At 39.4% G+C, this 140,389-nt stretch overlaps 2 protein-coding genes across 13 annotated transcripts; one reads left to right on the forward strand and one right to left on the reverse strand.

The window, feature by feature from the left end:
• Positions 1–8,985: 8,985 nt before the first annotated feature.
• On the reverse strand, positions 8,986–121,273 carry ADAM11 (ADAM metallopeptidase domain 11). Of its 11 annotated transcripts, XM_081932551.1 has the most exons (30): positions 121,082–121,273; positions 119,878–120,054; positions 108,406–108,442; positions 106,789–106,831; positions 105,525–105,636; positions 80,177–80,253; positions 71,441–71,507; positions 67,288–67,373; positions 66,607–66,673; positions 60,750–60,819; positions 58,874–58,941; positions 55,990–56,064; positions 53,772–53,843; positions 51,386–51,552; positions 49,820–49,904; positions 49,000–49,090; positions 47,036–47,087; positions 42,909–43,008; positions 39,982–40,053; positions 38,298–38,390; positions 37,527–37,607; positions 31,006–31,056; positions 30,623–30,686; positions 25,649–25,748; positions 25,366–25,485; positions 24,860–25,028; positions 24,172–24,286; positions 23,192–23,282; positions 18,963–20,089; positions 18,088–18,821 (listed from the first exon to the last, which is right to left on the reverse strand). In XM_081932551.1, exons 2-29 carry the CDS (start codon positions 119,953–119,955, stop codon positions 20,044–20,046), a joined length of 2,349 nt encoding a protein of 782 aa, XP_081788677.1. In that variant the 5' UTR covers positions 119,956–120,054; positions 121,082–121,273; the 3' UTR covers positions 18,088–18,821; positions 18,963–20,043. The 11 variants fall into 11 exon arrangements, with proteins under 11 accessions (XP_081788679.1, XP_081788678.1, XP_081788683.1 ...); XM_081932558.1 differs by lacking the exons at positions 18,088–18,821; positions 18,963–20,089; positions 105,525–105,636; ... (2 more) ...; positions 119,878–120,054; positions 121,082–121,273 and adding exons at positions 16,256–16,751; positions 20,243–20,646; positions 97,503–97,714; positions 98,938–99,327; XM_081932555.1 differs by lacking the exons at positions 18,088–18,821; positions 105,525–105,636; positions 106,789–106,831; ... (1 more) ...; positions 119,878–120,054; positions 121,082–121,273 and adding exons at positions 16,721–16,751; positions 97,503–97,714; positions 98,938–99,328 and having other exon boundaries at positions 20,072–20,089.
• Positions 121,274–129,204: 7,931 nt separating this feature from the next.
• On the forward strand, positions 129,205–137,470 carry CCDC43 (coiled-coil domain containing 43). 2 transcript variants are annotated; one of them, XM_081969608.1, is made up of 5 exons: positions 129,205–129,386; positions 133,563–133,650; positions 134,039–134,174; positions 134,883–134,941; positions 135,459–137,470. In XM_081969608.1, the coding sequence occupies exons 1-5, from the start codon at positions 129,222–129,224 to the stop codon at positions 135,644–135,646; spliced, it is 636 nt and encodes a 211-aa protein (XP_081825734.1). In that variant the 5' UTR covers positions 129,205–129,221; the 3' UTR covers positions 135,647–137,470. The 2 variants fall into 2 exon arrangements, with proteins under 2 accessions (XP_081825734.1, XP_081825735.1); XM_081969609.1 differs by lacking the exon at positions 129,205–129,386 and adding an exon at positions 129,466–129,541.
• The last annotated feature ends 2,919 nt before the right edge of the window (positions 137,471–140,389 follow it).

Genomic DNA, 140,389 nt, shown 5'->3' on the forward strand with positions numbered 1-140,389 from the left:
TTTAAAAAAAAATGAGGGGTTTCCACGGCAGGTAGGAAGACTCAAGTGGGAAATTAGCCTTGAGTCATTGTGTGGCTGCAAGAGATCCAGTAATGACACCACCTGGACTGTATAGAACCGTACCTATACTATAGATAATATAGTGAACATAATACTATAGATAATCTAGTAAGGTGCACATAGTATACTTGGATTTCAGTGAGGTGTTTGACAAAGTATACCGGGATTTCAGTAAGCATTTAACAAAGTAGCCCACAACCTACATCTCAGCAAGTTAGAAAAATGTGGGATAGACAGTGTCATCATTAATTCAATTCATAACTGATTGACGATCTCACTCAACTTGTAATCCTTAATGGAACTATATTTGCATGCAGGGAAGTAAGTAGTGGGGTATCCCAAGGATTTCTGGCCTAGGCCAAGTACTCTTCAATAGCTTCATAAATTATTTAGATGAGGGAATAGGTTTTACATTTAGGCAAAAAAAAAAATCAAATGGAGAGGTATATTTGGTAGAACCTGGCTCAATACCAACAACTGCTAGATGGGTAGACAGTCCAACAACTTGGATCCGGGTAGACAGTCACTTAAATATGAACCAGCAGTATGTTGCAGCTGCCAAAAAAGCCAATGGACTCCTAGGCTGCATTGAGTGTCTCTAGTTTAATGAAAACATAGGGAAACTTCCTAACAGTGAGAACAATTAACCAGCGGAACAGCTTGCTTTTAGAAGCTGTAAGTGCTTCATCATCAGTGATTTTTAAGAAGGGACTGGATGGCCAACTATCCAAAATGGTACAGGGTCTCCTGCTTAAGCAGGGGGTTGGAGTAGAAGACCTCCAAGGTCCCTTCCTACTTTGTTATTGTGCTAAACTCTATAGCATTCAGTGTTATTGCTAATCATTTCAGAAAATAGTTTTCAGTTTCAGTGGGAAGGTTTTCTGTGTCTTTCAGTCATGCTTTCCCCTTCCCAGCTTCACAGAATGAGGAAGGCGGAATTCTTTAGAAGATCTTGATATTTGAACATGAGGTAAGTGACACATAACCACACCCTCAATTATTCCATGCCCAAATCATTTTGAAATCTCATGCCCAATTGGCATTGGGCATGAGATTTAGGAATGATTTGGGCATGGAATAATTGGGAGTGTGATTAAGTGCCATCAAATCATTATTGTCTCATAGCCACCACATAGACCAGGGGTGGCGAACACGCGGCTCGCGAGCCGCATGCGGCTCCCGGCCAAAATGAATGAGGCTCTTTGCCTCTTATCATTATTTAGTATACTGTGGCTCGGATCACGCGCTAAACCCGGAAGTACGGTCGACGCGACGACGCTTGCCTGCGCTCCACCAGCTCGGCTTCCGTTCCCAGCCGAGCTGGTGGAGCGCAGGCAAGCGTCGTCGCGTCGACCGTACTTCCGGGTTTAGCGCCGAAAGGGAGCGCGCGATCCGAGCCTCCAGAAAGTCATTGTATCTTGTAAACCTTGCATTGAAGATAATAGGCAAGCTTTCATGTGAAATTGGCAGTATTCAAATATTGCAATTACACATTTGTATGATTGAACATCTAATACTGGCTGGGGAATTCTGGGAGTTGAAGTCCACCTACCTGAACGTTGCTGAGAGTAAGAGATATTGCTCTATATTATTCCCTAATTTATTTAATCTCTATCTCCAACTTTTTTTCCCAGGAGCTGTGAATTAGTAAAACTTTGGACATCACTTTTGATTGTGTTTGCCTAACATATCTGAATGATTGATTTTGTGCCATCAAAAAGATGTGATGGCTCAGTGGTTAAAAGATTCTAAGCTTGTCAGCTGGAAAGCTGGCAGCCTGGGTTTGAGACTCAGGTGCCATGTGATGAGTGAGCTCCCGTCCTCACCCTTGCTCCTGCCCACCTAGCAGTTCAAAAGCATGCCAATGCAAGTAGATAAATAGGTACCACTTTTTATGGGAAAGTAACAAGTGTTCTGTGCACCTTGGCATATAAATGATGCTGGCCACATGACCACGGAAGTGTCTTTGGATAACATGGCTCTCTTGACTAAGATATGGAGATAAGCATTGCCCCCTAGAGTCGGGCTCAACTGAAGAGGAGACGTCTTATTTTTACTTTTACCTATGTGCCAACAAGATGGGGTATACTTAGTATTCATATAGGACCTATATGTCTGTTTTGGCAGGTCACTGCGTGGTGTGGCTCTCTGACTCTCACAGTTTAAAATTTTGGCTCTTTTTGTCGAACTTGTTCGCCACCCCTGACATAGACAGTTTTTCTCCATGATGATCTAACCCTAAGCTGATCTTTCAACTCTTCCAACTGTGCACTCATTGCCACTGTAACTGAATCCATTCACCTTAGTGGAGGTCATACTCTTCTTCTCTTTCTTTCCACTCTTTCCCAACGTTGCAGTCTTCTTCAGATAATTATGCAATGTGTCTGAAATTGAATAATTCGAGCAAGAACTCTGGTTTAATTCGTTCAATGTTCCAGAAATTTATTTTCTGGCTGTCCATGGTATTCTCAGGTGTCTTCTCTAACACCAAAGTTCACAAGTGTCACTACACTTCCTATTCTTCTTCAAAGTCCAATTGCCAAAATATTTGGTTTCAGTCAGTGACAAATAGGGTACGCCTACATTCCATGCAATAAATGAAATTGTGACATCGTGCCATACCCAAATATTAAAGATACAGGAGAAAACTCTTGTGACTCCTGCATGTTTCTTCCAATAAGGCAAAAGGCAAAGATATTTTTCAGTTTCTGCCTGTTGTTTCTTAGGGGCAATGTCTGTTCAGTTTTCTATCCAGGCAGATTCTCAATCATCCAGATCTTGGCTGTCCCAAAGGTGCTTTTCCAAAAGACAATTGGACTTTATTGAGTTTGTTTTTCCTTTGAAAATATTTCACCTCTTATCCAAGAAACTTCTCCAGTTTTCTTGTTCAGCTTTCTGCTACTGCATTCAATCACAGTGCCAACAAGGAGACATGGGATCATACTGCCATCCTCAGGCATCCCCCAACTTTACCAAATATTGCATTTTTCTTCTTTCCAAATGTGTTACTGTGTAGTCTAATCTAGTAACAATCACACTTGAAAAACTAAGAAATCAAATGATTGTAACCTAATCAAGCTGGATATTTGAAATGTTAAGGACAAAGACCAGAAACCAGAGTAGTTTAATTGATTTATCATATCGGCATGTATTTTAATTTTATTCTTTCCATTATTAAAACAATAGGACATTAGTTTGTGTATTTTTGAAAAACAGGGTAATATATGTTTCATAATTTAATAAGTAGTTAATTTTAAAATCAATTAAATTGCATTTTTGTTTTTGCAAAATAGTTTACAATAGCACAAAGGGTTATTTTTGACCTATGTTGATTCGGTAAAGCATGGTTAAACAATCCAGTTTAACAGTTATCTGAAAAATAATTAAAATGAATCACAGAACAAATTATTCATGGAATAAATGTCCAGATTTCTTACTTGGGGCAGAAATGATGAACAGCAAATTATTATAGTTTGGACATACTGCGCAAATATCTAGCATCCTTGAGAAATCTATAATCCTGGGAAAGATAGAAATATCTAGTGGCATTATAGATGGACTTGATTGCAGCAGTGATGGATAGATAGCTGGAAGACTTGAAGGGCTAGGTTGAAGGCACTTCATCTTGAAGACTTCTGTCTATGTCAGGGGTGTCCAAACTTGGCAACTTTAAGACTTGTGGAGCTGGCTGGGGAATTCTGGGAGTTGAAGTCCACAAGTCTTAAAGTTGCCAAGTTTGGACACCCCTGGTCTATGTAGTTGTTAACAGTTTACATTAACTTGATGGCATATAATCTTAAAAATAGTGCTGAAGTGCAGAAAGTTAATCGTTCACTAGTTAAAAGTAAAAAAAAATAGTTCTCTTGTATGAGAACAGATTATAAAACTGTTACTAATTTAAGTTAAAGGAACAAATGTTAAGGTTACATTCCTGAGAAATATAATTGTTAACTAGGGACAAAAGATAAGCAATTCCAGGGATAGTAATGGATCATCATATTTTTATATTCCAGTCTCATTTATAACTCCATAATATCTGGTAATAGGAGTTAGACATTCATTTTTCCAGGAAAAATAAACTATATGAAACATGTTATGAGTATTTTTTTTTGTGGTTTCCCTTTCAACAGGCAACAGAAATGTGTTATCTTCATAAAAGGCCAAGACGAGGCTGGGGGATAAAGGCTGAAATTACCACAGGCCCCATAATATCCATCACAGTTGCGATCAGACTTAACACCAAATGAAAGGGTGGAAAAATCTAGTTCTGCATTTTTGCCTGTAATATCTAATTAGATAGATCTGGAAACTTGCAAGTACCTAAGGAGATAATAAAGATAAAGTTTTCCCCAGTTCAGTTGTGTCTAAGGGGTGGTGCTCATCTTGGTTTCTTAGCTATGGGAGCTAGTATTGTCTGAAGATGCTTCTGTGGTCTAGTGGCCAGCATAACTATATGCCGAGGTGCACAGAACACTGTTACCTTCCCATTGAAGTCGTAGCTATATCTACTCATATTTGCCTCTTCCATTCTTGAACTAGCAATTGGTATTTAAGATATTATTGCCTTTAATTCAAGAGACATTGTGTGGTTATTAAGTGTAGTAGCCATTTATATTTCTGTCTTCCATAGATTTGTTCATTTACTTGTTATAAATGTGTGGCCATCATCACATCTGATAAGAATGAATTAACATTGTTAATTAACATATGTTAATTGACATTGCATTATGCAAACACTGTCAAACCATTACTAAGTCTGCATTAGTGTTACTATTAATACTTCTCATCGTTCCTATCACCCATCTTCTCCCACTTATGACTGTATGACTGTAACTTTGTTGCTTGTATCCTTACGATTTATATTGATTGTTTCCTATTATGATTTGATTGCTTATTTGTACCCTATGACTATCATTAAGTGTTGTACCTTATGATTCATGATGAATGCATCTTTTCTTTTTATGCACACTGAGAGCATATGCACCAAAGACAAATTTCCTGTGTATCCAATCACACTTCGCCAATAAAGAATTCTATTCTATTCTAAGAATTTTTTCTATAAATTCTGAAGGTCCCCAAACAATGCATAATCCAAAATTCTAACAATTCTAACTTTGTGAAAAGAGGAAATGTTTTTCTCTGTCCATACTTTCTCTACCAGGCATAATTTTTATCAGATATATCTTTATCATGTCTCCCCTTTTCTCCAAGCAAAAAAGCTGCAATCACACACTCATCTTTTACTATTCCAGAATTAATTCTAAAACTATGAATTTTTACAATATTATCTGTATTCAGAAGCCAAGTCATTTGCAGTATATGTAACATTGGGGGGAGAGGTATTTGTTCTGACATTGAAGTTCAGCATCAATTGTTTTATCTCATCTAAGGTTAGCTCAATGCAATCTTCCTGTCACAAGATATATCTCATCTCAGTGTAATCTACTTAGAAAAACATTTGCAAATCCTTAAAGAGCCAAAGTAGCTTGATCGTTTCACAAATTTTTCAGCATTCACAGCATTGGGGTTGATGTTTTTTCTTGCATACCACCCTCAAAGCTGACACCAGCCAGAGCACAGAAAAGCTCAAAGAAGGATTGCAAAATTGGAGGTGGTGGAGAGACCTGGCCCATAGAATCACCATGAGTTTGACGCAACTGAATGGTTAACATCATTTCTTCCATACAATCTGACAAAACAAATGCATTCGTGCTGGTAATTTCAATTTATGAAAATAACTAGGATTGATGCAGTGGTGGGTTCCGGATCCCATTCCAACCAGTACGGTTGGAACGGGCCCGGTGTCACCCGCATGTATGCGTGTGAGGTATGCGCACACAGGCATGGCACATGCATGCATTGTAACTGCCAGCAACACTTCCCCAAGCCTCCGCAATGCTCCAGCAACTTATCGGAGCATCGCTCAGGTGCTGTATGTGCCATGCGCATGCGCGGAAGCGCTGAAGGCTTTAAAGAACAGGTAAGGAACTCAGGCAGGTGGGTGGGCCCTCCGGAGCACCATACCGGAATGGTACCCGGTGCTCTGGGCAGGCTCCAGTACACCCGTACTGTGGCGTAATGTTTGCAATCTACCACTGGATTGTTGTAGTTTTAGTGTTAGCAGATCTCCAGCAAAAGGAGGGCATGTTCTCCTTTTGTTCCGCTGTCTGGCAGGCATATTGCCCTGTTTCCTTTTTGAGTACTCCATCTCTTCCTTAACAACTCCCCGCCCCCAGCACTTCCCAAATAAGTGCTAACTACAAGTTAACAAGGTTAGATCTGTGACCTTAATTAGTTGATTAGTACCCTTGGCTTGTCCTGTTATCTGAAATTGACAAAATCTTATCAATTACAATTGCAAACCTAACCACATTCTTGTGTCTGAAAAACCAATCTTTCCAATGTTGATAAAAGTAATTTAATATATAAGTAGGTTTAAATACATTTTTTTGCAGTTTCTCACTGTAATTTTTATTGTGGATGCCAAGAACGTTAAACAGTTAATATGTCCTCTCCTCCCCCTCCCCTGTTTGTCTTTCTTTCCCCTTTCAGCTATCTGGTAGCTATCTATCCTATGTAGGCTGTTCAGACTTTTTGTACAGTGTTGAAACTGTTCCCTAGTAAAGGGAATAGAAATGAAGCTGATAAAAGTTCTATTTCCTCCTTCTTTGTAAAATATTATGTTGCTACTTAAACTATGGTTTTAAGGTCTCTTTTGTGGATAGAAAGAGAAGTATGATCTTTATCTTTCCTTTTTGCACAGGTGGAGGTGTACACTTTAGCTCCAGGACCATCTCTCTGTCTTTTGCAGGTTTTAGACCTCATGACAGTTGCGTATAAACATTATTATACTGTTTTTCTCTCTTTGTCTCCAGCAATATGCAACCTCGGAAGACTTCAGCTACTGAGAAAACCTTGCAAAAAATGTTGATAGGTTGCTTTTTCATTTCATAATTAGCAATAGACTTTTAAATAGCATATAGGGACGGTAAGTTGTTCACAGTTACATTTTACAACAATCATTTGGACTTTTTGCAAATAGCCAATGAAACATGGCTTGGAGGAAGAGCAGCATTTTAAAAAATCCATTGTGCATGGAGAAAGTGGATCCACTAAGTTTGGACCAGAGTAGTATCTAAATCATGTTTTTTGCATTCCACTATCACTATTGGGGAGCAATCACTGATTGACTTTAGGAGTTCCCTGCCTGTTCTCTGTATTCTAACATCTGCATTAATGAATCCTTATGGTTTGGGGAACAGAAACAGTACCATGTGTAAGTACTGAGACAGAAGGCCTTTTTCCAGATGTATCTAACCAGCGCACAAATATGCCCTGACAATGTTTTTTTCTTCTTCTTCTTCTTCTTCTTCTTCTTCTTCTTCTTCTTCTTCTTCTTCTTCTTCTTCTTCTTCTTCTTCTTCTCCTTCTCCTTCTCCCACTCCTCCTTTTTGTTCTTCTTGTATTTGCATGCTGCTGCCTTGATTCCCAGCCTATGACTGAAACAACCTTGCATCTAAACATAGAACAAATATGCATGTCATCCTTTTTCTGCAAAATGCTCATGATGTTACCTCTGCCATGATTTTTACTTTCCTGGTAGAACAAGCTGGTCATAGCTACATGACACCTTGCAGTTCCTTCAACATGCTGAACAGCCAGGAAAAGAAGGAAAGTCCAAAGAACTACACTTTACCTGGCATTCTTTGCTGAGTTTTGAGAATGAGGTTATTTCATTTCAGAACATAAGCAGATTCTAAAGTAGCCACTGAGCAGCTGTCCAGCAGATTTGTAAAGCTGGTAAGTGGACCGAAGTGTAATAAAACAGGAATGGGCACCTGTCCAAACTTACCCTTTTGCCTTCTGCTGAACAACTGTTCAGTGAACATACGGAGTTGGTGAGCTTTGACAGGTATGTCATGTTACTTTGACACACATATTAAAGCCAGAGATGTGGTTGAGTTGTCTGTCAAAACACCATCTTCCAAAACCATTCCTGTATTGTCCTGATTGATGAGTATTTTATTATTTGCTTTACCACTTGATCAGAAAAGGCGAGTGTACCAAAGCTAGAGAGTTTAAACTACATTCATTACTTTCCTTAACCAGTTTGGGACTGTGTATATGTGTGTATGTGCATCTTTGAGTCATTGTTGATTTCTGGAGACAGCCTGGACAAGTCCTTGCAGCTTTCTTGGCAAGAAAGTCTTTGAAGAGTTTTTTCTTCCTTGGGCTGAGAGAGTATGACTGGCCCAAAAGTCTGACTCAGCTGATGTCATGTCTAAGATGGAACTAAAAATTTCCTGGTGCCTTAACCACTACAACAAACTGACTCTAAAAATAGAGTTAAATCGAGATTCTACAAGATAATTTTTTTCTTTGGGCTGGGTTTTGTGTATCTGTGTATTTGTACATACACATGCACAAACATGCACACACGTGTCTTTGAATCAATATTCAATATTGACCAATATTGACTCCAGGCGATTACCTGGACAAGTCCCTATAGTTTTCTTGGCAAGATTTCAGAAATAGTTTGCCTTTGTCTGTTTCTCTCTGAGAGAGATTGACTGGAATGATAGTGAATATTTGAAGCTTGGTTGGTAAAATTTGACTGACACTAAGTCACCAAGCTGACCTTGTCCCTAAGATGAGCCTAGAACTTATGGTCTCCCAGCTTCTACGCCAATGCTTCACCACTGTGCCACTCTGGCTCTCTAACATGTCTTACAATTGTAAAATCACGACATCATCCTTATGCAGTAAAGCAATGGAAGCCAAATAGGGATTGGCAAATAAGCACAATAACTTCTATGGCTGCACCATTTACTGAAAGACAGTGAAAGTCTTTCAGTTCACCAACAGAGTAGAATATTTTATGCCGTGCCAGACAACAGTTGCGAGACAATGACAATAAGTCGCAAATAAAGGAGAATAATATTTATTGTTTATTAAGACATGGCAGTTGGATGTGTTTTACTATTTTTTTCTTATAGTATACACTAGGATTTGCAGAATTTTGTAGGAATTTAAAATATTGGCCCTTATTGTAGTGATGACCATGATTCCGGGGTCAGGAGAAAATCTAAATTAGTCTTTTCATTTTAGCAAATATTGGTAGGTAGATATGTGTGTGGCATAGCAGGAAACACAAAACAAGAAGGCCTAGCATTCAGCTGTTGCCATTTGCCCAAACCAACGACCAAGAAGTGTTCCTCGATTAGCAACTCCCTTGCTCAGCCTTCAGCATGTGCAGTGAAAGTACAAGTTATTTCTACAAGAATGTCCAGAAGTGGCATTTGAATTAGTCTTTGGGCACATTACGATACATAGACAAGTCTCTGGGAAGAAAGCCTATATATAAATATATATATACACACACACAATCCATTAGCAATAGCATTCTGAGTTCTAGGTGCCCACAGCCGGAGTGGTAGGAGATGGCCAAGTCCAAGTGAGCATGTTATAATGTAAGCTTCTTCTGTAGTTGTGCTCTTTGTTGCAATGTTGCCTCTTTCTTCTTCACTCGTTTGCCTTGAACTCTTAGGAGCCTTGATCCTTGCTACTGTGTGAATGTTAAAAAGAAAAAGAAAAGATTCTGGTTGCCCATTGCACCAAGATCGCAGAGTTTACACACATTCACTCACACTGATTGCAAACACAGGCATACAGTTGCATTGACAGCAGTATGTGCACATACTGCAAAGGCAGCTACTGTTGCCCTTAAGTTACATCATTCAAATGGGGCTAAAGTTACCAAACTTTCTGGATAATATAAAAACCTGATCTTTCTGAAATATACAACCTTTGGTGCCATAAGAAAATCACCTTACCTGTTTCAAATTTCAGTTTGCCAATTGCCTGTCCTCACTGGAGCCAAAAGAAACTACACATCCCCAAATCATTTCTCTAGCTGTAATCTTAAGGATAAGGGAGGAAGAAAAGACTTGCAGCAAAAATAGGAAGGTAAGAAACGTCACAGTGTAGTCCATTTGGTTCTTACCTGCCCAGGAGACTTAGTATACTGAGGTGCTCAAATAAAAAGAAGGGGGAATAGAAAGAGCAGTTCAGACAAATGGTTGAGAAAGCATGAAATGAATTGTTTTTTTTTGTCTGAAAATAATATTTAAAAGAATCTGCTCACTATGACCAGTTAATAGCTATGAATGAATGAATGAATGAATGAATGAATGAATCCAGCATTGTACAACTGAACTTCTGATTATTGGGTGAGAGTTTCTGATCCACTTTCCATTTGCAAAGATGTCCTGGCATCTACTCTCCGATAGGAAAATGATTAATTGTGTCTGTTTTGCTGACAGAAATGTACTACTAAATACAATTTCTTACTTCTTATCAATTGAACTTTGTATTTAAGACAGGATTTGAACTACTGAATTCCAGCCTCCCTTAGTAATATATTCATCACTTTAAGTTATTTGCAAGAATAATAAAGTGGGAAATTAATTAATTAATGTCCACCCTCTTTGAAAAATGAAATGATAACCATGTGGATTATCTTAGCACTCTACAATAATACAATAGCAGACCTTGAAGGTCTTCTAGTTCAACCCCCTGCCTAGGCAGGAAACCCTATACCATTTCAGACAAATGGCTATCCAACATCTTCTTAAAGACTTCCAGTGTTGAGGCATTCACAACTTCTGGAGGCAAGTTGTTCCACTGATTGATTGTTCTAACTGTCAGGAAATTTCTCCTCAGTTCTAAGTTGCTTCTCTCCTTGATTAGTTTCCACCCATTGCTTCTTGTTCTACCCCCAGGTGCCTTGAAGAATAGTTTGACTCCCTCTTCTTTATGGCATCCCTTGAGATATCGGAACACTGCTTCCATGTCTTCCCTAGTCCTTCTTTCTATTAAACTAGACATACTCAGTTCCTGCAACTGTTCTTCATATGTTTTAGCCTCCAGTCCCCTAATCACCTTTGTTGCTCTTCTCTGCACTCTTTCTAGAGTCTCCACATCTTTTCTACATCGTGGTGACCAAAATTGAATGCAGTATTCCAAGTGTGGCCTTACCAAGGCATTATAAAGTGGTATTAACACTTCACGTGAACTTTCTATCCCTCTGTTTATTCAGCCTAGAACTGTGTTGCCTTTTTTGGCAGCTGCTACACACTGCTGGCTCATATTTAAGTGGTTGTCCACTAGGACTCCAAGATCCCACTCACAGTTACTACTAATGCATTGTCAGTCCACTGTGCAAGGAAAGGACAAGAAAGGAAAGGGAAAAGGGAAAGATAAGGGATGGATATAATTCATCATGACAAAGACAAGATGCTCTGAAATGAAACCATATGATTGAACAATAAAGGCCTAATCTGCCTAGGACTGGAGAACTTGATAGGTAATATATTAGATAGCCTTCCACACAAAAGGCAACTCCTCTTGGAATCAAGTAAGTTGAGAACATTAAAAAAGTCATTGAAACTTCTACATTTTCAAATTCTACATTTAGAATTTTTATTCTAATTTTAAAGTATCACTGAATAAATAGATCATTTATTTTTCCCATATTTCTCCAATCTAATGTATCTAGTCTCCCAAATGCAAAGTTGTCCCCTCTCAAAAAACATACAAACACTTGTGGGGATTTGTACATTTCTTTATAGAGAAAATGATTTTAAAAGAGCAACTTAGAACAAAAAGCAGTTCTTTGAATTTACACCATTTCTTTCCTCTCTCTTGAAATTCCCCTAAGATATGTCTACTATTAAATTTTCTAGCCTCTTATTGAGAGGGATTCATATGAATGAAGACCCTAAAGAGCTACAGCAGAACAGTGGAAACCCCAAAGAGTAAAACAATGTGTCTTGTACCTGTGAGTTCCGCATATCCAAAGATTATTTCTAGAAAAGTTTTCACTCATATGAATAGCTATCAGTAATGTGAAATGGTATAGTTAAGATAACATAATGAACATTATAGTCGGGTTGAGTAATTTTGATTTGACTCACTTCCTATTTTTTTCTGTTTGCTCTGTCTTATTTCTGTAATAGTTTTTTCCCCCCCGTTTCACTCAATGTGCTCTTTCTGCTAATACATGTACATTTAACATGAACACAATTGTTCAAATTATAAGCTATTACAGATTTTTGGAAAAGTGCAGATTTTGATGCATCACTGGATATCATTTTGTATTCCAAGTTGGGAGATGCAAATCTGAAGTGAATAAATTCCATCTTCCAATCCTACTTCTTGACCGGCCTAGAATTTCTTTTTATTGTGATCAAGTAAAAAGCAACATATTGTATATTAATATGCCATTATTTCTCCATTTTTTTTCTTTACTTATTAAAAACAGGGGAACTGATTTTTTTTGCGGGGGGGGGGGGCTGTAGCATGTGAAAGAGAAGTTTTCTGTTTCTTGTACTTGAGATCCCCACTTTCATATGATTTAAAGTATGGAGGGAGTGGGTAGAAAAGCCGTTTGGTACTTTGTCTGCAAATATTGGAGAGGGATATTTTCAGAGAAGCCTCTGCAAACTGATTATTAACAATGCTAAGATGTTAATTTATACTTAATAAAGCTGTAATACTCTGAATATTTAAACTTGCCACTTCCTCTTTAGTTTTATAAATGAGGAATCATGGGAAAGTGTTACATGGCACAGCTGTGCTTATATTTTCCTGCTTGCCCAAAATACCTGTGGTGTAAAGAATTATAATCTCACACATCTGGGAGACATTAAAGACACTTAATGTCAACAACCTGCTAATCAAAGTAATATGAACTCACAAGTTAATATAAAGCTGGTCTTAAGCAAATTTTAACATTTTAGAATACTAAGATATGATGATATTGGGATTTTCACTTATTTGCAATGCTTTAAAAAGAGTATTGTCAAGCCTATTCCTTCCTGTCCAATTGAAAAGTAAGAGATTTTAGTCAATTATCACTAAGAAGGACCTCAATTTCCTATCAAAACAAAGGAAACTACAAGCTTGTCATCTGGCATATCCTACAGCATGAATTGGCCCTCTTATACTGCCATGGTAAAAGTATAAGTATAATCTTTATTGTCATTGTACTTAAATACAACGAAATTGGTTTTAACCTCACTAGTGCAAAATTATAACAGAAACGAAAAAAGAAAGAAAAAGAAAAAGAAACTAGCGTGTGCATGGAGTGATTGTGGTTGTATTTAAAAGTCTCACAGCCCAAGGATAGAAACTATCTTTAAACCCGTTTGTTTGGCTGGCTATACTTTGATGTATTCTGCCTGATGGTAGAAGTGCAAAGAGTCAGTAGGGGGAACAGAATAGTTGCCTGTCCTCACATACTCAATCTAAGTTCAAGATGGGCAGCTATATACATATTTTAAATAAACAAATACGTACATACCATGTTAGGGATCCTACCAAATGAGAAGCTTCCAGAGAATTTTCTTGCAGAACTGGATTGGAGCATTATCAAATGCTCAGATAGGGTTCCAATCCACATTTTCAGGCAAGCTCAATGCTTGCAAATGGTAATTTGCCCAAAATTCTGCAATTTTCCTTAAGAAACATCTTGGACCAAGCATAGTGGTCATAATCAATCAAATCTCAAAGAGTTTATAGATTATACCGTGAGCAGTTCTGAACCTACATCTATTCATGTTATATGTTGAGAAAATTTTAAGACTTTCCCAATTTTTTGAGAACTGAGACTCACTTTATTGTAACGTTTCACCTATTCACCTATTTCACCTATTAAGAAACTTAAAAGATGACATTTTCAAAGAATCCTCCCTCTTATACCACTGTTTGAATTATCAATGTGGACATGTTTCTTCATTGGAAGAAGGCAAACCTAAGGATACAAGTCACAAGACTCATTGAAGGTGGAAATTCTGCTTCAGTGGCACTTGGCAGGCAAAGAACACAGTCACTTCAAATGTAACATTTTGAAAAGGCACAAAAAACAGCAATGTGTAATTCTAGAACAGGGGTGTCAAACCTGCGTCGTCACATTGTTGTCACATGATTTATCACAACTCTTTTCCCTTTGCTAAAACGGGGGTGGGCGTTTGACACCCTTGTTCTAAAAGCTATTCCACGTAGAAGTATGCCGGGGGTGGGGGGTGGGGGGAAGGTGTCCTGGCAGAATCCAAACTATGGTTATTTTAAGAAATGCTGAGGGTCAAAATAGATGTGACAGTTGAGCAGGGCTCTCTTGATTTGTAATTCTTATCATTGTTTAGAGCTGAAATGAAACAATCTGAGCTTAATCCCAGTGTATACCTAAATGGATATTAACACCTCTGTAGAATCTGCCTGTTGGAATCTTTCCTGCAACCCATCCTGGGAAAAGAATTTCTTTGATAAGCCTGTTAGGAACTTTCCATGGTGACGGTGGGGTAGCCTTCATTTAGGAAGAAAAGCTTTTGACCCAAGAAATGAAATATCATCTAATCCTGTCCTCTGCTAGTATAGGAGATCTACTATGATCCGAAGGGGACTTCAAATTTTTGGTTTAAAATATCTACTTGAAAAAGACTTAGCACCTTCTGAGATGGACTGGTTTTATGCTGAATAGCTGGTCCATGAAATGTACCATCTATTCAGTATGGTGGGCTTTTTCCTACTAAGGGAAAAGGGGGGGAACAAAATTCTTATAATCCATCTGTTTTTCCTTGGTTCTCAAACTTTATAAAACAACACACCTGCCAGCAAAAACCTGCTGTGCTATTGAGGTACAGCCTCCTAACCGTTTTCCTTACTGTATTGAAATATTACTAAGAGAATTTACTAAAAGAAATCATATCTCATCACATACAACACTTAAAAAGAATGATCAAGTCAGTGGTGGGTTCCAGATACAGTGGTGGGTTCCGGTACAGTGCAACAGGGCCCGGCGTCCACCACGTGAATGTGTGCAACACACGCGCATGTGTACTTACTGCCTGCGATGCTCCAGCTGCTCGGCGTAGCGTTGCGCAGGTGCCGTATGCTCCGTGTGCATGTGGAAACCCCGAAGAGCTCAAATACCGGTAAGAAGCGAGGGCGGGTGGTGGACCCTCCAGAGCACTGTACCGGAACAGTACCCAGTACTCCCGGCAGGCACCGATACGCCCGTACCAGGCGTACCGATCAGAACCCACCACTGGACCAAGTACATGTTATGTGGGAGATAGAATTCCCCACCCCATTTTTAAAATTTAGCAATTGCTATTAACATTTCTTCTTATGCCACTCTGAATTATTTCATCTGTTTGGTTTAGCATAGAGTTAGTTTCCATATTTACCTAGTTGTTCTGAAAGACTGAAAATGAATTTAAAAGCTGCTTCCTAGAATACAGACATTTCCTGGTAGAGAACAGGGATACTGGGACGGGGGGAGGAGGAGGAAGAGTCTTTAAAATAACAGTTTTATGAATGATTGGCTTCTGGTTGACTAGTCACTCCACTTCTAAGGATGGTATATTGTGTACTTAATACATAAAAAGCATGTAGCTTATATAATGACTTTTGCAAATCTCTACAAAGAAAAAAAATATCCACGGATTCCTTTTCAAAAAGAAAGCTTAATTCCAGTTTTGCAACTCAGAAGCTGGGATAATTCCTCTCCATTCATACTGATGGAAAACAAATGTTTAAACCGAAAGAAATAAAATTGGGGGTGAGATAGATCAACCATAAATAAATCAAAAGTGTCCATTCTCACTTTTGGCAGGACTCTGATACACTTGCGAAACTTGTGATATTAGATCCGCCCTCAATCCCTGACCAAGAAGCCACTTGCTGCATTTTGTTATGAGCTGTCACTATTCCCAACACTGGTTTGCCACTGTGGCACAATTAGCCATCACATTCAAAACAGAAAATATTACCTTTGGAAGTGGGGGGGGGGAGAGGGCAAAGGTAACAAGTCTGGTGTATCTAGAGTACTATCTTAGCATACTATCATCATGTCTATTATTGGTCCCTTAAATCAAGAATGGCATGCTCTTGCATTTACGCTGGTGCAGTCAGCATGATAGAAAGGCTTATAGCTCAAACTTTTAGGAACAAAAATATGACAGCGAGGGTCTTGGATTTAATTAATGAATACATGTCATTTCTTCACTCCCAGTAATTTTATAAGCATTAGCCATGAATGCACAATTCCCTGATTTGAAATCATAGCAAAATTTTAGCAGAATCCAAACATATCCCAAATATCCACTTTTTGCTCAAACCACTTCATGGGAAGGAACAGGCTTGCATGTCTTCTAAGTGGCATCTTCCAGAAGCTGAAGAGTGTTGTTATACCCCTGAGTTGCATGTAGTATTTTGGTGGTTCCAACATGGTACATTCCTCGATGGGATTAGTAAAGTGAGGCACATATGAAGACCTGCACAGGTAGAAGAAATGCTGTTTTGGGGCTCTCTTTTTTCCCCAGACAATGTTGGAAGGAGAGGAAAAGGTGCATCTGAGAAGATATAAAAGAGCAGGAGGTCCTCCATGAAGATCTTTTTCCATACAGTGAAGCAGAGCAATGTGGTACCCCTTCAAAGGAGGGCTTCATTCTTGCCCTTGTCTATCCGGGAAGCAATGGAAGACTTGGTAGATTAGGGTGTTGGTTATTTGCTGGCCAGGAAAAGGAAAAGGAAGAAGGCGCTGTTACCTTCTTTTCCACCCTATGGTGAGAATACTGACCCAGAAGCACATAGATCAAGCTATGATTTGGGGCTAAGCCCCTCCAGACCTGTAACACAGAAGCAAGGGGGTTGTTTAAGGTCAGAGTACTAAGAGGAATGCAGGATGGTGCAGGGGGGAGGATAAGGGAAGGATGAGGCTGTTGTAATGATTCCCTAGTCTGGTTAAAAGAGCCAGATGAATACCCCTTTCCTCATTCTCTTGTGAGCCCACTAAATCCAAAGCAAAACCTAGAATTGGTGCTGTAGATCAGTGGGTTTTTTTTAGCCTTGAAGACTTTAACATATGTGGACTTCAACTCCTAGAGTTCCCCATTGAGTATTGTTAGCTGGTGAATTCTGGAAATTGAAGTTCATTTATCTTAAAGTTTCCAGGGGAGAAAAGCGCAGCTATAGATGATGAAAAATAATGTTTTGGAACACTACTGGCAGTTGCATCATTAGAAGCTTAGTTGTTGTCGTCCTCAAAACTGTGCCACTGCTTTATAACAACCCAACCCAACAAAAGTAGTCTTTTATTATGAATACCAATATGGTGTTAGTTAACCCACTGTTTTCCCAGTGTAGTAGCAAAATAGGCACTGCCCATTTTATATTTTGAAAAACATATATGATTCCTCTGCTTACCACAGATATTAGGCCAGACATATAGCAGCCATTTCAAAACTTCAAGTTTCTAGAAATTGTACAGTTGCAAAATTAAACAAATGTAATGGAAACCCCAGGAACCTTAAGTCTTTATTTTTTAAAAATGAGGACCAGGTAGTAAGTTGGATATCCATTGCTAAACGAGGGCAAGGGTCCACATAGGCTGCATTTTGCCCTCGCCTGGATCTTAGGGTCTCTGTTTCCACTCCACCATCAAATTTAACATTTCACTGGAATGAATTGGCTTATTTAAAAAACACTTTCTGAAACTAACATTTAAACATACTTGATACAAAATTATCCAACTCTTGGTTCCAGACTTTTATTTATTGATTCCATATCTCCCAATATAATTAGCATAAATCTCTTTAAATTTGAATCTTATTATTTTTTGTCAGAAGAATGAATTTTGAGTTACTGGTTCAGTTATAGAATGAACAATTGAAATATACTTTGGGAGAAGTTGAAGGATCTTATACAGTGAAAACTTGTTAATTTATGAAAAATAAAAAGTATAATTAATTTTCTATCCTTTCCAACACAGAGTTAAGAGGATTTATTTAAACATCTAAATGGCTTAGATTCTGTACTTCATACGGCTGTGTCTTTTTAATACATATTGTATGCATATATTGGAAAAAAATCAATATGTGCAGTTCTTCTTTAAAAAGAAATATATTTATTTCCTAAAATGAACTTTGGAAGATCTACCTTTAATACATGAATATTTTTATTATGGTGAATACATGAATACTTTTATTATGTTGTGAAGATTTAGTTCATACTGAAAGGCACTTATTTACTGGATGATACAGTCCATGACTAACAATGGAAACAGAAGTCATATTACCCCAATATAGAAAAGGAAGTGGTTTTCAGATGTTTTCTCCTCCAGAAACCTAACTTGGTAGGTAATAAAAACATTTTAATTATATAAGTATCTAGTGTTTAAAGCAATTAAATGTAGATGACAATCTCCCCAATACTCTGGCTCTTTTAAACTTTCAAGGAAGAATAATACCATGAAATAGGAACAAATGCCAAGCAAGCAAGCAAGCAACCAAATCATATTCAAGAAAGTAATGCATAATACACAGAGAGCAGCAGAAAAGCATGGGTGTATGTCATATAGCATATACTGGGGCAGACTATCTTCCCCAAGTTTTGAATAAGGCCCTGAACTTCAGAAAGGAGAATCTTCCTAAGATCTTAATTTATTAATTAGAATGATAAAGATATAATCACCCTACATGTAGGCACATCAGAATGGTTCTAGTCAATTTTCTGACGATTCGAGCGATGTTTCTCTCTACTTAGGTAGCTTTTATATGCTCTGTTTCCACATAAAAAATATAAATATTTGGGTCCCCACCTCACAAAGATCCCATTGGGTGAATGTACATAAACCAAAACAAGTAGCCCGAACCTATTAGTGCCATTAAATGGGCCTTTTCTATTCTACAGAACTCAGACTAAATCTATGCCTGGGGTGTCCAAACTTGGGAACTTAAGACTTGTGGACTTCAACTCCCAGAATTCCCCAGCCAGCCATGCTGGCTGGGGAATTCTAGGAGTTGAAGTCCACAAGTCTTAAAGTTCCCAAGTTTGGACACCCCTGATCTATGCAAAAGGATTGTTATTGTTATTATTTTCACAATCATAGAATTAATTATGCTATCTAATTCTTTCCCTACTGGCCACTTTTCCATTCAAAATTGCAAATGAGCAGCATGTGCTTCATTGGCGATAGGAAACTCCTAAATCTTAAATACCACTGCCTAAACATGTATTTTGGAACTTTAAAGAGCACAGGAAATGTAATTCAACATTTGTCAGTCTACCTATGCACTCCAGGAAGGTTCAACAGTTACACCGGGCCTTTTCAATTTAGAAGCGGATTCATTCAAATATATCTCCTTTCAGATTCCTGGGAGCATTAGTTATACCTCAGGGCTGCAACAATTCCCCAACATGGCAAACTCCTGATGTATTTGAACAATAGATTCCACAGCTGGCTGGGAAATCTAAGAGTTAAAACTAAAACACTCCCGAAGTCTTCAGGTTTTAGAAGGCTGTTTTATAATATAGCTTGATGCTTTATTATTCAGCACCATACTTACCCTCTTCTATAATAGAATGGGTGTGGGCCCAATTAAAGCATACGTCTCCTTGGCAATATAAGTGTCTATTATATCGTATACATGTATAGGTGGTGAGGTCCTTGCAGAGATGTGTGGAAATTTTTATATCTCAAAATCAACACAGTTCACTGCAAACTGTTTCTATTTGCGAAATATCCCACTGTGAGAATGATATAGTAAAATCCTGTGCTAACTTTATCATAAAATGAAATAAAGGATTGTTACTTGGGCCTTAAACTGGAGAAAGATTAATTCCCATCCCTGTCATCCAGTGAGCAGAACAAGGAGTTCATTAGATGGCTGGATAGAAGACCTGTGGCCTTTTTACTTATTCACTGGACACCCCCTCACGATAGCAACTGAAGAAGTGGAGAATGAGGCTGATACTGATGGGTGCATGGACAGGTGAAATTCTCTCTGCTGAGACAGGCCTCCATGTGAGCTCTGGCCATTCTGCACCAATGATCATTGCAAGCAGCAGGAGTGGGGAGAAGGCGATGAGGAGGATGGGATGGAGGCGGTAGGTGATGGAGAGATGTACTCAAGAAAGCTGCTACATGCTCTGCTGAGCTGGGCCGTACCTTCCTCTGCGAATGTTCCTTTGCAAGCCGAAGAGACAAAAGGAAAGAGAGAGGGGGAGCAGGGGTTAGCAGATAACTTCAGCTGTATATCTTGGCCTGACTACTTCCAGTCTTCGTGCCACATGCTATGGTTGGTAATGCAAACTAGCTTAACATGCAATGTCTTCTTACCATCCAGGACAACTTTTGTGCAGAGAGATCCAATTACCATCATTCTTGGAGAACTCCATTAGCTCATGTAGCTCCTGTCAGAACTTAAAGGGAGGCTGGAAATATCGCAAAGAAGAGCATCTTCATTCCACTCTTCCCTGCAGCACATTCTCCAAGGCAAGTGAGCCTCACGTTCCTAGTCTGTGTTAGCCTGCATTTCTTCTGGAAACACTACATGTCAATGTTGTTTGCTTGCATTAAAGAAAGTTTACTTGTAATTGCACACCAAGAATACCACACGTAGAACTAGAGGGAATGTAGAAGAAGCTGCCAGGGAAAAGGGATTTTCTGCAGGGCAGAGGTCCTCCATTTTCCTTATCCTTCCATTAAGTTCCCTCTGCTACTTTTTTCACTCCTTGTATCACCTTTCCAACAGATGATAAAAAATAAACCAATGATGAAAGAACTCAAATTTTGCAACCAAAACAACATTCCCAATGCCTGGGGCTCATGTGATTGGGGAAGCAAGAAAAGTTGTTTGTGATTCCAGAATTGTTACAGACCTAAGAAACCAAAGTAATTATTCTGTCTTTTCTACAAACTGAAGGTGCTTTCCTCATCTTCATTCCTCAAACATCTTCTTCCTTCCAGCCTCCCAAACACTGGTGCTGCGGAATTTATATTCTCTCACCCCTCAGTGCAATAGTGCAAACAGACCAACCCATACAACATGTCATACCAGCAATAAACCCTGCAGGGAAGCAAGAGATCTTGGGTGGGGGTCCAAGTGGGATACAGTTAACTTTATAGGATGTACTTCAAGCTTTTGTTATGAGCAGAGTACCCAAAGCAGCTTCTCCCATTTCTTATGCATTAATATATATTGATATATTGGATAACACTCATATCATCTCCTACCAATAAACTGAGAATAGTGTAGTTTAAGACTAGATTTTACAAAGCTGCTTTGGGGGATAGAATAGATATTTAAGGACAGTTGTTCCCCACTCCACCTCCATGCCAATGTCCCCATCACCATTAGTATCTGATTCATGCAATCCCAGGTCAGGCGCTCCTTCATTCATGCAAGTGTCAATCCATGCAAAACATAACAGGAAGCCTGGTGTGGATCAGAGAGGAACAATAGCTACCCCCAATCGGTCTGCAGGTCCCTCCATTTCTGTCTCTGTGCCCTGCTTCTCTTTCCCAATCTGAATAGTTTCCCCTGCCAAATAGTTCTTCCCCTCATTAAGCCAACAGTATTAACCCAACTTGATGAACTAAAAACCAAATGGCACTTTTACCCAAGGCAAACAAAAAACAAAAAAACACTTATATACACAACAAGAATAAAAAAGGTTCTGGCTGAACTTTCATAAACCAGCAGCATCAATATCTAGGAAACTGGGGGTGGGGGGGGGTGGGGGGAGGGAGAGAAGTAATGAGAACACTATATGGTTCCCTTCCACTTAATACTTCTCTTATTATGTTCAAGATGAGGAAGAAAGAGAAATCCTGCTTTAACTGTTGTGAGACCAGCAAGCTAGCATCTTAAGAGGAGAAATTACAACAATACTAGCCAATCCTTGGAAGTAGATCACTATGAAATTTTTCCAGTTCAATTTACTGTTGCTCTCTCTAATGCCACTAGGGAGTATCCTAAAACTTACCATACATTATTTTTATTAGTGGAAAAACACTACAATGCAATTTTAATACATCGCATATCTGAACTTTTTGTTCCAATATAACATCGTGTGATAATAATTGAAATTTACCATGTTTAAGCAAAAACCATCTTTTGTATTTTCCCCACTTCTATCCTCAGATATGTTAAATATGGATTCTCACCACAAGAGGGTGGCTTTGGTCTGTCTATCAAGCACTATACATGCCTGGAAATACAGCTAAATATTAGTATGTGTCTCCATAATACTGTACACCTTCTGTCTCTCTTCACCTTTTTCAGACCTATAGCTCAACTTGTCACATTTTCCTATAGCAGCCAATCCTTATTTTGCTGAAATGGATTCAGACTATTGACCAACATCTTATTTGCATATATCTTCCTTTGCCACCCCTCTCTATCCACTGACGGTTCCTTCCAGTGATTATTAATATCAACTTCAACTTAAAATGCATCAAAGACTCAATCCATCATCTAAGCCTGCTCCCTGTTTCCAGTCCAGGCATGTAGTCAGACGTAGCTAGCTCAAGAATATCCATGCTTTTGCTGTACTATCATAAGAAGGTTTTGCATCATGGAAACAAGCTTGGAAAAACCGTTGTTGTTGCATGACACCTTTAGTACAGATAGTCCTTGACTTACAGTTATAATTGATCCTGAAGTTTCAGCCAGAAATCATTGCATTAGCAACTCAAGGCATTATATGACCAGCTCTGATTTTTTTTCTACTCTTTTTGTATTGGTCATTAAGAGAACGCTGCAGTCATTAAGCAAATGTGGTTGTCACTAAGCAAATCCATTTTCCTCAACTGGTACTTTTTTTGCTGGAAACCAGAAATAAATGCCAGAAACCAGCAAAACAAAAGTCAGAAATTATGGTCATGTGATTGCGGGATAGTGCAAAAAAGGTGAACCAGCTATTGTGCATTTAAAACTGAAATCACATGACCGTGGGGAGGGGTGCAGCTTTGTAACTTTAAAATGGGTCGTACATAGCTCTGGGAAAGCCCACTGTAATTTCAAATGGTCATTTGAGTGAACAATTGTAAGTCAAGGACTACCTGTGGAATACTTTTATGACTCCACCCTGAAGAGGATCCTCCCCTTCAGTCCAAAACTAAGTTGAGGATGGATGGGCCATACCTGGGCTCAATTCCCCTTTCCCCAAATAAGTGCCACTGCAAAAGGCACCTGGAATACATGCAACAGAAAGGAAGTCCTCAAGGCAATCCATGGGCACAGCAATTTGAGAAGCACAATATGTGCACGTTGACGCTGCTTACTTAAATCCCCATCCGGTGCCACCAAGAACAATAGCAGCCACCAAGATGGCTCCAGCAATGGAGCCAATAATGATGTTGGTACCACTGGGACCTGTGGAGAAAGAGGGGACAAAAAAATGAACAGTATTATAATTATGTGTGTTCTTCATATGCAGCACAATGCACAGAACTTAGCTGTACAACAGGAATGTTTTATTACAATAAGAACATATAATATAAAACATCTGGAAATCAGAAAAAGGGATTGCTTTTATATAGGAAAATAGGAACAGGAGAATATTAGAACAGTTTCCAAGAAGTAAAGAAGAAGTGAGAAAAGAAGGCTATTCGAACAGTAGATTGACATATCACTCGTCTTGCAATATATATTGCAAGCTTCTCCAGTCCTGGAAGATTCTAGCATTCCTTATTCCCTTTTTCAAAAAAATCAGGAAATACCTGGACAGATAAAAGGCATGCAGGAATTTATCCAAAATAGAAAATGCCTGAAGGGCAGTGGTGTGATTCAACCAGTTTGCACCTATTCGGGAGAACCGGTTGTAACTTTCTAAGCAGTTCAGAGAACCGGTTGTTGGAAGAAATCTCATTTTGTTTTTTTCCACTTTACAGGGCCAATCCTGTAAGGAAGGAAGGCAGGTAGGAAACATTCTGGTATTGTTTCTAGCCTAATCTTTATTGCCCTGCTTACAGAAACTGCCTCTCCGGTTAACCCTTATTACATTGTAACAGCTAAGGAGTAGCGCCCATCAATGTGAGTAATGTTCAGTTGGCCATGCCCACCCAGTCATATGACCACTGAGCCCCACCTACCCAGCTGGTTCATTAGGACAGAGAACCGGTTGTTACATTATTTGAATCCCACTATTGCTGAAGGGCTTTCAGGCAGAATAAGATTTCTGCAAGAAACCTTTTCGATTACTTAACTGATTAATTGAGCGTTCTGTCTCCCTGCAAAGTGTTCCGGGCCTCCCACAACTTACCCTTGTATTTTTCTGTTTCCCCAGTAGGCTTAGGGTCTGGAATAGGATCATAGACACTGCAGTCTTTTCCTGTCCAGTCTGAATAGCAGATGCACTGGCCCTCATTGCTGCAGACCTGTAATTAAGCAAGATGCTTTTTGTGGGGCTCCTCAAACCCATTCCAATGATCTTTTCCCAGAAACTTTTACGGGTTCACTTGAGCTACATTTCTTTCTTTAGTGGGCACCATTACACAATGAGTTGACAAAAATGAAGCTTTCAAGATTCCCACAATACACCAAAAATAATTCTATATTATTTAATAATGCTGAAGAACGACTGTTTCTCAATCAAATAATCTTTTTTTTTGTTGGCATACCAACAAGATATTAAATCATAACCAGCTTTTTCTATGACCCATCATTACTTGCCAACTTCTGAAAAGACGAGGGGCTAACAAATTTAATAAATAAATACACTTCAGGAATATTTAAGAAAGACATGCTCCTATTTTAAATGTTCCTGTTTTATCTTTAATATTTAATCCACAAGAAAATAAAGCCAAGAAAAAAATGCAGATGGCATAATATTGGCATTTATATAGATCATACTTGGCAAGATAGTTGCTAAATGATACATTTCTCTCTCTTTTTTGCATTATTATTTAATGGAAACAGAAAACACAACTTTTTTAAAAAATAATTTTTACCCCATGGTCAAAGCAGATCTGGCCACCCCAGCTGCCTGGGCAGATACTGAAGTTAAAGGCAGAGACGGGAAGGCATTTGTGATCAAGACACAACATGTTGGGCCCACAGGGTGTCCCGTCTTCTACGTAGCTCAGCTCTGTGCCATCCACCAGTTGCACATGGCCACCCCTGGGTGGGGGGAAAGGAATATTCATTGAGTGAATGAATATTTCAATGCCCTTTAAAATCTCTTTGTTCATGCCAACAATGGTGAAAAGTTTGAGGAAGAAAAGACAATAGGGACTTTTTTTTCACAGCCCCCTTACATTACATCCCTAAGGAATCTGTGATTCTGTGCCTTCAGGAATGTGGCTGGCAGGCAGACATTCCCCAAAATTATTTGGAAACTTATTCTATGGTGAGAGGGGATCAATCTGCAGCCCAGAACATTCCTATTTTCATCTCTCCAATTCTCCAGCAAGTTGGCATGAATGAAGGAAGGTGGGTCTTAGAGCGCAAGACTTACCTGCAATCAATATATCTCTTCTGGTGATAGAATGTCATTGTTGTGATCTCGCCTAGCAGTTCACCAATACGTGGAGATCCGGTCGCATTGGCACAGAGAAGATATCCACACAACACATCCCTAATTGAAATGGGAGGAGAGGGACACAACATACTTTTAAAAAGGCTGGCTTCTGCCTCAACTTATTGGTTGTGGCATTCTAGTGACTTCCCTCTGTGTGATTTGATTCAGCACACTGTGGGAAAGGGTATTGTGGGAAAAGGAGAAATCTCATATTACTCACTGCTTGATACAGGGCACCCAGCGATTTCCCTCATGCCCACAGTTCCCACGCTCAGTGCCTTCAACATTGAGCTTCTCGTAGCAAAACCTTTCAGCTGAAGCTTGATTTTTTTTCAGGAAGAAAAGTGAGAAAGAGAATAAGAGCAAGCCAAAGAGCATAATAACCATGGATTTCACACATTGAATACTGAAGAATTATTCTATGTTTGACAATGAAGAGAATAAATTCTATCACTAGGTCAGCAGTGATGCCGGTGCATGGAGAAACTTAGGAAGGAACTCAGATAATTAAATAGTTTATTTACTATACATCCATCCGGACGTCTTCTACTGACCTAGCTTTTGATGTATAACATTTGGCCAACTCCAAAAGTGCTTAAAATTTTAAAAAACACTATTTTCAAGTAAAAGATTTCTATCCTTAAAAAGGGAAATGCGTAAACAATGACCAGAAAATAATAGAACATTCAAGCTATGCCATGTGCAAACCTGATCTGTGGGGCTTTGTGTTAACGTTTGAGGGTTTAAACTTTCAGAATTGAAAGTCCAGATTCCTTAGTTGGAATTATTTGTAAGGTTTATTTTGCTATCTAAGATGGAAACATTTTGCTTTTTATTGAGCTTCAAACCTCACCAAGTCTTTTCGGTTTGAAGGAATGAGTAAAAATTGCTTCAGTAAATAATGGACAAATAAATACTTCTATGGTGCCAAATCAGGTTCCTATCCTTCATTTAAACTATGAAAACGTCATCTTAGCAACAGCCAGAAGAAGAGATTGGATTGTCTGGAGTCATGAGCCAATCTGGATGGCTAAGAAGGCAGATTATCCAGTGATCCTTAAGGTATGGCTGATATACAATACAATACAATACAATAGTAGAGTTGGAAGGGACCTTGGAGGTCTTCTAGTCCAACCCCCTGCCTAGGCAGGAAACCCTATGGATGGTTTTGTTTTGTCTCTTTTTCTCCCCCATCTTTTTCTTCCTGTTCTTCTCTTCTGCTGTTTTGGGTTCATGGTACGTACCCTCTTCTGTTTAAATCCATCTTCAACATTTCCAGAGTTTCTAACTGCTATGTTTTATTCAATCTGTCATAATCTGAGACCTCCAGATAGTGTAAATTAAAACTAGTTCCTGTCCTCTCCTGATAAATGGTAGGAATTGGTATCCAACTCATGTGGAAGTTATTGATTTCTGGAAGAAGCCTTATCAAGGCAAAGTTAATGTCACTGAAATAATTGCCTATTCTTCCCCTGCCTTTTTCCAGTCCTTTCCCTGTATATGCATGGGTGTTTTAAATTAAATTAGATTAAATTAGATTACTGCTGGAATAGAAATTCTAGTTTTCTATGAAGCACAACATATGTACATGATGTTAAATATGGTAAATATACAAATAGATTCATTTGTCCTTTTTGGCTGTTGGATTTAATTTCTGTTTGTAGTTAAAATGTTTGGCAGAAGTTGAAATAAGCAAAGTGAATAATGGTGAATATCTCTGGCAGAAGCAAAGAACAGGGCTAGGATCTTGCAAAATTACAGTTCAGTTGGGAATTTCTGTATTAATTTAGAATAAAGTAACAGTGCATAACAGTGCCAATTTCAATTAGTAGCCAAGTTGAGGGACCCAAATTGTTAGCTTCAAATTTAGTCCATTAGCATTATATCTACAGTTATGGCATGGTGATGGACTTTTTCTTTAATTTTCCCCCCTACTGAATTAATTCCATAAGATTCATTAAGCGGCAGGGAAGATTTAGGTCTTTTTCCCTTTATGTAACTGCAATACAAAAAAAGCTCTGACAACTCTTGTTGTTACTTTGTAATGATGACATGGTCTTCATTTGATCCTCAGCCCCTATTCCAGATACATTCAATGTTCCTTAACAGTTCTGGTATTCAAGCTATGCTTTCCATCGTATCCTGATTCTTCTTCTTCTTTTTTTTTTTTGCCACATATACAAATGACATACTTCACTGGCTATTCTCTTATGGGCACAACCAGGTGATCTTTAATATGTGGAATCAGTCAAACTTCTATTGGTCACTTCAAGAACATGCATATCAGAGGTGGTATTCTACCGGTTCGGACCGGTTCGCTTGAACTGGTAGCGGAAATCGCGGATAGACCCACCCACCCTCGCCAGCTCTGCAGCATCCCATTAGGTCCTCTTTTCACCAAAAGTGCATGCGCGGAAGACTGTTCGCATGTGAGGAGGTGGCATGCACTCACATTTGCGAACTGGTAGGGAAGGTAAGTGAATACCACCCCTGATGCACATACAACACCTGCACAAACACACAAAATCCACATCCATGGACACTGTCCTGCATGGCTATTCTGGTCCAGGCAATTGGAAAATCAGTATCTTTCAGACCACTCCCTTTTCCTGTAAACACTAAGTACGAAAGAACAAAACAGATTTTAATACACTCAAATAAACTATAAGTAGAATTCCACCGTAAGAGAAATTAATGGGAAAAGAAGCACAAAATGAAATGTTCCTAAAAAAGGATGTACTCAATGCAAACAATTCTAGGAGCCTGGAATTCAAGAAAGTGTTTTAGGAAAGCTAAAACTCAGAACATGCCGAGGTGAATGAAGAAATCTGAGAACAAACAAAAAAAGTTTCTTTAGCCATGATAAGAAAAAAGAATCAACAGACCAGTTGCTCATTTGTCTCCATCTTGTCCAGCAAGAAGGTATATTTTGACCCAGAAAATTGTGAAGAGCGGAATGAAGAGGTATGACCGAGGCATGAGACTGATGAAAGCAGAGTCTGGCATTATTTGTTACTTTGCATTAAATCTCCAGGAGCAGATGAATTGCATCCTAGGATATTAAAGGAACTTACTGAAGGTTGGCCAATCCATTATCTTTGAGAGATCTTGGAGAACAGGTGAAGTGCCATATGGCTGGAAAAGAACATGTTTTGCTTCCTTCAAGAAGGAGGGAAAGGATTATATAAAAGTCATTCTGACACTAATATAGGAGAGTTTAAAGCAGACAATAATATAAAATAATGAATCTGTCAGCACTTTCAAAACAGTGTGATAATTACTTATTTTTCTTGCCAGATATATCTCACTTTTATTGGGTAAATTCATAAGTGGTTTTGGGCATACTGCAGAGTTACTTTACATTTATTTCACCAAAGTACTTGACAAAGTACTACATTTAATTAACAAACTAGTACTCCACAGTATGGATGACACGGCATTTAAGTACATAGATTGCTCGAAGAGTGCCCATCAATGATACCTCACAAAAATAGAAAGACATATGTTGTAAGACCAGTCTTGGGCCCTATATTATATTTTTATTTATCAAGGGATGAAGAGATGCTCATCAAATTTGCATAAAACTGGGAAATAATGCCCTAACACAGAAATAAAATTCAAAATAATTTTGATAGTTTAAAGAAACATAAAACATAAGAATATGAAATTTAATGCATATTAAGTTAGGAAACATAACTTATTTAAGTTAGGAAGCATAGCTATAGAAAGTTGAATACCTGCTTGATATTAGTATATACTGGAGTGATAATTTGGGAGAGTCCCTTTTTGGGAGAGGGGGTGGTTTATAAATCCAAATAAATAAATAAATAATAAATAATTGATTGTAATCCAAATATGAATATGCAGCATAATGTTAGTGCAGCCCACCAAAAAGGAAAAGCAAATGCAGTTTTAGGTTACATTTACTAAATTATAGTTTCCAAGTAATAACAATCAAAGCTCCACTTCATTCTGCAACATTGGCCAAACCCCAATGTTTCAATATTGTGTTCAATTCTGGATACCACACTTTAAGAAGGCTTCAGATAAACATAAACAGATTCATAAAAGCACAGAGGATTAAAGGGGGACTAAAATTAACTCCTATGAAGTGAAATTGAAGGAACTATACATGCTTCACCTTGAGAAGTGGAGGTGGGACAGCATAAGATATCTCCTTTCAAATATTTGAAAGTATGTCAGCAGAAGGTGAAAACTTGTTCTCTGCTTTTTTCAGAATGCAGGACATGAAATAATGAATTAAAGTCATGGAAAACCAGATGATGATTAAATGTTAGAGGAAAAAACTTAACAGTAAGAAGCAGTTTGATAGTGAAGCCAATTATCCAGAGAGTTTCCATTCATTCCATCTGCTCAACTGAAAATGAGCCATTTGGTAGAGATGTTTTAATTTGAATTCCTGCCCCATGTAGGGAGTTGGTCTAAGTGGCCCTTCCCACACAATGATTTTCTAATTCCTTGAAATAATGCAAAGTTCACGCCTCTGGTTTCTTCATTTGGCACTGGAAAAATCAGAAGATGAATGCAAGAAAGAGCAAAAGCCAAGCATAACTATTCAGAATGAAATTGCCTGGTAATATTGAAAACTAGGTCTGGATGAATTTTGAAGACAACAGTTTTTTTTTCATCCCACGCCCACCTCTTTCTCTAGATTAAATAGTTTGTGTTGTTTGCAAACAGTGATGGAAAAACAAACAAAATGCTGGTGTTTGCTGGTAAGTGATTTGCTAGCAATGGGTGATTACAATCAGCCCTAGAAATGGTTATAGGGGCATCTCCTGTTCCCCTCACTGATTCAAGCAATTAACTATCTTGAGAGAAAGCTGCTAGCAAAAAAACTGCAGAACAGAGTTCGGGCAGTCTGCTTAGCAAACTGCTATATATAAAAGAAGATAATCAAACTGCACCGATAAATTAAGTAACAATGGAATTAATATGTTTTCCCTAACCTGAGGACAATTCTATCTCCAGTACCGATGTTAGTGGATGTCACTCAAATATTCAAGTGCCATTATATTGTACAGCTAAGTTACAAGCACACCTACAAAGGTTTGTATTACCACTAGATGGCAGCAAAGAGATTAAAAAAAACATTTTCTATGGCATACTGGCTATTTAGATTTTGCAATCATTAGTTATGATGATTCTTTTTTATGAGTGAATCGCTACTTACCTCGCCCCCACAATGCATTGCACTGGCGATCCCTGGTTTTACAACGGCCTCCATAACACCGCCCCTACAGAGCAAAAAATTGGACTTGTTAGAGGCTCATGCAAGCACCACTCAGCTTGCATGTTTTACAGAAAAGTGCAATACCCAGTTTATGGGATTTGAGAATCCAGATCTGGCTTTCCAACTCCACATTAACCTTCATTTGTTTGTTTGTTTGTTTAAACAACCATTGAGAAACTTGCTCCTTGTTCAATCTGATTTAATTAGAATTTTCCAAGGATACTCCTTTTACTAGGATTGAGAGATGTATCCAACTGCAATTAAACTTTCCCCCCATATTTCTTGCAGGAGTTCTAGTTATGAAACTGAGATACCGACTATACCTGTTCATTCTCACAAAAGTAGCCATCCTGCTTGTGTACATTAGGTGGACACTATGGAGAGAGAAAAAAGAGAATTACATCGGAAAGGACAAAATATAGATAAATACAACTCAGGAAAATTGGTAAAAGGTTCTTTTCCGCAACCTAGTATGCTTCAGATGTACTACCATGTTTCCCCGAAAATAAGACAGGGTCTTATTTTCTTTTGACCCTCCCTGAAATAAGCACTTGGCCTTATTTTTGGGGAAGTCTTATTATTTTTGAAGTGCAGGTGACAGTGAGTGTGGTCACCTCATGGCTGCTGTGTTGCAATATTTTCAGGAAGGGCTTATTTTCAGGGAGGTCTTATTTTGGGGAGAAGGCTTATTTTAGTGCATGCACTCAAAAGCCCAATTGGGCTTATTATCCGGGGTGGTCTTATTTTGGGGGAAACAGGGTAGATAACATTCTATAATCCTCAGTCAACATGGCACATATTTAGGGAATCAGGTTAGGAAGGCCAGAAAAGGTAGGGACCCATTTTAAATGGATGTGCTTTCAAGCCAATTTTATTCACAACATCTCTTTTTTAGAAATTAAAATTCTAGATGGACTTTTCAATAAGGACAACCTGCCATCTGCTGTTCTGCATAGAAGCCACCAAAAAGACAATTGGCTTACCTGAACGGTTGTTCTCTGGGCGCTGCGGGAGAGTCCAAGCATGGGTTAACACAGTCTATCTGCCCTAGGACTGAGTGATATTTTTATTGACCACGCCTCCCTTTGCCTCGTGTAGATCAGTTGAAAAACAAAGAAGTAACCATACAGGACGGCCGTTCCTCAGTCACTGAATAGTCCATAGTCCTGAACACCTCAGATGACCCCGGGCGGGTTTGGATTCTCCCACAACACCCAGAGAACGACCATTCAGGTAAGCCAACGGTCTTTCTCCTGTGCGCTGCTTGGAGAGTCCAAGCATGGGACATACCCAAGCTATTGTGTCCCAGGGCGGGGAGTGACCAGATTATCCGGAGCCTCAACAACTTTTTGTAAAACTCTTCTTCCAAAGGAGGCTTCAGCTGAGGCAAAGGTGTCAATTTTATAGTTTTTGATGAATGCTGTGGGAGGGGCTCACGTGGCCGCTCTGCAAATGTCGATAATGGACGTTTGGGTCGCCCATGCAGCCGAAGTGGCTGCACTCCTAGTTGAGTGCGCTGTCATGCGACCAAGCACAGCCCTGCCCTGATGCTCATAGGCCATCTTGATGCAGGCCCGTAACCAACGCCCAATGGTGCAAGATGATGCTTTGCGGCCCAGCGACCCAGGATGAAATGAGACAAAGAAGGATTCAGAACATCGAAATTCCTTGGTCCGCTTAACATAGATGCAGACAGCCCATCTCACGTCCAACTTATGCCAAATACATTCTTTAGGGTGCGTAGGGTTGGGACAAAAGTTGGGAAGGATCACGTCCTGGGATCTGTGAAAATGAGTGTTGACCTTGGGGATGAACGTGGGGTCAAGTCTCAAGATGACTCTGTCAGTATGTATAATACATAGCTCTTCCCTGACGGAAAGAGCCACTAGTTCAGATATCCTTCTAGCGGAGGTAATGGCCACTAGAAAGGCTGTTTTAAGAGTCAGGTGGTGAAGACTCGCCTTCAGAATTAGTTCGAAAGGCACGCTTGTTAAGGCTCGTAAGACAAATGGCAAGTTCCAAGACAGATAACGGTGAACCTTCTGAGGACAGATGTTCACCGCACCACTAAGGAAGCTCTTGATCTGTGGATGTTGACTAAGAGTACGGGAAGAACTCCTAGTGAGAATGGTGAAAAAGGCAGCTACCTGACGACGGAGAGTGTTGGATGCCAGGCCCTTGTCCAATCCCTCCTGGAGAAAGTCCAATAATTGTAGGATTGAGGCAGAAATGTCTATTATACCACTCCTCTGGCACCAGGCTGAGAAGGCGACCCATGTCGCTTCATATATTCTGGTGATGGAAGGCCTTTTGGACGCTTGGATAGTTTGTATGACCTTGTCAGAGAGGTTCTGTTTCCTCAGGAGTTCCCCCTCAAGTGCCAGAAGGCTAGTTGCAACCACTGGGGGTCCGGGTGACAGACGGCCCCCTGGCTAAGGGAGATTTGCTCCTGAGGAATTCTCCATGGTTTCTGAATGGAGAGGCTGACAAGTCCGCGTACCAGGACCTCCTGGGCCAATGGGGTGCTACGAGAATGATCTCCACTTCCTCCGCCAGCAGCTTGGTTACTACCTGCAGAATGAGTGGGAGAGGGGGGAATGTGTATAGCAGTCCTGGGGGACATTTGCACCACAGCGCATCCGTCCCCTCTGCCAGGGGTGAGTGGTAGCGGGAAAAGAATCGTGGTAGGTGTGTGTTGGTGTGAGTGGCAAATAGGTCTACTTGCGGTTCACCGAATCTCCGCACCACCTGTTTGAAGAGGTTGGGGTGCAGATGCCATTCGGAACTGTCGATTGTCTGATGGCTCAGCCAATCTGCCTTCTGGTTATTGGTCCCAGATATGTGGTCCGCTCTGATGGACGCTAGGTGGCATTCCGCCCACCTGCCCAGGGACTCTGCCTCTGTCATGAGTCTTCTGGAATGGGTGCCGCCTTGCCTGTTTATGTGCGCCTTTGTTGCTACATTGTCTGTTAGTAACAGTACATGGTGGCCCACAATCTGGGCTGAAAACCGGCGTAAGGCCGCTCTCAGCTCCAGCCAGTTTATGCTGTGAGCTGCCTCTATCTGGGCCCATTTGCCCTGAGCGAGCTGGTCTTGACAGTGTGCCCCCCATCCTTGTAGGCTGGCATCGGATGTCACCACAATCCTTTCGGGTTCCTTGAACAAGCACCCCTTCTGTACTGCCGCTGATCGCCACCAGGATAGGGAACGAATCACCTTCTGCGGTGGCAGTACGCGTTTTGGGGAGTTGCTGGCCTTTGCCCTTTGCATTGGCAGGAGGAACCACTGTAGTTCCCTGGCATGGAGTTGCGCCCAGGGAACTACCTTCAGGCATGATATCATGATGCCTAGAAGCTGCGAAAATCTGATGATCGGCACTGACCTGGACTGCCGGCATTGATGCACTCTGTCCCGGAGATTCTACAGACAGTCTCGAGACAGGAATACCTGGCAAGAGATCGAGTCTATGATGGTGCTGAGGTGCTGGATGCATGTGGTCGGTTCCATTGGCTCTTTTTCCGGTTCACCGAGAAATCGTGTCGTTTTAGCGTTCGTATGGTTACTTGAACGTCCTGTCGGGCCTGGTCGTGGCTCGAGGAGTGAATGATGATGTCGTCTAGGTAACATTCTAGACGAATCGGCCTGTTTCGGAGATGTGCTGCCACTACTGTGAGAATCTTCGTGAATGTTCTGGGCGCGGATGAGAGGCCGAAAGGGAGTGCCCTGTACTGGTAGTGCCTCCAGTCGTAGTGGAACCTCAGGAACCTCCTGTGAGGTGCATGAATGGGAATGTGCATATAGGCCTCTTTCAAGTAGATTGAGGTGAGCAGGTCTCCCTGTCTTATGCAATCCAGGATGGAGTGGAGGGATTGCATCTTGAATCGCTTGTAAGCCAGATGCTGATTTAGGCACTTCAGATCCAAGATGGGCCTCCACCCCCACTAAGCTTTTTGGGACCAGGAACAGGATGGAATAGAATCCCTGCTTTTCCTGTTCCTTTGGCACGGGTTCTATGGCCCTTATTTGGAGAAGATGGAGAATCTCTGCCTGCATGAGGTCTCTTTTTAGGGGGTTCCTGGGGGTCGGACACCGAATGAATTTCCTTTGGGGGAATGACAGAAATTCTAAGACTAGGCCCTTCCTGATTGTGCTGAGGACCCACGAGCCTGTGGTGATCTCCTCCCACCTGTCGGCGTATAGCTGCAGCCGACCCCCTATGGGAGGAGCTCCTTGATGGTCACTTCCCACGACAGAATTGGTGGGAGTTGGCGCCTCCACGAAATGGCTTCTGAAAGGAATGCTGTTGTTGCCTACCCCAAGCTCCGAAGGAACCTCTATCTTGGCTCCTATCACCTGCCTGGGGGTAGGACCTCTGATAGGTGGAGGAAGTGGACGCCTGGGTAGACTCCTGCACTCGAAATGACTGCTTCCTAAAGGAACCTGAGCTCTTACGTTCGTTCTTCTTTAGGGTGGCTGGAAGGATCTTTCGTTTGTCTTTAGTTTCAATGACAAACTTGTCCAGAGTGTCCCCAAAGAGCTGTCCTCCTTTGAAGGAGGCGGAAGCGAGCTTCCACTTGGCCTTCATGTCTGCCTGCCAGTGGCGAAGCCACAGCAGGCGGCGTGAGGTTACATTAGATGCCAGAGCTCTAGATGCGAACTTTGTCGCATTCAGAGAGGCATCAGCTGAGTATTCAATGGCGGTGATGATTTTATTGAGATCATGCCGCCACTGAGATCCCCCAGGGGGGCAGAGGTGGATGCCCTGATGGCCCAAGCAGCCGCCTGGTGTGATTTATGGCATGCCTTCTCAGATCTTCCAGAAGGTCTGCTGGCAGGTTCGAATTGGAGGTCAAGGAGACCACCGAGGCATCCATCTCAGGCAACTTCAGAACATCCTCCCTCCTACTTGCTACCGAATAAAGGGATTTATCAGGGTACCGGGCTGAGCCCACTGCCTTTGGACCACGTCCATGAATAAATCTGGAACTGGAATTAACTCCTGGGTAGGAGTCGTTTCCTTAAACAGACCTTCTTTGGGGTCCTTGGTAGAGAAGGGCGTAATGGTCGCACTCTTAGGAGTAGACCCTAATTCGGTGGCTGCTTTGGCCTTGTGAAGGATTGATTTAAACAGGGAAGGCTTGAACAACCCCATGAAGGCCAGCTTATCGGGAGGAAGATCTTCGTTCTCCGATAATTCGAATTCCTCAACCTCCCCTTCTTCCCAGACCAATTCCTCCATGGCAACTGAAGTACCAGGAGAGGCTGGAGCCTGGCCTCTTGTCTGAGCCAAAGGCAGCCTAGGCTTAGAAGCCCCTGCACGGGTTTCCTTCTGCCTGATACCCTCGGCTATGCCCTGGGAGATGGCCTGGGCAATTACTTCCCTCATCTCCGCAGACAGGGCTGAGACTTTGTCTTCTCTGGGACGAGATTTAGACGGAGCCAGCCGGCTCCTGCTCCCACCCAAGCTGGTACCTTCTTCTGCTGGGAGATTACCCTGGAAGGGTTCTAGCTCCTCCCTGATGGACGAGCTGGGTGAGTCGGGGTAGCCCCAGGATGCATCAGGGGAAGACTCCCTAGAGATTTCCCCCACTGACAAGGGTGACCTATTTCCCTGAGACAAACTAGGCTCCCTCACCTCCCTCCGGACAGAGGGTGGGCCTGGGGGTGCTTCTTATTTTGCCTTTGAGGCTATGGAGCATTATGTTCTATAGATTTGTGTTTCCAGGACCCCTCCCTGGGCTTATCACTACTCCCTGAGGGCCCCGGGGAGGACCTTTGGGTGCCCCTTTCCCCCTTCCCCCCTTTGGATGGGGGTTCTAGTCTGCTGCGCTTGGAGGAGGGCTCTGCCTGCGTCCCCTGTGCCTCCAAACCTTCATCCTCCATGGTGGTCTGCAGGCCTGAGTTAATGAATGCAGGAGGAGAGGTGGAATGATCCGTAGACAGTTGCTGGGCGCAAGCCAGCCGGCTAGAAGGCGCCCGCAGATCGACTGTGGAGATAAGGGACGCCCGAAGGACAGAGCCCTTTCTCAAGCCATCCTCAGAGAGACTGAGTGGTGGGGTAGGGATGCAAGCTTCGCCGGCGCCGCAAACAAGGCCCACGCTTCCCGATGGCGATCTGCTGCTGAGAGGGGAAAGCATTACAAGGGACTCCTCTTCTCGCTCCAAATTCCCTCAAAGGAACTTTTTGGCTTTAAAATGGCCGCCGCTGCGCGCGCAGCTCACTGCCTCCAAAAACGGTTGGCCCTGCAGAGAAAAGCGCGCGAACCGCTTTAAAATGGCCGCCACTGTTGTCGGGTAGACTGGAGTACCGCTGACGCCGCCGGAGCGTTCAGGCGCTCCGTACGGCTTTCAAATTACAGCGGTTGGGGAGGAATTACAGCCAGGAAGCCTCCCGCCACCCCTTTGTTCGCCAGCCGCCGCCGGACAAACAACTCACTCATACGCCCTCCGCTTGCGACCAGCAGGAGACGGTGGCCCGGCAGTCCTCTCAGCTGTCAGCTCCAGTGAATCTTAACTACATTTCCAAATTATTAACTGACTTTAGAAAGTAACTTTTTCTGTGCTTGCTTTGGGGAGTCCAATTTAACTGCTCTAGAACTGAGGAGTTCCCCAACCACAGTCCTAACAGGCGGACTGAGTTTTTAAACTGATCTACACGAGGCAAAGGGAGGCGTGGTCAAGAAAAATATCACTCAGTCCTAGGGCAGTTTGACTGTGTTAACCCATGCTTGGACTCTCTAAGCAGCGCAAAGGAGAACATGGATGTTTTGTCTGGTAGGTTACAGTGCTATCCCCCACCCCCATCTACTCGTAAATCACATTCCTTATAATTCCCCCAACTCACCTGACTGGAGTCCCCAGTACAAGTTTCTGGGACATCACATTCATTCACAGCTTCTCGACAAGTTACACCCCGGGGCTCATACTTCATGGGGAAAAAATGGGAGAAAAATAAATGTGAACTTTAATATTAAGTTGGCAAGGGAAGAATAAAAAAGGAATGTGTCTGGTGGGGGTTTTCTCTAACTTTCTCCTTTTTTTCCACACTCAGTGCAGAAAAAGAGGAGAACCAAATTATCCCTAGCACCATGCAGGGAGAAACAGGGTTTATATCATCCTAGTTTCTTAATCTTCCTCCTTGCAACAAAAGAGAAAAGAAAGCATGTCTCAGCATTTTACCAAATCCATTTAGAGATTTGTGCTGTAAATGTTAAACATGCACAGACATACATGCACCGGGATCCATCCATGAGTTGGGGATACCTGACACTATGAAGCTGCAGGAATTAAGCAGCTGAAGATTTGCTCAAGGGGGAGACTGCTGAACCCCATTCACCCCGTCACTCCCATGATGTATGCAAACTATAATGCTGTGAGCTGTTCAGAAATATTTTGAAGAAAATCATGCATATCTGAGCCACATTAAAATATGTGAGCTGACAATTAGTACCCCATTTCGGCTTGGCCTGACTACAATTGGTTTTCTGTAGGCAGTATTGTCATGCAAGCCCAGATGATGCCCTGCTGCGTAATCCCAAGAAAGATAGCTTTGCTTAAAACCGGTGAGTGATGGGCACAGAATCGAATGACAGACGTCCCATTCCAACTTGTTTACCTTGCACTCTCGACAACATAACCCATCACTGCACATGGCATCATGCGTAAGGGTACATTTCTTGCAGCAGTTTCCCCCACTTCTAGAACATTCCTTTGAGAAAAGAAAAACAATATCGTTAATATTGCTTGAGATTTTAGGTCAAATTTGCAAAAAGAAAAGTACAGCTTCAGGGTTTTTTTAGATTTTTTTTTTTTTTTTGAAAAACTAAACTTTTAATGTACAACAATGCAAAGTATAGGAGCTTAACCATAGAAAAAAATATTATATATATCTTATAAACAACATATTTACATCAGAAATCACTTCAACAGTGGCAAATTCCTTTATCACAAATATAACTTAAAATTAATTACTGTATTTAGTCACAGGGATGTCATTTTCCCTTTAAGTTGCTGACTTTATCCACAAAATTTGGGTTTTTTTAGATCTTAACTACCGTGTTTCCCTGAAATTACGACATGTCCTGATAATAAGGCCATGCCATATTTTTCCTGTGGGCAAAAATATACGCCCTCCCCCAATAATAAGCCCCCTAGACAACCCTCCCTCCAGCCAGGCAGAGCGCCACTCACCACCACCGATATCCCAAAGGCGCAAAGCTGCAGGAGCCGGGAGGAGGGAGGCAAAGGTGCTCACATTGCTTGATGCCTTTGGGATACCGCTAGGTTGGTGGGTGGTACTGTGCCCAGCTGGAGCGGGGGGTTGCTGGGCAGCTGCTCTCATGAGCAGCCGCCCACAACACCCCTTTACAGCCAGGCAGAGCGCCACTCACTGACCCAGTAATATCCCAACGGTGCTAAGTTGCGTGGTGCTCTGCCCGGCTGGAAAGGGGCATTGCTGGGCGGCTGCTCATGAGCGTGGTCATCTCATGACGGCTTTGTTGTGCTGCTGCGACAGCACAACACAGCTGTTTGTCCCTGTGGCTGTGCCCGGTTCTTCAGGCGCCCTCCTCCAAGAGAGCAGCCACACAGCAGCCCCAAACCAATAAGTCCCCCCCCCGATAATAAAAAATTGGGGGGGATCAAAAGAAAATAAGACCCTGTCTTATTTTTGGGGAAACACGGTAACATTGTTTTAGAGATTTAGGTTTTATTTTCAAACTCAACACCACCCACCATTTGAATACAGTAGGAACATGAAGTTTCCAACATGAAAACTTGAATTTGCAAATTTTCCTAACATATGTTGCTTTATTTTACAAATTATGCAGATTTAATCAATTCTCAAAAAAGCTCTTTTTTCTTTTTACCAATTGAGATAACTATATTGTTTATAACATCCATTTCCATAATGCCTGTTGCCAGTTTTTAACTAACATTTTTTTGGGGGGGTAGGACACATATCTCATGAACAGGCAATATTTGTTTTTGTGGCTTTTGAACAACACCAAAGGAAAACAAAAAGATGCTGGTTGATCTTATCCAGCATTAATGACGGGGTTATCCCAACGTTTATGGATCTGAAAAAACATTCTGAAGGAAAAGAAATTTGTCCCTTGATAAGAGCGCAGTTGGGGGTTCTGATTCTGAACTACTCCAGTCTCTGATAAAATAACAAGATATTCTTCAGCATCCATAAAACAGAATCCAGAAATCAAAGACTGGAATAGAATTCCCATCACACACTAGTAATATTAGTTTGAGTCAGATGGCACATTTTTTCAGCCCCAGTTGTTGCTTACCGCAAAGGACCCACAGTCACATTCTTCTCCTGCTTCAACAAATCCATTACCGCATTCAGGAGGGTCAAGGAGCTGTGTTAAGGAGATAGTGGTGAACAAAATGGAATCATTAGAATGTTTCATGTCATTGTCTAGTAACATTTTCATCTACATCACTCATGCTTGAAAATAGAAACGAAGAAATGCTCTTGAAATTTCTCCTTTTTATGTTCCATTTTGGGAGGGGATGGATTTGAGGAATCAACAATGAAAGTGAAAGCAATTTTTTTAAGGTAAACAATAATTTCAAAGTAAATCCCTCCATTGTTTTACCAATTGGCACCTGGCACAGGACCATAATTTAAGCAAACTGAACTCAGAGTGACACTATAATGTTTACCCTGTTTTCCCAAAAATAAGACCTCCCCAGATAATAAGACCCAATCAGGCTTTTGAGTGCATAAAATAAGCCCTCCCTGAAAATATTGCAACACAGCAGCAGCCATGAGGTGGCCACACTCACCGCCTCCTGTACCTCAAAAATAATAAAACCTCCCCCAAAATAAGGCCAAGTGCTTATTTCGGGGGTCAAAAGAAAATAAGGCCCTGTCTTATTTTTGGGGAAACATGGTATGATAAAATGCTATTCAAAATTATGACATGAGAGCAAGGCAAAAATAAATTGGGATTTAATATGCCATATACAGTAATGGCCAAAATTGTGGAAACCTTTTGGAAAAAGTGTATTTTATGCCATCACTACCAAACAGGGAAATCTTGGTCTTATCACTCCAAATAGCATTGTTCTTGTATCCAAGTAACATGAGTTTTAGCCCAGTTTAGTTTTTCAACCTTTGTTTGAGAGATAAAAATGGCTTTTTTTCTGGAATTCTAGATTTTAAGCCAAATTCCTGCAGTCTGCGCTGAACAGTCCTTGCACTCAACTACACATTGCATTGGGCCATTTCATCTGGTATACACCCAAATGATTTTCTTCTGTCACATAGGCACAGTCCAGGTGGCCACATTTTTTTTCAAAAATTTTTAGAACCTCTTCTGTAGGTGTGGCCTGCTTTGTGGGAGTGGCTTGCTGGCCATGTGACTGGGTGGGAGTGGCCAACTTGTAAAATGTGGTGAAACTCACTTAAACAATGCTCTTGCTTAGCAACCAAAATGTTGGCTCAGAAACTCTGGCATTTGAAACACGCAAGTCTTAAAGCTGTCAAGTTACAAGATTCTTGCGCCCCTAACCCTTTAGAAAAAAACCCCAGGAGTGTTCAAACTTGACAGCTTTAAGACTTGTGGACTTCAACTCCCAGAATTCCTCCTCTCGCTCTTCATCTTGATAATGTGTGTGCGGGGGGGGGGGGAAATGGAGCTGGAACCGATTCTAAACGGCATGGTAGATTTGTGGAACCTCTTCTATAGAAGAGGTTAGAACTGGCAGGAACCCATCCCTGGCATAGTCTCTTAAGTCTTTTATCATCACTTGCTGTTGTGCATCTTTTCCTGCCTTTGCCAGCGTAGTTTTGTAGTGACCAAGTCTCCTTATACTTCTTCAAAAATTTAGAAATGCCACCTTTGGTTAAGTTTCCACCAATTTTTCTTCTAATTTATTTATAACTGTAGCCTTGTTCACTTAATAATACTATTTTACATCACTTTCTGGGCGACCAGTCAACTCTTTGCACCATTACTTTCATTTTATTATGTTTTACAAGCTCACAAAATGAAAGAACACAAAAACCCCCAACCATCTTGATAGCGATCCCATAACACACTGACAAATGTCCTGCTCCCAGTTTAAATACATGACATCAATAATTGAATCCTACTGTGATCTGATTGGCTCATTGTCAAAGCAAGATGACACCTGTGCCACAGCTCGTCCGCTGTGGCACAGAGAACCAGCATTCAACATGGCTACTGCTTCTCTGTGCTGCACACTTTCCAGATGGGACTTAGAAGAAAGCAGCAGCTCACAGCTGCTAAATTGCACAAGAGACGCGCTCTCCCCCAGAAAGAACAGCACTGGGGAGAAGCAGCCGCTGCTCTGGAGAGCATAGATGGAGTGGAGTAGGTTGCTCGGTCGATCCTCACTTCATGACAAAAGACACCATGTGCGGAAGCGGTGCACCCGCGCTTACATTTTCAATGAACCAGTTGTTCAGTGGGTTTAATCCAGGGCTGGGTTTTAGCTGGTACACACTGGTATGGGCATTCTGGTTGGTGAAAACCTAATTCTACTTGAAAACATTTTTGAACGAGAGTTCTATAAATACAGTAGGCCTCTAGAATACTCAAAATTTGAGTTTTCTTGTTAGCAAAGATGTAATATTTTACAAGATGTATATATGTTCAATATCGTGGATAGAATTTATTGTGACTTTTTATGATTCATATAGAACAGACTATAGATATTGGCACATATAGTCAATCCTGCATTTTTATGCAAGTCACTCAAGCTTGCCTAAAGCAGATACATGTAAAATGCATTGACTAAAGTCTTTGCAACACATGCTGATGACAAGTCTTCAAAAAATAAATGGGGCTTAGATTGCAAAAAAAATCATTAAACTGCAGAGCAGATTAGGAAAGTGGGGGGAAAAACCTCCAAATTACAAATTACTTTCATATTGTTGACAAGAAAACAATTATGAAATGCAGCATGAGTTAATTGTTGTCTTTTTTCTAAAAATTGAAACTGATCCTTTCAACAATTCTGTGAGGTCAGCTGAGAGGTAGTACCACCTATTAAAGTATTATAAGAAAGATATGGTCCTATCATACCTAGATCTGTGTCTGATATTCTGATCACAAAATAAGAATTTGGTTTCACCAAATTTTGGTCCTATGAATTGCCAAGACATAAGATAATAGATGGAAAATGTTGTCTGGAAGTAATTCTTATTTACAATTGTGATCAAATGAAAATGTTTTAATGTTACCTTCAAAGGCTTGTTAAAGAGACAGCTTCCTCCTCCTTCAGCCAGAAACTGATTATATTCATCAACACTGCAGCGTGAAAATTTCCGTGGCAGGTAGTATCTATGTATCAGGAAGAGAGCCAATAAAAGATTAAAAGCCAATGAAATCTCAAAGGAAGTAAAATGTTTTCCTTGGTCCAGAGACTTCCAGTGAGAAATTGATGTTCCTGAACAGATAGGCAACATTACAGTTGAACTGGAAGCTTACAGCTGGATCTGTGCTACTGAAATCTCCCTGGAGAAAGAAGAGATTGTGAGATTGCCCATACACACTCCAGATAGCTGTTACTGGTGTATAGATAACAAGAACCAATGTTTCTGTGGTTGCTTGTGTATAATGCAACTTGGAGTCAAGGGAGTTCATTAGGCTCAAAAATATAATATTGTCTTTAAGGACTTTTAACCAATCTTCATTTCTTAACCGTTTTAACAGTTTTGGATTTTTTTTTTACTGTTTAAATATTTAGAACTCTTGGAATGGCACCGAGGTTTCATGGAATTCACTGATTGCTCTCTTTCAATCCAAATTTTAAAATAAAAATTTAAAGATTCAGAAAAATTCCGTTTTGGAGTAAATAGGAAAAGGGTAATTAGAGCATTGCTTTTGGAAAGTAAATAACAAATTGAAGGGCCAGATAAATGTGAAATAAGATTTCTAATTGTATATATACTACTAAAACTCTTGTGTCTGTAACCTTTAATTGGGCAAATCATAGGACAAAACAGAAGGCACTAAAGATTACATGTAAAGGAGAAATATCTAAATTATCTGCCAAGAATGGAACAAAATATTTTAACATCAGATGAATTTAAGATATTTGGGGATAATGGACTCAAATTAATTTAAAAATATTGACTTATAGATAAGCAGATTGTAAAAGATATTGTGCAAGAGGAATGAGTTTTGCTAGATAAAACTGAAACCTATTTAAATGTGGATCTGGAAATGACACATTACAAGAATGATAGGGAAGAAGATGAAATACTGAATGTACAAATTCTGTAATAAAGGACAAAACAAAAATGAAAAAAAATCAAACTCTTAAGAAAGAGAGCTCTTAAAGTTTCAAGTTTTTCTGAGAGGAGAGGGAAAAAAAGTCCTAGGACATTATTTGAGGGGATTAAAAACTAAAATTATACAGAATAAGGGGAAGGGACATTGTCATGACCCAAGATTCAGATTCAAACTGATAACGTTGATCCAGCTGAGTCTTATGGATCATTAGCTTCAAGATTCTTCAAGCCAGGATTCATCTGAAGAGGCTGAGCAATCATAGGAATCTCCTGATCAGACAGAGCAGTTAGATGATGAGGCATGATCTTCAAGCCCCAGTAGACCAAAACCACTCGATTAGGCTTTTCACTGAGTAAAGGACAAAGCCCGAGTAATTGCAGCCAACTGCATATAGATTTATGTAGCTGCTTTTCCTTTAGTCTTTATTGGAAACAACAATTTGGATTTTTAGTTTGTGATAATAATTCCTGTGTAACTTATCCTTGAACTTTTGACATTTGGACTGGCTGACTGGAGTGAATGAACTGGATCACCCTATTGCTTCTTAAACTTCAAAGCAATTTATTCAGGCAAGGGCTCTTTGCACAGACCCTGATTTACAATCTGGTCTACTATTAACTGCTTATCTCCATAGCAACTGCCTGCATGTGTTTGCATGCTAAACTGAAACAGAACAAATATAAAGTCGGTTTATTGATCAAGGGTAAAACAAATACATTGTCTGAAAATCATCAATGGACTGTTGCTAATTAGGACTGAATAAATAGGTTTTAAGGTTCTATTCTCAGATGAGAGATATGGGAAAATAATTTATTTTGTATTTTATATATTTTAAGTAATGTTAATACAAGTATGTGGTCTTTTCCTTCACCCAGCCTTAAGCATGAGAGCTGGGTTTCTGGGTCAATTATTCTCTCTCAATATAACTCACCCCACAGGATGGTTGTGGTGAGAATATGAGAAAAGAATATTGTATCTTTGTCACCTTGAGTTATTTATAAAAATAATAAGAGCAGGATAAAATAAAACTAATGAGTTTTCATTTATTGTGATTGGATAATAAGGTTTGGGAAGATTTCTTTATAGATGAAGCATGAGATACAAAAGGAAAGGGTATATTATAAAGTGTGTTTTTGGATTAAGTTTAAAATAGATACATTGGTATTTCTGGTAACTCTCAATTAGGATCCTCATCTCTTAACGCAGATTAGAATCCTCATCTCTTAATAATTTCTGAAACTATTTTTACTGTTTTTTAAATATTAAGAACCCTTGGAACATCATACAGGGTGAGTCACCTTCAATCCATTGCAAAAATAAATAAATGCAAAAGACTCAGAAAAAAAATATTTTTGAAGAGATTTTGAAGAGATGAAGTGATACCATTCTGGAGAAATGACTGTCCAATCTCTTCTTAAAAAGAAATGGAGCACCCACAATTTCTGGAGGCTAGCCACTCCACTGATGAATTGCTCTTACTGATAGGAAATTTTCCCTTAGTTCGAGGTTTGATCTCTTCTTGATTAGTTTTCATCCATTGCTTCTCTTTCAGGTGCTTAGGAAAATAGGTTGACCTCCTATTCTCTGTGTCAGTCCCTCAAATATTGGAAGACTGCTAGCATGTCATTCTTAGTCCTTCTCTTCATTAGATTAGATAAACCTAGATCTTGCAACTATTCACCATACATTTAGCTTCCAGTCCCTTAATCATCTTTGTTGCTCTTCTCACCATTTTTTAATACAATACAATACAATAGCAGAGTTGGAAGGGATCTTGGAGGTCCTCTAGTACAACCCCCTCCCTAGGCAGGAAACCCTATACCGTTTCAGACAAATGGCTATCCAACATCTTCTTAAAGACTTCCAGTGTTGGGGCATTCACAACTTCTGGAGGCAAGCTGTTCCACTGATTAATTGTTCTAACTGTCAGGAAATTTCTCCTCAGTTCTAAGTTGCTTCTCTCCTTGATTAGTTTCCACCTATTGCTTCTTGTTCTACACTCAGGTGCCCTTGAGAGTTTGACTCCCTCTTCATTGTGGCAACCCCTGAGATATTGGAACATTGCTATCATGTCTCCCTTAGTCCTTCTTTTCATTAAACTAGACATACCCAGTTCCTGCAACTGTTTTCTAGAGTCTTAACATCTTTTTTGCATCATAGTGACTAAAACACTTTAGTTTATTCCAAGTATGGTCTTACCAAGGCAGTATAAAACATTACTAACACTTCACGTGATCTTGATCTGTTGATGCAGTCTAGGACTGCATTGGGTTTTTTGGCAGCTGCAGCAATGCTGGTTTATATCTCTATGGTTGAGCATTAGAAATCCTAGTTTCCTCTTACAGCTAGTTACTGTTAAGAGAAAATGATGATTTGTTAGAAATATTTTTCATACTTGTGATAAGAAACTGAGCTATTTCTTTATATATTTTTTATTTTTTCTGCTATAATTACATTTTTCTTTTCCCTTGCACTTTATTTTTTTTAATCTTAATTTTTATAGTTTCTATTAGTTTTTATCTGTGTGGTTGTAATCATTAATAAAGATTATTTTAAAAGTTTTGTAAGCTCAATATGGCTAGATGTAATATCATTAATATAACCGTACATCTGCATCTTGAATTTGTTTCCAGTTGATGCTAGAGGCTTAAGGTGAGATTTTATCTGGCCCATTATCTATTAGTGACACAAATTCCCTTTCCTTTCTTTGAAAAAGATAGCAGGGATGGGGGTGAGGGGGAAGGTTAATAGAAAACTGAATTTAAAAACTGACAAGATAACCAGATGTAGCAGATGTCAGATTACTAAAAAAGGAAAATTGAACAGATGTATCTTTCTTTTACCTATGCATAAAGTGCTACCTGCTTTCTTCTGAAGCCAGCTAGAGAGGGAAATAGATGAACTTAACAATAATCAATCAAAGAGAGTTTTCTGTTGCTAGCAAGATGTAAAGTTAAGATCTAAACAGATCTTAACAGATCTCAAATTTACTTTAATAAATCCTTGGTTCCTGATCTCAAATATTAACCCAACACCTTGGCCTTATATGATCCTCACTTCTTCTACAACTTACCCAGTATCTTCCATAATACAACCCAGCCATAAGTCAGGACAGCGACAATCTCCTATAGAGAAAAGGAGCAATAAAAAAAATAGAAAGATCTTCTCAAAGAATTATGGGAAATATACATTCTCTATTCCTTGTTCACATTTATTGTGTCCAAATCCCCTATTTCAAATCATAACCCAGAATTGTATATTCCTAAAGCTGAAATAATCAAGTACTATTTATTTTCTCACTGTCCTTGATAAAACATCCCATTCTAAGATTACGTCTTAAACCATTTTCTCCTATAAAATCTGAACTAGATGTTGTTGGAAGATGGCCATGTTAATCTTTGTTGGCAAAAATATCAAGAAGAGTCAGATAGCAATATTTCCTAACAAATTTTGACAGTTCTTTTCTGATGGTTGCATAGTGGTTGATACTACATCACCTACATAGCATTTCAACTTATATTCGTCTCCTTGAATTTTAATTTCAAGTGCTTGTTTGTCTTTCCAACTTTTCTCTCTCAAAACTTCTAAACCAATAACAAAGGAAGAAAGTAAACACCCTAACCCAGTGGGTTTCCTTACTAGAAAATTTGTGGAAAATGTTCCATTTGCTGCTTGTTGTTGGTTTGTTATCCATTCAACTTTTAAATTCTTGTCTTGGATTTGTTTTGTTTTAAAAAGGCTAATAAAAAGCCCACTCCAACTTATCAAAGGCTTTTTCTGCATGTACAAATATTAGCGCTCACTTTTTTAAAGTAATCATGTATTCTAGTGCATTTATTTTTAATATATTGTTCTCCTTCATTTTCCTCCTGAGAATGTAACCTGTTGGTCTCTGTGCATATGTTTCCCAAATACACTTCCTCCAATATCCAGCTAATATAGCTTATAATGTTCAGTAAAGAAAATGCTGCAGGTGACTTAATAGTATTTATTAATAGGTAGTCCAATGTAGCTTTAAACTGGAATGAAGAGAAACGGGGGAGGCAGGTTCAATATGCAGATGAAGGTTACATACCAAACAGATTAGAGAATGTTTCAGGCAATCTCAGGAGATCCCAAAAAATATAAATTGATAATTGATAAGGTATTTATAATGTATCATATATCACGCACATATGCAAAACCTGTTAATTAGTTGAAAATGTTTTTAACTAGGAATCTCCAGGAAGATCATCTGCAATTGTATTTGCAGTAACATTTTATTCATTAGCCAGGTTCATCTTATTAACCTCAAAAGAACTGCCCTTGCTCACCCATTCTTCTATCATAATCATAATTTTAAGAAGCAGCCAAAACACTGACAAAGAGGATATGGAAGAAAAGAAAATTAGATCTGAAAGATTGACAACATAAACCACAGCCATAGTGAATTCAGATTCAGGCTTCTTCATCAGTTTTGGCTTATCCACTCATAATCTTTTAAAGTACAGATTTCCAAATTGGAAACCAGAACAAAATAACCGCTGATCTGAAAGAAACAATCTCAACTTACACTAAAGTGTTCATGATGAATGAAAAATATCAAACCCAAGATAGATAATGAAGTACTAAATTAGAAACCCAAGAATTACTTTTTCAAGTTTCTCCAGAACAGGAGACAAAGCTTGAGAATGGAATAGTTCTTAAATCTATTGGAATAAAAGTGCCTGTTGGGCTCCAGATCTCTTTGAAACAAGGTATTTTAGGCAAACCATATAATAATTGTTGGACTAAGCCAGTGGTTCTCAATCTATGGTCTGTGGACCCTTAGGGAGCGGTGATGTTATCATATGGGGTCCGCGAAGGCTTGAAGAAATGTTATGATTTAAATCTCAAGTGAAGTCTTGGAGGTCTCTAACCATAGTTCATGGCCACAAAAGGTATTTAAAGGGGGGTTGTGGTGAAGAAAAGGTTGAGAACTACTGGTCTAAGCAATTCTCAGGTTCTTATTATGCCTTGAGATTAGGAAAACACTTGGCTCATCACAGAGTTACTTACCTGCAGAAGCACGGTGCTTGTTCCACATCATGCCAATGTTTTGCCCCAAGGTCTGGGCTAATGTTACTGCCATCGCTCCAACGGTACCATACTTTGGGAAAGAGGACAACAAGTTATTGGATAGGCTGAGTATGGAGAGATCAACTATCATAAAAATGTTAAAATTTTGAGGGCAGATCTTTCCCAGATTATTCACAGGTCCCATGGAAGTTAACCCGCCCCGCCCTTTCTCTCTGTGGACATATTGCTCACCCTGCAAAAAACAATGAATTCCTGGCTATGATTGACATGTAAAGAGCCCTATCAGTATATCAGTTACTTTGTAGAATCATGTAAAGCAGTGTTTCTCAACCTTGGCAACTTGGCATTCGCTAGCTGGGGAATTCTGGGAGTTGAAGTCCACACATCTTCAAGTTGCCACGGTTGAGAAACACTGATGTAAAGGAACAAGAGAAGCACCACTCCAACGGTCTTATAATATAAATTTAGTTGACTGAAGGGGAAAAAAGTGGAGGAAGAGGGAAGCATAAGAGATGAACGTCAGCAAATGTAGTGGCAAAAACCATAGGTATTAGTTCGGTTAGTGTGTGGAGACAAGGCTTTACAGAAAATAAGGGATCCTGAAAGGGTTTTAAAGGGCAGAAGAGTAGTATCTCACAAGGGAAAGGGATCTTCAAAGCCTCAGGAGTTGCAAGATGAGAAATGAAATCTAAATAAGCTTGAGATCTTAGAACAGACAAATTTGTTACGGTCGGAAGAGCATGCAGGCTTTGATTCTGTTCCTTTAAACTCCAGCCCCAGTCATCATAACCCAACTCACCTCATTCACACCTCCGCCTCTAGCAACGGAGCAGATTCCGCCAACGTAAGCTGTACCACTGCGGCTGCTTCTAAAAGTGTGCCCTCTGGGAGAGTAAGAAGGAATATTTACTATGCAGGTGAAGGGAAAGCTAGATAGCCTTGACCTGCTAGATTTTTTGTCCTCTTGGCATTCACTTACTAATCCTGGAACAATGAAAACTATCAAAATACGGCAAGAGTATGGATTGGTCAGGGAATTCATTTCTTTGCATCCGCCTGTTACCTTTGTTAAAAATTCTGACTTTAGCACTAAGTCCAAATGGGCACTGCTGTCTCATATTTTATATGCTGATCTACATTAATTCAAACTTGTTGTTTTGTTGAGATTTGATGAAATGAATCTATATACAGTATTTTAATCACGAGTCACAAGCAATTGTTATTTTAAAAATCATACTTTCTAGAACTGGCATTAATTTTAATAGTATACTAGTTAGAGATATCAAGGAGCCTCTTATTTAATTTTAACATGTAATACAGTTATTATCTAATACAGGTAGTCCATGTTTAGTCGCCTTAAATGGGACCAGCAATTCAGTCATTAAGTGAAACGATTGTTAAGTGAAAGCACACCTGTGTTTGTAATCTTACTTTGGCTTTCCTTTGCTTTACATACTTGCAAAAGCTGTAAATGTGATCATGGGTCATGAAGTCATTTTTTCATTACCATGCTTCCATCCTTCCGAATAAAATGGGGCCCCAGATTGTTGGGGGCAGTAAGTTGACTCTGTAAACTGCTTAGAGAGGGCTATAAAGCACTGTGAAGTTGTATATAAGTCTAAGTGCTATGTGCTATTTCCAATTGCTGAATGAAGCAGTCACTGAATGAAGACTAACTGTATAAAAAAAAATATCAGGCAAAGTTTTCTTTTTTGCCAACATCTTATTTCTACTATATTAGTTAATATTCTTCACAAATGAAGAATGTCTCTATGCTATTTTAAAGGTCTAAAACAGAATATAAATAAAAGGGAACATATAAGAGAAAGCCATTTTGCAAGCTAGTCGTTCTCGACTCTAGGAGGCAGCGCTCATCTCCGTTTCAAAGCTGAAGACCCAGCGCTGTCTGAATACGTCTCCATGCCAGTCATGTGGCCGGCATGACTACACACTGAGGGCGCACATTGTTACCTTCCCACCAAAGATGGTTCCTATTTTTCTACTTGCATTTCTACATGCTTTCGAATTGCTAGGTTGGCAGAAGCTGGGACAAGTAACGGGAGCTCACTCCGTTACACACCCCTAGGAATTCGAACTGCCGACCCTTCTGATCGACAAGCTCAGCATCTAAGCCACTGAGCCACCGCGTCCCCTTTGCTACAATACCAGGAGATATATTATGTGTGCTTACCAGCAAAGCAATCTTCTGGCTAACTTGTTCCGCAAAAGAAAAGTTTCATTAAGTGCATAGACTTTCTTAACATCCCTTACAAATTACTTCAGCCTATTCTTACTACCAGAACTATAATAGTTAATTTTGTATCTTTCTAACATAAAAGTGACCACATTCCCGTTTAAAACTCACGAGAAGAGATGGGCAGCATCACTGTGTTCAGGAAGAGACTCTTGACGATACTTCATAAACTCTCTCAGTGTCTCTAGGGAATCTTCATCCGTCTGGATCTTATTCCCTGATGCCCATGTTTCCATAGCAACCAACACGATACGAGTGTTCAACTGCTCCTTAAAAATCTGTGACCCAACAAAGATTTTTTTAAAAGGCGGGGACTTTCCCCCTTCCATATATGTGATATCCTTCTCATTTTCCAAAGCAGCCATAATTTTCCAAATGTACCCTTGAAGTTAAATGAATATTAAAGCAGTTCATTTCCTACCCACAATTTATTTTCACATCTATTTTTAGTGAGGGGGGGGAGGAATTAAAATTACTTTGAATATTGTAATATTATTATTATTGTTTTATTATTGACATATTTCTTTTGTTTACTAAAATGTTGAAAATAAGATGATTTCTGTTGTGAAGATGATTGCTTCATATTTGACAGTAATACTGAAAACTCAGCATTTTGGGGAATAAGTTCCCATTAAAATTACACAAATTATAAAAGTTGAATTCCTAGTTGCAACATGTATTAAATTTTACCAATACATGCAATCCTTCAAAGCATATTAAATTAGTTTTGTATGTGTTAACTGTTACAAGGAAATTATATTCTTTTCATTAGAAACAAAAAGAAGAAATCTTAATAATAGTGTTTAAGATTAAGCCTAAATATTTAAGTGTAAAAAATAAATTGTAATAAAATTTATTTTTTAAAAAATACAAATTTATTCTAGACATCAAAGCACACACTCACAATTTGGCTAGCCATTCTTTCATTCAAGGAATCAAAGGCATATAAAATATGGGAGTTTTCTATGGAGAGTAGAATTTATTTTGGAAATTAAATTCAATCTATTACATCTTATAATTTTAATTACTGATTTATGCTATACTATTTTTATTAGCTTAAAACTTAATAGTTCTTAGTTTTTTTCTTTAAAAGCTGATATATTTTGTAATTTCATATTTAAATAATATTTTATGTAAGAACTGTAGTCTCCAAGGCAATTTAGATCTCGTTTATTTATTTGTATCTTACTATTAGTATTTTGCTTACCTACCCTTTACCCATTTAACACATATTTCATCTCTCCTTGTCTATAATTCTTTCTTTAAAGTGTTTACTGATTTAAAACAAAAAGATGAGTGAGTGTAGAATATAAAGATAACTGAAAAACTTTGCTCAACAAGTGTGACCAACTAAATTTGCATTTCTTAAGCTAATTATGAGAATTAAAACTTGGTATGTCATCATCATCATCATCATCATTAGATCCTGTGCAGAACACATTGAGTAACAAGAGCTTTCCAGTGGTTTTCAATCAATTGCAGCATCTTAGGCATCAGCCCTAGGGACACTAATAATCTTAAGATCTTCTTTAAGTTCCCTGAGGCCGGCCTTGTTTCCTCTTTCCTCCAGGAGATATCCAACATAGTACAATTTTTGGATGCTGGTCTTTAGGCATACATAAGACATCGCCAACAAGCTACATTTGACGTTCATTCACAGTTCTCAACAGAAGTTTTAAATCTAATCTTTGTAAAAGGTAAGGGTAAAGGTTCCCCTCGCACATACATGCTACTCGTTCCTGACTCTAGGGAGCGGTGCTCATCTCCATTTCAAAGCTGAAAAGCCAGTGCTGTCCGAAGACATCTCCTTGGTCATGTGGCTGACATGACTGAACGCCGAAGGCGCACCGAACGCTGTTACCTTCCCACCAAAGGTGGTTCCTATTTTTCCACTTACATTTTTTATGTGCTTTCGAACTGCTAGGTTGGCAGAAGCTGGGACAAGTAAAGGGAGCTCACTCCGTTACGCGATGCTAGGAATTCAAACCGCTAAACTGCCAATCTTTTTATCAACAAGCTCAGCATCTTATCCACTGAGCCACCACGTCCCTCTAATCTTTGTAGTACCTCTTTATTAAAAATGGGGTCACAATATGAGAGACAGATAATTTTTCTCAAGCAGAGTTATTGGAAAATATTTAACTGTTTAATCATTCTGAATGTACACTTCCATATTAGCATGTACTAGTATGAAAACACCTGTGTCAGAAAAACATTGTCTAAAAATTATTATGGATACTTGAAAGCCAATGTTTATGTGTGCTTACACACTTAGCTGCAATGTGTTGTGGAAATGAGATGCTACGATTTAAGACTACATATATGTGAGAGTGATCTACAACTCAATAGACTGAGTCACTTAGTTGTACCTGATGGTGGCCTATAGAAGAGACCTACCATGGAATCCTTTGCATCGGCCCAGATTTTCTGTTCGTTCATTCTCAATATATTTTTGCATGTAATTTTTGGAGAAAACTGCAATGTACTCCACACTCACCACATCAGCAAGGTTTACCACAGACTTTGCAAAGTTGCTGGTAAGGCTGACTGAGCGACGCATTTGTTCAAACTAGAAGAGAATAGATACAGAACAAATAGTTTCAGGAAACTCACTCCTCATCTGATGAAACCTGAGGCCGAAGCATTCTAGTGAGGGTCTTCCTCTCTCTACCTCTTTCTTCATGAAGTGACTTTCCCCAACTTAAAAAAGCAGCCATAAGGTAATTCCACTCTTAACACATGTATACATTCTTGGAAATGATTACCTTCTTAGGCAAACTTTTATCATGTTTGCACAGAAATAAGCCCATGTAAATAATTTCCTGAAACTTGTACTGAATTGTTTGTTTGTTTGTTTGTTTTATTTCATAATGCCGCCCATTTTACTGTTGCAGCAACTCTAGGAAGCTTACAAAATGTTTTAAAAAGGTAATACTAAATGACTAAAATTAAGAACAAATAAATGGAAGTTAAAAATCAAGCGGACAGGCAAAACAGGGGTGGAGATTTTCTCTCTACCCTGCCAGCCACCCCAGCATAAAGCATTCCTATCAGGTCCCCCAGTGGAGCCTGGTTTTAAAGCTCTTTTGAAAAGACCAGGAGGGTGGAGGCCCACCTCAACTCTGGCAGGAGAATATTCCAAAGGACAGGCTTTTCCTCTGGACCTCACCAACCGTAAATTCTTTGGCAGATAGGATCCAAAGTAGGCATCTTCTGCTGGAGTAAGGAGGATAGGCCAACCCCAATCATCTTAGATCAGGGGTCTCCAACCTTGGCAACTTTGAGCCTGGTGGACGTCAACTCCCAGAATTCCCAAGCCAGAAAAGCTTGGAGATCCTTATCTTAGATACTCTGGACTCATGCCACAAAGGCCTTTGAAGATGATAACCAACTCCATGAACTGGATCCAGAAGCAGATTGCAATGAGTGCAGTGTGAAAATAGTGCTGTGATATAGTTCACCCAAGAGCCTCCATAACTCTCTATGGCGCTGTGATCAGTATCAGTTGTAGCTTCTGAATATATTTCAATGGCAGCCTCCTGTAGAGAATCAGATTACTGATTCCTTTTAACTGAATAATTCTAAGATTTTCTAGCCAAAGTGCCTTCTCTAACCAAAATAGTACTCTTTGATCACATCTTTAACGGAGCAAGTATTCAAGGACTGATCCAGTTTTTTGCTTCCTGCAAAAAACTTCCTGCTTGGAATAAAGAAGTTCCATTTGAATCAAGTTCAACTGCTGTTGATAAAAAGCCAACACCTGCTTGGATGTTGATAACTTTGGGGACATATCAGATATTTTTACATTTCTCAGTCTGGTCTGCAACTCAAGTATTTCCTAGTAGTATAATTATTTAATTAATTACTAATTAATTCAGTAAGATAGGCCAAGGATATAGACTACATTGAGATGTCATAACAACAACTTGGAAGAAGGCAGTGTCAAACCATTTGAAATGAATCACTTTGAGAATGATGGGGGCATATACATTTAATAAATAAATATTTCATAGTTTCCCATATGGAAGAATCCATAAAGTCATTAAGAATCCAGATTAGTAGCAACATTATTGATGAGTCATCTCGTAGTGGTCTTCAATTTGCCAGTTTCTGTTCAATATTGAGAAAGGACTTTTCATTATACATGTTATTTCATCATTTTTATTTGAACATGCTAGGGAAGAATAACATCATTTTGCATATTAAAAATGAAAATAAAATAAAATAATAAATTAAAGGCCCCTGTCACAATTTTGAACAATTATGTATAATTATCAGGGATTCATTAGTAACTCTGCTGTGAATGCATAGCACTAAACATAGATCTGCAACAAAACAAACAAACAAACAAATTACCAATGGAAGACATAGTAGCTTTGGAAAGCTTTGTGTGTACTTTATCAATCTACACTGCTCATACTGACAGAGTAATTATATTGATCCGGCAAGCTCAGCTGATGGACAGTTTATCTGAATTGCAAATAGCATTGTGGAAGAGATCCTGACAGAGGATATACTGACCAATTTAAAAACAAGAAAAGAAAAGAAATCAGACTTAACTGAAAGGGAAAAACGTTCTGATCTTTATTTGCCAAATTGCTCAAAGATACAGGTTTGGCAGGCAATTCATTTGCTTCTCTCCACAAAGCATTTTAAAGGATCTGCAACAACAAACCCATCCACATTTGTCTTTCTATGCCATTATCAGTACTCACCAGTTGGTGGTCATTAACAATTATCAATTCAATGAATTTGGTCTCACTGTGGACAGTCCGATGACCTCGGTGAACCTGAGATGGGAAGAAGACGACACATTTACATTGGTAACTCTCCTGCTCTAAGAAGGGCCTCCCCATTCGTGCCCAGGAACATATTTCATACACAGGCCTTTGTATGTTCCCATATTCTTTCTCCTACATTTTATAGTAGGGAAGCTCAATCAGAGGATTGGAGTCCACCAATCTTCCACAACCTAGTGTTATTTAGGCACAGCTTAATTCCTGCAGATAGTTAAGGATTAAGAGAAGCTCAATACATCCAAAGAGCAACTGGAGAAAGCTGGTATATATTATACATCAAGCTTTCTAAGTTGTGGAATGCTATAAAACTTTTAAGATGTTGTATATAATCAGTCAAAACTAACCCAAACATGATGTTAATCACACAGCACTTTCATACCTCTCTTTTCAATAACAATTATGCAATATCCAGTGTAATTAATATTTTATTATTGCATTGTTCTTGTTTTCTTTCCTCTGGGAACTGGGGCATATATTCTATCCCTAGAATAACTCTGTGAGATAGGTCGAGCTAAGTAAGAGATTATCTTCATATGCTTAATGATCTGAGAGTGGATTTGAACCTAGATTTTCACAGTTTTAATCCAACATGTTAAACATGATGCTATACTGCACTAATTGGGATACTCACAAGCCTTGCTGCTTGGAATGTGAGAATTTCTCTAGCTGCCATTTGTTATTCTAAAATAAAATTTTAACTGCAATCCCAAAATAGTAAAGGAATTTCTTACAATGATGTTTTCAAGTGAAATAAACAAAGATCTTTGTTAATCTTATTTATTAGATTTTTATCTTGCCTTTATTACTTTATAAGTAATTCAAGGCAAACATCCACCTATGTTTTCATGGCTAAAACAGGACTAGAACTTAAGAGTATCCTGATTTCTAGACCACCACCCTTAAAAATATACAAAAATGTAGAGGAAGAGAAGTTAACCTGTTTTGTGCTATCCATTTAAAAGAATAAATAAATGAAGTAAATTGGACCAAGTTAGACAATTGAAGACTTACAAAATTTTCCAAATAACGGTGCTTAATTTGAATAAGCAGTTTATCAGTACCTATAAAACATGAATGCAAATAAACAACTTCTATTCTTATGAAACATTTCCTCTCTCTTTGAAAAGCCTTAAGTAGCCACTAATAGATTGCTAAGGAAAGTATTGTCTCCATGGGAGAAAAAGAACAACATGGTGTCTTCCCTGTATTTTGAAAAATTGGGTGATTGTTCATTGAGTATGGGGACTCTAAGATTTTTAGATTGACATGTGTGTAAAGTATTAATGCTGTTTATGTCTGGCTGTATCCTGCATGGGAAGCAAACTCCATGAAGATAACAGAATAACAGAGTTGGAAGAGATCTTGGAGGTCTTCTAGTCCAGGGGTCCCCAACCCCCAGGCCACAGCCTACTGCCAGATGGCAGCCTGTTTCAAACCGGACTGCACATGCAATGGGCAAGCATGTGAGCAAAGCTCTACTCACGCAAGCAGTGGGCAAGTATGTGCACACAAAACTCCACTCACATATGAACAGAGCTTTGCACGCAGGCACTTTCCACTTGCACAACTGGAGCTTCACATGTGAACACAAGCACCTTCCGCTCGTGCCAGGCTGGGCTGCCAAGTTGGAAAGTTTGGGAATGCTATTCTAGTCCAACCCCCTGGTCAAGCAGAAAACTCTATACCATTTTGGACAAATGGCTGTCCAATCTCTTCTTAAAAATCTTCTGTGATGGGACAACCACAAGTTCTGGAGGCAAACAGCTGTACTGATTAATTGTTCTAACTGTCAAGAAATTTCTCCTTAGTTCTAGGTTGATTCTCTCCTTGATTAGTTTCCATCCATTGCTTCTTGTCCTGCCCTCAGGTGCTTTGGAGAATAGGTTGACCCACCTCTTCTTTGTGGCAGGCCCTGAGATATTGGAAGACTTACCCCTAGTCAGGGGTGGGTTCCTGCCAGTTCTAACCTCTTCTATAGAAGAGGTTCCACAAATCTACAGTGCCGTTTAGAACCGGTTCCAGCTCCCTCCCCCCGCCCGTCCGCACATTATCAAGATGAAGAACGAGAGGAGGAATTCTGGGAGTTGAAGTCCACAAGTCTTAAAGCTGTCAAGTTTGAACACCCCTGGGGGTTTTTTTTCCTAAAGGGTTAGGGGCACAAGGGTCTTGTAACTTGACAGTTTTAAGACTTGCATGCTTCAATGCCAGAGTTTCTGAGGCAACATTTTGGTTGCTAAGCAAGAGTGTTGTTAAGTGAGTTTCACCACATTTTACAAGTTGGCCACACCCACCCAGTCACATGACTGCCAAGCCACTCCCACCCGGTCACATGGCTGGCAAACCACTCCCACAAACCAGGTCACACCTATAGAAGAGGTTCTAAAAAATTTTGAAACCCACCACTGCCCCCAGTCCTTCTTTTCACTAGACTAGGCATAACCAATTTATGTAACTATTCTTCCTATGTTTTAGCTTTCAGCCCCCTAATTATCTTTGTTACACTACTCTGCACTCTTTCCAGAGCCTCAACATTTTTTTTATATTGTGGCAACCAAAACTGAATGTACTATTCCAAGTATGGCCTTTCCCAGGCATTATAAAGTGGTATTAACACTTCATGTGATCTTGATTCTCAATTGCAGAAAAAGATTGTAGAGGAAGGTCTGGGCAATCCCAGCATAATAGGTCATGTTATGATAGGTCATGTTATAAATTGTGCTCTGTTTTTCAAGTACAGTAAATTCATATTCTTGCTCTTCTGCTTTTAAAGTTGGTGATTACTGTAATGTAGTAAATGTACCTGTCTTCTTCGGCGCAGTTTAGGAAGCCCAGGAGGAATGTAGTAGTTCAATGCAGAAAATAAACACTCTGGGAGAAAAGAACACGTATTATATATTGAAGAAGGATATCATATATGGAAAAATAGGTAATCAGGGGACAAAATATGTGATCAGACAAGGGATAGTATAGCAAACTCTCTCTCTCTCTCTCTCTCTCTCTCTCTCTCTCTCTCTCTCTCTCTACATACATACATACATACATACATACATACATACATACATACATATGCTGGTTTTGTTGTATTCGGGTCTTTTCCCGTGTAGGATTGAGATTGTCTTGGCAACATTTCGGCAAGATGTCACTTGCCATCTTCAGGCTTGGGCTTAAAATACAACAAAACCAGCATACCTACACCCGTGAAAATCTACGAATATATATATATATATATATATATATATATATATATATATATATATATATATATATATATATATATATATATATATATATATATATATATATATATATATATATATATATATATATATATATATATATATATATATATATATATATATATATATATATATATATATATATATATATATATATATATATATATATATATATATGTTTTAATACTCTTAAGAGTCTTAATACTCACAACCTATTGGAAGAAATATTTTTGCTGCTTTCTATTCAAACTCAGTGCAAAAACACAAGAGATAGTTGTGGAAGCATAGAAGATTCTGGGCAATCTTCACGCTTAGTATTGGATTTTATATGCACGTGAATGGCACTTCAGATAACTTAATAAAATAGCAAGTAGCTCAAGATCTAGCAAGTAGCGCCGCCCTGAGTCCTTTTGGAGAAGGGCGGCATATAAATCCAAATAAACAGAAACAAACAAACAGAATCTATACTGAGAACCAATACTGTGACTTCTGAGTTAAAACCAAGGTTATCCGGCTACAAAGGAAATTGTTCAACTGGCTACATATTCCATTAGACATTGGAGAGAAAAGGTTCAGGTTCTATTCCTTGAAGAGTGTTCAGCAGTTGCAACTGGAGTAAAATATAACAAAGAAATGTCTATGATTGATCCACGACTTACACTTGCCTACCTTTTAGTGGGGGAGGGGCTTTGGAAGGGGGGACACGGTAATTTTAGTGTAAGTTTTTTATTTGATTTTAAATATTATTTTGTTTTTACCGTTTTCCTATATTTTGTTTATTGGTTGCTTTGAAATAGTGTGTTGCCCGGTCACAAATGTGAGACGGTTGGCTATATAAATTGAACAAAATAAAATAATAAATAAAGTACAATAATTAATAAAATAAAATAAAAATCAAATCTACTCTCCACTTTAAATTCAGGAAAAGACTTCTTGTGTTTCTTTCAGACTATGAAACATATTCCTTTGAAAATCCTATCATTTCTTTAAACAAGCTTTCAACTATTAGATGATTATGCTATCTATTTTATTAGGAAGTTTAATCTAGGTTTTTAATGGGTTTTTTTTTAAGTATAAGTATGCATAATCTTTATTGTCATTGTACTTAAATACAACGAAATTAGTTAAAATTATCCAGCTTAAGTACACCCAAAGGAAAAGAAAACAAGTGAAAATAAAACACACCAAGGAACAAATAAATAAGTCAGGGGAAAAGATTGGCAGTGAAACATTCATTGAGGATGTGTTTATATCTCAGTATTCAACATAAATTAAATGCAGCAGATTTGCATTAGAATACATGTAATTTATTGAGACTATGGTAAGAACAGAATTCCAAAAATTTAAAGGAATGCAGAGGTAAAAGCTGGAAACTCATTTACCCCAAATCCAAAATTAATTACAAGGCACCAAAACCTCTTGATAGAAAGGCATTTTTACCTGGTTCTGTGCAACCATTGGACATGCGAGGTACTGGTGTCTGGTTGATCTGGTGAGGAAGTTGCTCCTGCTACAGGAGATTTAAAAAAAGAAAAAATTATTGCCACAAAAAGCATGTATTTACATTGGTATCAGGCAATACTTAATTCACTTCAGTTTAATTAAAATGTTCACAGTATTGTTATTTATATACAATCCTTTACATTTTTTTACTAATGGATAGGAAGACTAAAACCAGGCTTCCTATATCCTTATGTAAGAATTGTGCAATTTTATTCACTAAACTCTCTTTTTGTGACCCTATAATCCCTAAATTTGAGGTAGAGTTTGGGCCACTGGATAGAGATGAACTTTTTTTCTTGTACCTTAACAGACAAACATCTGCCACTCCCTAGGACTGAGCTCTCAACCTTCAGAATGGGAGGCAAAAATCTTTGCCACTAGGCCACCTCACCACTCATTGCAATTTCATTCACTCTTGGGTCTATATTAAGATCGTTTTTCAAACAATGTGAGAGTTGAATTAATTATCACAGAATAGGAAAGCTCATAATAGCAAGTTTCTTCCTTTACATATATCTATTTGAAGGCCTACAGAAAATGTGCTTTCGTGCAAATACATTTATACTACTTGTACTCCAAACAAGCAGGAATTTAAAATCACACTGAAGGATTCTTTGCTTTTAAAGTGCCTTCAGTTCTCCAGACAAGTGTATATTGTTTGGGAAGATAACATAAATTGCTACCATAGTTCCAATCTCTCCACTGATGTTCATTACCTATAATCTTAAACTGAAAAACCAAATGTAAGGGCTAATTCTAGTGTCCCACATAGCCATAGCCACAATGGAAGACTTTTTTTGTAACCCATGTTTCACATAGTGTCTTTGCCTTGTTTCAGAAGATGCCTCCAGGTGTATACTGATTTATTTTTGGCTCAGTTGCTACCATATCTAGAATTGGTCAAAAGCATATTTTCCATTTGCACTGATAGAACTCTGAAGAATTTATAGGCAATCCGTTTTCCATCAGGGAGAATGCACCTCACCTTAACTCCAAGGTCCCACTCAAAGTAAATTGTCCCTGCTTCTCACAGAGCAAAAGCAACAACTTTTTTTTTCCTTTACATCACCAAGCATATGAGTGCAACCTGCTGGAATTGTACTGATTGAATGCCATTAACCCGAGCCTTCTGGTGGGCAACTGGTAGGAAGAACTGATTGGCTCATGCTGTGTTCAGCATTTTGAGTTCGTTAGAAGTGAAAATTACTGCAAATCAGTTCCAGGCTGCTTTTGAAGGATTGGGGAATGGAACCATAGTGTTGTAGAAAGGTCCCTATTTAGCAATTAACCACCTCTTTCTCTGGGCGTCTCCTTTTAGCTCTCCTCTCTGAATTTCTCCACACCAGACAGCATTTGTTTTGTTTCTTTAATCACATAATGCAAAACTGCTTTTTTCCCTTTTTGTAAAAGAAAAATTCTCTGTGTACAGTAAAGATTGCTACTGCCTCATTTTTTTGCAATCCCAGTTTTCAGGCTTCCCCTCTATGTATGGCATAGTTTTCAATTTTCAGGATTCCATCCCTTATCTAATTTCATCCTCCCTCTCCCCATCATTGGCCTCTGCCTGCCATGACACCCCATCACTTCTACACCACATAACATGATTTTATTTTTCAGAGCCTCATGGGTCCATTTGCATCAAACTGCATCACATCCGAGCTAGCACAACATTACAACTACCATCACAGACAGCACTTCAAAGTCTTACATCTTCCTGATCATTCATAAATCTTTCAACATGGGTGGCAGGGAAAGAATGTGGAATATCCACATATAAACAGATGTTATGTTACAAAGCTCTCTTTGATTGTTCTCTGGTCAATTTTTCAACTATTGATGTGCATTTCCATCCATCAGACTCTATGTTTTCTAACTTTATAGGTAGTCCTTGATTTTGGACCATTACTGAGCCCAACATTTCTGTTGCTAAGTGAGACATTTGTTAAGTGACTTTTGCCACATTTTATGACCTTCCTTGCCACAGTTGTTAAGTGAATCACTGAAGTTGTTAAGTTAGTAACATGGTTGTTGAGTGAATCTGCTTTCCCCATTGATTTCACTTGTCAGAAGGTTACAAAAGGTGATCACATGACCCTGGGATACTGCAACCATCATAAATATAAGTCAGTTGCCAAAAGTCTGAATTTTGATCATGTGAAATTAGGATGCTGCAATAGTTGTAAGTGTGAAAAACGGTTAGAAGTTACTTTTTTTAGTGTTGTAACTTTTAACAGTCACTAAATGAACTGATCTAATAAGCTGGAAGTTAGAAAAGAACAGGCTAAAATGTGGCTGGCTGATTTGTATTGGACAGCTCCAATTAAGACCCAACACCACCTATGAGTCCAGAATCAAAAAAAGTTAACTGAATGAAAGTTTAGCAAAAGAAAAATAAAATAAAAAATAATAATTTCCCCACTGGCAAGTGGCAGGGAAACATGCAGAAGTGATCAGTTAATGACTTATTGAAGGGAATAAGGGGTGGGGCCTGGAAACAAGTGATAGAATAAACTAAAATTTTCTGTCAAGCATTTACTGCTCTATTCAGCAGGCATCATAAAATGAATGGTAAATACCCATGCTCTAAATGTCCATAAAACTATGAACATTTTACCTTAATATCTTGATTGTATTGGTCTTTTTTGTCTGCTATACTGAGCGATTATATTGTGGGGGGAAATCAATATGACTGCACTAATATGATAGACTCAGCTACAATTTAACTCAAACCTGGCAACTTTTAAGGTGTGTGGACTACATCTGATCTTTTCCCAATTACATCTTTTCCCATCCTGTTTGACTTAGCAGGAGGCAGAGGTGGGTTCCTACCGGTTCGGACTGGTTTGGCCAAGTAGGTAGTAACTTGGCTGGCCACGCCCCCAAACTGGTTCTATTGGCGGCACCATAGGAGGCGCGCACCAAGCGTGCATGCCCAAAGCATGATCTTGAGTGAACCAGCAGTAGAAGAAGCTGGAACCCACCCTGCCAGGAGGGGCATGCTCTGGATTCTGTCGGCTAAGAAGTGTTGCCTCATGGGGTCCAGAAGAAGAGCCTTTTTTACTACGGGGCTTGCCCTTTGAGATATCATTCCCCATGAGATTAGACTGGACCCATCCCTGCTGTCTTTCCATAAGGACTTGAAACTTAGTTTTATGCTCAAGCCCAGGACCCTTAAGCATGTGATAGAGACCATTTCCTGGCTGTATGGTTGGATGAGACTCCACTATTGTCTTTTTCATTTTTATTTTTTCATACTGTGTATTTTATGCCAAGCTACTTTGAGTCACATATGTTAGATGGGCAGCTATATAAATTGAATAAATAAATTCAAGCAGGAATGGCTCCATTATAAAAATTACATTACGCAGCAAGGTTAAAATATCAATTAAAATGATAAATAAAATGTCTTAGGTACTAATAATAACCTCCACCATTTTATGTCCAAATACAGCAAAAAATATCTTGGTAGTGGTTAGCATTTGGGAAAATAAATGGAAAGAATGAGCAAAGGCACTACTAAAAGTTGTTTATTATTATTATATTTTTACTTATGTTTTATTTGTAGTTTAACTCAGTGGCGTAGCGTGGGTTGTCAGCACCCGGGGCAAGGCAAGTAATTTGCGCCCCCTAACCCGTGGCAACCCACGCTACGCCACTGGACTCGGGACATGAAGGGAGCTCTGAAGCAGCCGTCCTCCTTAGCAAAGCTCGCAGTGCCCTCTATAGGCCCGAAGCAGAATCATTTTCTTCCCTCGGTTCTGGGAAAATAGGAAAAGGAAAGCCGCCCGAGGTCTTCACTTGCTCTAATTTAAACGTATCGCGTTATTAACGTACCTCGCCCTGCCCAGCAGTCTTCAAGAGACCCAGATCTGCAGAAGAAAATTTTGGCCCTCTTTCGTGCTCTCGACCCAGGGGAAGACCTGCTCGCGTCTCTTTTGTATTAAACGTGGGAAGCGTTCCTCAGCTTCATTCAATTCAAATTCAGCCTTGAAATACATGCAAGTCAACAGCAGAGAGCTGCGAGTGCGAGCGCCCCCCCCGATGTTGCGCCCGGTGCGGCCGCCCCCCCCTGCACCCCCCACGCTACGCCACTGGTTTAACTTCTACTTTGCTTTTTGTATCTTTATTGTTGTGTCATTCCGCTTTATATTACCTGGCAAAGCTTATATGATACAAAAAATATTTTGGAACTTTTACAGAGTATGTGTAACAGGAAATAACTACTAGCATGTTCTTGTTTTCATTTTTATGGTCAGTTGTGTCAAAACAATCCCTGCGATGTTATGAAAGCCAGAAAGTTGCTTAGCCAATCTTTTCTCTTAAATGACCTGAGAATTAATAGCATGCACATATAACATAGGAATAGTCAAAGGGAGAAAGCAAGAATATGAGAGATAAAACCATTTACATATTATAGATATCTGAAACTTTGCAACAAACAAAAAAAAAACATCAGCTTTGCCCCAATTTTAGATAAACTGGTGAAAAGCCAAAAGAAGCATGAGTCAATTATCTCTTAACCAATATTGTGAGATCTCACAGCTTTGGAACTGTTTATAAACTGCTGAAAAGATTCTCTATGGAAGTGCCATATGCACCAAGGTGTTATGTTTTTCTAGACTGAAGAACAGCCTGTTCATGCTTTAAAATTGTTTCTTTCTTACTGGTTCACCAATTACAATATTCAAACACCTTAATGCTGAAACTCAGTTTCTTATGTTAAGTTGGAGTTCATGTTTATGTTATTGCAATTTCTTTTTTCTCCAATACTTTTTGAGTAAAATATTATAATATTTTCCTACCATGTTTTTCATCAAGCAATCTCTAAAATGATTGATTGGAATAAAGCAATAGTAAAACATGTGTGCAAATTGAGGTAGATGAGAAGTAAGAAGGTAGAGGAAGCAGATTATCTGGGAGAAAAAAGATGCAATCTACCTCCCTTTGCTGCTATGGTAACAACATTCAAAGGAAGCACCTTGGGAAACTCCTTTTCATGGCTTTTATAAAAGAGTAGCTGCTGGAAATATGTCAGGCCAAGTTGGGGGAGGAGGGGGGGAGAGCAGATTTAGAAGCTGTTTAAGTCATTTAGCACTATGGAAAATCCCAATTTCTTTGGAACCCAATACGATATCGCTCCATACTGGAGCAAAAATTTTAGAATCTGAATATGGCATTTTCTTTAGCAACTTCTGGAGGATTTGCAACCATAATAGCCTCCCTATCCCTTTGAGAGAAAGAAAGGCAATTTTAAAATCCATACACCGATTATAGTGTACAATAAAAAGTGTTCCGAAAAATAAAACACACAAAAACTTCTTGATAAAGGTTGGAGTTAATTAGCCCTGCATGTGTCTGACCTCACATTTAAAGCTGGCATTTTTCTCTCTTCCTGTTACTATGCCAAGAAAGTCAAAATAGAATTTATGTGTATTATACTTATATGTCACTGTTGCTCAAAGCAACTGTGTACCTTGTAATTGTTACCTTTTATCCTAGGAACAACCTAGTGACGTCAGTTGGTCTGATGGACAATGGTTGCTGATATCCTTCAAGTGAGCTTTCTGGCTGAAGAGAGATTTGAATCCGGGCCTCTGCAATTCAATGCCAGTAATTTTGCCCAGACACCGCACTTTGACACTGACCCTGCCTTAGAACTGACTCCCAATATCTACAGAAGTTTACAGGAGGAAAGAGAGCCAACACGAACTTCCTTTCACCTCTGGGGATGAAACACAAGTGAGGTATCTCCATGGCAGTGATGGAATTACAGCCCAGGCCATGCTTTCCTTACCGCTTGATGCTCAAGTGAATCATGAGGCTTCAGGAGGTACACGTCTTTTCCATCAGAGAAAACACCACTGAAGAAGTGCAAAGAAATACGAAGAGGTTACATAAAACACAAAAGCGACTATATTTACATTAGGCGGAAAGAAATTAAGAAACAACATTCAGGCAGGCATCAGTAACTTCATTAGGACAAAGTTGCACGTTTCTAAAAGTCGCATGCTAAGCATTTGCATGAAGCAGTGATGGTTGACATTCCTTATTCCTCTCACTCAGGGAAATAAAAACAGAATCCGGACCAAGAAATGTCTAAATGCAGATTATACGCCCTTAAGAATTACTAGGAAATATTATTCACAGGCGCTAAACTGACCTTTTTCAGTATGATAGAAGCCATAATGGCACCATGCTGACATCACCCCCAAGCCCACTCAGCCCTGAAGTAGCAACTTTAATCAGGTTTCTGATTGATCAGATTTATTATTTTTTAAATGTCTATTATCAGAGTTATTAATTTTTAAGTGTCTAACTAAACCACTTCTTATCTACAAAGGATCCCAACATGGACAATATCCAACAGTCAATTTAAAAAAAAAAACACACAACACAACCAGACTGACTTTGCCTTGATGGAAACCAGGCTTTCTTTGTCATGGTTGCTTTTCCCATTTCACCATTCCTTACTTACTGTAGGCCATGGCAGGTAGATAAAGCCACAAAAGAGTTTGCTTCTCCACGGAGATTGCCCTGATAGTAACAGTGCTCACTCGGTCCCTAAAAGAGATGTAAAAAACATCGTGTTTTCTTTTATCTGCTTAAGTTCTTGTAATGAAAATTGGCTTGTTCTTCAATACAAGCAGCAAAATAAGCAATCAACTAGCAAGAGACAAATCAAACCTCTCCACCACAGCACTACCATTCAGATCCTCTATGCTACTCCAGAAGCAAGAGGGGAGTATGTAAAAAATAGTGATTGATGTCATCCTTCACTCAAAGGATGGGTGGAATAAATATGTGCAGTCAGTTTATTGGAGATCAGAAAAATAGAGTATCAAACAGAGCAGGAAGAATGGGAACATTTGGGGGGGGTGGGGGGGGGGATAAAGAAATATGTTTTAACTACAAGTTAAAGGACTTAAAAACTATTTGAAACAAAGAGCCAAAACATTTTTTAGGAAGTAACAGATGGACTGAGTCCAAATAAATTTGAAATATGATCCTTCCCCTAGGAAAATACTTTGGTTTTTAATTCTTCAAGATTTTAAAAATTGGACACTAAATGAAATAGAAGCAAATAAGTTTACAATAAAAAGAGACAAACACTTAAATTTGACTTACAAATACAGAATGGAGCAAAATATTTTAATATTGGATAAAGGATATTTTTAAACAATGGATCCAGAAGTTAATCTTGACAGTGACTGCCTCTATAGGTAGATTTTATTTAAAAGATATTATGAAAAAGGAACAAGTTTTATCAGACAATACTGAGACAAATTTAAAAGTGGGTTTTAAAATAAAGTGCTATAAGAATGATGTTACAAGAATGCTGTAAGAATGATGAAACAAAACGTTACATGGACATACAAAAGAAATTAGATGATATATTCATAATTAAAAGGGATATACAAATAACAAATCAAGAGAGTAAACCCAGATAAATATTTTATGAAGGTATTTTATGAGAGGGGGCAAAGAAAAAATGAAAAGAAATAAATTTCTAGTACATTATTTGAAGTGACTAAACATCAGAAAGTTAGAAATAAATCTAAGAAATATAGAGTTGGTTCTTTGATCATGGTTAAAACACATATATTGTTAACTCTATAATGACTCATGCACTTTTGATGATTGGAGTTGAAATGACAAGGTTTTAAGAATTTGGTTCTAAATAACAGATGGGATATGGGAAAAAGAGATTTTTTTGTTTATTTTAAGAAAAGGTAATAAGTTATTGGGGGCACTGGATATATCCAACCTAGATTCAAGATTCGAGTCTTGCACAACCTAGCAATTTGAAAGCATGCAAATGTGAGTAGGTAATTAGGTACCACTTTGGTGGGAAGATAACAGCGTTTTGTGCACTTTAGTGTATAGTCATGCTGTCTACATGACCATGGAAATGTCTTCTGAAAACATTGGCTTCCTCGGCCAAGAAATGGAGATAAGCATTTCTGACCCCTAGAGTCACACATGACTCGGACAGGGAAAAAATCTTTACCTTTAATAAATTATTAAAATTATTTGTGCTTGTGATAAAGAGGTAAGACATTCCTTTCTATATATCTTTTTTTCTTTAATATATTCTTTTTTCTTTTTTTGTCTTCTATTTTTTGTATCCAATTTTTTCCCTTTTTAAAGTTTGAATTAGTTTTTCGTTGCTGTAATTTGTAATAACATTGTTATGAATATAAGCAATAAACTGAACTTGAGGCCTTCCAAATGCAAATAGGTGCACTTTGCTGTTGGAAAATGACTCCTCCTGTGGATAAGGTAAACAAATTTAATGACTTATGTTTTGTTACATCAAAGATGTGTGAGTGTTCAGTTGTATTTTTCAGGAATTAGGTTTTGTTTTCTTAATTATTTTTAAAAGGTCATCCCCTTTGTTTTTTTGTATGCTACTATTTTAGGTAGCTCTTTTTTCAGAACTTGTCCTAAAGCAAATAGCTAAAAGAAATAGGTGGGTTATTTAAAATTACATTATCATTATTTGAATATAACATTTTTACAGCAGTAGAGATATAAATTAAAATGTGATTTGTCTTTTAATATATGCTAAATAAACTTTGAATTAAATTTGTTTCATTTTGCTGCTATTGTTTTAAATTAATTGGCCATTAACCAAATAAATGAATACTAAAAGGTAGTTGTTCCTGACTCTAGGTGGCAGTGCTCATCTCTGTTTCAAAGAGATGAAGAGTCAAAGAGCCAGCTCTGTCCAAAGATGTCTCTGTGGTCATGTGGCCAGCATCACTAAATGCCGAAGACACACAGAATGCTGTTACCTTCCCACCAAAGGTGGTTCCTATTTTTCTACTTGCATTTTTTACATGCTTTCAAACTTCCAGGTTGGCAGAAGCTGGGATAAGTAACAGGAGTTCACTCCATTACATGGCACTCAGAACTGCCAACCTTTCTGATCGACAAGCTCAGTGTTTTAGTCACTGAGACACCCTGTCCCTATAACTAAATTCTACTACTGCTCTAACATTAAATGTAAAAAGGCATGAAAAAATGACAAAAAACAGCAAAGTAAAGTGGAAGAAGAAATTTGATTTTGTTGTTGTTACACAGTTGTTATACTTAAACATCTTTGCATAGCCACAAAGAGAACAAAATTTTCAGAGCTGCCTGCATATGATAATTTACAAGCTTAATACAAATTTGTAAACAATACTTCTCCATCATAGCGGGGGGAAATCTATGACCAGATTATCATAATATCTGTTCAGTCAAGTCCGCTGTTGAAAGATCATTTCAAACCCTCAAACTCCTTTCATGTTCATGGCCTTCAAAGTATCAAAATCTGGTCCTGACATCTGTTAAACAAAACGTTTTCATATGTTCTGTCTGTGTGGACTGAATGACCATCTCATTTGAATGGGAACTGTCTTCCTGTCCTGTATAATTCAGATCTTGATATTTCAGCTTTTGGGGATATAACAAAGAAAAGATTAGCATAGGGTGGTTATTTAGAGATATAAACTGCACAGATGTCAGGCAGAGGACTAAGGAAATTAGCTAAAGACTTCTGAAATTATGGTGAAAAAGCTGAGAGAAGATTACAGGACCCAAGGCAAGAGATGGCCAGAGAATAGATCAGAATGTAGGCGGACAGGCGGACTCTCAAAGGACTTTCCACTACTTTCCACTCTCCAAATATAGATTCTAGGTGTTCTAGTTTTCTACCATCCAGTACCCTCCAGATGTGGTTTTCTACCATCCAGTACCCTATGGCTCCTATCATATTCAGCATTACTTAATACGAGCAGTAGTTCAACAATGTTGGAGAGTGACAGAGGGCAGAGTGTTATGTTTCAGGTATGATGTGGTGGTGCTGAATGTACAGCTCAAAGAACCATGGCATTTAAAATGTAAAATCAGTGTGGATAATACTGCACTTGAACAATATCAGCAGCAGTGAAGAACAATAAATTATACTTGAAATGACATTGGCACAGCAATACCCAGCTGTACCCTCTGCGCAGAGGCATGCCTCTTCTGCTGACCTTCTTTTGCCTGCTTGCGTCTTTCTGTGAAACAGTTCACAAGTGTCCCTGCCCTGCCTGTTGTGTTCAAGGTTGTTGCAGCATGAGCAAGCAACCACCTCCTTCTCGTGACTATTTATAGAAAACAGCATGGTTCAGGTTAGCTTAGACAAGAATGGGGGAAGCCATTGCTCCTGGCAAAGCAGGGAATGGAAGGACTCAAGGATTGGCTGCAGCTGCTTGGGAGGCTGTGTGTGACCAACCACTTAGCAAGCACTTAGTATTATTGATGCTCTACTTGTGAGGCTTCCTTTTGCAGGGAGAGCAGGGCTATTTCTGGATCATCCATTCATTCTTTTTCAGACTCAGCATCTGCAATCTACATCTTTGCTCTGGCAGCTGCAAAGTACAACCAGCACTCCTCCCATCCACAATCTTCCCACTGCCCCACCCAGTTAGTTCTTTCATGTTTAACAGATGGGAGAACTAGCCTGAAATAAATGCAGGCCAAGGTCTTGTAACGATCTTCTCCTTCTCCCCCTCTCCCCCCCACCTCCTGATGCAAAGGCACTCTACACATATTTAAATATTAAGTTAAGCAATACAGATATAGATCTTTAGATTCCTTACCGTGGTGTGGCTGGCATTTCCATCCTGTCCAAAATGACGTTCCACATAATTTAAGGACAAAAGATGGCTGATAGAAGAAGAAAAAGGATGAAAGTTATGTAAACACTTTCACCTATGTATGAGATCAAATCTGCCTCATATTCTCCTGTTTTCCTAACCCACTCTTATAAAATTAACAGGATTGAGGTCACCAAAACCTTTGTCATTTTTTTGTGTGTGACTGAACCTATCCCTGTTTGCCCACTCTCCTTTGCTCAGTATAACTACTCTAAACTATCCTCTAGTTCAGAGGTGGGTTGCTGCTGGTTTGGCCCAGACTGGCCGAACCTACAGTAGTGGTGGCGGGAGGCTCCACCCACCTGCCCAGCCGCTTCTGCATATACAGAAGTGTTGCGTGTGTGTGCGGGAGTGCACCCAAACTGGCAGTGAAAACATTGGCAACTGCCCTTTGCTCTAGTTGACAATCATGGCACATGTATGGGTGCGTGTCATAATAAATTTCTTGAATCACTATTGATTCAAGCTATCATGCAAAGCATGAGCTATATTGTGAGCTCTCTGACTGGCATGAACAATCTCTTGCTTTTGGTCTCCAATGATTCCCACCGCTTAGCTTTTGAATGCAGATCTTCTCTGCAAAGACTTGCATGAAAAGATTCCTTGGGTGAAAAAGAAATGGGTTAACTGAGCCAGGAACTAGAATTCATTATTTGGCAAATCTAGTTTGGCAAATTACAAAGCTTGCCTTTCCTCAATATAGATGTGTTGATTTCATGATTGAAATCCACATATCTGTAGCATTCTACAAACATTCTCCCTGGATGCACTATTATTAACAGCTATTACCGTAGTCCCTGGCAAATAGCCCTGCATATTTCCTTCAGTTCTGTGGCCCCAGCAAATTCCAATACTGAAAATGAACATTGAGCTTTGTTCAGGTCATTTTTCAGGGCATCTGGACTCCTGGGTAAAAGCAGGCACAGTCCAGGGGTGAAACTCAGTTACCTGACCTGCTCATTTACAACACTATATCTAGTTACAGACTAAGGCTCATCATCAGCTACCTCATCTTACAGTGATCTAGTGCCTAACCCCGAACTTAATTTATTTGCAGAAGAACAGATGAACAGAAATGTTTCCAGATGCCTTATTAAATATTAAAAGGCACTCACCTAATCACACCTTTCAAGCATAGTACTTCAAACTATATTCACCCCAGATAATATATTTAGACACATATTTAGGAGATAGTATGAAAAAAAGACAAATATCTTTACAATATTGCATGGCTCCTATAATAATAAATCACTGCATGAAAAAAATCTGATTTCTCACAGCTATATCCCTATTTATATCCTATTTAAACTTGCAAAAAGTACATAGAAGCTCATATATTGATATATATTATGCACATAATCATATTTTCATGAGTCCCCTGGAGTTACGTAGTTAGTAAATTTAAACGAACAATAATAAATGAACAAACACTGGGATCTGAGTGGAATTAATTATGACTATAATCATATGCACAAAATGAGCAAATATGGAGTCAATCATAGCCAATAGTTTGCTTGCATTGCTTCACATTTGTGCACGTGCACCCACACATAAAAAACCTCTGACAAATACTGAAGTAATATTGCAAAACAGTTTCTGAGATAGAGGGACTGAAATTTGACTACAAGAAAAGGAGTAAAACTGTTTTTCATTGACAAGACATCTCTGGAAGTTATAAATAACAATGGTAGAGTGTCACTAAGCAAGTACAGAGTGACTTTCTCTCATTGTTATGCAGTTATAATGTCTCCAAATTCATCAGAGATGAAGGGTACTTCAGTATTGAAAGTCCTTTTTAGAAATTAAAAACAGTATTGCCCCTTCCATATTTCAATATTTTAATTAGCACAAGAATTATCAACATATATAAAATTAAAACAAATCTTTATTACCACCATAGATCAACATAATCAATGTATCTAGAAAATTCTCTGGAACTAGACTTCTCCATTTCTTCTTTTTTTTTTAATCTGTGTTCAGTTATAAGTATGTTTCATAATTGTTTAATAAAAGCAGATGGGACAAAGCTAGTATAAGTGCAGTGGTCCTTTCCACTCACAACAAGCACTCAGTCTTATCACGCAAAAATATGCATACCCACCTACATAAACAAACAGGAAGACAAGCACACCTTCTTTCACATTTGCTGCCACATATCTTGGCTTGCCATCAGAAATACAAAATCAACACATTATAACTCCTATCCTGTAACACACTCTGTTACAACCATATGTTAAGAAAAAGTATGCACCCACATCCATGCCTATGAATTTGCCTATTACTACCTCAGATTTTACCAATAAAGTAGCCTAAAATTTCAGTTCTCACAACTCACCACCAAGATATCTGAGAATTAAAAGAGTGTTGGAAATCTACACACCAGAAGACACCATATTGGGAGATACTGACATATGCAGGGCCGGATTTTCCTATAGGCTAACTAGGCTTCAGCCTAGGGCCTCAAGATCAAGAGGGGCCTTTTATTTTTATTTATTATCCGTGCCACACTTTTTATAAAGGTTAGTACCAATTACAACATGTTTGCCAGTCCGGCTTCCGACCCGGACACAGCACGGAGACGGCCTTGGTCATGTTGGTGGATGATCTCTGGAGGGCAAAGGATAGGGGTTGCTCCTCTGTCCTTGTCCTATTAGACCTCTCGGCGGCTTTCGATACCATCGACCATGGTATCCTATTGCGCCGTCTGGAGGGGTTGGGGGTAGGAGGCACCGTGTTGCGGTGGTTCTGCTCCTACCTCTCTGGCCAGACGCAATGCGTGTTGGCAGGGGAGCAGAGGTCGACCCCGAGGCCCCTCACTTGTGGGGTCCCGCAGGGGTCGGTCCTCTCGCCTCTCCTGTTCAACGCATATATGAAGCCGCTGGGCGAGATCATCCGTGGTTTTGGGGTGGGATACCATCTGTACGCTGACGACACGCAGCTGTACATTTCCACCCCAAACCACCCCAACGAGGCCGTCGAAGTGATGTCCCAGTGTCTGGAAGCCGTGTGGGTCTGGATGGGGGACAACAGGCTCAAGCTCAACCCCTCCAAGACAGAGTGGCTGTGGCTTCCGGCTTCCCGGTTCAACCAGTACATTCCATCTCTGGCCATCGGGGCCGAGCAATTAGCCCTGGTGTAACGGGCGCACAATTTGGGCGTCCTCCTAGATGCCCGGCTGGCTATGGATGACCATGTGGCAGCCGTGGCGAGGGGGGCGTTCCACCAGGTTCGCTTGGTGCGTCAATTGCGACCCCTTTTGGACCGGGATGCCCTGCGCACAGTCACACACGTGCTGGTGACGTCCCGCCTGGACTACTGCAATGCTCCCCTTGAGGTGCGCCCGGAGATTGCAGTTGGTCCAGAATGCAGCCGCGCGGGCAATTATGGGGAGAATGAGGTTCTCCCATATAACACCTCTCCTGCGCGAGCTGCATTGGCTTCCTGTGGCCTACTGGGTGCACTTCAAGGTGTTAGTTACCATCTTTAAAGCGCTCCATGGCACAGGGCCTAGCTACCTGCGGGATCGCGTTCTGCCCCACACATCCCTGCGACCTATTCGCTCGCACAGGGAGGGACTTCTCTGGGTGCCTTCCTCCAGAGAGTGTCAGAGGGCGGCGCCCAGGAGTAGGGCCTTCTCTGTGATGGGCCCTACCCTTTGGAATGGCCTCCCCCCAGACATTAGGACAACGACTGACCTCCGCTCCTTCCGCACGAAACTTAAGACCCACCTGTTCCGACTAGCCGGCCTGGCTTAATTTAGAGCTTCTCCACCTCTTGGGCATTTTTAATTTTAATTTTTTACTTTAACTATCATTGGGGTTTTTAATTGTTTTAAATTATTGTAATTTATTTATTTATTGTTCCACCTCCTCCATATTGTATCGTTGTAACCGCTGCTGGTGTACGTCGCCCCGAGTCCCTTGGGGGAGAGGGGGCGACTAAGAAGTCAAATAATAAATGATGTATTTTATTATCTCTCATGTAATTTACAAACTTAAAAATGGGAGGTGAAAGGGCCCCATAAGTGGAATAGCCTAGCCCTAGGGCCTCTTTTCATCTAAATCTGGCCCTGGACATATGTGAGGACTCCCATGTTACAAATTTCACACCTCCTATATTGCAATCCATCCATGAGATCTTGGTCTCTTCTTTTGCAGAGAAGAACATGGTGTATAATCTAAGCTAAAACATGGCTTATTCCATATGCATTTTTTAAAACAAATACCTGAACTGAGATAACAGTGTTGTTTAATCTCATTATTGCTGTTAATTAACAAATTAAAACTATGATAATTGTGTTATCTATTATTGCGCTTTGAATGGTCCCTATGAGATAAAATCTGTAATAATTTTTCATGTTTGTAGATAATTGCAGACTTTATCTCCTGCCCGAAAAAGAGATTACATTTTTCTATTATTTTCTCTACTGTCATATATGTAAATCTGCTACTTGACATAAGTAGCTCGCAGCTGATGAAAATACTTTAATATATTAATCCATCTTTAAAGTATCACAGAATAAAATATTCAGAAACTTGCCCAAATGACCATTGTTCCATTATCTATCTATCTATCCAACAATCCATCCATTTATCTGTATCTATCAATCATTAAAAGTTTTGCAAAGAACATAAAAGCTAACACAAACTAATAAAAGTAAAAGAAGAAAAAAGAGGAAAATGCATAAAGAGAAACTCAAAAGAAATAGACAGAAACTTCCAATTTCCTCTGCAGCTAATACAATAACAATATTCTCTTACACTATGATTCCAAAAAAGGATCTTTCTGGATCTTTATATTATGAAAATTTTAATATAAGACTATTGGGATTGAATAACTGGAGAACCAGTTCAGTGTAATGCTAGCCTAGAAACTATGAGTTCTAATCCTGCCTTAGCCATGAAAGTCAGCTGAGTGACTTTGGGCCACTCATTCTCTCTCAGCCCAATCTACTTTACAGGGCTGCTGTTGTGGGGAAAATAGGAGGAAGAAGGAATATTGGTACGTTCGCTGCCTTGAATTGTATATGAAAAAAGAATGGGATAAAAAAATATTTTACATAGGATCACTCTCTAGATTTGTGCAATGATAGAATAGAGTAACAGACCTGGAAGGGAGCTTGGAGGTTTTCTAATCCAACCTCCTGCTTAGACAAATTTCAGACAAATGGTTGTCCAATCTCTTCTTTAAAAACTTCCAGTGTTGGATCATTCACAACTTCTGAAAATACGTTGTTCCATTGATTAATTGTTCTAACTGTCAGGAAATTTCTCCTTAGTTCTAGGTTGCTTCCACCCATTGCTTCTTGTCCTGCCCTCAGGTGCCTTGGAGAATAGCTTGACTCCCTCTCCTTTGTGGCAATCCCTGAGATATTGGAACACTGCTATCATGTCTCCCCTAGTCCTTCTTTCTCTTAAGCTAGACATACCCAATTCCAGCAACCATTAGTTATATGTTTTAGCCTCCAGTCCACTAACCATCTTTGTTGCTCTTCTCTGCACTCTTTTTAGAGTATCAACATCTTTTTTACATCGTGGATATCAAATTTTAATTCAGTATTCCAAGTGTGGCCTTATCAAGGCATTATAAAGTAGTATTAACACGTCACGTGACCTTGATTCTATCCCCATGCATTTTTACAGAATCTAGCTATATGCCTCTTAGCCCCACAATAAAAACATTTTCTGACAGTATAGGCAGTTGAAGGTGACTCTTCATGTTGTGGTGGTTTCTCTCTCAATTGTTCTCTTTCCAACCTTCTTCTGGACTCTTCCAACAGTCGTGCAGTTATGTCAGACAATGTTAGTTCATTTCGGGTTATGACCTCAAGGGAAGATACGAAATCATCATAACTCTCATCCAGTGAGGACAGAACAATGTAGACTTGATGTAACTCTGAGAAAATAAGTTCCTTTTCATGTAGCTCTTGGAAAATTCCTGATATAAAGTTTAAATGAGCTAACATATCTCCACCCTTCAGAAGACGTGCCCTAAACAGTTTGTGGGTAAGGTGTATATGTGCACCTACAGTGTCACATACACATATCTTCTTCAAATTCTCTCAACATCTTGCTGCAGAATTCTCCCCACGAATATGAACTAATTGTTGGTCAGTCAGTGTTAGACTAATTATACACAATGCTCGTTCATTGCATCGTTGAAACTCTGCTATCTTCTTGGCATCATCCTCGTCATCTGTATCCCAAGAAGTCACGCCGGTAGATTCTGTACAGCATCCCATAATCCCTCACTACGCAGGAGTAGGTTGCACTTCATAGACCAGGAAATGTAGTTCGTTCCATCCAACCGGGTTATTAGTGATAGACTTGCTGATGGGGCGTGTGCCATGTTCTCCATAATAGTAACACTTACAAACTAAACCGCTATCTGTATACGGTATTACGTATCAACACCAACTCTCTTTTTAGCTATGTCTGGTACACTCTGGGCCCATAACCAGTGTTAAGTAAGTAAGCTCCCCGTTAGGAGAGCGAGTGTGCAGAGAAGCGTAATAAGAGTGGTATGGAAGAAGACGCACAAACCAGCATACAGGGACACCGAATAGTATAAAATATAGTAATTTACTATGTGGAAATATAGAGGTATACTATGTGGAAATATAGAGGTATTACAGTCCAAGTCATACATGGTTCACTCAGTCAGTTATCAATATTCATAGTTTAACATACAAAGTAGCTAACAGTAGCAAGACTCAGTAACTCACGAGCAGTATCAAACAGTATCCACGATCAGCATCTAACAAAGAGCTAACAGTCATTCTGGCTCCCTCTTATGCCTGCTTGAGGTAACAGCAACCAATTACATCTCTCTAGCATTTAAAGTAACAGATACATTTGTTACAATCATAGCTTATATACATTGCCAAGACTAGGGTTACATCCCTAACACACATCAACATTTCCACCCTCTTTTTGGGGGGGAGTGCATCTTATACTCCGAAATGTACGGTATTTGTAGTTTGTTGCTGTTGTTATTTGTGAAGTTGTATCAAACCTACCGCGACCTCATGGACAACATTCCTTCAGGCCTTCCTGTCCTCTACTATCCTCCGGAGTCCATTTTAGCTCATGCGTTCTGCTTCAGTGATTCCATCCAGCCACCTCATTCTCTGTCATCCCCTTCTTTTACCTTCAGTCTTTCCCAGCATTAGGCTCTTCTCCAGTGAGTTCTTCCTTTTCATTAGGTGGCCAAAGTATTTAAGTTTCATCTTCAGGATCTGGCCTTCTAAAGAGCAGTCAGGGTTGATCTCCTCTAGGACTGCCCGGTTTGATCGCTTTGCAGTTCAAGGGCCTCGCTGGAGTCTTCTCCAGCACCATAGTTCAAAGGCCTTAATTCTTTGGCGATCAGCCTTCCTTATGGTCCAACTTTCACAGCCATACATTGCAACTGGAAAAAACACAGTCTTGACTATACACACTTTTGTTGGCATGGTGATGTCTTTGCTTTTTAGTATGCTGTCTAGATTTGCCATTGCTTTCCTCCCCAGGAGCAAGCATATTTTAATTTCTTGACTGCAGTCCCCATCTGCAGTGATCTTGGAGCCCAGGAAAATAAAATCTGTCACTACCTCCATTTCTTCCCCATCTATTTGCAAGGAATTGAGAGGGCCAGTTGCCATGATCCTAGTTTTCTTAATGTGGAGTTTCAAGCCAACTTTTGCATTCTCCTTCTTCACCCGCATCAAGAGACTCTTTCGTTCCTCTTTACTTTCTGCCCTTAGAGTGGTATCATCTGCATATTTGAAGTTGTTGATATTTCTCCTGGCAATCTTAATTCCAACTTTTGATTCATCTAGCTCAGCCTTTCTCATGATGTGCTCTGCATATAAGTTAAATAGGCAGGGCGACAGCATACAGTCTTGCCCGACTCCTTTCCCAATTTTAAACAAATCAATGGTTCCGTGTCCAGTTTTCACCGTTGCATCTTGACCCACATATAGGTTTCTCAAGAGGCAAATAAGATGGTCTGGTACTCGCATCTCTTTAAGAACTTACCACAATTTGTTGTGATCCACACTTGTGGTTTAGCATGGTGTATTAATCCAAATTACTCAGTTTTCCATAACAGTCTTTTTTGTCTGTGATCAGAGTCCTTTTTTTAAAAAGATGTTGAGACTTTTATGGCAGTGAAAAGATGCACTTTATAGAATGACAAGATTTCCTGATGTGACTCTGAGCAGACTGTGGCTCTATCCACTATAAGTCCTGCTATAGCATATAAACATAAAACACGCATACACTATCTAACCAGCATTGATAGAGAATCTCGGGTATTTTTACAACTCTGCTATACAATACACTTCATCCTTTTACATGAAAGCATTTTATTACCCAAATGTTCTCCATTGTACCATAAGAAGCAGTTTATCATAAAGAAGAATCCTAGTTTAGCATTGAGATGACACACAACTTTCCATGGACAAGATTTCTTTCTTTTTTAAATGTGGGCATCTTTTACTATTTCCTTATTTATTCTGTGTGATTATCTATTTGCTCAAGATTTACAGTTCTATATATAATTTTGCTAAATGTATTTCTTGGCTGCAATTATCAGAGTGGCTCCAAACAACCACTTTTTCCCCTTCCTTTATCACTCAATCAAAAAATGGAATCTTACATTTGAATCACAAGAACAATTATTTTGGCAGTAAATACTTACTGGTTCAGCTCAAGATCCAAAGTGAAGGTTGAACCAAAGGCAGGGATGAGGAAACTCACTTGGGCCAGATGGATAACCTAAAAGAGCAAAAACAAATTAAGGCACAGCTTTCTTTGACTTTTGCCTTCATCTATAGTAATATCAAATAAGTTCTTATTCATTGCTTATTATTGTAACAGAGTGGTTCTGCAATGCTGTTTATGCAACCAATTGTGCTTGATCACACATATTCCCTCTTAAACTTACCATAACTCGCCTCTCCGTCCATTCCCTTCCTAGGCATACAGCGAGAAATTAATCTATTGCAATCATCACGTACATAACACAAGACCAGGGCGCCTTTGTAAGAATACAGAATACCTCATCACTGAATTCGAATTTACAACCACCATACCCAATACATTTGATACTAAAGAGAAGAATATAGAATTAATACTTATTAGGAACTGCCTTACTTGCTCAAAATGATTCTGCCTGTTCTGTGAGGTCATCTAAAGAAAGACTCCTTATGCTCCTCTTCTGTTGTAGGATAGGTGGGCAAGAAGCTGGACTCTACAGCAGTGACCTCCCTGATGTACAATATGTGACCCACAGAGAGGACTGCTCCTGGCATTGAAAAGGCACTGAAGGTCATTCTCAGCAGGATTTGCTGACTGAGGGTCATTGGAAACCATTTATGGTTTTGTTCTGATGTTACTTTGAGGGATAAGAGCTGTGGTTTGGAGAACATTTCATGCTCAATGTTTTTACTTTGTCAACTGCCCAGAATCTATACGAGGGAGTGATATAAAAACTTTGAAAGGAGGGAGGGAGGGAAGGAGAGAAGAAGGATCCCGTAGGGCAGGTTTTTCTCAAATATGTCCTTCATTATGCTTTTTCAGTTCTGTCTTACCCTAGCCTGAGGATAACCTAAGTCCTAGGAACAAGGAACCACATGCTCTGGGGTAGCTGCAGTCCCAAGGGTTGATCGTGTGTGCCTGTATAGTAGGAAAAAGTGGATCATGATGGACGAAAGTAAATGAATCTTGTCTTGGTTAAGGTCACACTTTATCTTATGGCAAAGATGGCATGAGAGAACAGTCAGAAATTGCATGTTGCCCTGGTTAATTGTATGTTGTCCCAATTTCACAGGCTCAGGGAGTACATGTGAGAGTCAGAAGAGTACACAGATTTAATTCTTCAAATTTCAGGACCCTGGGAAAAGGCATTCCCACCTGTATCACCTCTGCAGTGGGAAAAATCTGGAGACTTCAAAACCCCAAAGATTAGCAAAAGGCACAACTCTGGTTACTCAGGTGCAGACCTCCTGCTTCTGGAACCCCAAACAAGCTTGGACAAAATAGAAATAGCAGAATAGTCAGATAAAACATTTTCTTCTTACTAGTTAGGGAATAGCAGCCCCTCTCAAAAAAAACACCCCTGTCTTTTAGTTCTGCTGGGCCTGAAATTCCATGCTGCTAAATATGCTCCCATTAATTCTGACTTATTATTTGCAGGATACTATACCCCAATGCCAAACATCCCAAATTATTAATGCCTTGTTTGTTTGTTAAGCTATCCTCTTCTGGTGTTATGAATGTTTATGTTTAAAACAAAAGATAAAGTCAAATTATAAAACAGCATAATGAAATCAATCCAATTAAATCACTTCACAGTTAAAACTTGGTAAAACGAGCACACCTCCCTGAGGAAAGCATTCAACAACTGGGAGCCCAATAGAAGAAAACTTTCTCTTGAATATCAGATATCTAACCATCTTGCAGTGGAATCACCTTCATAAAGCCTTTTATTGATCTAAGTAATCGGGCAAGTTCTATCCACAATGCAGAAAAAATAAATAGCCAAACCCAACATTTGGCTTAGAGCTCAACTCAATGTTTTAGTGGAGCCAAGCATAGTTTCTTCAGATAGTTTTGATTGAGTGTGATTCTGATTCCGATCTTGGACAGTACACATCTTTTTGCACAAACATTTCATTCAACCATCTTGGCTAACCAATCACTATTCCTCTGCTTTCAAATCCTGTTTTTACAACCAGCTTGGATAAGAGTCAACTCAAAGCTGCCTATCATATATTAAAAGATGAGAATAGAACTTCCCATTATCACCTGGTAAATCTAATCTTATAAGAACTCAAATGAAAGTGCAATATATGTAGTTCCTGTTTAACAAATGTCCTATCCACCAACTATTTGAAGTTATGACAGTGATGAAACATAACTTTACAACCAGTTCTTGCACTTAAAACCATCCGTGCATCCGAGATCTGGGCAGCTCACAACTGATGTGGCTTATAACCATCACAGAATCCCAAGGTCACATGGTTATCACTTGCACACTTCACAGATGGCTTCCAAGAAGCAGAAACAGTTCAAAAGCCAATGGTAAAATAGCAACAGCCACATAATTTCTTGCTTAACGACCGCAGCAATTTGCTTACCTTAATAGCATAATAACCATAATAAAAGTAAGGTCATGAGGCATTGAAGTTACATGATGTCTCATTTAATGACCGTGTCACTTAATGATAGATTTGCTGGTCCCAATTGTGGTTGTTAAGGAGGACTAACTGCATTTGAAAAACAGAATGATATTAGATTCTGGGAATGGATATTTGGCAATTTATGACTAAAGAAAGAGACACAGAGAGTTTTTGAATTACTATGGGAATTGGGAACAGAATTTCCATTGCTAAGTGATGTGGTCATAAAGTGCAATGTCCATGACTGCATTGCATAGCAAGAGCAACCCCTGCAGTTCTGTTGCTGTAGCTAAATGAGGATCATGTGTCATTAGGTAAGCACTTCCTTGCTACTTCCTGCCAGCTTCTAACAGCCAAAGTTGAAGTCTCAGAGAACTTGCAAGCAGACCAGTAGGTAAGTAAGCAGCTGGGTGGGAGAGTGTGCATAAGTGGCCAACTTGGCATGATACAAGCACAATGGGACTCAAGGAGGGTGAAAGGTGAGGAAAACATACGAGACCCATTTGTGATCTTCCCTGTTACCTTCCCTACCAAGTTTGCTTGTGGGAAGCTGGCAGGAAAAGTCACAAATTGCAATCCATATGACTACATCACATAGTAGGTACATCAGTAAATGTTGGGCGGTTTATAATCACATGACCACAGGGATGGAAGGATGGTCAGAACTTCAAGAACAAGTCATAAACTCCACTTGTTTAGTACTATTGTAACTTTGAACAGTTGCTGAATGATTGGTTAGTAACCAAAGTATACCTGCAGATGGATAATGAAGTAATTCTGGGATATTGATTTGATCTATAGGATTAATTCAGCATATGCTAGAACACACAACGTGCCAAGGGAAGTACATGTTAAATTTCTTAGAAAGACCACAAGAGATGAGGTCTTAGGAACTCAAAAGGTGGGACCACTAAAATATAAAGACAAAGAAATGACCATTCTTAAACAGATTCCAGAGATAAGAGGAAGAAATACTCCTCTTTAGCAAAGAAATTATATAACAATGGAATCTGGTTTAAATGGTTGTTGCCAGAAGGAATGCTAATTTTCTGGGAGGGCAGTAGAATTAGAATTAACACAGTTGTGGAGGCGGAGGCCTTTATTAAAAAAAATAGTGCCCTCCTAGATCAAACAGCGGACAGTACACAAGATGTGAAGGAGGGAGGGGCCGCGGCTCTGCCAGCAGACAGGGGGGAGGACGCAACACTTTGAAGACTCAGATCACAAAAATGAGTTGAAACATTTTTGCAATTGTTGTTATAATGTAACTCTCGGAAGTGATACAAAAGATGATTGAATGTAAAAACAAAAAGCTGCCAATGTTTATTCAAATTTTGATGTCTTTTCTTTTCTTTTTGGTTAAAGTTGTGAGATTCGGGGGGATTTCTACCTCCCGCATGATGTAGCTGTCAAAATCTTTCTACACCTATTTACCTTTTCCCCTAAAACATTTGTAAAAAACCAATAAAAATTTTACAATAAAAAAGATAATGAAGTAATTCCTTCATTAGAATATTTTTTTATAGAAAATACACATATGACAATATTATTGATATAATTAAGACTTCTGCACAACTCTGAATTTCATTAATGTTTAAAAAATAAAGGATGGTGGACATAGGTGATTTCTGGATACCACAACCAATTTATATACAAGCCCAGTCTATCTCATTCCTTCCCTGCAACTGCAGGAAACTACAGATCATTTGTTAGACACTCCAACATGTGGATCTTTAGGAAAGAGAAAGCTCAATGAATGAAGTTGAACTGAGTTGCTGCAGCTGACCACCTGCAAGGACTAATTAAAGCAGACACAAACTAATGCTGACACAGAGTCAATATTATGATTATTTTTTCCAAAAGATTTTTGCAAGATGCAGGAGCCAGTATGCGTTCTGGTATCAGATCAGAGAATGAATCAGTATTTACTGTATTCTATGCAGTAGCACAACTGAAACCCTGGATTATAGGGATAGCTACTTGGCATCTGGATCTTTGCACCATTTTGCACTCTAGCACTCTGATTTCACTTTTGCTTGAACATTAATAAGACAAAATATCAATATCTAATGTGCTTATTGGAATGTACTACATTGCAAGATCTGCAACGTAATGGCTTAGGGAACTGCACTTTGCAAATATGTACGGTATTTAGAACAGCAGTGTCTAGCCAAAGGAGATGTTTGCTTCCCTTCCAGCTTTTATTGGGTTTTTTTTTCCCTTAAGTTTCTTCCACACTTTTATATACCTCAAACTTTTGTGTATATATTTCCTACACAATTCCCTGAGGATGTTCGTGTTCGTAAACATCATTTCACACAGCTTGGTCAAGAAATGGAAACGGGCAGGAATTTGGGTGGAAACAACCAAGTAACACTTTTAGTCAACAATGCACATATAGAGTATTCCTACTGCACAATTCAGTAGGAATGGATTCAGAAATATAGGAATGTGTGGCCTGCTGAATTGGACCCATGGCCCATTCAGTCCAGCAGTCTGTTTTCATAGCTACCAACCAGTGGCTAACCAGCAGCCAACCAATTATACAAGGAAGCCCACTAGTCTGCCAGGTGGATGGCCATCAAGGCTAATAGTCATTGAGCCTCATGATTTCTGTGAATTGTTCCAACCCTGTTTTGAATACAGTTGAGACGACAGCCAGCGGTAGTTGTGACAGTGAATTCCAAAGTTCCAATTATATGCAGTGTAAAGGTTTTTACTCTGCTAAAGCACAATATAAAATGCATGAAATCATAAATTGGAATACCACTTTAAGCTTGTAATGTTCTGTTGTATTTCTCACAGAATATGGCCTTCCATGTCAGAAGGCAGTTTAACTGCTGCATCCTACTCGCTTCCTCTTTCTCTCTCACCTTCTTTTAAAATTAGCGCTCATCTTAAAATGTTGCAGTTATTTGATGACATAAAAGTAAAAGTTCCTTTATAAAAGCCTGCTACTATGGATGGAAGTTGGCTGCTGCTAACTCTCAATAAGTGAGTCCACTTCTTTATAAAGCCTTCTGTCAGCCGTGATCAATAAAAGCTTGTGGCAAAGAGTTCCGCAAGCAAACAATATATTTTGTGACGTGCTTTTTTCCCTTCAGTTGAGAGCGTATTAGCACCGATCGCATGTGTTCTGAGGACAAGTTCTTCAATATTGGGATATGAAATGATATCAGAGAAAGCCCATAAACAAGTAGAGTAGCAGCGTGCTAATGGGAGGAAGGTTTGATAATGGAATGTGAAATCAAATGGATTATCAGAGTGATTGGAACAATGGGAGAAATGTAGACAACAGACTAAAAGCTTCTGGGACTGAATCCTGGCTCAGATTTAATCCTGCTAAAATGCTGCTGCGGCATATTGAACTAATGCAATTTTTGGCTTTATAATAGAGGAGGAGGAAAGGGATAAGACTAAAAATAAGGGCTAAGAAAAAGAAATTTACTCAAACATGAGAGTTACTTCTGGTTTTTGGTTTGCTCATTCCTTTTCCTGCAGAAGACCGACAGGACAGTTGTAGCGTGAAATGGTGAGAATATTTCAAAAATATGATGTCCATTTTTCAAGGCTGAAAAATATGATTTCCAAGGAAACACTACAGAAGGGTCAATGCAAAAGACGGGTAAGACAAGTTCAGACTATATTGCAAAGAGAAGGAACATATTTAACACTTCCTTTTGATTGGTATTTGCAACATATTTAGACAGAGGAAAAAGGTCACTCCAAATTTCAGTTTACATAGGGACTCCTTTTGCTCACATTGAGCTGATTTAAAGGCTACAGTAGGAGAGGTAACTTGAAACAGACTCCCTTTCTTTTCCCCCAAAGAATACAATCACATAAACAAATTGGATGGTTAAAATATATTCAATATTTTCAAAAATATTTGGAGAAAGCCTCTCATGCAATGCTCATGAAGAACCTTATTACTCATGGGATGACAGCATAGATTAGCATCTGATAGGGCATTCATAGGAGGGGGTGTTCGAGAATGCTAATAGGGTGGTTGCAAGATGCAATCAAAGCCCCACTCCCCACTTTTTATGTGTATCACATATCCCACAGACATGACAAAAATAATGAAATAAAACAGCCCAGGATTTTACTGCTCAGAAGAAGAAAAATAAAAGGTAAATTGGGATTTAAAAAAAATTCAGAGGTTGGAATTAATAGTTCTCTTGCTAATGAATTATTTGTCACTTGATTTCACAAGCTGATATGTCATCAATTTTTGGATTATTCTGGGAAGCTTACAAAATTTTAAATGTTAAAATAGCATACTCAGCAAAATAATAAAATTTTGAAGTCTTGAATGAAAAGATAAATTCTATTACTCAGTTGTAAACCAGGCCTGCAAAAAGCCAGTCTTTTTTGCATCTTCTTTCTGCCATCAATTGGTAATCTAAATTTTGTCCAATAGCAATTTGTTCCAAAATGCTGCCACAGAAAAAAAAAATCCCAAACTCTTGTAATATTTTAAAAACTTCTTGACAATCATCTGCAGTAAAACACATATGTGACATACATTTTTCTCATTTACAACAAACTCCAAAATATCAAATGCTTATCGTATCTCACTGCAAAAAAAATATCACCAACCACTAGATATGATCTAGAATTTTCTATTTCTCTTTGGCAATATTTAGGGTTGCTAGATATTTCACTCCTGAAATGGCAGGCCTATTATACACGATGAGAAGATTAGGGTTCTTCATGTCAATGAAGCAAATAAAAAAATATTTCTAAAAAGATATACAGTGAATCAATCACATGCAAATGATATCAAAATAGTGAAAACTAAAATTAAAGAAAATCAAAAGGCAAAAAAAACTAAAGAGATCCAAGTGTATCCTTCTGATTAATGTGTAACCAAATGGTAATTATGGGTCCTTGCAAGCAAATGTAAATGGTATTTATAGTGGTACATAAGTATCACTTTATATGTATTATTTGTTGACTGGTTGTAATGAAGTGTTCCTGCATGCTTTGCTAGATTTTTAGAAATGGAATTTTGAATTCTCTACACTACATTGTGATTCATTTGAGTTCAGAAATGTAATACTTAGGTTATATGTGGTCCAGCAAGAATATTAGAAATAAGTTCATCATATATTTTATAACCAACATTTTTGAATATATGTCACCGTGAAAGACCGAAATTGGTGAATGTCGACATTCACCGGTGAATGTTGGCGAAGTCGACATTCACCGGTGAATGTCGACACATACCAATTTCGGTCTTTCACGGTGACAGATATATAACGAGTCAGCGTAACGCTTTACTTTTGCTTTTCGTTCTAACAGCGCAGGATCGCAGGTTTAAAAAAAAAAAGTCCACGAATAGAAGACGCTTCAAAGGAAGCGAGGAGCCGAGGTATTAGGGTAAGGGGATTAGGGTAAGGGTGTCGAGAGGATAAGGGAATTTTCGCACATACACCAAGCGACTATGTGAATGTCGACATTCACCGGTGAATGTCGACATTCACCAATTTCGGTCTTTCACGGATACACCAAGCGACTATGTGAATGTCGACATTCACCAGATTTCGGACTTTCACAGTAACATATACATTATAAACAATGATATCTCTGGACCCTTGGAAAAGAAATGGTGGGAGAAATTGACAAAAAGAGGCAGGTTGAAGTACCAGCTCTTTGTAATTCCTCTCTGGACAAGAAGCCTTGAGATTGCCCACAAGTGCTACAGACAGTTGCTTCTCATAAGAAGACAGCAAGACAACAGTCTCTAATGGGTTTAGGCTCTGGGACAAGGGAATAGCCATCTTGCTCAAAACATGCTTGGCGTATTTAAAAGGAGATTAGCTTTGCATACTTCTTTTTCTAAGCATTATCAGGAATTGCTTAATAACTGGTTTTCAGTTATTAGGAATCTTTAGATCAATCGGTCTGAAAACACTAGGTGAGTTTCCTTCAATTCTTAGAGAAAGAAGTTTTAATACACAAGTTTAAGGACTTAAAATGTGTTTTTAGGGTGGGGAAGAAATAAGGAGCAGAAAGGTACTTAGAACTTCGATTTTGAAAACTTATAAATGGATTAAAAGTCCAGTTAAATTTGAAATATGATTTTGGAATTAATTACAATAATCCTTCCCATCAGTAAATGCTGTTTGTATTATTTAACTAAAGACATAGGATGGTATTTTGAAGGTTGGACACTAGAGGGAACTAGGGGGAACTAAAAAATTATTAAAAGAGAATGGTGCAACATATTTTAAAATTGGGCACACTGAAGGGTATTTTTGAACAATGGATATATAAATTAATTTTAAGAGTGTCTGCCTCTGTAGATAGACTGTGTTTATAAGATGTTATTATGGAACAGGTTTACTAGACAAGGCTGAGACTGACTGAAAAAGAATTCAAAAATAAAATGCTACAAGAATTAAATGAAAAGAGATGCTATACAGGACACATAAAAGAAACTGGCTGATGTTTTAATAATAAAAAGGGATAAACAAATAATAAACCAAGAAAGTGACCTGGAATATATCTTGTATTTTGGAAGGAGATGGATGTTACTAAAATTACTTAAACTTGAAGGGGGAAGTCATGTTTATATATATGTACTGAACATTGCATTTAATTTGCTATACTCATCTTTAATATGTTTCTGCTTTGACCTTACGATACAAAAAGAAAAAAGTAATGAAATTACAAACCTTGAAATCTCCACTTCAAAATGAAACTTATATTTACCTACAGAAATATATCAGTTCATTATAATAAACTATAAAAATAATCTGGTATAGATACTATACTGTTCATTCCATATTTCAGTCTTTTATCACAAACAAAGCTCTACTTTTCATCGACTGATTTGGAATTAAATGATAAGATTCCATACAATGGTCAATATAATACTATATAATCCTACAATTCCCTTTTTCCATAACTAAGTTTATTCTATAACGATTAGTAAATCACAAGCTTGTTTTCCTACATTGATGAAATTAATAGTTTTCTTCAGTTTCCACCTCTTCTGCTTTTGTTTTGTGTTTTGTTTTTTTGTTCAAAACACTGAATTACTTCTTAATTGATCAGTTCCCGTTCCTATGAAGAAGGCTTTAATTACTGATCTCATTTTATTTCTTTTGTAGCAAATTAATGATCAGTTCCATGTTCATACAAAAAACAGTATCTGACTAATTAATCAGCTGTCCACCAGTATCAAGGCAAGCATGCTGATTGAAAGGAATATGCAACTAGTTTTAATTTAAGACACTATTGATATTGAAAACAATCAGGATTTTTTTCCAAGTTTTATATTTTGTTATATAAATGTGGCCTGAAAAAGATCAGAAGACTACAGATACAAATTTGAAATACAACCATTCTACAATGAAATCATGTGAACTTTCATAAAAATATAGAATGAAAAAATGTTGGGTAGCAATTCTAGATTTGCTTAATTTTGGAAATTTGGAAATGCAAATCTGTCACAATGTAAAACAAAATAATGCCAGAAAATATCAGAAAAGCTTATGAAACATCTCACAAACTTTATCATAAACAGGGCACTATGCAGAATTAGAATTTTAAATACTGTCCTGCCTTGCCCAACATGTCCTCAGCCCACTTACTTATCTAGACAACAGAAAGATTAGTTCTGGAATAATCTATCCTCTGGTGCAACTACAGACAGAACGAAAAACATAAAGGGGGACCTATAGTTTGAACCACCTACCCACTATAATTGGCTATGTATTGCATGTATTGTTATATAAATTGTGTGACTCCCCCACATCCATCCATAGCAGCAGCAGCAATTCTACTTTTATTCCCATCCTGGCAGAGTGATTATCTAATTCATTATGGATGAGATCTTCTGTGTACCTTCAATTAAATCTAGTTTAACACTTGCATACACCTACAATAGAGTGTTTAATGGAATCCATTAAAGAGGTTTTGAAGAAAGAAAATGTAGAAGGCAAAAGTGGATCCAAAAAAAAATTAGAGCTGGAACTTTCTTACAGATCAGAATGGAAACAGTGGGGAGAGAGACCTCCCAGTGACTGCCTTTAACTACCTTCTTTTGCCAATTTTTGTCAATTTCCCATCTTTTCAATGATTCTATAAAATCAAGAGGGATGTGGTGACTCAGTGGCTAAGATGCTGAGTTTGTCTATCAGAAAGGTTGGCAGTTCGGGAGTTCGAATCCCTAGTGCCATGTAACAGGGTGAGCTCCAGTACTTGTTCCAGCTTCTGCCAACATAGCAGTTCAAAAGCACGTAAAAATGCAAGTAGAAAAATAGGGACAATTTTGGTGGGAAGGTAACAGTGTTCTGTGCGCCTTGGGCGTTTAGTCATGCCAGCCATGGAGACGTCTTCACTGGCTCTTCGGCTTTGAAACGGAGATGAGCACTGCCCCCTAGAGTCGGGAACGACTAGCACATATGTGCAAGGGGAACCTCTTCCTTTACCTTGCAAAATGTTCCTGCTCTTAAATGTTTGGGGAGGCTGAATTTTTAAGTTGTATTGCTTCGCTTCTACTTGTTCTGTTTTAGTTTATTTTTCTGAAAGGAATGTCTTGGTAGGATGGTAATCTTGAGTATCAATTAAATAAAGTATATTTTACTATTATTATTAATATTCATACTATTCTTTTAACCCAACAGTTCAAGACAATGCATTCTCTTCTATTTTCCCACATAATATGTGAAATTGGTCAAAAGCCACAGGTACAGCTTCCTTGGATCTTTCTAGTCGTAGTCTACCTTACTCCACTTTGTCTCAATTAAGACAATAAACACCTAGAAACATTGGGAAAGGCAATAATAAATCTTTGTGGTCTTACTTAATTTGACACTAATAATTGCCAAGCTATATGCCCACAGGAACAGTTAATATGCAATGATGTATGATCATGTTATTATTGCCATACATTTATCTTCAGAAGAAAGGAGCTGCTGCATCTCTGTACAAATTACTGTTCTACCCTGCCTCCTTTAGAGTTATTTTGCATTAACAGTGTCTGAATGTTCAGTTAGTAACTGGTATATGACAATGACATGACCAAAACTTGGATAGGGATGCTTGGGGGGCGGGGGAGATACTTCTTGCCATCAGAAAATAATTCCAGAAGAAAGATTTTCAGAATGAAATAGAATGGGAACCTTCTGAAACAGGGTTCCCCAACACCTGCCCTGTTGGGAACCAAGCCATACAAATTGCAGGTGAGTACACAGAGCTCCATTTGCGCAAGCAATGGGCATGCACGAGAAACCATCCCCTCCCTCCCCCAAACCCCCACTGCCATCACTGCCGGTCCATGAAAAGTTGGGGATCATTGTTCTACAACCTGGATGTTCTTGCTTTTTTATATTGACAGTGTTAGGTCCAAATTAAGGTAATTGTTTATTATAGGGTTTTTGTGCCTTTGTGTCACTGTTGCCTCCTGGCGATTGGTGTAGTTCCTGCAATTTTCCAAGTGATTTGCTCCTGCCTTCTCCCTAGGGCTGAGAAAATTGACTGGCCTAGAGTCACACACCTGGTTTTGTGCTTCAGGAAGGACTAGAACTCTGGTCTCCTAGGTTCTAGCCTGGTGCTTTAACAACTCTCCCAAACTGGCTCACAAACTAAGCTAGCTAAATATATTTTACAAGGAAATCAATGGCAAGTCTGTCACACTGAATTAATTGGAAACTGGACTCAATACGATGCATTTAATACTGAAGCATGGTAAATGTTATTTTATTTTTTTTAAGAGGGCCTCAAGTTAGTGAAATATGGAAAACACAATACAATACATTCATGGAGTGAAGGAAATAACTTTCCCACTCTGAGATTACCTCTCCAGCAATCTCACAAATGTTTCTTGACAAAGCTTCCATTGCACAATCATCTTGTCTCTTGTATTATAACCCTCTTTTTTTTATTCTTACCACAGATAGACTACCTCTACAATGTTTTTCGATTAGCAGCACATTGAGCAGTCCATCTGGAAGCACTCTAATTTTGCAAGTGGGTCTTTTTGCATAGGGAAGTGAGACAGTTCTGCAGGTCCTGCCAGAAAATACTTCACTGTCCATCTCTAATATTCTTCTCTGGAATTAAATTTCCAGAATGCCGCCAACTGTTAATTCCTATCACAACTCCAGGGGATCCCACAATAGTTAGAACCAGAATTAAAATGCAGCAAAGCAAAATCATCTCTGTGACCAATGCTTTTTTTTCCCTATTTCTTCCTGCTTAAGGAAGGCAGAGCCAAAGCCATTCCAGGGAACAAAAATTTTGCAAGTGGGTCTTTTTGCAGATTCTATACTTGGGGAACAATCCTGCACCCCATCTAACAAAACTATCATCTTGGGACAGCTGCCACAGAAGATATAAAAGACACTGAGATCCCACAATATCATAGAAATAATATTTTGCAAATATTTTAAATAAAGGAAGTTATCAAAATAGGAAATATATATTTTGAGATGAAAAATGGCCAAGCATCAAACATTCCAAAGTGTGTGAATTTGAGTGAGGATTTCTCCTGTCCCCTTAACTTTGTTGTAATAGTTAAGGTGCAGGCTTAAAAAACAGTAGACTGTGAGTTCTAGTCTCCCTTAGGCATGAAAGGCAGCTGGGTGATTTTAGAGCAGTCATTTCTCTCTCAGCCTTCACAGGGTTGTTGTTGTGCAGAATACAGAAGCAGAACTATCAAATATGTTCAGCTTCTTGAGTTATACAGACATACCTCATTATATGCTTCGCTTTAGTGCACTTCACAGATACTGCATTTCTTTTTTCACCCTCCATCAGAAAAAGATTAGAACTAGCTAAAGCTCAGATTATTAGCATTTTAGCAATCAAACATTTCTAATTAATATACGTACATTTTCAGACATAATGCTATTGCACACTTAATAGTACAATAGTGTACAGTATGGTGTAATTATATATGCACTTGAAAAAAAAACTCTATTGAAATATCAGCTTTCTATTATCTATAACCAAACCCACAATATATCTGAAATGTTTATATATATATTTTAAAAGGCTGAATAAATTAATAACAGCAACGGCTTTCATTTACCTAGAATATCTAACAAGATATACTAAAAACAGACCATATTCATTAACATATCTTTACTCTGGAGACAAAGAACTTCTATTTCTTTACTAAATTATGAATACTAGGTTAAAAAAATAATTCCCTCTGTATAACAATTTGTCTCACCTCTATACTCTATACTTATTAAGAGTATAGCAACTTTCTGAACCTGGTAGTTCAGAAAGGTCGCTATTATCTAGAGTTTTAAATTGTATTTATATATTTTTTAGAAAGAAGAAAAACTTGTCAAAAATATCCAATTCTCCCTGCAGCTTCATCCCCTGGCCACTTATGCTTGGCAGGATTTTTAAAATTAAGGCAGTTCTGCATATAAGCCTTCTCTCAATTGTTTTAAGATCTCTAATTTTATCTACAGTATGTTGTTGGCATACTGAGGTCAGTAGAACAAGAAAAAGATGAAAACGTGAGCGGATGAGATTAAGAGATCCAATAGGAATGCACAAGTTTCCCACAAATATTTAACTAATGGTGCATCAGAATATTGACTTGTGTATCATAACATCAACACACACAAATGAAACTTTCATGATGCAAGAATGTAAATCACACCATTTGAATCATGGCAACATAATGCAATTATCACAATCTTATCTAGGCTCCCACCTTTCTGAATCCAAAATCAGCAATATCATAATTCTCACTGGCTGAGTTTGTATGGCACAATTAATTGCAATTTATCAACTTTTTCTTTTTTACTGAACCCAGTATGAATTCACACAACATACTAACAACTTGGATGGGTATGCATGCAAAACTAAAATGTGGTCAGATGGGGGCTCAGCGTTATATGTAAACACAGCCTTTGAGAAAGGAACAGAAAGCAGAGACAGCAGAACACAAAAAGGTGAAAGGTGAACTGACATCAGGAAGTAAATGACATATCTATTCAGACTATTTTTCCTAACTTGCTGCTTTCCAGATAGGAAACACAATATAATTAGTTAGGTATGATGAGAGTTGTAATCCAACAATGCTAGAAAAGGTATGGGCAAGAGAGTGAAGGTAAATGTTATTATTAAATTTTTCATTTCTTAAAAATGTTCTTATTTCAGAGGCAAGCATCAAAAGGGAGAACAATCTAGAATGACTTAAGAATGCTACGTAACATATTATTGCTTTGCTGCTAATGTTTTGTGACTTCTGTTTTTTTTCTTTTTATAGTCCAAAAATTGGATTTGCATATTAAAAAACGTTTGGCTAGCTTTTGGTTCCATGCATTATGCCATCATAGAGACTTGGACGAATTCAGTAAACTATGGTTTGGTTAACTGGATAGTGAGTCTGCAAACACAACCAGCAATCAAGATGGCTGTATTGATTTTAAGCATTAATTGATCTAATGTCTACCTGAATGCTAAATCAGAAACTGCATACTGCAAAGCTGATCAGCTCTGAGCAAGATTTTGTTTACTTAATATGCTCCTACATAAATAATGACCTCGTAATACCCTGCTTCTAAAATCTTGGAATTCAGCTTTCTGGAAACTCAGATTTAAAGAGTTTTTAAAAAGGAATAAGGATGGCCGAGACGTCTTGCAAGTACAATAGTTCTTCTATTTTCTAGCAGTTTTAGTCTTTCATCATTTCTTTTTTTCATGGACACAAATTGAGAACTAATTGTGAAATATTTTGCTTTCATATTGTGCTCAGTATGTAAAGCTCATCTTTAATTACCAACAGTATTACTTCAAGAAACACTGACAAAGATGAAATTGACTAAAAAGAAAATAGGAAAGTGGAAGTAATCCTAAACTACTGATGCTTTCTATTTAAAAGAGTTGCAATTTTAACTTCCTTAGATATTATACTGTTCTGGTGTCTCTCCATGATGTCCATAATTTGAATTCTTCAGATTGGGTTCTAGAGCAATGTCTATCAACTAGTCCAAAAAGTGAAAAAATAATCCCAGATCCAATTATTCACACCATATTACTTTATTTTGGAATGATGAGTTTAGCTGCAGTGCATTACCACCTCAAGAGTTAAGTTCGCATAACACATTAGACTAGATAAATACAGGTTAGCAAGTTTGTGCTTCAGCAGGTTATAAAAATATAGTCATCGTCTTCAGCCATGATTTAATTTATTGAAGAAGACACAGCTTGTTGTAGGAATATAGCAATTGTGGTTTGTTTGTTTGTATCGCACCACAATCTAAACCATACTGGCTGGGGAATTCTGGAAGTTAAAGTCTACACCTCTTCAAGTTACCAAGGTTGAGAAACACTGATCTAAACAGATACATAGCAGCTTACAAAAAGGAATAAAACACAGAATATATAATAATACAGAAACAAAATACTGAAAAACCTACTAACAACTGTCAACAACTGTCAAGTGGGCTCATGTTCTGAATGCCCTCTTAAAAGAATTTCATCTTCATCTTCAGTCAAGTGGAAAAAGATGGGTGGGAAGTATCTTCCAGAGGGCTGTCCCTACCATGGAAAAGCAATGCTTCCTGCTTGACCTCACCCAACTGGGAGACAATCGGCTGCTTTTCCAGGCACAGTCAAATCAGTTGAGCAAATTCTAATAGAGCAATGAAAGTCTTGCAAGTACATTTTTGTTAGCTTGGGTTTAGAATTTGCCTATAGTATGCTTTTTAAACCATGATTGATTGTCAGTTTTCTCAGTCTATAATTAGGGACCATAGGTGGGCCACGCACATAGTAATTGAAAGTCTTATTATGTTTATTAATTATCATCCATTAGTAGTTCCTGAATAAAAGACTGAGATCATTCTAATAAATTACAGAGATACACACAAGCATCTGCAGCCAGTAATGACTTCAAAATAATAAAATGTGAGTTGTAAGATCATGACACAAGCTTTGGCTTTTGAACTTGCATTGCATAAAAATGCACAAGGGCAGAATTTGTGCCACAACATTGCAGTGTATATCACTCCCCCCAACCCCCGATCTTTCACATATTTGTACACTATCAGTCTCAAGAGATTATCAAGAGTGTAGTAGTTTTGGCAAATTTTTTACAGTGTTTTAGGTGAGAGCACCAAAATATCATGAGATATGACCATTCATTCTTTGATTATTTTTTTATTTCACTTGCGCTCTTCGGGGTACCATCTGGGGAATGCATGTACCACAGAGCCCAAAGTCAGTATGTTGCCAGCCTTGGCATATCTAATAGTTCTCAATGTTTTTTATGACAATTTAATGGTCTGCAGAAAGAAAAGTCATTGGTTTTTATGGTACATGTGCTGTGTAAATCCAAATAATAGTACTTTGTTTAATAAGTTATAATTTAATAAATCATAGCTTAATAAGATATATGATATATATAAAGATATTATTGTTACTGATTCCATATATTCCATAAATACAAGTGATGTTTTGGGATGAAAGCATCTTCTGAACAAGGATAACTTCTCCAAAGACTCTTACCATGGACATATCTAACTCAGAACACTGGCAAGAATGGGCTTAGGCAACAGGGGGCAGGGGATGGAATGCCAGCTGAGACATTTCACTTCTTGTCCTGGAAAAATGCTTGAGTTGTCTAAAACTGTGGCCCAAAGTAGTGCACCACTGAATATTAGTATCCAGTTAAAAAGTTGGGAATAACTATTACCACCCAGCCATTACATGTCTATACCATCTGGCTTCAAAGAACAGCTTGGAGTCTGCTCTCTCCTCCCACAGCCACCTGTGCCTTATTGGTAGGAACAAAGCTGTGAGAAGAAAAAGAAAACCAGCTTATGAAATGGTGTGTGGGAGAAGGTTCTTGGAAACACTTACAGGGCTTCCTCCTTTTCTGTCGCCTCCTCTGCTGCCACCAGTCTCTTTTCTCACTCTTGTGTCCAGCTGATACTTCTGGATCTCTCCCCCAGAATTGTGTTTCACCAGCCTAGTGGGATATGTGATTTCTGAAATACCCCATCTTTTGCGCCAACTGGAATTTGGGACCCACCTCCGCAAATCACCAGGCTGTGGATCTGCCTTCACAAAACCTCCAAAAAGAAAAACAGAACAAAATCAACAATTGTTGTGCAAGATGCAATCAAAGCAAAGAGAAAAGAGTAGCTGGAAGATCAACAAAGGGGTTCAATCCACTTGGAAGTGAAAGTCCTTGTTTATAAAATCTGGTGTGGAAGGGAAACAGGTTATTTTGATATCAGTGGAGAAGGCAAAAATCTGAATATACTCAGATAAGGTGTCCTAGATTGCAGGCTGAGCTCCAGAAGACACCTGAGGGCTATATTCTAATGCATTCTCAGTCAAACTAAGCTAAGCCAAACCTTGATGTATACTAAATGTCAATGATTGGCAGGAACACTTGCACATAGCTAGTATAAAGAAAAGGCAATCCATATTGAAAACGGCCATCTCGGTGCCCTTTCACACAACCTGATTCACTTTCTTTTGGGCATGCCCAGTACTTTACATTCTAAAAGTGACAGGTGCTGAGTTTAAACCTTTCCTGGAACAATGAAGGGAATGCACTCTGCATGTACTCAAGGACTGTCTCTCCTTTTGTTTGTTATAATCACATGTATTTCTGGACTGGCCCCCAGCATCTAAAATACTTAGGCTGAACCCTGGGTTACTGCATTCCCAAGCATTTCAGTCTTTTTTCCCATTTCCCCAGATTCTTTCATCCAATTCATTCATGTTTATCAAGATATCTATGAGCAGAGCTGTCACCCGTATAAGCTTGAAATCCTCCACCCCCTGCCCTATTCCCAGGTAAACCTGGCAGGCAATTTCAGCCACCCTCCCCAGCTGTTGCTTAACCATCTCCAACTCAGAAAGGAACTGCAGAAAATGTGTCGATGCAGCAGAAAACACTGCAGTCCCAGCGCTGATGGAATGTAAAAATGTGACTATAAAGAAGAGACGGATTTTAAACAAGGGATATATTTACAAACAGCAAATTGCAGCACCCTCCTCCCTATGTGCCCCATTTCAAAAGGTGAGTAGTGAAAGCCATTGTTAGAAGGTGGGGGGGGGGGGAGAGAAAGGAGGCAGGATTGAAATATGGTGCTCCCCTGTCACTTTGAGAAATGTATGCAATGTAACTCCCACTGCTTGATTGGTACTCCAGTGCCTGTACCCAGCTTCCTACCTCATACAGTGCTCACTACTCCAAAGCAATACAAAGAGAGAGAAGAGGGGGGGGGGAGAGAAGGGGGGAAAGTTGGGAGGTCAAAGCAAAGAGTTTTTTTCCTCTCACCTGAATGACAAAGCAGCAGGCAGCAGAAAGCTGTCAACACCCAGTTCTGGAGCAAGCAGCTCATAATGCCTTCATAATCGGAACCAGAGTTGGCACCAGCTGTCTGGCATGCAAGGGAGGCAGATTGTGGTGCCCTTTCTTCGTTTTCTTTTGCTTTGCATTGAAAGTCTAGGATTCTTACTGGTCCTTGCCTTGCCTCTCCTTGCTTTTCCTCTTTGCTCTTCCTTCTGGATTATTTCTGAGAAAGAGAAGGGTGGAAGAAGAGGTGTGGAAGAAAAAGCAGTTCAGGGCAGGTGATGGGAATCTTTTGCAGAGGGAAATCAGAACCAGCAAAGAGTTGGAGACAGGCAGGAGAAAGACAAAAAAATCTTCCTCTTGATTATGCAGTGATGGATAGAAGAGGCTAACATGATGTGAGGGAGAACTGTGGAGAATTGCAGGGGGGGGGCAAGAGAGAAAAGGGACACGTGAGCTACAAAGATCCCTCCTCCTGCCTTTTTAGCATGGAAGAGCCGTCTCTGGTGCTCGCTTGCTCTCCAGCTCCATACACAGACTTTCTGTATGGACAAGCATGAGAAGGCAGTAAAACTCACAAAAGGAGAGGGGTGTCATACACACACACACACTCACACACACATCAGCCTCCTGCATGCACACATAAACTGATTGTTGACAATCAATCAAGTCACAATAAAATTTCTAATAAATCATAGGCACAAACATTGATCATTTATATAATAAGGAGCTGCCACCTTTGGAGATTGACCAGATTCTCGATTTTATTGAAGCTTTGAATGTAAAGTCAAAGATTTTGTCTTTCAAAAAGGTTCAGAATGCCTTCCACTATTACCAGGGAGCCTGTAGATTACGCTTAATTTCATCCCCTTTACTCAGGCCAGAAGAGTAAGCCTGACCTATTTAGATAAAATTAAATCTTATTTAGTAAGTCATACCAAGCCAGCCAGCAATGTGCAATCTTGTACATATAGCATTTCTATATAGAAGGCAAACTGACCAGCAAACATGGTACACCATGAAGATTGTGCATTATGGTACTGTACCATGTACCGTACTTCCATTCACAAGTTTGAGTCACCAACAACTATAGGTAGCCCTCAGTTTACATCTATTTGCTCAGCTGTAACTTGAAGGGCCAGTTTTATGTGCATTTTTTTTCAGTGATACCATAAATCTGAATGGTTATTCAAAGTTACAGTATCACTGAAAAAAATGGACATAAAACTGGTCCTCCAAGTTACAGCTGTAGTAACATCCCCGCAGTCAAATAATCACCATCAGGGCATTTGTATGTCCAGCATGTAATTACTGTAAGTTGCAAAGAGCCATAATGATGTGATCGCCGTTTGTAATTTTTCCCACCAGTTTCTCATATGCAAACTCAATGAAGAAATGGGCAAGGTAGGATGCGATGCAGCTCAAGTAACTTGTTCCTGCTTTTTCTCTTTTCTGATATAATTCAGTTTTTATAAAACTTGTTTTAGTAGTCAATTGATGCAGGCAAATAAAGTGTGTCTATGTTCCCAAACTGTCCTCCAACCTTTTAATAGCTATAAAGTAATTGTTGCAATTTGTTCATTGTTTCAAGTACCCTGCCCTCCCTTTAAGTTACATGAGTGGCATATTTAAGAATAAGGATTTTGATCAGGCTTAGAGATGCAAATTTACATATGCAAGATACAATTTTTTGAGATCACTTATTATCTAAATAACAAGAGGACCATTTTTTTTTCTTCTTTAGTGGATTATCAGCTTTCTAAATTCTCTCCATCACCACATCTAGACTTTTTTATCACAAAATGCTAAGCATCCAAACATACTAGATTGTTTTATGATTACTATAATTAAAATAGAGGTATATTTTTTAAGACATGGCTCTCGTGTTCTTTATAACTTTTCTCTCACTTCTGCTTAAAACCAGAATACGGTGGCTTCTACAATAGTCCGGAGTTGTTCTTTTATTAACACAAATTCTGTAAAGGACGCAAACACAGACCTCCTGTTCCATTACAATGATTTCTGTATTATCACCCCATTTAAAAAACCTTTTAGGATAATTTCTTCCATTTGTATGTTGCTGTATCAACCTATTTGAGGTGAATCAAGAAGTTATAGAGTCCAGGTCTCCTAATTTTAATTAGGATCTTTTTCCTGTAGTTATTTTAGTTTAGAAACTAGATTTAATTATCTTTTACTATGTAAATTCCTGGTGTTTGGAAAAGAGTGAAAGAGCCTTCAGTTGTTTCCATTCATTAAAAGTACTATTGTATTCTTGTTGTTTTTTATTACTTATGCCCGGTTTCTTTAGAAAATCAAAATTTGTGGGAGAAAAGTTTTTATTGAGAAGAACAAAAATGAACAAAGACATAGTGTGGCAATTACTGCGGCATTATTTATAATGCAAACAGTAGCAGAAAATATAAATGGAAGCTTCTGGTAAAAGTTGCTGAATATTTCCAGGGACTAAAGCAGAAGTGACATGCATCTCAAATATATGCTTTTGCTACGTATGTACACAGAGAGGAATGGGTTTGGGTGTGTCATCATTAAGCTGAAAAAGAAACACAGAAGGGGGCAAGAAATTCACCTTGCTACAATCCTTCATTTAACCAAGTTACCATTTTAAAGTGATGTGTGGACCCGGTCATTATATATAACATGGAATTACCATGTTAATTTCTCATACAACTGTGAGTCAAAAAGAAATACCTCCGCCATGCGAAACCTTCTGTGTTGAAGCAAGTGCAACCTGAGCCTTTGGTTTCAGAAGAGATTTTCAGAAGACAAACTGCTAGTTCTGTATACTTACGATTCTGTACCTCTCATTTTAAAAAAAAAATGGAGCTTAAAAAAGGAAAAATAAATATTTTAGGCATTGGTTACTACTACTGATGTAGTAATACTACAAGTTGATATTTTTTCTGAAAAATGTTAGATGCTTTATTAATAACATTACTTTTATTACTGTAGTCTTCTGTGCATACACATTTTCTTTTTTTATGTTAGACTGGCTGCAGTAGATACGCAGAGCAAGTAGCAATGAACAAAAATCTCTAATAATCTTTTCAACTTCACACATCAGATATAGTAATATGTATAAATTTAGTTTATAAAAGAGAATATGTTCAGTTACATTTAAAGAAGCTGAAGAAGAAAAATATCATTAATAAAAAAAACATTTTGATATGCAGACACAAAAATGCTTGTGGGACTTGAAAAGGATGGGCAAGTGAAATTAGATCACTGTAAAATGTACAAGCAGCTTTTCTACTCCCACTTCCCTCTATTAAAAGTCCTAGAGACATAGCTGTCTGCAGAGGGGGACAGGAGGGAACATAAAAATGCCCTACTCCAACCTGGTTGATTAGCGAAAGTGAGCACTCAACACTTACCATCCTTTACTGCTGTTCACAAATTCTTGTGCTGGTTTGACCTCCTTAACACTAAATTCTGTCAAAGCTGAAGAGAGGGAAGAATATTATTGTAACTACTTTTCCCCTGCTAATAAATGAACAAGGCAATACTCCCATTAGGACATCCAATTAGAACTGTTGTAACAATTCTAATAGATGCACCTACATAGATGAATATTCTTGCTTTATTTCTGAAAAGTCTCAAAAATGTCATCTCTACTTCTCTACCTTACACACGAAGATATTTGGAGGTCTTTGAAGAAATACAGCATGCACTCAAATCAGCCCACACGAAATGGCAGAGGGTGTCTTACTTCAACAAAGATAAAGAAGCTCGGGATTTTACATGGAAACTTTATATACATATACAGCCAGAAGTTGATGAGAAAAGTCTAACTAACTAGGGGGCATTTTTCAGGCAATTCTCAACTCTAGTAAAGGAAATCCTTTCTATCTTCAGAAGGTTGCTCTGCTCATTTAAGCTGTCCTTGCTCATATGTCTACTGGAGAACAGAACAGAGATGGGATTTATAGTTACTATCTTGCAAGCTAATACAGATCCCAGGCAATGTAGCATCCTCTGGACTCTCTGAAGAGAGATAGGATGCACCTGCCAGCACCCAAATAAGTATTTCAACTCATTCAGACACATTGGAAGAGACCTTTGCTTCTGTTGAAGGACTAGTCAGTGAGTAAGAAAGGAAAGGTTGGGCCCCGAATCTAGTTGCTGTGGCAACATATTCTGTGCTAGCTCAAATATATCCATGCAAGGTGAGCAGCGTGCAAGCTCACAGTCCACCAGTTCCAGGGTACTTGTTTGTCCTCATGGAATCTAGATAGGCTGCTCAATGTACTATCAATGCTGGAAAAGTTGCAAGAATTGTGCATTTCCCATTCTTTACAGGGAGAGATTGCCGCCACCTCCTTCTGGTCTAGCTGTTGCATTGGATTTTTGAGATAGCTCGTGTCTATAGCAACAGGCTTACAAGACTGACAGTGCAGGACTTTCTGAGGTAAGTGTGGGGGAACACAATAAGAGCCGGGGGTGTATGATGGAATTGCAGGCAAATTGAATTGACTAGGAAATAAGTATCCTACTGTTTCAACTTGTTAGTCTGTAGGGAACAAATTCTTATTAGACAGGCTTTTATCTGATATAATGTTTGTCTTTTTTTCACCTGTCCATATTGCCCATAAGGGTGCTTGCATTTGCAAGGTAACATGCCAGCTTGTGTTGGGAATTTCCGAAACATCAGATTTGAATTCAACTGGGACTGCAGTCTTTAGGCAAGTGTCTGCAACCACTCTGCCTTTTCCATGGGTGTCAGAGGCAAATGGTACCAGTGTGGTGGTCATCTCCATGGATGTTACTGTCAGGTGAAGGAAATTTGGCTCCTTAAGCAAGCATGGTGGAGCCCCCAAGCTAATAAGATGATTTGCTGAGCCCTCAAAAAGTATCTGACTTTTCACTACCTGACCTGAAAATGGTACTTTGACATGTTCAGCAGCCTCCATTTCAAATTCAGAAGAAACATCATTACATACACTGAGAAGAAAAAGAGGGAGTTACCAATGTAAAGCTTTCAACTATCACAAGTGTTCTGCCTATGTTATTGTCCTACACTGCCACAAAAATAGTACTTAGCTTTTACACAAATCAGCAAGATGTTCTCCCCACTGGGCTCGAACCAGGCATTATCATGGAATAAACCTAGCAGTTTGGTCACTAGGAATCAAAAATGACTTAATAGCAAATAATCAATTGATTAATCACTCAATTGATTATCAAATTCCTCTAGTCCTCTTTTACTATTCTTTCCATACAATCTTCACTAATGCATATACACGGGAGAGAAAGAGGGAGAGAGGGAGGGAGAGAGGGGTGGGGAGCTTACTCCAGATACATACCCAGAATTTTGGCTTTATTGTGTGGGCATCTTGCATTGATCTGAAGAATAAGAATCCTTAATTTGCTTTCAAAACCAGGATGAATTCTGGACATAATTTCTCATTAAAGATCTACTTTTGTCTGTCTCTCTCTTCTGCCTGCATGTTTTGCTAGTTACAGGAAAGGGGGGGGTCTTTTTTTAGAGGGGGGAGGACACAAAATCTTCAGTAAGCAAAAGGAAGTCAGAAATTCTCATACTTTGAAACAGTATCATCTTTGATACTCTTTTTCTCTACCTGTGGATCATACTTATACCTCAGCAGTGGAGTGCAGGAAGGTACAAAATCACTGCTCAGTTGGGAGATGATGCTATCTAAGAAAGCATAGGACAAAGCATAGGAAATCTAGGACAAATTCCTGATGTTGCAAGCTTTGAAGATGCTGTGAAGACAATGCCATCAGAAAGTTAACACAATGAGCAAAATTTGTAAATGGAAAAAAGAAACAAGAATATTGAACCAAAGCATGAAAAAAAACCCTGTTCCATCTCATTATATCTACCACCCAGACAAAGAAAGGAAAATTCTTCTGTGAAAAGGCAGGTAGAAGGCTTTGCGCTCTGGAACGTAACTGATAAAGCAAAACAATTGAATAGCCTATTTTTAAAAAAGGCAAGAGCTGAATCAAGTTATGTTTAAATTACCCAAGGGCATTCATTCAAAACATCCCAAAATGGGTCTGGTCTTCAGGTTTCATTCTATTACCAGGATGCCCAGCAGCTCATTCTGTTTGAGGAATGTAGAAGATACAAAGAAAAACTACCAGATTTTATAATTTCTGAAGCAATAAACATAGAGATAGTCTCCCACTAGTCTCAACAGCATTCAATATAGTTCTACCTCAGGTAAGTCTGCACTCTTAGGCAAGGGAGCAGTAAAACTCCCTGCCTCAAGACTGTCCGCTGCCATTCTTTGATGGCTTTTCACCAATTAATTGAATATTTGGGTAAGAAAGAGAATAATTTTTCTTCGTTTTAATTTAGCTACTGTATTTGACTATTTTATGATGTATTGTAATGGAATTCCATGCAAAGATATTTGCAACATATTGCTATGTATCAGTCATAAAGCTGTTAGCAGTAACAATTTTAACTACATGAAATTCAGGTTTTACGCACCTGGTCCAAGAATGACAGATGCTGTCATAAATGGACATCTCAATAAAGCCTAGAAATGTCTACAGCAATTCTAGATACTGTACTTTCTTATCATCTGTAAATCTTTGAAATCTTCTCCACAACACTCACAGTAGCCTTCCTGTGCTTTGGGAATGATAAAGAGAATTCTTGGCTTACTGGGTGATTGTCTGGTTTTGGATTCTCTGCAGAGACAGAAAGAGTCATGTATAAGAATTCCCATTTTCCCTCACATAAATCCAAATCTCAACCTTGTTTTTTATTCATTAAAACTATGAACCAATCTCAAGGAGGGCGGGTGTTGTGTTGTGCGCAACCTATAATGCTCATCTAGATCCAAAGCTACTTTCTGAATATGAAAATGGAGAGCTCCACTTATCAACATTTCTAATTTTTTCCATCTGAGCACAAAGTGAGGAGAAATACTCTAGAGGTAGAATTCTTCCTTGCTTCTAAACCACACATGAAGTTTGGGTTGTGTTTATTGTGTTTAAATCTTTCCTAAATAGATTTTATTCCTTCCCCAATTCCAATACATATACTTACTTTGAACTGGGTTCAAATAAGCCACAAGTTCTTGATAATGGGAAATATAATTGAGAAAAATTCTTGAATACTTTTTAAAAAGTGCATAGATAAAGAGGAGAAAAATAACTGAATCTTGGGGAGAAAATTAGGAGCAGCCATTTTCCCCAGCCATGGTGAACTCCATAAATGTTAGACCAACTCCCAGTCAGTATTTTCCAATTAGGAAAAAGTGATGGCAAGAAATAACCAGAAGTCAGTCAAGGACCGCACAATCCTATTAAAATTCTTGAATGTATTGTGGCTTACACTATCCTGAAAAAATACAGACATTTAGTTTATTCCTGTTTTAAAATAAAACAAGAACAAAAAATGCTGGAACAAAAAATGCTGGAGGTAGTATTCTTCCAGATAAATAATTCGCCGTTTAGTCATGTCAGCCACATGACCACGAAGACGTATTTGGACAGTACTGGCTCTTTGGCTTTGAAAAGGAGATGAACACTGCCCCATCTAGAGTCGGGAACGACTAGCACATATGTGCGAGGGAAACCTTTACCTTTAGACTTGCAAAAAATGTACTAAGGATTAATTATGAGAAATGAGGTTCCAGAGAGGAGCAAAGGCCTCTCTAAACTTTAAAGGGACCATATGGAAAACCTTAGCTGTAGCTGAACCACTCTACCCACAACAGATGCCCAACCCATGCATTCACTATAGGTGGACGAACTTGTATGCGTTAGGTTGTGCCAAAGTCTGATGTATTCAACTTTAGAAAGCCACAAGATGAAATTCTACTATGCTCCCTTTACCTGCTATGGTCTTCAATTTTCACAAATGGTGGACTCAGCCTCGCTACGAGAAGTAAAAAATAAAGAGTGAAGAGGGAGAAACAACTTTTGGCAGCTATCAAAATATAAGAAACAACATAGATATCAATTTCAAGTTTTGGTTTGGAAGAAAGATTAGAGGAAATGAGAAAAACCGAATGCTATCATTTCTCTTTAAAATTAAATAGTGAGCTCTCTCAGGCTGGGGGTTGTTGCTAAAGCAGCCAACTCTGCAAGAAACAGCTGAGCAAGCTAGTGCAGGTGACCTTTACTTAAACACTGTGCAACAAGACGATTATTATATTAAAACAACAGTCTGCCTCATGAGTAGGCAAAGTGCCAGCACTAAGCCAATACAGCATTGTTAGTGAGAGGGACACTATCCAGGGCTGGCAGCCACAACAGCATATCTTAAGGAAACAGGAGATGGGCTTCGGCTTTGTTAGGCATACAATGAATATCCATTCAGATATTAGGAAACATTTAAACATTTCCCAGAAGAATTAGCCAGTATGGCAAGGAGAAGCTGGATAGGTAAAGCCAATGCTAAAATTCCCAACAATTAACAGTCACTGACATTAAGAGAGGATTTAAAAACATAGAGTCTCAGGTGAATCAACCTTGGTAAGTTTATTCTGCATTAATTCTCACCAAAGGTTCTCCAATTATTTTTCTTGCTTGTTGTCACCAAATCTTCTCTAAATTCTTTGGTTATTATCACTTAACTGAATTGGTGTTTTCTACTTCATCCACCCACTTTTCTTGCTATGGTGCCAAGGCAAACTGCTGTTTGTTCAAGACATATTGTCACTGCACAGTTACCATTTCATTACCAGCCAGTCACTGTGACAGGTCAAAATGATCTGGCAAGAGTGATGTTTTCCATCAGAAAAAACAACACAACTCTCTGGACAAACATTCTGGTTGGTAGGGAGGAGCCTAACTAGGAATTGCAATCTGATTAGATCCACTTGTCTTGTTCCTTCACACACACACACACTCTCTCTCTCTCACACACACACACACACACACTTACACTTTTGAAGGAAGAATATCAACCTCCTGGAAGGCATTCCTCAAGGTTGATATTTTTTCCTATAACCTCCACCCCACCTCCCCATTATGCTTTTCTCCTTTCTAGCAGTTGTATAGGTTTGCTAAAGAGAGAAAAAATAAATGTAGCACAGTATTTCAGTTCTCCAGCAAATATGGAGAAAGAAGGTTGGACAGGGGGGAAAACTCAATAGAAAGACCATGATTCTTCTCTTTTTGCACTTCTCTCAAAGTCATAGTCCCATCCTCATGTGAGAGTGCCAACTTTCCTGACCTCATTTTGGAAGCAATGGTCTTCTGAAGCAGTGTTTTTTCTTTCCTTTTCAAAAAAGAGGGAAAAAAACATGTTGCTGGGGAGTGGGGGGAAAGGGTTGATTTTGAATTAAATTGCGTCCTTCTGAAGCCTTTTCTCATTTAAGCACAGAGTATATCAAGATGAGCAACCAAGTCACAACGAAAACTCAGAATCTCTGCCAGTTGCAACCAAAAGGGGACAAACCAGATCACTATATCTAGCATTTCTAAACAAACATTTTCTCTACTCACTTTTTAAAAGTAGGGATCCAGAAGCGAGCACTTTCTCCTAAACCAAGAGAACATGTTAAGGCAAGATTCTAAACCAGAGCAAGCATTTAAAAAATGCAAACTATACATGAAATATGAATGTTTGATTATTACGAGCTACCCAGAGTCATCAGGAGCAAGGCAGTATACAATTTCATACATTAATAAATTGCACTAAATGGGAATAATGAGGATCATTCCCCTGTAGTGTATCTTTATGATTCCTGGGGTCGGTCTTGGCATAGAGAGCTTATGTGGCAGACAGTGACTCTCTGTGGGTACGTGTGCCAATACCAGCTGCTTTTACGGGTTTCGTCACTGCATCCGCACTGGCCAGCTGGTCCAGTGCACATGCACGCAGTGGGCAGCTGCTCTTCTTGATTCCGGTGCACACATGGAGGCCGGCCAGCTGGTCCAGAAGAAAACATCTGGCCAGTGCGCATGTGCGTCAGACCAGCTGTCCAGCGTGCATACGCATGACAGAACCCATAAGGCCAGCTGTTCTCTTTTGGGTTCTGGCACTCCGGTGTGCGCACTCTCCAATTTTAGCACTCGATGCCAAAAAGTTTAGCCATCACTGGTCTATATCAATGTTTCTGAACCTTGACAACTTTAAGATGTATGGACAAAATTCCCCAGCCAGCCATGAGAGAAACACTAGTTTACATCATGTCTCTCTTATTGCATGAAAAAAGCATCTACATCTTTAAAAAATGTGTTTTCCAAATCTCCTACTATTCTACCACATAAATCTTCCCCCATTCCAATAATCAGAACAGTTCCTTCAGCATTACCTTTCATTGCAGAGGTTGTTTCTTGGATAATCTTTGTATGTACAATAACGTTTCTTGAAGGGAAAATGTCGCATTTTTTTCAAAGATAGTTGAGGGAAACAACGCAAAACATTTCTTCTTAATTCCTTGTCTTTGTAAGGAAAGGGGAGAATTGAGACAAGGTTTAATCACAATTCTGTCATTCTTCAAGTGACTATGCTATGTCTTTAAGCTCCAAATGCAGTTATTAAATATTATCACATGTAGCCATTTGACTTGAAAATAAATAAATGAAAATGCAACACATCAAGGGAGCACTAGATTTGAAAAAGTTGAAATAAAAAACAGATCTAGTTACATGGAAAAGGTGAGGGCCTGACAGCTGCAGAGGGTCCTGGATGAAATGGATTATCCAGACCCCTTTCAGTCAGGATCCAGTTCTGGTTATGGGTGTCACTGCGTTAAATTGTTTGCTAGCCGAACTGAACTGAATAGTTACTGATGAATTACTGTGCAGGTCATCAGCAAGTGATGTATTGCGCATACTCATCACACATTCCAGAGACTTCTTCCCTTTTGATCTTTGTCTGTCTGCCAGGAAGCTGGGAGACAAACTGTTTCTGCCAAAATGTAACAATTAGATAGATTTGTTTTATTTTCTATTTTATTATTTTTGTATTAAAAGTTTGTTTTTAATTAGAATATGTTTCCGGGATTTTATTTCATTTTTCGCTCCTTGAAGATATGCTGTTTGGAAAAAGCCGCAGTCTAAGCCTCATCTAGTTCAGGGTTAAATATTTTCCCCTGACAATGGGACAGAAATGGTATTGATCACGTTTGTTGGTGATCTCTGGCAAGAGTGGGATGGAGACAATCCATGCTCTTCTTCACCTCTCAGTGGCTTTTGATACCATTGACTATGGTATCCTTTTGGGTCAGCTGTGGTGACTGGGGCCAGGAGGCACATTTCTGCGCTGGTTTGTCCTTGGCCATTCCCAATCAGTATTGATAGGGAATGAGAGGCCCTTGGTACCCTGTAGGACTCAATACTTTCTCCACTTCTTTTCAACATCTATATGAAACCGCTGCATGAGATCATCTGTCACCACAGGTTGAGGTATCTAGAGTATATTGATGACATCCAACTCTGTATTTCCATTTTTGGTAACCCAAGTGATGCTGTGGCCACCCTCCCGCCATGCCAGAAGGCTGTGGGGGCCTGGATGGGAGACAGCAGGCTTTGACTGAACTCTGATCAAACCAAACGGCTTTGGGTACAGGGGACTTTGTTATCTTTGACTCTGGCTGGCACTGGCCCAGAAAAATAGAGTCCACAAACTTGGGGCTTCTACTGCAGCATTCCCAAACCTTTGCAGCTTGGCATCCCATCAGGAAGGAGGGGGAAAGAGGGGAACCAGGCTGTGCAAATGGTGGGCTGGCACACATGCATGGCATCTTGGCCCACCGCTCTGTAAGTAGAGCTATGTGCATGTGCTCTGACCTGCCACTCATGCAAATTAAGCTACATGCGTGTGTGTTCCCTGGCCTGCAGTCTGATTGCAAATAGGCCACAGCCCAGTAGTGGGCCGCGACCCAGGATTGGGGACTCGTGTTCTACAGGACTCACAACTCCTGCTTGAGGAGCAGGTGGTAGTCATGGCTAGGAGATCCATTCTGTGTTGTGTGCCAGTTGCGATACTTCCTGGATCAGGATTTCCAGTGCTCAGACGCTTAGATCCTGGTCATCTCGCAGCTGGACTATTGTAATCTGCTCTAGATAGGGCTAGCCTTGAAGAGCTTTCAGAAGCTACAGGTGGTGCAGAGTGCAGCAGTGTGGGCAGTTTTGGAGGGCCCAAGAATGGCCCCTGTAATACTGTTGCTCTGCGAGCTGCGCTGGTTGCAGTCTGCTTCCGGTACAATTCAAGGTGTTAGTGATCACCTTTAAAGCCCTTTATGGCGTGGGTCCAGGTTATTTGAGGAACTGTGTCACCCCAGTCGGACTGGGTGATCCCACTCATGCTGGTAGAGGAGGCATGCTGTGGGCCTGATTTTTCTGGCTGGCAGGGTCCAGGAGGAGGGCCTTCTCTGCAGTTGCTCCTGCTCTCTGGAATATATTGCCCCCAATGTGAGGTTGGCTCCAACTCTCCTATCCTTTCGTAAGGGCCTGAAAATGTGGCTCTGCCAGTTGGCTTTGGTTCCCATTGGGAAAACAGCATAGTGGAGGTGATTGAACAAGTAACAGATCCCACCTCCCCCCATTACACTTCCACCCTCCCCATGTGATCTTTGATTTTAATGTTTGGTTTTAATTTATTTATATTTTAATGTATATGTATTTTAATGATTGCAAGCTACCCAGTTACCCTATTGTAAGATGGGTGGCCAATAAATTTTATCAATAGATGGATAGATGAATAGCAATATAATTTTCTCCTCTTAATTAAATCTGTTCTTTATTTCAGCTTTCCAAAATGATATAATTGACAGACAGATTAAAAGAAAGTATGAAGGAGCATTAGTTGCCCTTCTAAAGGGTATGGATAGTCCTCCAGTATGACTTATTTTACCTACAGGTAATATAATATGCACTCTCTATGCCCTCATAGAAAAAATATTTTACTTTCTGTTGTGCTTTGCTTTATTGTTTTGTGGCCCAATTAAGGTTATATTAGCCAGCTGAACAGAAATGAGACTTTAACAGCATCGTGGCACCTTCTCCCCCTTTCCCCACTACTTAGTCTTTTCCTGACAGAGATTACAGTACCTTTACAGTACACATGAAACTGCTAAAGGCATAGAAGTTACTGACAGTAAAATATTTTTCAGCAATAATCAAATACCATACAACCCATCACCCCCGAGTTATCATTTAACAATTATTTACTTACCAGACTCCTCAATGCTTTCAACAATTACAGAGCTTTCAATGTACTGCCTTTACTGCAAAAGTTCTTTAAAATTCTGGGAGATATTCAGAGATGGATCTACCTTCTACCTTGAAAGCAGGCCAGAGCAGTCAAACATCAAGAGTTGACCTCAGGAAATGCTTTATGCTATTTTGTATTCTGTCATAAAATATTTTATAAAGTATGTTTTTGTCATAAAGTATTTTATAAAGTTTGCCAAATTTCAAGTCCATGGGACTCAGGGGTCCCGGATTTTGGACACATCTGTAAGTTAACTCATTTGAGGTATCTTGATTCAAAAACAATTGTCCAGTGAGATATCATTTTCACCAATTAAAGGTTACAGGAACAAGAGTTTTAGTACTCTGCTATATAGATGAGTTTAGCCAGGCAGCCCTTATATTGGCAAATACTTTATTGTTCTGACCTGCCATCTCCTGGCAAAATTAAAATACTACATTATTTTCACACAGAAGAAAAAATTATCTAATTATTGTATATCACAAAGTACACTAAATTCTCCCTTCAGATAATTTTTTTCTCCTAATCACTTATTATTTTTCTCCTAGAAGATTTCAGTTTGTTTCTCAACTGAATTGTACAGCATATACATATATTATATTAAAGGTTGAAAAAATCTGAAGTTCTTTATTTTGGTCTGATTTTTCTATATCTCTAAACCTGGAATTTTAACAAGGGTGTGTAGACTTTTTAATATCCATTGTAAATGTGATTTGCCCCTCACTGCTTCTAAAGTATTTTGTTAACTTTCCAGCTTAGCCTCTACACTTGGGATTTCCGGATAAACTGTCATGGAACTAATAACTCTGCTTATCTTTTTCAAGATCATCCAAATCAAGGGGCATTTTAAATAATTAATAAAAATGATTAAAACTGAAAAATATGCCAAATTTGAAGACAAAGTTGATCACAAAATAACAGTGTTAAAATCATAAGACATTTAATCCTAATATAAAAGTATTTCAGTAAATCAATGCAAAAAGGTTTTTTATGACATTATAAAGTTAAAATATTAATAATATATTGCATGGAGAAAAATACCTTTTCAAATCTAATTAAAACAAGTATTGAAGGAGCCAATTATATTTCATTCATAAGATAGTTCTATAATTCTGGCCCATTCTTAAAAAGACTCTGCCACTTTTAAGCAAATTTGATGATAAGGCTTCTTATAAGGTAATCATAACAAATCCATTATTGAGTGATTTTGAGAGAATGCTCAGGAAACCTTCATGCCCGCTTTTCATGGAGTATTGGACAACCCACTGGTAGAAATAGGTATTTAGTTTATATTTTTAAAAAACCCATTCCCATCTGAATACTTTTGCTTGACTCATTTGAAACTATTCTCCTCAAGGTTATCTATAGTAAATTTGCAATTCTGCATTGGATGGAAGGCTCAAACCTGTGAGACAAATTTGACCTAATGATTTGGGGATAATGTTTCAACTCTATCCTTGTCTCTACTTATGTTTCATTCACAGATGAACGAAAACCTAACAGCCACATATCTTACCTGACTGCCAACAGCTTCATGTAACAACCTCTTCCCATGACTGACCAAGGTCTGCAAAACAGTTTTTGGAGTACAACAAAATTGTTATCTACAGCAGTAATGGATAAATTAGGCATGGCTGACATTTGCACTGGGCCTACATTCATTGTTTTTTCATACTTGCCAGGTTTTACCCTGAAAGTTGTTCATTTCTTTCCCACTATCTCATTGAGTAAATCTGTTTTTCCCAAATTAGTGTAAGCTCTGAATTGAATATGTAGAATGTGCATATTTATGCCAAGTTTTAAAGAGCATTGGAAAACATTCTTTGGTAAATGTCAGTTGGTCTTATTTGAACTGCATTTCTTGAAGTACTGTGGGATGAGTCACATCCAACTGCCCAGAGACTGAGGTTAAAGTTGAGGCCACTCCACTCTACTTCCTCTGCATGGTTCCTTAATCTAAGGTCAGTGCTCCAAAAAAGAACCTGGGAAGGAAGGATATAGGAAACAATACCCCAACCCCAGGACCCTGACTGATCCAACAGCCACTAAAGCTGGGCTCAGGACCCCTCATGCCAAAAATGTGTACTAACTAGGGTGGGAAGTGACTCATCCCACAGTACTTCGAGAAATGCAGTTCAGGTAAGGCCAACTGACATTCTCCCAAGTATCCTGTGGGATGAGTCACTGAGGGAACATACAGTATCAAAGCTTGATGTCCATGGGAGGGAATAAATGGGCCTGAGCCCCTCGAATGTCCAGCATTCCCTGCAGTACCCTCTTACTGAAAGAAGTCACAATTGAAGCATAAGCATCCAGCCGGTACTGCCTGATGAAAGGCAAGAGCGAAACCCAGGTGGCCGCCCTACAAATATCCTCAATAGACGCCTGAGTCAACCAGGCCGCAGACATGGCCGCACTCCTAGCAGAGTGTACCATGATGCCAGCCAGCACCGGAAGCCTGCGTGCCTCATACGCCCTAGTAATGGCTAACCTAATCCACCTGCCGATGGTAGCTGGGAACATCCTTGTCTCTAGGGTAGAGGGCTGGAAGGAGACGAAGATCACCTCTGACCTCCGGAAAGAAGAGGTGCATTTCAGATAGATATGCAGCGCCCTTTGCACATTCAGGCGATGCCAGGAATGTTCCCTCTCCCTGGAAGGTGCCGGACAGAAGTCTGGGAGAACCACCTCCTAAGCCCTATAGAAGGGAACATTAACCTTCGGAAGAATGAAGGGTCAAGCCTAAGAACGACCCTGTTGTTGTGAAATGTGCATAGGTTAGCCCTAGATGACAGAGCGCTGAGCTCAGAAATGCACCTGGCAGAGGTAATCGCCACCAGGAAAACCACCTTAAGGGTGAGAAACTGAAGACTCACCATCCTCAAAGGCTCGAAGGGAGCCTCAGTCAGCGCCTGAAGAACCGTGGGCAGGTCCCATGTAGGGAACCAATGAACCACAGGAGGCCTAAGATTAGCTGCCCCCCCCCGAAGAAACCTCTTAATATCTAGGTGTTGCGCTAGGGAATGAGAGCCCCTCCCTGAGGACTATTGCCAATGCCGCAATCTGCCTCCTGAGGGTGCTGTAAGAAAGTCCCTTCTTGAGTCCATCCTGGAGGAACTTCAGCATTTGCGGTGCCGAAGCCGTTGCCAGTTCCACCTGCATGGAGTGGCACCAGGACACAAATGAGGACCATGTAGCATTGTAAATACAGATGGTGAATTGCCTCTGTGATGCCTCAATTGTTCTGATCACTCTGGCTGAGAAATTGGCCACCCTCAACTGTTCCCACTCAAGTGCCAGGCAATCAGTTGAAGCCACTGGGGCTCCGGGTGACTCAGGGCTCCCTGACACAGAGCCACCTCCCCCCATTGAATCCTCCAATGGGGAACACGGACAGGTCTATGAGATCTGCGAACCAAGGTCACCAGGGCCAGTAGGGAGATACTACGATGACCTCCTCCCCCTCCGCCATCAACTTCCTCAGAACCCCAGGAATAAGGGGAAGGGGAGGGAAGGCATAGAGAAGTTCCTCCGGCCATCTGCAGGGCCTAGACATTCTCTGCTCTCCAAGCTGGAAACTGAGAGATGAACCTTTGGACCTGAATGTTCAACAGTGTGGTAAACTGGTCCACGACCTGTCTGCCAAACCTCTGGCAAATCTCGGCAAAGACTCTGGGATGCAGCTGCCATTCCCTGTGGTCCACGATCACCCTGCTGAGCGAGTCGGCTTGCTGGTTGTCCACACCTGTTATATGCTCCGCCCTCAGCGACAGGAGATGTCATTCCGCCCAGTTCTGCAACTTCGCTGCCTCGTTCTGAAGGGCCAGAGAGTGGATGCCCCCCTGCTTGTTGACATGGGCCTTGGTGGTGACATTGTCCATCAGGACAAGGACATGCTGCCCGGAGATCTGCTCCTTGAAGTGGCGAAGTGCCACGTGGATCACCCTGAGCTCCAACCAATTGATGTTTTGTCTTAAGACTGAGGGCGTCCATCGCCCCTGGACTAGCTGAGAGTTGAGATGTGCCCCCTAGCCAAAAAGACTCACTTCGTTCATTAGCACCAACCTGTCCAGTTCCCTAAACAGGGAGCCTGTGGCCAGTGGAGACGTCCACCAACGAAAGGACAGTAGGACTGGGGCAGCATGTGGATTTTGAAGGTCATATCGCTGGTTCTGTCCCTCTGAGGGGGAAGTAGCAGCTACTGCAGCTCCCTGGCATAGAGACTGGCCCATGCAACTATCACGATGCATGAAATGCACTTGCCCAGGTGACGAGAGAAGAGAACTACGGGAACAGAATGAGCCCTGCGAGTCTGCTGAATCAGCTGAATAATGCTGTCCCTACGGTCTTGAGATAGGAACACCTCGCTCTCCACTATATCAATGACAGCCCCTAAATGCTGAAGCCTATTAGTAGGTTCCAGATGACTCTTCTCGAAGTTGTTCGAAAATCCCAGTCTGTAACATTCTAATCGTGAGCCCAAGGTCCCTATTGGTCATGCTCGGAATCACTGCCTGAATAAGGATATCGTCCAGGTAGCATTGTAGGTGGACCGGAATAAGCCAGAGGTGGCCCGCAACTATAGCCAGTACCTTGGTAAAGGTGCAAGATACGGACACCAGTCCAAAGGGGAGATCCTTGTACTGATAATGGTCTCCCCATGTGAAAATCTAAGGAACCTCCGATAGTCAGGTGCAATCATGATATGTAGGTAGGCCTCTGTAAGGTCAATGGAGGTCAAGAAATCTCCTTGTCTAATCCCCTCGAGGCTAAACCTCAAGGAAATCATCTTAAACTTCCGGTAAACCAACCTAGAATTTAACAACTTTAAATCAAGGATCACTCTCCACCCCCCAGTAAGCTCTTCAGAACTACAAACAAATTGGAGTAGAACCCAGAACCTTTTTGATCCTCCAGAACTAGTTCAACAGCCTGAATATCCATCAAGTGCTGAATCACCTTACGCACGAGCTTACGCTTCACCTGGTTCCTAGAAGAGGAGAAGAGCCAAAAACAAGGGGGGGGGGTGGTGAGAGCAGAATTCCAAATGTAAACCAAACCTGATAATCTGAAGGACCCACTCATCAGAAGTGATGAGTCCCAGCGATCCGCAAATAGGGTAAGGCGGCCACCTATGAGGGGTCCGAGCTGGGATAACTTACCATATTTTTCGGAGTATAAGACGCATCTTTTTTCCTCAAAAAAGAGGCTGAAAATCTGGGTGCGTCTTATACATCAAATACAGCATTTTTTGCCTCCCGAAGCCCCGCCTCTTCATTAAAATGGCCGTACATACCATTATGGAGGCTTTCAGAGAGCTACTGGGGGCTCGGGAAGCCAGAAATGAGCAAAGAATGGGGCGTTTTTTGTCCCCCCAGCCCCCAGCAGCACTGTATAAGCCTCCATAAGGCTAAACATGCAATTTTTTGACAAAAAACGGACCCGTTTTCGCAAAAAATGGGCCATTTTCTGCTCATTTTTGCCCACCTTCCCCCCAGGAGCACTCTGCAAGCCCCCCCCCCCCCCCCCCGGCTATTCATGCCTTTTTTTCGTGAAAAAATGGCCATTTTGGTGAGATTTGTAGAGTGCAAAAACTTTTTTTTCCTTTTGGAAAGCACTTTAACTGATTGATGAGAATTACATTGATCAAGTGCTATGCCAGCAGAAACAAAGTCTTAGGTGCTGCAGATTATCAGCAATTTCCTTTCCAGCACATGGATAAATACACCTGGAAACATCTACCTACCTAACCTACACACACTCTCTCTCTCCCTACCTACTGTATGTATGTATGTATGTATGTATGTATGTATGTATGTGTCCGTGTATGTATGTATGTATATTTCTCTCTTTCTCTCTCCCCCTTTATCTACCTACCTATCTACCTACCTAACTACTCTCTCTCTCTCCCTATCTACCTATTGTATTTCTCTCTCTTTCTCTCCCTCCCTCGATCTACCTACCCACATTTTTAAACATTTGCCTCTTGAAAACCTTGCTGCGTTTTATACTCCGGTATATTCTTATTCTCTGAAAAATACGGTACTTCTGCGGTAGGGTTAGGGTCAGCAGTGGCCTTGGCCTTGCATAGAAGAGACCCAAACAAAGAAGGGAAAAAACCTGTGACCACAGAGGCCTCTGGGATTGGAGAATCCTCATCCTCAGAAAAATCAACATCCTTCTGGCCTTCCTCATCTAAGCAAAATCCTTCACTGGCCGTAGAAGGGGAACCCAGCCCTTGCTCCTGAGCAGTTGAGGTTCAGGGTTGGTTGGATGACCTTGTTGTGTGATACAAGACAAACTTCTCCTAGAAGAGTGGGACTTCTGCTGCATCCCTGCTGTAATGCTTTGTGCAATAGCCTGAGCAATAATATTCTGAAAACTCTCTGAAATATCTGGGAAGGTCGATGAAAGAATGGGAGGCTCCAATTCCGGCCTAGTGCTAGCTGATTGAGCCTATTTGCTCCAGCTGCCTCCTGGCAGTCCCCTGGGTGCTCAGGTGAGAGAGGAGGAACAGGGAGAAATCTCCCCTAGAGGAGCCTCGAAATCTAGGAGGGGACCGAGCAACCAGTGAAAGCCTGTGGGGCGAACGTGACCTGGAGGGCGAAGGGCACTTGCTGCTTATGAGCACCCCTTTCCTGGAGGACTGAGAGGTGCTCTTTCTGCCTGTGGCCCTCTCTCTCTCTGAAGAGGTAGTCCCCCTGGAAGTCCTCTCGCCGGGATCAGAAGCCTCAGGGGAGGCTCCTGGTCGCCTCATGGCGTCCACCAACTTACCAAGCTCCCCCAACTCTGCAACTACTCACAGCTCCACAGCACCACCTCCAGCCTCCTTCTTGCCCCGCTCAGCTGGCTAGGGCTGCTGCGGCTTCGACGAAGCTCCATGCCTCCTGCATATGGTCCCCAGGATGGCACCGATATGCAACTCAATTGTGCCACCCGAATGCGAAGCAGCAGGAGGCTGTTCCCTGGTTCACAGAGGAGCTTTGACTCTTCTGTGCCCCTCTGGCACTCATAGTGGCCCCAACAAGTGCCTGCAGCCCGGCGACGTGCGTCTTCCCGGGAGCCGCCGCCCTCCCAAAATGGCAGCCACCAACCAATGCCTCCAGGAGCTCTCCCTCAGCAAACACCTCCAACAAACCAGCAGAGCTCTAACAACCCCCCAATGTAATGGGGTTGCTGCACCTCAAGGCAACTCCTGGTGCGCAGCCACAGAAGCCACAACAACTGCCAGTGGTCTCGATGGCTCCGAAGCTCCTGGCAAAGCCCAGCTTGTGCCCAGCAACAATCACACAGGGAAGACGATAGGGAAAGAGGTGGGAGAGTCAAGAAGAAAAGAGTCCCTTACAGGCTGAGACTGAGATTAAACTGGAGCCATGAAGAGAAAGTAGAGGGGAGTGGCCTCAATTTTAACCTCAATCTCTGGACAGATTGGAAGTGAGAATAACCATCAGTGACTCATCCCACAGGATACTTTGGAGAATATAAAGATTATATGAAAACATATTTTGGAATGTTCAAATTTCGAAGTTAATCAGGATTATAGAACAATAAAGAAAAGTTGTGCTACTTGGCTGATATTTATCTAACAGTTCTCATAAGGAATGCAAAGCTCACTAGCACCCCCACAAAAACAAATTTCAGAACTAGGAGTCAAACCAGCAGGTTAATTTTGAAAACATGCCAAAATCTTGTTCTTCCTTTTAAAAATATGTATTAAAAAAGAGTAAGCAATTTTTCAGATTCAAAGTTCTTACCACATCAACTGGTTTGAGCAAGGGGCATCCCTGACCCTCTGGGAGTCTTGAAAAAAATTTACTTCCAACATATTTCATCAGAATAACAATTTCCTTCTTTAGCCTTCTTTCTTGTCTAGCTTTGCAGCTACTGGATGTAATACACCTCACTTCTTTACTGAGAAAACTTTCAATAACCTACGATAGATAGAAACAAAAAAGCAGAAATCAGGCATAATTGCCATTTAGTTCAGTAGGATGAGATGGAAGTGAATGGAACAGTTAATAGGAAGAAACATACCTTTAATAAGTTATCTTAAGTGATTAATAACAAATATAACAAATAAAGTTATTTCAGCTTGCTCACACGCACCATGAAATTGCATGCCATGCATTTTACATAAAATAGAATCATGAAAGATAATCTAGTCCAACACACTCCAATTTGCAGGAAAACCAGTTAAAATATTCTTGAGAGGTTACGGTCTTACCCCTTAAAAATCTCCAGACAGGCAAACCACAATTACCATAGGTAGATTGTTCCACAATTAGGAGAAAGCTGTTCATTCTATTTAAGAGACTTAAATAGTTATACTTTGTGCCCTTGTGAAATTGTCTTTCTGCTTCTGAAGCAACAATAGCTTGAGGATTAAAAACCCAACTCCTCTTGTGTTTGTTATAAAAAGCCCTATTGAACTGTAAAAACACTATGCAGGAATGAACCAATGTTTCAACCAGAAAATGAAATATGGAGAGAGGGAGAGAGGGAGAGAGGGAGAGAGGGAGAGAGGGAGAGAGGGAGAGAGAGAGAGAGAGAGAGAGAGAGAGAGAGAGAGAGAGAGAGAGAGAGAGAGAGAGAGAGAGAGAGAGAGAGAGAGAGAGAGAGAGAGAGAGAGAGAGAGAGAGAGAGAGAGAGAGAGAGAGAGAGAGAGAGAGAGAGAGAGAGAGAAGGGGGGGGGAACAGAGGAAAAAACCTTATCAAAATGCCATCATGTAATGCACTTTCTTTCCTAGAAGTCTAACCTCTTCACCTTCAGTTGTATATATGCAAGCTATTTATTCAACAAAGGGTAGACTTCATCTCAGCATTCAATACCATCATTCCAGATATTCTTATAACTAAACTAAATGAGCTAGCTGTGCCTGACCACACTTGTAGGTGCATCATAAGCTTCCTAACACATAGGAAGGAGCAGGTGAAATTGGGCAAAATCATATCAGATACCTGTACAATTAGTACAGCCCCCACCCCCAGGGCTGTGTGCTCTCTCCACTTCTCTTCTCTCCATACACCAATGGCTGCATCTCAAAAGATCCTTCTGTTAAAGTACTGAAGTTTGTAGATGATACAACAGTGATTGGTCTCATTCGAGATGACGATGAATCTGGATACAGATGGGAGGTTGAACAACCAGCCTTGTGGTGCAGCCAGAATCTTGAACTAAACATACTCAAAAACCATAGAAATGATGGTAGACTTTAGGACAAACCCTCCTATATCTCTTACAATACTAGACAACTCAGTATCAACAGTAGAGACCTTCAAGTTTCTAGGTTCTATAATGTCTCAAGACTTAAAATGGACAACTAGCATAAAAAACACCATCAAAAAAAGCATGAGTCTGCCTATCAAGATAAGGTGGACTGATTGCTTTTGTGGTGTGGAGAAAATAACTTGGTCCTTAACACCAATAAGATTAAGGAGTTTATAGTGGATTATAAAAGGAACAGATCAGACATCCAGCCTTTGCTTATCAATAGCGACCAAGTGGAGCAAATGGCCAGTTTTAAGTTTCTGGGTGTTATCATAAAAGAGAACCTGACCTGGGGCACTCACATTGCAGCACTGGTCAAAAGGGCCCAACAGAAATTATATTACCTGAGACTTCTCAGGAAACAACAACTGAATGAAAAACTGCTGGTGACCTTCTACCTCTGAACCAGAGAGAGTATTTTAAATTACTTTACCTGTGTATGGTTTGCCAATTGCACAGTGGCAGATAGAACTCCAGAGGGTTAACGTCATTGCCCAGGGGATTATTGGCTGCTCTCTCCCCTCTTTGGAAGAGCTTTATAACTCCCGCTGCCTTAAGGAATTTCAAAACATTCTTAAAGATCCATCTCATCCTGGGCACCCTTTTTTTGAACTTTTACCATCTGGCAATACAGGATAATAAAAACAAGGACAAATAGGCTGAAAAGCAGCTTCTATACCAGGGCAGTGACTATATTCAGTTCTACTATATAGTGCAACACTAATGCAATATAGGGTTTTTAATTCAATTGCATAGAATGTGAAGGATGTGTGTTTGTGTTTTATTTTTATAGTTATAATGTACACTGAAGATGGCATTTAATTTTGTTGTATGAGGTGCAATGACAATAAACTATAAAATAAAATTAAATTAAATTTAAAAAGCACAAATAATGTTCTTTCTGCACCAACTCAGAAGGCTCAGACTGTCCAAGGAGCTGCTGATTCAGTTCTACAGAGGAATTATTCAGTCTGTCATCTCCAACTTTATAACTGTCTAGTTTGGCTCCGCAACAAAACAAGACAGACACAGATTTCAACAGATAATTAGAACTGCAGAAAAAACAATTGCTACCAACCTGCTTCCATTGAGGACCTGTATAATGCAGGAGTCAAAAAGAGGGCTGTGAAAATATCTACACACCCCTCACTTTCTGGACATAAATTGTTTCAACTTCTATCCTCAAAACAATGTTATAGGGCATTGCACACCAGAACACCTAACACAAAGACAGTTCCCCCCCCATGCCATCACTCTGCTAAATAACTAATTCCCACAACAGTGTCAAACTATTTACTAAGACTGTATCACTATTATTCTTCTCATCCTTCCTATTACCTATTTCCTTTTTTACTTACTTTGACTATAACTTTGTTGCTTGTATCTTTATGATTTATATTGTTTAGTTTCCTAGTATGATTTATGTTGATTGCTTATTTAGTATCCTATGATTACCATTAAGTGTTGTGTCTTATGATACATAATGAATGCATTTGATTACTATGATCATGATTTATCACTTGTATCTTTTATGTACACTGAAAGTTTATGCACCAAAGACAAATTCCATGTTTGTCCAATCATACTTGGCCAATAAAGAATTCTATTCTATTCCAAAACTTACCCTGTACATGCAGCAGAGTTATAGAACTTTCTGCAGAATTAGTTCTAATTCAAACAAAAGTCCTAGAAATTGTTCTCCTTAGGCCTAGTTACATTATGATGGTAGCTTTCTATTCCAAAAGACTTCAATTAAGAAATAGATCCATCATACTCACCCTCCAAGTCATTTGACTGTAGTCATAACCTCATCATATTTCCTTGTGAAATTGATATAGTTGCTGTGCCATCCAATGAAGTGGAAAATTGAATGAGATATTATTCTTTACGTATCATGACTTAAGACTTAGAATAACTTTATTGTCACTTTAAATGTACATTAATCAGCATACATTAAAATGAAATTTCATTGCACACAGCTCTCAAAAGGTCACTACCTCTAATATAAACTACATAAACATTACAAAAATATAAATAAATAAACATACATACATACATACACACACACACAAATACCCACATATATTATATTACACAGAGAAACAATACAATCTAGTTCAGATGTATAAATGTATATGGCAAGAAAAATGAATCTTGTGAATTTATCAGACGGATGGCATAGGGAACAAAGCTGTTATAGAATCTGGTAGTCCTGCTAGAAATACTTTAAAACCTTCTCCCTGAGGGGAGCAACAGAAACAGACCATAAAGTCCATGTAATGGGTATCTAACTATGTATTGAGCTATAAGCACATAGTGCTTATAAACAGTATCCAGAATAACAGGAAGCGAGTTTCCTATAATCTTCTTGGCTGTCCTTACCACTCTTAGTATGTGATGGCAACTGAAATAGACCTTGTCTGCCTTGAACAAATGTCATTCTGGGTTTTCATACATTGCACTAACTTCATTCTTGGTCTAGCATAATATATTCATCTACTATAGCTTAGCATTACCTGCAAACCACAAATTAACAACCAGAATTTTTAAAAATACAATAAAATATTCTGGTTTAACATGCTTTACAAAATCAGCTTAATCCTCAGAAATTATTAAAATAGTAACAAAAAGGTTTAGTTGGTTAAATGGGAGAACTAGAATAAGATTTTAATATCTACAAAAGGAGAATGCCATTGTCCTTTGTTACATTTGTTGATTTTCGTTCATCATTAAACTGCTTCAGTGGAAACAAGATACTAGACAAGAAGGCTTTTTGTTGTTATGAATATGCAAAACAGCTTTAGCCCAGCAAGCCACTGCCTGGAGAAATGCAAACATACATACAAATCAGGAATCTTGTAGCATCCTAAAGAATATATCTATTTTAGACATGACAAAATCCTAGAGAGGAAATAAAATATAAATGCATTTATAATTGCTGTAAAGATCAGGATATAAAGTTGTTGATAACATGATGTTAAAAACCTTCCATTTACAGCATAAAGTCTAAAAAAAACTATCACTGATGGATTATACACTCATTCAATCTGTAAATACAGTCGGGCAATTAGAAGCAAACAAGTTTTTGGAAGGTGGTAATTAGGCGGTAATTCACGGAGTGGGGCGGAGGACACCAATATTTCAAGGAGTTTACGATAGCTCTAAACTGAAATGGCAAAACGTGCTGGTCTCTCATATTGAAAACAATTTAATTAAAAGGGAAAGGAAAACGCGTGGTAATAAGAAATCACTGACGCGTTTAACAACTTCATCAGAACACAAATTAAGCCATAGTGATTACTAGCAGCAACCCAATTAGACTTAACTTGTAAAAGAATATAAAGGGGGAAATTATTTTTATGCTAATGAAAAGTGAAAGCTTTGAACCGAAAATATCCGATATTTAGAGGTAGCAGTTAATTTTACGATATTTACAAATAAGAGTCTTACTTACATTTAACAATTATCTTTCTCGGTAAACTTCATACCTAATTTGAATTTGCCTGAAACAGCCAATGAATCAAATTTAAAATTTCTGCCTCTATGATCTGTAGTAAAGTTTGGGAACTACGGTAGTCGGGAAGGTCCAAAATAATTGGTATGGAAGTAGGCGAGGCATGGAATATTGCAGACACAAGGGAATCGCCGCGGAATAGGAAACTCGCTTGACAGCAGGAAAGGGGGAGGGGAGGGAGGGAGAGGGAAAAAGAATTAAAAGCATGAAATGACTTCGCTAGAGAAATCTCATCCTTAAATGTATTGTTTTTATTCCCTCTCCCTGAAACGCCTGTGTTTTTAATAAAGTGATTGGAATAAATTCAATTGATTAAAATCACTGCTGAGTGACAAAATAACTGTGTTGGAAGGGACCTTAGAGGTCTTCTAGTCCAGCCCCTTGCTCAAGCAGACCCTGTACCATTCCAGACAAGTGGCTGCCCAGTCTTTTCTTAAAAGCTTCCAGTGTTGAAGCACCCACAACTTCTGAAGGCAGTCTCTTTCTCTTTCTCAGTTCAACCTGCCTCACAGAAATATTGTGGTGGGGAAAATAGGAGTAAGAAGGTGTGTTGGATAAGTTTGCTGCCTTGAGTTCTTTGTAAAAAATAATAAAGGAGGAATTAAAATAAAATAAAATAAATATGGCACCAATTTTGCATTGATTTTTGATTATTTTATATGCAGAATTATAGTTTATCTCTTTGAGGCTTATGATGAAGAGTGCATGGTTCATTGATATTAGCTTGAGAATCAACTACTCAATTTAGAAACCAAACTTTATTTAGAAGAGAAATAACATGTACTAAATTTGCAAGTATTAATTTAAAAAGAGTATTGGGTTGTAAGGTGAAGTTCCTTGTGTGAAACCCTAAAGAATTACTGATGCAGTGCTACCTCAGTACTCAACTGTTTTAAAACTAATCGAATTTGGTACTCAACTCATTTTGACAAGAAAATCCCTGTACTTGTCATTTGTTTGGTACTCAACATGCAAGCTGTCAGTGTCGTGACTCACTATCCTTTCCAGACAAAAAAAGGTGATGTGTTAGTCATAGGACAAGAGACATTCTCTTGTCCTATGCATATCCCCTTGAAGTCTTATCTTAGCTTCTATGGTCATGTGTTTGTGCTTTTTGTCCCTCAGCACTATAGGTAATGTGAAATTTTTACTTTAAGTATTTGTTCATTTTTAAGTTTATTTCTATCTTTTTACATATTGCCTTTAAAATGTGCATTGTCTTTGGTTTGGGAACGCATTAAATTTATTTACATTATTTCTTATGAGAAAAAAATATTTGGTACTTATATTTAGTACTCTCTGCACCTCGTGGAACCAACTGATGATGAGTACAGAGGTACCACTGTAATCTAAATTTATAAAATAACTATAATGATCTGTGATAGCCAATGTGACAGAGTCTTGTGACTGATTCTTTCATATGAGCCAATGGTCTTCAGTCTTCACATACCCATGGAATCCCTCTCGTTGTGAAAAATAACTTTGCAATCCAATTAATATCTTTCATGTACATTTCATTTGTACAAAATTGTTACAAAGTAATAATACATTTCCTACAATATAAAGAGAAACTGACATATGCAACTCCTGGATGATTCTCATTAAATCCTGGGGTATTGTTTGAATACCATTGGTATAAGCCCACACTCGAATCAAAATACAGCTAGAAGAGACCTTGGAGGTCTTCTACTTCAGCTCACTATTCAAGCAGGAGATCCTATACCATTTCAAACAAGTGACTGTCCTTCACTTCTTAAAAACCTCCAGTGATGAAGCATCTATAACATCTGAAAGCAAGCTGTTCCACTGGTTAATTGCCCTTAGTGTTAGGAAGTTTCTCCTTAATTCTAGTTTGCTTCTCTCCTTGATTATTTTCCATCCATTGTTTCTTGTCCTGTCCTCTGGTGGTTTGGAAAATAAATGGACCACCTGCCCTTTTTGTGACAGCCTCTCAAATACTGGAATACTGCTATCATTCCCCCCCCCCCATTCCTTCTTTTCTCTAGACTAGCCAAACCCAAATCCTGCAACCGTTCTTCATATGTTTTTGTTTCTAAATTTATACAATATGGTAGGCTAAATGTGTTGGGTATTCTGTGGTTCTGCTTCCAGTGGAGATGAAAATATAGCCACTTATTCTGAGTTGCAAAAATCCAGATGAACACTAGATGGCAACAACAAGATATATGTTTTGCTATCTAATGATCTAGACTTTTGCAGCTCAGATCTGAAAGCAGTGCAGTACTTAAGCACTTCTAGATGGACTAGATATAGATCTCACATGATATTCACATTTGGGAAAAGACATTTAATCATTGCATCCCAGATCTCTTTCTAGTTTAAATTCTGAAGTGAACTGCCAGTATATACTACCAGTAAGGTATATACCAGCATATATCTTATATTCCTCTGACTTGAATGAGCCTGTAATTCTATTGTGCTTTTCAATATCTACATAGTCTAGATTCCCATTAGTTGGCAATTCTTATTCAGCCTTAGATTATATCAAAAATACAAGCAGTCTAATTTGTTTAGTACTTGCTAGTATTGTACTTGTACAGATGCACCAGTTATAAGAAGCACTAGGTTTAAACGTTTTAGAAAATATAAAAGCAGATTTGAACAATGGGCCCTATCCAACAAAATGAAATTTAATGTAAAGGAAAGCAAGATTTTACAGTGTTGAAAGAAATGTCCGTCTGGGTTCGGCTTCAAGTGGGGAAAAAGACATTGAAGACATGGAGGCTGCTTGGAAAGATGGTTTAATGGTGGACAGGACCACATGGCTTAACTCCTGAACAGAAAAGGTGATCACATGCTTCAATGTTGGAGAGAAGAAGAGAAGGAAGGACTGAGATGCCGAGTCCCTGGTTTTATGCCCTCTCTGGCCTCTGATCCTGAGCTTGTATTCTGATTGGTTGTCCGACTCCCATGGGGCCATATAGGGGCAACTCTCTAGGCTGCGTTTTGAATCCAGGTTTGGTTGAGTTCTCAGATGCCATGTGGTGAGTTAAAGGGCCAATATTATCATGCCTTAATCCCATCCCCCTGGAGCTGAAGGGGAGAACTCTCTATTATGTAAAGGGACTGGCTTGGCCACCTTAATGGCCCATTGGCAAAGTGGGTGGAGGCAGGAAGCTACAGGGAACTATTCTTAATTTAAAACATGTTTCTTCCTTTTCACATCCAGGGAAATATAATATTCTGCCTTTTCAATATTTCCTAGGATATTTCATTTTCCTGGGAGAAGGCTGGGTGATAACTTTCCACAACACTTAGGAAAGGAAAACCAAAGGTACAAGTACAAATTAGGGAAAACCTTGCTGAAAAACAGAGAGGGACCTTGAAGTCCTAGTGGACGATCACTTAAATATGAGCGAGCAATTGCAGCAGCAACCAAAAAAGTTAATGCAATCCCTGGTTACATAAACAGAGGCATAGAGTCAAGATCATGCATTAGTACTTTATAAAACCTTAGTAAGACCACACCTGGAATACTGCATCCAGATTTGGACACATTACAAAAAAGATGTTGAGGCTTTGGGAAAAAAGTGCAGAGAACAGCAACTAAGATGATTAAGTGCCTGGAGACTGAAACATATGAAGAACGATTGCAGGAATTGGAGATGGCTAGTCTAGAGCAAAGATGAACTAGGCCCTAACTAGTTACTGGGGGTTACATGATAGCAGTGTTCCAGTATTTGAGGAGCTGTCACAAAGAATGGGAGGGGGCAACTTACTTTCCAAACCACCAGAAGGCAAGACAAAAAGCAATGGATGGAAACTAATGAAGGAAAGAAGCAACCTGGAATTAAAAAGAAACTTCCTAAGTGTATAATGGGTGGAAACTGAGCCAAGGAGAGATTCAACCTGGAAATAAGGACAAATTTTCTGAGAGTGAGAGCAATCAACCAACGGGACAGCTGGCCTTAAGAAATTCTGGGAGCTTCCATCACTGGAAGCTTTCAAGACGAGACTGGACTGCCATCTGTCACAAATGGTGTACGGTCTCCTGTTTGGGCGACGTGGGAGGTGGACTAGATGACCTACAAGGTCCCTTCCAACTCAATCTGTTAATCCTACCACTTGTCGCTACTTCCTTGGAGACAAGTCTTTTTGATACCCAATTACCGCTAAATTAAATGGTTATACTCATACTATTTTCTGTTGAGAGTTATCTCAGCTCACAAAGCTAATTTTCTTTCCCGAAGCGTACACCTCCAATCCGTACGTACGCTTCGTTCGAACTTCCGCCTCCGGAGCACTGCGCATGTATATTAATTCGCGGCTGCTTTTCGGACGGGTTATGACCCAAGATGGCGGCGCCCTGCGCTTTTGAGCCTTGGCTTGAGAGTCGTCTCGAGGCCCTTGGATTAGATGGAGATGTATACGGTGGATATATACGAGGCGTATTAAGGGAAGCGGAGTGCGATGCAGAGCGGCTGGAAGGGCTAGCAGGGGCCTTGGCTGCGGGGGAACCGGTGAGAATGACGGCCAATTAGTCCTGACCGGCTTCCGTAGCTATTTTTTTTCCTTCCTCCCCTCCCTCCCTCCCTCCCTCTCTTCCTTCCCCTCGTATGACACTATCCAAATGGATTTCGTATCTTTCCTGGCTTTTGGGAATATATATTTATTCGTCTGTATAAAATATATCCAAAGTGTGCATGAAGAATCCCAGGAACAGCTAGGTATTTAGGTGTATTGTACCGAGTGTAGTTTAACTTTTTATCTCTATTCATTATTCACGTAAAGTATCCCGAGGTGACAAGTAGTGTTTTCAAATCTGGGTTCAAATTTTGTTTATTCCTCGTGTTTTCTGAATGTATTTAAGCAACAGTCTGTTTCTTATCAAACATCCTCATTCCTTACATTACAAATAGGTTCTTCTCTTCTAATCACTAAACAACCAAGCTCTGATAAAGTTGGCTTCAAGATCGTCAAGATTATATTTAGTGTTTTGAAAAGTCTTAATGTAACTACGTTTATTGTTGCAACCACAGGTTATACCTTATAATGTGCCATAAACTACAGTAACAGTTAAATAGTAAGTTTGTAACAGTAATAACAAGTATTAGATTTAAAAAGGGTACAGAAAATTAAGCCAAGACTGCAGCTAAGAATTTATTCATTTCTTTTTATGTTTAAGGGATAATAAGAGAACAGAAATAGAAACTTGGCTGCTATCTTGGAAACATATCTGCAATAAAATAGTTCAATTGCTTGAGATTGGAACTGTGCAAATGTTATTTATTTATTAATCAAATTTAGAAATCAATCATCTCACTTTAAGAATCTGTTAGTCTTTTTGGTTGTCTCAAACTTTTTGAGTCTCTTATGTCTCAGGACTACAATTTAAGAATGGTTTGGTGTTGTTTTTTTTTTTTTTTGGCTTTCCACTAAAAAAAAAGCCAGCTTGTTTTTGGCAATGCTACAATCCTATATCAATGTATTTCCATTGAATAAGTGGGACCTGTATTCGTAGCTTACCATCTGCTTTTATGTAACTGTTTAAAATATTTTATTGTGACTCACAAAATTCTAAGTAATTCTCTTGTTCTGGTAATCCTATGTGTATTTGTTCTATTATTCTCCTGCTATAATTCAAATGATTTAGTTTTTATTTGGAAATAATTTAAATTGGTCCGTAGTCTAAAATATAATTCTGTTTATTAACAGATTCCTTCACTAAATGTCCGCCTCTGTGATAAAGTTGGCATCAACTATCATTAAGAGCTTCCCAATTACGATATTATTGCCATTACAGAAACTTGGTGGGATGAAACTGACAAATGGAACATACAGCTAGAAGGATTTAAATTATTTAAAAGAAATAGACCAAATAAAAGAGGAGGTGGGGTTGCACTATATATAAGAAATAACTACATCTCTACAGAAATAGAACACAACAATGATGAGAACTATCTTGAATGCATTTGGGTCAATATTAAAGGTTGTGGGGGAAATGACATTGCCATAGGTCTATACTACAGGCCACCCAACCAAGCAGAGGAAGTAGATGAACTTTTTGCTAGTCAGCTAACTAAGGTATGTAGGAAGCACACCACAATAGTAATGGGAGATTTTAACTACCTTGACATCAACTGGGAAACAAACACTGCACCAAGTGGAAGATCCAACAGGTTCCTAACAAACCTAGCAGACAACTTTGTTTCCCAAAAAGTAGAGAAGGGAACAAGGGGATCAGCCATATTGGACTTAATCCTCACTAACAGAGAGGAAATGATAGAAGGTGTTGAAGCCATAGGTACCCCGGGGGTCAAGTGACCATGCAATATTGGAATTCAACATTATCCAAACACAAGTAGTAGAACAAAGCCAAACTAGAGTCTTGGACTTTAAGAAAGCTAATTTCAATAAACTTAGAGAGAGCTTGGGAAAAATTCCATGGATGAGAATCCTCAAGGGAAAAACAACTCAAGAAGCTTGGGAAATTTTGAAAAATGAGATTACAAAAGCCCAGTCTAGCACAATACCAATGAAGAAGAAAAATAACAGCTCCCAAAAGAAACCAGCATGGCTGCATAAAGAACTATCTGACAAACTGAAAGACAAAAAAGGTAAGTATAAAAAGTGGAAGGAGGGGGACATAACTAAGGCAGAATATCAGCAAATAGCCCGAGCCTGTAAAGATGAAGTGAGGAAAGCTAAGGCTCACAATGAAGAAAGGCTTGCCACAAAAGTAAAAATTAACAAAAAAAGCTTCTTCCAACATGTTAAAAACAAGAAAAAAGTTAAGGAAACAATTGGTCCATTGCTAGGAGAAAGTGGCAAGAAGGTGACAAGCAACAGGGAGAAAGCAGAACTATTTAACTCATGTTTTGCATCTGTCTTTACACAAAGGGATAAAACAGTCCAACCTATCAAAAGCAGCACCACAACAATCAGATTAGGAACACAAATTGAAATAGGGAAGAAAATGGTAAGTGAGCACCTGTCTACCCTAGATGAGTTCAAATCACCAGGACCGGATGGATTACACCCTAGGGTTCTGAAGGAACTAGCAGACGAGATCTCAGAACCACTGAATTATATCTTTCAGAGATCCTGGAACACCGGGGAACTACCAGAGGACTGGAAAAGAGCTGATGTGGTTCCCATCTTCAAAAACGGGAAAAAAATAAATCCAGGAAACTACAGACCTATCAGCCTGACCTCAATACCAGGAAAGATTCTGGAAAAATAATCAAGCAACGAATTTGCGAACACCTAGAAGCAAACAAAGTAATAGCCAAAAGTCAACATGGATTTGTCAAAAACAGATCATGTCAGACTAATCTTATTGCATTCTTTGATAATGTGACAAAATTAGTGGACCAGAGGAATGCCGTTGATATAGTTTACTTGGACTTCAGTAAGGCTTTTGATAAGGTAGACCATAACCTACTACTAGATAAAGTAGAAGAATGTGGGTTAGACAGCATCACCACCAGATGGATTCGTAACTGGCTGACCAACCGCACTCAACGTGTAGTCCTCAATGGAACTGCATCTACATGGAGGGAAGTATGCAGTGGAGTACCCCAAGGCTCTGTTTTAGGCCCAGTACTCTTCAACATCTTCATCAATGATTTGGATGAGGGAATAAATGGGGAACTCATCAAATTTGCAGATGACACCAAGCTGGCAGGAATAGCCAACACTCCAGAAGATAGGCTTAAGATACAGAAGGATCTTGACAAACTTGAACATTGGGCACTATCTAATAAAATGAAATTCAATGGTGAAAAGAGTAAGGTTCTATATTTAGGCAACAAAAACGGAATGCACAGGTACATATAGGTGGTACCGTGCTCAATAGTAGTAACTGTGAGAGGGATCTTGGAGTTCTAGTGGACAACCATTTAAATATGAGCCAGCAGTGTGCAGCAGCTGCCAAAAAAGCCAACACAGTTCTAGGCTGCATCAACAGAGGGATAGAATCAAGATCACGTGAAGTGTTAATACCACTTTATAATGCCTTGGTAAGGCATTATACACTTGGAATACTGCATTCAGTTCTGGTCGTCACGATGTAAAAAAGATGTGGAGACTCTAGAAAGAGTGCAGAGAAGAGCAACAAAGATGATTAGGGGACTGGAGACTAAAACATATGAAGAACGGTTGCAGGAACTAGGTATGTTTAGCTTAAGAGAAAGAAGGACTAGGGGAGACATGATAGCAGTGTTCCAATATCTCAGGGGTTGCCACAAAGAAGAGGGATCAAACTATTCTCCAAGGCACCTGGGGGTAGAACAAGAAGCAGTGGGTGGAAACTAATCAAGGAGAGAAGGAACTTCCTGACAGTAAGAACAATTAATCAGTGGAACAGCTTGCCTCCAGAAGTTGTGAATGCCCCAACACTGGAAGTCTTTAAGAAGATGTTGGATAGCCATCTGTCTGAAACGGTATAGGGTTTCCTGCCTAGGCAGGGGGTTGGACTAGAAGACCTCCAAGGTCCCTTCCAACTCTACTATTGTATTATTGTATTAAGACACACTTTCAACCATTGGTAATGTAATAATTATACACACAATTATTAAAAACTGCATAAATTTGCATCTTTAGTGGATTTCAGATTATAGAGCATATAGAATTATATTTTTATTTTAGATAAGATTTTCTGGATTCAACTGAGTAATTTCTCTGTTCTTGATCAGGATGAAGATATATTGCAAGACATTTGTAAAGAAATAATTAAAAAATGGTCAGAGGCCCAAGATATTGAAATCAGTGAGAAGAAAGAAGGTATTAAATGGCACTCTTTGTGGTATTCAAGATGTTGTGTGGATTTGGATACTTTTGCATGATTTTCACTGCAAAAAAATACTTTTTGTTCCCTTTGTATTTTTTCCAGTTCTGATTTCATGACATAGGTACTCAACTGTGCAGTCTCTTATTTTACATTTGCTCTATTTCATTTTATTTTACGTAGTTTTTATTTTTATGAATAGTTTTATTTTGCTGGAATTTTTAATTTATTTCATCTGAGGCTGTAAATAAAGTTATTGTTATAATTTTGACTTTTTAAACATTGCATTCAAATTGGAGGAAATAATGACTTCAGGAAAGCATCATGTTCACATGCAAGAAAAACAAAGACTTCATCATCACTTATTCTTGCTTTCCTTCCCAGATGATATCCAAGCCATCACGAACATAATTGAAAAGCAGGCACAAATTGTTGTGAAACCTAAAGAGGTCTTGAAGGAGGATACACTTCAGAAAGCTGCTCTCCTGGCACAATATGCTGAAGTAACAGATGATGAGGAATATCCTTTCTTTGCTGCAAGTTCTGAAAGAGTCTATTCTTTAACTGGCTGATTCGGTGACTCAGGGTGAATGGTATTCTTTGGTTAGCTAGTGTTGTTGTTGTTTTTTTGTAACCTGATCTGTGTTATAAATTTAGAGTAGAATGTATGCAAGAATTTTAAATGTAGGTCAGAGCAAAGATACTCCCTAATGATTGGACAAGGGTAACTAATAACCAACTGTGGTTTAATCAGAAAAGAAAAGTCTCATTATTTTATCATCTATATTTAACAGATGCTATCTTTATGATTATGCCAGAAATAATAAGGGTTATATACCCATCACCCATAATATTAATGAAGTAAGGAAGTAAGTAGAAAACTACTTCAAAATAATTTAAATGACTTTAGCATGGACTAAACACACTCATGTTGAAAATTTCTTTTTTTAGCCATAGTAGCTTGGGATATAGTTTTCTGTACTCATAAGAAATCTCTGGTTAACAGATACCAAGAACGAGTGGAGGTTGAAGATAGCTATATTGCCATCCTTGATGGAAGAAAAACTACAGGCAAATATTTCTGATTATTTCATTAGGGGAATGGAAGATTATTTCTGGTCTCTTAATTATTTTTTTCATGGTGGCCAATGGTCATGAAGTATCTTACATAGGCATTTAGTACATTTGTCCATATTCCCAATATTTTATTATCCTTAACTCAGTTCACTGAAGTAAATGTACATGAAGATTTGGGAGCAGCAGCAATGCCTATTGCTTCTAACAAATGTATCCTTTGTAGGATGACCCTTGAAGCTACATTTGATCATTCTTGGAATAATAATAGAAAAGCGTATTGAGTCTATAGAGGAGAATCTTGGATAAAGAAGAATGGAATTTTCTTTTATTTCAATTATTATAGGAAATATTTTCTTGTAAGTAAGATATTCAAGCTTTCTTCAATGTCTTCCTGGTGAGTTAATTGACTAGATATAGATCATGCTACTGCAGCTATTTTCTTGATAATGTCTGTTGCATCTTCTACTTTGTTAAATGTTTTTATTTTTCTTTATTTCTTTTGAGAATAAATTTAGTAAATTAAGGAATAGTTACATTTTCCTCACTGAGAAATGCAAGTCTGAATTGAGATTTGAATGCTAAATCTCATTTTCCATAGTGCCATGTGGAATTGGTTTTTCTTCTATACTCTTTTTTCTATGGCTTAAGGCTCTGTTGCAAGTATGTTTAGACAAGGTCAGAACTTTATTGCTCAAAACGTTTGTTTCCTCAACTCTGTGCTTGTTAGCCTTGTTCAAAAATACAAACCTGGAAGATGTTATGAATGCTCGTAAGCTGGAGAGAGAACATCTACGTGATGAATCCCAGCAAAAGAAAGAGCGGGACAAACTTCAGCGGGAGAAAGACAAGCTGACTAAGCAAGAACGCAAGGAGAAAGAGAAGAAGAGAACACAAAAAGGCGAGAGGAAACGGTAGCTAAGAACGGCTGCTGGACTTTCTTTCCCTCCATTATCTAAAACATGGCACAGCATGCACATTCAGGCAGAATGATCAAACAGAGAGAAGCTTTTTGAACATTTTTCTTTGTTTTTCCAAAGCAGCAGCATGTACTTGGCAAAATTTTCAGGGAGAGGGAATGTTTTCTCTCTCATGATAAAAACTTTGATTTAAATTTTTGTGTATACAATTTTGCTGTCCAAGAATTTGGGTGAATTGCCATAGCCAAGATCTATAACCAAAGAATTGGTGACTTTTTGTTTTTCTTGTTATTTTCTGCTCTTATTAAGTATTTTCTTGAAAACTGTAAAGCTAAGGAACTTCTATAATATTCAGTCTACCCAAAGGTGGTAGAATTGTTGAGGAAAAATCCAGTTTGCTACATGTATTTGTCAAGAAGAGATAACAAGCCATGATAAGTGTGTAAGATTGCATTTAGTGCAATGCTGTAAACATCTGACATCAATATGAGACAACATATTTGATTTGTTCAGGATTGGCCTAATAAATGTATATGTGACTTCAGCAAAGCTGTACTGTTGCTATCTTAGGTAAAGCGTTATGAATTTAATTGGTATGTTACATGCTTCACTTCTTGCTCCATACATTCTTTATAATCTACCATATTTATCGCAAAGACTACTAAATTCAAGATGATTTCTATCACTCTGCAAAGATCCTTAATGTTTATAAGATATAATGATAATTTTTAGCAAATATCAGATAACTCTTCCATTTTAGAGGGAAAGTAATTTGGAATAAGAAAAAATTTCCTTTTATAGGAATAGAGAATTGTGTTTGTAGTAGTGAAGTCCCGGCTTAGGTTTTGCTGTAATGCAGAAGCATGGTCACCTTAATTACAGGCTCAAGCTCAATCCCTCCAAGACTGAGTGGCTATTGTTTCCATCATCCTGATTTGTGCATCTTGTTCCATCTTTGATGATAGGGGGAGAAATTTTAGCCCCCTCAGAGAAGGCCCGCAATCTGGGAGTCCTCCTAGATACGCGGCTCAGTTTAGAAGAACACCTGACAGCCATGAACAAGGGGGCCTTTTACCAGGTTCGCCTGGTATGTCAGTTGCGCCCCTTCCTGGATCGGGATGCTCTGTGCACAGTCACTCATGCCCTCGTCCTTTCTCGCCTGGACTACTGCAATGCTCTCTACATGGGGCTGCCCTTGAAGAGCACCGGGAGGCTTCAGCTCGTCCAGAATGCGGCCGCGTGGGTTATGGGAGTACCTAGGTGCTCCCATGTTACACCCCTTTTAGGCGGCCTGCACTGGTTGCCGGTTGTTTTCTGGGTGCGATTCAAGGTACTAATTATGACTTTAAAGCGCTCTATGGCTTAGGCCCAGGAACCTGCAAGACCACCTACTGCCACCAGTAGCCTCCCACCGTCCAGTGCGATCCCACTGAGTTGGCTCCTCAGGGTGCCGTCGGCCAGACAGTGTCGGCTAGCAACCCCAAGGGGGAGAGCCTTCTCTGTAGGAGCGCATTCCCTCTGGAATGACCTGCCCCCGGAGCTTCGCATAATCCCCGACCTCCGGTCCTTCTGACGTGCCCTAAAAAGTTGGCTTTTCCAGCAAGCCGGCCTGGCCTGAACAGAATAAAATAAATGATTAATTTAATTGTTAATTTTAATCTAATTTTTAAATTTTTATTCTTAATATTAATTGGGTTTCTTTTTGGATACTTTATTTAATTTCCTTTTTAACTTTTGTAATGTGTGGGGTTTTTAATGTTGTACACCGTCCTGAGTCCTTTGGGAGAAGGGCGGCATATAAATCCAATAAACGAACCAACGAACGAACAAATTACATGGGGCCTAAGTTACTGCCTTCGCTTTCCTCTTTATTCTAATAGATGCTCCCAAATCATCATCTTTTATCCAGCTATTTATCCTATTGTTTTATAGTGTTAGTACAGCATCAACATTTCAGTACCCAGGATTTTGGCTACTTGATTCCAAACTTGATACAATAAATATTATCCTTGTTTGAGGCAGTCACTCTCTTAAATGTTTTAGAGTAATTGCTGTACCATAGCAATAGCATTTAGACTTATAAACCACTTTACAGCCCTCTCTAAGCGGTAATTGCTGTACCATCCTGATTATCACCTTTTCCTTGCTGATACACTATGAATTATTGAAAATTGAAGGCCAAGAACAGAACATCAAGTAAAGGAAGGCTACATTAAATCTTCCCCTATTTTTTATTTATTATAATAGGTCTTGGTATAATTTACAACCTTTTATCATTTTGCTTCTTAGATAAGGGAATTAGCTGAATAGCAGCAAAGATACTTCCAGTAACTCTCTGATCACAAATAAGAACATATTTCTAACATTTTGTTGGAAGATCTGACTACTTGATCTCTTACTTGATTTTAATACTGTTATTTCAATAGTTCCATGTTTGATATTTATTAAGGGTACAGCTATTGTGACATATACTGTTAGCATTGCTGTCAATTCATGCTTTCTTTACATTTGCAGTACTAAATAAGTTATATTTCCTTGCCATATTTACCAATGCTTATAGGGCATTATTAGTTGTTCTTTATACATAACCTCTCATAACTAATCCAGCTTGTAATTTGTGCCATTAGTGTACTAAACTTGGGGGCAGAGGAGCCAGGAGAAGGATGTTCCCGAGACTACCTGCCACCTGCCCAACTCGCTCCTCGGGGACCATCTTCTCGGGGACCCTCAGAGGAAGATTTAGAAGTTCTGGAGCTGTTACCTAACAGCATCAGGAGGCTCATCTCTGCGGCTATAGCGAGGGGGATATCCTCGGGCCTATCCCAAAGGGAAATCCCACAACAAAGAGTGACCAGACTCCCCATTGGACCGAGTCACAGATCCCCTTCTTCTTCACAGATCCCCTTCTTCTTTCTGTGGCAAGACCACAGACCTCCATCCCCTTCAGTGGTCAGTAAAGGTTCTATCCTGGGGGAGGTGGCACACCTGGACTTGGGGTTTTCGGAGGATGAGGATAGATCCTCCTGACACCTCTGCATTCCCTGGTCTATTCCCACCTCTGGTCTTCAAGCTTCTGCTTCATGAGGCCAAAAAGACTACTCAGATTGGCACGGGGGCTCACCCAGTGTCCCAACACAAAAAGCTGGACACTCGTCAGTCTTCATATCGCAGGCCTTTCTCTTACAGATCCCCAGACCAGGACTACCATCAGCAGCGGTATGCTCCTTACAGATATGATAGGTCAGCGGCCATTCTATCAAGACAGGAACAGATACCAGGGGCAGTCCAAGCGGTCCTTTCGTGGAGGGGGTGGCCGCCCCTTCCACAGAGGGAAATGACTCCAACCCGAGTCAACCCATAGGTGGCCGTCTAGCATCCTTTGCAGATCAGTGGGACCACATAACATCAGATGCCTAGGTCAGGTCAACAGTCAGGTATGGCCTCCGTCTAGAGTTCCTCTCCCCTCCCCCGAGGCTCTTCAGGACCTTTCCACCATCCAGGGATCCGGATTGATGTCGTTTGATGCTCCTGGCAATCCAACATCTGCTAGAGATTCAGGCAGTCAAACTGGTCCCTCCGGAGGAGTGCTGTCTGGGTATGTACTTCAACCTGTTTGTTGTCCCAAAGAGCTCCGGGGGATGGAGGGCGATCCTAGATCTGAAGTGCCTAAACGCTTACCTAGTTTACCGGCACTTCAAGATGTCCTCCCCAAAGTCCATCCTCTTGGGGATCTGTCGGGGGGATTTCATGGCCTCAATAGACTTGACAGAGGTGTACCTTCATATTCCAAGTCGGCCAGACCATCACAAATTTCTTCGTTTCTCCCATGGGGGGTGCCATTATCAGTACAGGGCTCTCCCATTCAGCCTCTGCCCCCCGCACATTCACAAAGGTCCTGGCGGCATTGGTGGCTCACCTGTGCTCCCTCCTGGTGAGACTCCATTGCTATCTAGATGACGTGCTTGTCCTAGCCCAGTCCCATTCTCAGGCTATCCGGGACCTAGGGACAACCATTCAGCCTCTACAGTCCCTGGGGTTTTCCATCAACTTTCTCAAAAGTTACCTCTCACCTTCAACAAGAATCCTCCACCTGGGCACAGTGATAGACTCGAGATCAGGGCTAGTCCGCCTCTCGCCAGAACGCCTGTCGAGCCTTCAATCCTTGGCAAGGCGCATCCGCGCAAGTCAGTCAGCTTCCATCCTGACCTTGACCACCTTGCTGGGCAAGATGGTGTCCTGCATAGGGATCGTGCCGTGGGCCCATCTCCAATCCCAGATCCTTCAGTGGGTGCTCATCCGCTTCCAACAACAACGCATGAGCAACTCGTCACATTCGATCCATCTGACTCTGGGCCTCCGCTGATCCCTAAAGTGGTGGCTGTCTCCAGCTTTGAACCACAGGGTCGAATTTTGGGAGCCGGCCCGCACATCCATCATGACAGACGTGAATCTCTTTGGCTGGGGAGCAGTGACGGGATCCAGCATGGCGCAGGGCCGGTGGTCGAAATCCGACCTGCGTCACAACATCAATTGGCTGGAACTGAAGGCGGCTCACCTGGCCCTTCTCCATTTCTGTCACTCACTGACAAACCACCACGTACTACTACTGATGGACAATATGGCCGCAAAAGCACCCATAAATCGGCAAGGAGGGACACATTCCAAGGGCTTGTGGATGGAGGCCCAGACGCTTAGACTTTGGGCGGAGAAGAACCTGGCCTCCATAATTTCAGAACACATC

Source organism: Natrix helvetica (genome assembly GCF_964273705.1).
Source record: "Natrix helvetica genome assembly, chromosome: Z".
Classification (NCBI taxonomy): domain Eukaryota; kingdom Metazoa; phylum Chordata; class Lepidosauria; order Squamata; family Natricidae; genus Natrix; species Natrix helvetica.

Bases quoted from the DNA above. Each gene is read 5' to 3' on its own strand.
- CCDC43 (XM_081969608.1), top strand. From the start codon at position 129,222: ATGGCGGCGCCCTGCGCTTTTGAGCCTTGGCTTGAGAGTCGTCTCGAG. The intron at 133,651-134,038 runs GTATTAAATGGC...TTTCCTTCCCAG, and splicing joins AATCAGTGAGAAGAAAGAAG to ATGATATCCAAGCCATCACG. The intron at 134,942-135,458 runs GTATCCTTTGTA...TGTGCTTGTTAG, and splicing joins GCCTATTGCTTCTAACAAAT to CCTTGTTCAAAAATACAAAC.
- ADAM11 (XM_081932549.1), bottom strand. From the start codon at position 99,001: ATGAGCTGCTTGCTCCAGAACTGGGTGTTGACAGCTTTCTGCTGCCTG. The intron at 60,820-66,606 runs GTAAGGAAAGCA...AATCTCCTGTAG, and splicing joins ATTCACTTGAGCATCAAGCG to CAGGAGCAACTTCCTCACCA. The intron at 25,749-30,622 runs GTAAGTAGCGAT...AAAAAAATCAAG, and splicing joins CAATGCATTGTGGGGGCGAG to CTTCAGCTGAAAGGTTTTGC.